The sequence below is a fragment of the Corvus cornix genome, chromosome 5 (genome assembly GCF_000738735.6).
Source record: "Corvus cornix cornix isolate S_Up_H32 chromosome 5, ASM73873v5, whole genome shotgun sequence".
Classification (NCBI taxonomy): domain Eukaryota; kingdom Metazoa; phylum Chordata; class Aves; order Passeriformes; family Corvidae; genus Corvus; species Corvus cornix.
Window position 1 is genome coordinate 2,539,890 of NC_046335.1, and position 143,675 is coordinate 2,683,564.

The 143,675-nt window shown below is 47.2% G+C and overlaps 1 protein-coding gene and 1 long non-coding RNA gene across 3 annotated transcripts in view; both read right to left on the reverse strand.

The window, feature by feature from the left end:
* Window positions 1-1,233: 1,233 nt before the first annotated feature.
* On the reverse strand, window positions 1,234-61,889 carry DDHD1 (DDHD domain containing 1). Of its 2 annotated transcripts, XM_039552257.1 has the most exons (13): window positions 61,176-61,889; window positions 47,625-47,798; window positions 42,990-43,091; window positions 36,181-36,309; window positions 34,273-34,420; window positions 23,613-23,719; window positions 23,191-23,297; window positions 13,539-13,801; window positions 12,093-12,168; window positions 7,864-8,013; window positions 6,343-6,595; window positions 4,451-4,630; window positions 1,234-2,304 (listed from the first exon to the last, which is right to left on the reverse strand). In XM_039552257.1, the coding sequence occupies exons 1-13, from the start codon at window positions 61,849-61,851 to the stop codon at window positions 2,123-2,125; spliced, it is 2,547 nt and encodes an 848-aa protein (XP_039408191.1). In that variant the 5' UTR covers window positions 61,852-61,889; the 3' UTR covers window positions 1,234-2,122. The 2 variants fall into 2 exon arrangements, with proteins under 2 accessions (XP_039408191.1, XP_039408192.1); XM_039552258.1 differs by lacking the exon at window positions 42,990-43,091 and having other exon boundaries at window positions 61,176-61,888.
* Window positions 61,890-140,927: 79,038 nt separating this feature from the next.
* Window positions 140,928-143,675, reverse strand: part of LOC109145837 — a 5,169-nt gene continuing 2,421 nt past the window's right edge. Inside the window, exon 2 of the long non-coding RNA XR_002047504.1 lies at window positions 140,928-141,584. This is a non-coding gene — a long non-coding RNA (uncharacterized LOC109145837). The remainder of the gene's footprint in view (window positions 141,585-143,675) is intronic.

Here is a 143,675-nt window from a genome sequence, read left to right on the forward strand (position 1 = left end):
CAGCAGGGTTTCCACAGACCACAAGAATTGCAGGAATTAACCCCTTTTGTTTACAGCCCTTAAAAAGGGATCCAGTGTGGATCCAGTGGTGGAAGGGAGAAGGCAGCAGCGCCACAACCCAGCTCAAAGCACTGAAACACCAACTATGCACATTTGGAAACGTTTTGAACGTTCTAAATAAAAAAGGAGATTCTCCTTTTTGTGTTTAAGTTGTCCTCATTAGGAGGAGCTGATTAAACAACTTATCTGGAGAGCCCAGTCCTGTAAACACGAGGCCATTTGCTGGAGTGGAGGCTTCCTCCTCTCAGGGGTTATTTTCCTTTCCTGGGATTGCTCACCCACCAGGGTAAACAGGTCAGGCAGGAGAGCTCCAATTCTCCGAGGCCAGATGGAATTTTTCACAGATCCACACTGAAGCAAGGTCCTTCACCATCTGAATGTTGGATGTTGCTTCACTGCAGTGCTGTTCGTGTCATTTGCCCTTCCCATTCCCCCTCCACTCCTCCCTTCCCTTTTTCTTTGTTTCTCCCCCTTCAGAATTATTCCTAAATCCCTAGCACCAGCAGAGAGTCCTAACTCCCAATTCCTCCACAGAAGGATCAGCCCAAATAAATAAAAATTCGGGAGAGGAGCCACCCTCTCCCCCCAGGCAGGGAATTCTGGAGGTTTCCACAGCTCCAGCCACCGCTGTGCTGCCGTGGGCTGATGTTGCCACATCTGTTTACACTGAGAACACGACGATTCACCACCACCACAGCCTGAGTTTTTTGTTATTTTAACTGAAGTTTAGGCTCTGCAGCTCCCACATGTGCCATGCAGATCATAAATACCTCGGGCAGAGGCAGCTCTGAGGGCAAATGTCCAACACTTCTGCTCCAGAGCCTTCCACGTTGTTTTAAAATCTCAGCAATGACCCTCCAGTGTTTTATTTGGAGATTATTCCCTTTCATCCCAACACTTCCCTCTTGACTTCTGAATTAGTTTCAGATACAAACCTAATCTAAATGTTGGTATTCTCAGGCCTCACCGAGTTTATTTTATGGTGCTGTCTCTCCCCCTGCACATAAATATACACATCCATATGTTTTTATGCAAACACACACATGTATGGATTTAATTATGGTAAACAAAGGACAGCTGGATCCTCTGCAAACCAATCTAATGTGCCTGAGAAACACTTGGAACCTGAAAAAGCAAAGGCACTTACCTCTGACAAGAACGTGACTGATGTCATTTGTGTGAAACCACAAATATTTATTTTTAATGAAAAAATACTTAAAGTGTGCCACAGTGTCCATATATTCATTTGAATAGTAGTACAAAGATATGTATTTCTGAGAAAAAGTCTTAACACTGTAGAAAATAAATGTGGTTCTTAAATTATGTCAAAAGAAACCAGTAAAAAAGTAATGTTTTATACACTGGAATAAAATGAAACGATTCGAGAGAATAATAAATTATAATTACAGTATTTCAAATATTTGCTTCATGCTTTTTTTTCTTCTCTTCAGCATTAGTTTCTAAATGTGTCACGTAGGATAGGCCCTCAGAAGCCAGCAGTCAGAATGGGCTTCCAATGTGGGGATAATTGGATGTGGAGCTGAGTAAAGTCCTGGAAAAATGACACCACCGCTTGTTATTCACGGCTACATAAAACATCAGAACATGGCAGGTTTAGGTTTGCACTGAACATGTATTTTTTTGTTAATGGAAATTAATTCAGGTTTGGTTTGTTGTTTTTTTGTTGGTTTTTTTTTTTTTTTTTAAATCCACTAAATTTTTTTTAGTAGTTTAATGAACTAAACAGCAATTATGGTCATTAACAAGGATGTCACCCAAGCACAACTGCTCACGGGATGCTACAACGCTGTCTTGGCTCTTTGTACAGTCCACGTTGACAGGAATTTGGAATCCCTTCAGGTCTAAGTCAGCACTGCAAAACATTGAAAACTATAAAGTGCTTTGAAATACAAATAACCTCTCCTCTTTAGAAATAGGAAAAACCCCCAAACATGCACTTAAACCTGAAACCTCCATGCCACAGGTCCTGCAGCTCTGCAGCAAAACATCCGCTTTGTGCCACTGGTTTGTGAAGTTTCCTCTCCTGTCCCCAGTCCAAAATTCAAATTGTGTCTAAATTGGATTTGTCAGTCTCTTCTTGGTCTTGTTTGCACATGAAGGTGAGGAGGAAAAGGGCAATATCCAGAGATGACCAGTAAGCAGTGTGGGATGTGACTGCGGACCAGTATCTGCTCTCCACGAGACCTTCCCTGAGCTCAAAGTCGATCCTGTGCTCCAGTTCCACTGGAAAATGAACAAGAAAAGGAACAAGAGTGATGTTAGAGCTGCAAAAACACCAGCCTGCTTTCCCATCAGCTTCAGGTTCTGATTCTGTTGTTGCACAAACAACACATGCAACCTCTCTGTGTTTACATTTCACAGGGCACTCAACTAAATCAAAATTTAATAATATATAAATACATTTTAATGCCCGTGTATTTGGCATAAACCTAAGAGTGGTGCTGAGTTCAGTTAAAAACCATGGAAACTAAACCTGCTCTTAGAGGTCTTTTCCAACCTGAATGATTCTGTGATTCGAAAACTTGGGAAAAGACAGCTTTGTATCAAGCAGCTGTTTTCCTTATAGTAACTCTATAAATGTATTTATTTACACTTGATATGATAACTACAGAGAAATATCCAGCAAATGCTGAGGCCCCACTAGGAAACTTTCTGAAATAAATGGATTTCTTGCATTTTTAGTGTCTATACAAGGAGACTACACCCAATACTACAAGCTCTTCCTGCAAAGTCATCCCTCCACAGCTCTGCCCTTTTAATATCCTGATTATTCCAAGTATATTTCAGCAGTTACCCTTTTATTTCAATGGCTGCTCTGATTAATGCCACATTCAAAGTAATTACCACTGCATTTTAACTGGGCCAATGTTAACCTACTGCTAAGGCACTGCAGCGGTCAGAAAACCTCTACGAGGAGCAATAAAATAAAAAGGACAAAAAACCTAAAAGCCTGCTGAGCTACAAAAGCCAAAGTCCCAGAGTGAGTCAGAAATGCAGCCGTTTATCAAAGCCACTTGGAAGGAATTTTAATTCTTGGCTCGAGGAGCACAGAAAGGGAGCATCGCACAAGCGCCGGCAGACGCGGCACAGATCTGTTTCCCCAGGAGCATCACCCCACTCTGCAGTAAGGAGAAGGAGCCAGAGCCTTGGAACAGCAGCAGACAAGCGCAGTCCTTTCCAAGAAGGAGAGTTTATCCCAAAAAACCCCAGTGGCTGGGCAGGAAGGCCGCCCCGGCCGGCTCCGAGAGGCCGTTACGGGAGCTTGGGCGGGAGCCAAACCCCACCACAGCCCTCAGCGAGCACAGCCTTTGGTGGGGATTGCATCATTCAGCTCCCAGCCCTGCTGGCCTCTGCTCCACCTTCTCCTTCTATGGAGCAGGGATGGGCTTCCAGCATGGAGGGATGTGGGATTCATGCAGGAAGCCCTCAATGTCCCAAACCCACCCTCCCCGAAAGGACTCCCTCGGCAGCTCTGTGATGTTTCCTGTACTGCTTCTCTACTTCCCTCATGTCTAACCTGAAGCTTCCTGCCCTCGAACACTGACTCAGAGAGGTTCTGTGTTGAAATTAGTGATGAACAGACAGCGATCCATCATGTGGATGCTGTCACAGGACACTTGTGACTCCTTCGATTGCAAAAACCCCCTTGTGTCCTGCAGCAGTGCCAAGGGGAGTTCAGAAATAAATCCAAAGATGAATTTCCTGAGAGGAAGTACCTATGCTTTTCAAAAAACCCAGCTGCTCAAATTGCACTTTCTGTTCTGAGCAGTTCAGATCAGGACAAGGGCAGCTTCTGTTTCCAGTCATACGTGTCTTAAAATCCAGATTGCTTCAGAATGGGAAATGCATAGTGGAATGGGGAGTTTAGGTGGAAAAAAGGGTTTAGACTGTCAGAGGGCATGGTTAGATTAGCTACTAGGAAGAAAATCTTGGCTGTGATGCTGGGGAAGCCCTGGCACAGGGTGCCCAGAGAAGCTGTGGCTGCCCCTGGATCCCTGGCAGTGTCCAAGGCCAGGTTGGACGGGGCTTGGAGCAGCCTGGGACAGTGGAAGGTGTCCCTGCCCATGGGATTTAAAGTCCCTTCCAATCCAACCCAGGAGCAGATTCACAGAATCCCAGAATGGTTTGGCTTGGAAGGGACTTTAAAAATCATCCCATTCCACCCCTGCCATGGGCAGAGACACTTTCCACTAGCCCAGACTGCTCCAAGGCCTGCCCAAGCTGGCCTTGATAGTCAATATTCATCAGTTTAGGGCAAACCCACAATAGCAAATCCTGTCATGTGCACTTATGGCATTTCCAGCCCCCCACCCCACACAGCTGCACCCCACTCTTGCTTCCCTGGATCCACAGGGTGGGCATCACTCACCTGTAGGTTCGAGGAATCCCGAGCTGCTGTGTGGTAAAGGTGGGGTCCCAACAGTCGTGGCCTTCTTCTCGTCCCCCTCAGGTCCATCTTTTCCTGTCTCCATGGTCTGGGGGGTGGCACTGGACCGGCCAAACCTGGAGAAGAGCATCCCACCGAGGCCCTTCCCGATGCTTGCAGCTCCTGCATCCAGCACAGAGGGGAAAACCCAACCCAAGATGCATCAATCAAACTGCAAATTAAAGTCACTGCAGCACCCGTTCATTAGAGCTGAGTGATGCAAAACACTCCTGGTGCTTTCCTAGGGTGGGAACATCTGACTGGAGTGTGCTGTGTTTATCCCCAGGCTCATCTCGTCTACAAGCAAAAGCTGCAATTTGGAAGCTGTATTTAGAGAAAAAAAATTGCATGAAATACATCTGCAGAGAGAAATCTGGTACTTTGAAGGATGTGTTGTGATTCCTCTTTCATAAAATGTCTAAGACTAAGACAAAAATGCTTTCTAACAACGTTGGTGCCTTCTGCACTTAAAAATCCCATTAGCACATTTAAGACATTTCTCTTATTAAGGGTCCATTGCCCTCACAGACCTTTAAAAATGTTACATCATCCTTTAAAAGGACTATTTTGGTTGCTCAGGAAGAGGGATCTAAAGTTAAGAGCAGCTATGCCATGTTTTATCCCGACTCTGCTGCCACCTCATGGACAAGATATTAAAGTTACTATGGAAACCCCCCAAAAAAGAGGCCACTCTGCTCTGAAATACCACATATTTCTACTTGAGGAAAAACTGCTTTTCTATACTTATTTGATTGGGAAGATTCCTGGCACTAGGCTTCTCCCAAATCCCACACAGAGAGCTAAAGAAAAGCCTTGAGTCAACAAAAACTGCAAGTGCATGCTCAAGCATAAGCTCCAGTGAAGGGAATTTAAGCTCACTTAAACCAGGGCTTATTTTGACTAAGAAAGCCAGAAAGGAACAGACTTTATATTAAACCAGCCTGAATTTCCTGTTGTAGAATCATGAGTTAAAGGTAACTGTAATGGGTTACATGGTGTGATTTTTCTCCTATCTGCCAATACTAGGACATGGAATCAGAAAACAAGCTTTAATTTAATTTTTTTTCCATGAAGCAGAATGGAAACTATTAAATCACCGAGATGTTACTTCAATAAGGCAGACAAAAATAAGGCAGCAATAGCATGAACTACATCATCTCCCCCAAGCTTTGTCTCCAATGAACATAAACTGGTTTTTATTTCAGAGCAAATGTCAGCTGCGATTAAACCAAACCAGACACCTACAGAACTCACTGAAACCATCCTCTGCCAGAGGGGATTTTGGGGGTTGGAGCAGATGATCTCCAGAGGTCACTTCCAACCTCAGCCACTCTCTGATTCTGTGCAGCAGACGGGAACAGAATAATGGGATGGTTTGGGTTGGAAGGGACCTCAAAGATCATCCAGTTCCATCCCCTGCCATGGGCAGGGACACCTTCTGCTATCCCAGGTTCTCTGACCTGGCCTTGGACACTTCCAGGGATCCAGGGGCAGCCACAGCTGTGCTGGAAAACCTCAGGGCCTCACCACTCTCACAGAGAAGAATTCCTTCCCAATCTCCCATCCATCCCTGCCCTCTGGCACTGGGAAGCCATTCCCTGTGTCCTGTCTGTCCATCCCTTGTCCAAAGAACCTCTCCAGCTCTCCTGGACCCCCTTGAGGCACTGGAAGGAGCTCCAAGACCTCCCCAGAGCCCTCCCCTCTCCAGTTGAACACCCCCAGCTCCCATCCCATCTCCAGAGCCGAGTTTCCTTAGGGCTGTACCCCAACCCCGGGGGAGCAGCGAAGCTCCCAGAGGAGCTGCCATCCCAGCCCAGGGACAGAGGGGACATTACCCAAAATGCTGGCTTTGCCAATGTTGGTGATGGACTCCCCGTAGTGGCGCCGCACCATGACCGGGGACGTGGTGGGGCTGGGCGCCGCCGAGGCGCTCTCGGTGTCCGGGGCTGAGGTAGCTTCTTTGGTGGGGTTGAGGAAACTTGGCTTCATGTGCTCGTAAGGGAGGGGGTTGGCTGTGTTGTACCAGTGGATCTGCACAGGTGAGATGTTGCTGTAGTGTTTCAGGATTAAGGGTTCTAATCTGTAGGCCTGAAAGGGGAATTCGGAGCAAAGATCAATTCCTGGGCGTCCTGACTGGGAGAAAAAACCACTTTCCCTTCCCATCCAGAGCTCTCTCCAACTTCAAATCCAGAATCTCTGCAGTAAGCAAAGCCCAGAAGGTGACACAGTGGTGGTGTTATGGTCTGATTCACTTTTAGTTTCACAGCGTGGAAGATTTATCAGCTGCTTGTGAATCCACTTTTGCACTTGTCTCTGCAACACTTGTACTACACGTTGTTACCAACACACAGGTTACTAACAGATGGCTGTACTGAGAGAACCAACTTTCTGTAAAGTTAAGCTGATTCTAACACAACAGAGAGGGAGGAATTGGCTGGGTAACGTTTTGTTTGATGGCTCTTCGTTGATCCCTGTGTAAACCACGAATTACGTTTATTTAAAGAACATTTTCCCATTGATTATTTATTTCTCTTTGTCCACTTAGATGTAGAAAAGCACCCTGCACTTCTTTATTTTAAAACTAAGTGAAGTTACTGTTCGCAGAGTGGAACGAATTGTCCCTGACAATCTGGGAAGACTCTGGAATAGCTGGAGTTGAACGTGACCTTGAGATGAGCATGTTTGGATTGACACCCGAATACATTAAAATTCAGCTCCTTTAAATAGGAAAGTATCCCCAAATTGCTGTTCTTCATGAAATTCCAAATGAGACTTGCAACAAAGAAGTTACCAAGGGGATGCAGATCAAAGGTTCAGTACCTGATTTGGTACCAGCCAACACTGGCTGCTGTGGAATGAGGAAAAGGCAGAGCTACACCAATAATCCTCTCCCAAATATAATCAACAAACTTTTACTTCTAGGATCCTTTGGAAAAAAAGCCCAAAAACCAGTCTTTGATTTTCTGTAGTATCTGCCTGTGAAGTCTTTTTTAACAGCAAAAACTTCTTTAGAAAGATGATGATGTTTTAATGGAAGTCAGGAAGTTAAACACAAAATCCTTGTCTGAAGAAGGATTATTTCTTTGCAAAAAAAAAAAAAAGAAAAAATCAGAATAATCTCAAATCTTATGCTTATTACTATGAAAAGAGAAGCAAAACATGTGTTATTTAAGCCAATTATTTGTAGGAAATGTAATTTTACAGTTCCAAACCCCAAGCCATTGTATAAAAACCATTAACACATAATCCTCTGCTGGAACATACTCGTGTTGACTCACACACTTTGAAGAACCCACATTATCCCAGAGCTTAAAAACAGGCAAGGTAAAAGCTTGAGACTGCAATTAGAGACTCACCACTGGATCTGTTGGATGGAAAATGTTTAATAATCGGTTACAAATGGTTCTGGGCAGGATGTGGTCCTGGCTGCCGCTGGTTCCGGGACGGATCCCACGCAAGGCCAGGAACACTGCCAGTGGGGATCCCATACAGAAGAAATTCTCAACCTGGGGAGAGATTTCATCCATGTTAATGAGGATGGAAATGATGCTTCCTAACACGGCTGGATTTGATTTCTCTCTCCACCTGATTTCTTGGTTTCAATGGAGGGACTCAAAGTCTCAGTCAGCCCAAACAGGGAAGAACACCATAAAACCCATAAATGAGGGTTAGATTGCCCTTGGCTGCATGTTGGGGTGCTACACAGTTGGAAAACCAAAAATCAAGCTGGGTATTTGAACTCAGAGAGGTCCACCAGCACTGGAAAGGCTGGAGCAAGGAGAGTTTGGGAGAGGCTATGGAAATATAATGAATCTGATTTCTCCTGGAGCTGCCCAAGCTTACCACGCCTCCTCATTCTTATCCTAACCAAGTGCTCCATGATTTTCTTGCTACACCTGGTGTTAAGTGAACAGAATGGTGCTTGTCACCAGTGCCACCATGTCCCAGGAGCAGGCACAGCACACTGAGACACTCTGATGTCACCCAAAGCTGCTGGGACCTCGCTCTCAAGCCCTGCCTCCAACACCAACTGAGCAAATCTGAGCTGCCACATCTGAGAAGTCACTGAACCTGCTTTTAGGGTTAATTACAACCAACCCAAGGTCAGAATTTAACACTGAACCCCCACTACCAACCCTCAGGCATCGCCTCCTAAAACCACCAAATGGAAAACTCCGTGGTAAAAGATATTTCCCTAAGCCAAAATTACCTTTTAACCTTTGTTTTCTTATTTGAAAAATTAATTTTACCATCATCAGATGCTCAGCCAGCAACAGAAATTGCTGAATTCCTGCTAAGTGCACATGAAGGATCCTTGGGATGCCATGTGCCTTCCCTGTATGTCAGCACATGGAATGAGGGCGCAGGAATAATGGTCCCTTTTCATCTCTTGGATTCCAGTGCTGCACAAAACATTCCTCCTCCTCCTCTGCCTTGGTACTGGTACCACACCTCTTCCTTCCAAAAGAAGAAAACTGGACCTTCAGCATGGTTATTCCATGTCACATGCAGCAAAGCACTGCTCTGTCACTAAAATGGTCCCTTGAGCCTGCTGCAAAGCTGCTTTCCTTTCCTAAACCCAAGCTTCACTCAGACTTTACCTTCTGGCAGTTTGGACAAAAAAGCTTTCTCATCTTCAAACACAACAGAAAGAGACATTCCCAGTGCAATCCTTTAAATGGAGTAAGTAACCTCTAGCCCTGTGCATCTGATACTCCTGTGTCGAGCATCTGAAGGGCACAATTATGGCTTTTCTGCTTTAGGGAGGAATCAGACAGTGCCTGCCAGCTTGCACTTAGCAGAGGACACTCAAAAGAGGCCGGGAAAACCCCCAAAAGGTTTCAGTGGTTACACAGTGTGTGGCTTTTGTTCCACTGTTGTCCCATCATTTCTATTGATAAACAGTGTTGGAGTCCCCATCCCTGCAGGGATTTAAAAGCCATGTGGATGTGGCACTTGGGGACGTGGTTTAGTGGTCTCAGGTCTTTTCCAACCTTAATTCTATGATTCTAAACGCCAAATCCTTTAAATTGCAGGCATTAGACTGTCAGTGCTGTTGCAAGGGGGCTGATGATCAGGCTGCTGTGTTAGAAAACCTAACAGGAACAGAAGACCAAAAATCTTTCTAGAGAATATTTGTTAATTTTGGTGTTTCTCCTGGAAGAAGGAGTGGGGCATTTTCCTGTAAATGTTCAGTAACACAGGAGACATGTTTAGGAAATGACCTTTCAGTGCAGCACTTCTCTCCTGGTTGGGATTCATAAACAGAAGACTTAATGAATTTATTTGTATTTTAAGCAGAAGCTGAGCCAAGTACTCATCCATTCAACTTAGCACTGCAGTATTTTCATAATTAAGTAGAAAAAAAAAGCTGAATGAGTCAACAGAAGTGAGGCAGAGGAGTCCTTTTGTGCATCAGTACGTGCTGGGCACACAGGAACGTGAAGGACAGGTTGGACCTTCCTCCAGAAGAGTTTCTGTAACCTTGGGTGAGTGAGAAGTGCTGAGGAACCCTGGAGCCCTTTGGGACAGGACATTCCAAGTCCAGATTTAAGTGGATTTCCATGTCAGTACTAAGGAAAACTGAGGTATACCCTGCTCTTCTCCTCCCTACCGTGACTGAAAATCATCCTACAATAAAAAATTTCCTCTTTTCACACCTCAAGGGCATAAAGGGGTTGGTGCCTCACCATTCCCCATGTTCTTCAGCCCCTCATCCTTTAACTCCAGCTCCTCTTGCAAGGCTGGTGGGGAGAAGGCTGTGCTTCTAAAGCTTTCCATTTACAGCGGGTTGTTGGCTTTGCTTTTAACCCCCACAGCTCCTGTTGGGATTATTCCATCATCCCATCTGAGGAGAAGCAGAGGAAGAGAGACAAAGGTCCCTCCCCCTCAAATTCCCACTCTCGTGGCTTGTCCAGTATTTTATTAGAGTACAGCACACCCCATATCTTCATGTTTTGTGGGGTTTCTCCTCCCCATAAAGTCAATAATAATTTCATTTCCTCTAATATTAAGCACGAACCAAGCAAGCTGCTCTATTTCTTCTTGTATTTGTCCTGCCAAAAGCAACCTTTCTGTTTGCTCAACATCAATCTCAACTCTCCTTCATGTGGCACCAGTGATTCTGTCTCATCCTGGGAACCCTGATTTTTTTTTTCGTCCATAGAAGAGCAGACATGAAGAGCCAAGGGATGGTGGTTGGCACACACAAGGTCGCTCCTTTCAACAAACCAGTCAAGAATGGTGTGCTGGACTGGTTTGCTGATGATTCACCCTGCTGGAATCCTCCCTTGCCATCATTTCCAAGGAAAGCTTCTCTCTCTGGAGCTCTGTCTCAAACAATGGGAATCACCAATGTGAAGCTTCACAGAAACAAAACATCTCCCTCTGTCAGTAAGGTCAAGAAAAAGGATGTACTGCAGTGGAAATGCTACCTGAAGATTACAGATCTATCTCATCTATTTAGGTAGATAAAGTCCTCTTTATCTAAAGTTTCTTCCCCCTTTCTTTTCTCCTCTCCATCTAAAAAGCAACTGTCCAAAAACCCTTCAGTTTAAACATAACTGAGTGAAGAATAATCTTTCCCAGAGCTGGGGGAGGACCAGCCTGACTCCAGCTTCCTTGATGGGAGAGATAATAGCCTGACACATGCTTTCAAGCAGTGATGAAAAGGAGAAGGCTGTGACAACATGAACTACGGTTGGTTTCCTCTTTTTTACGGCTCAACATTGACCTTGGCTTCCAGGAGCCCTTCTGAACTCAGAAGGAAAGAAAAATGGCAAGTTAAGAAACAATAATCCGTTTTATTCTCATCTATCATGTCACATTTTTATGGTTTAATACTTCAGGATGGAGTTGAGCAACTCAGAAGTGTTGCACATCCCACCCAGGAGCTGGAAAATGCCTTTTCCCAAAGATAAGGAATTCTAGCAATTTGTACAGCTGATTAGCAAGCAATCTGCTTCATGAGATTGAAAGTGTGCTAACTGTCAGAGCAGAATAATTTGGAAGGAAAATCCACTCCTGGAGGAAATTCAATCAGATTTGCTCAGAGATGTGACATGTCAGAAGGAGTGCCCAAGGAAGATGGATTATTCAGTGGAGTAGAAGTGAAACTTCAAATATGTGATTGATGTAATTTGCCAAATGGGTTTTACCTTCCCACAGAATTGTGTGTGTGTATGATATAATAACTAGGCTTATGTATTAAATATATTTATAATCTATAGATTTACATATATGTTTACATATAATTTCATATATAACAGAAACACAGAATGGTTTGGGTTGGAAGGGACCTTAAAACTCAGCTCATTCCAACCCCTTGCCATGGGCAGGGACACCTCCCACTAGACCAGGTTGCTCAGAATTTATTACAAATATAGAATTGCAGTAAACAACAAGAACCTCCAAATACTGTTTACATACTATATGTACACAACACTTCATCCAACATCCAAATTATTCTACCAAAATCATGTCTAGGGACAAGGGAAAAAACAAAAGTAAGCAGAATGACTCATACTGCAGGTGCATTTTTACAGCAAGCAGAAAAACTCAGTAGAAACCTCTTAAACATACATACCTTAAATTTTAAGACAGGTGGCTTTGATATGGTGGATGCCTTTAACTCATGTAACCTCTCTTCTATCTCTCTCAACCTGGAAAATAGAGATCTTTCTGAGATCCAATAAAAAATGCAGCTTTAACCTCTCTGATCCAAACAGGCATTCCTGTGGGGTCCAACAGTTTTGTCTGCTGGGAAGAGAGAGTGATGGTGTCAGTATTTCCTGGAGCAGCTCAACTGATTAAGCATCAATGTCTGTCAAATCCCGTTTCTCTGGCCACAGAGGGAATCAATCAAGACATGACAATTCCCCTGTTCACCGCCCCAAGCACATGCCCACCCTCCTTCCTCAGGAGTCGCTGACTCACCTCCAGTTTCCTTGGTGATTTTGCAGCCAAATCACCTGCTTTATTTTGTTTTAAAACCCCCAAACAACAACAAAGCCCCAGGAAATGGTCTGGGCATTATGGAGTTCTGTATGGAGGTGGAATATCTGGAGGATGGTGTCCCACCCTTTCAGCTACCATGAAAAAAGGTTGTTCACCTGCTTTTCTGGTTGGCCTGAATTTAAAAAGCAGCTACAACACAAAGCACACGTATGGATGGGTAAAACTGTTCCCCAGCCCCAGCAGAATTCCAGGGGTTACAGGATGTCAGCAGTCGATTTTCCATCATTTCACACTGAATTGCGCACAAAGGGGAGAGCCACTCTTTCTGTGCAGAAGTGCCAGTGTCAAATGATACTTGGGATTTCTGTAAAGCACTTCAGAGGATGCCTAAGGAGCTGGAACATGAGTGTGAAAATGGCCATTTCTCCCTTATCACATGTTTGTGATATGCCTCAAAGGTCATCTTATCACTGCAACACTTCATTCGGTTTCTAAACTTCCCTTTTCTCAGAGATCTTCACTTTGTCCAGCCCTGCAGCTGACAGAGACATCCTGCACCCATCCCTGGTGAGACACATCCTGATTCCCACCACAGCAGAGCTGCTGCTAAATGAATGCTTCCCAAGTACCACCAATACTCAGATTGGTTTCAGGAAGGAACCAAAAACTGCGATTCATGATTTGTCATGTCCCACTTGAACGACTGAAGTTGCTATTTTTAGATTCTCTGTCTACTGGGTGTCTCACAGCACAATATCCCCAACCCTGGAAGTGCCCAAGGCCATGTTGGATGAGGCTTGGGAGCAACCTGGGATAGTGGAAGGTGTCCCTGCCCATGGCAGGGGGTTGGAACTGGATGATCTTGAAGGTCTTCCAACCCAAACCATTCCGTGAGTCTGTGTGGATTCAGAGCTCCCTGTGCCTGCCCAGTGCTGTGTTTAGCATTTACCACCCAGCCCCAGCAGAAGAACATCAGCCACCAAAGATAACAGCCCTGGTGGGTTCTGGAAACACCCAGAGGGCGTTATCCAGGGATGTGGTTATCTCCTTTAATCCCTGGCAGTGGGGCCATTACCGTTGTTTGGTTATGTAAAGTTCCTCGAGCAAACGCTGCTCCTCGTAGCTCATCCAACGCTCTTCCAGCTCCTCCTCCTCCTTCTGCAGCAACTGCTCATAGAGCCTGACTGGATTCCAGCCAGTCATGATGTCGTAGGTGATGACACAGCCCAGTGAGTGGGACACGATGGAGACCTTCCCTCCCTTCTCCTCAAACTCTGGATTCCGGGAGCAGAACAGGGAGTACAGGCGGTTCAGCTCCTGCTGCAGCCCCTTCACCAGCTGGGTCAAGAGGGTGAGGAGAGAGAGTTTAGTATCAACATCTTGTTGCTCCAGCTGATGTTCAGGAATGTCCCCATCCCACACTGACCCCTTCCTGTTCACTCAGGCTGGGAAGATGAGCATAATCCCATGGCCAGCAGCAACTGCTTGGCTGATGGTCACTGACTCCAGAGGTTCATCCCTCCCCTCCAGAGCCACCAGCAGCCACCACAAAGGACATGTGGTGACCCTAAAACAGCTGCACTGCACGGCCCAAGCCATCAAATTGAAATAAACACTTCAATAAATGGCAGCTGTGCTTGAAATACTGAACAGCACCCTCTGAAGTGAGCGTTACCTGGTGTTCACTGGCACAGTGGTATTTCCCTTCTCACTGGATTCTCTCCCATTTTCTCCACAGCACTGAACATTTCTCTTGTGTCAAGAGGCTCAGCTCCTTTGTTAATTTAAGGAGGATGGAAGGAGCCTGAGCCACACATGACCTGGAATCAACTCACATCTCTGCCATAACCTTGGCATCACCCTACTAAACAAGTCATGCCCTCTTCTCCTTTATCACTGTGAGCAATAGGGGATTGGGAAGAGAAATCCACTAAAATGGATGTGCTCAGACATGGCAGTGAGACCCTGGATGGGTTCTGGGAAAATATCCTCCAATTGCTTTTGGGTCTCAGCAAAGCAGGCTTGAACTCATCAAGCCTTTCATTCTCCTCCCCACTGCCTGGCTAAAAGGAGATGCAGCTTTCAGTCCTCCTTCCCTTCCTACACCTGCACCTGCTGGAAATTATTCCCAAGGAATCAGAATGAAAAGATGCTGCTAAAAAGTAAAAAGCCTCATCTCAGGTAAGAGGATGATACTGGAGGAGAAAAGGCACAAATGAGACATACAGAGCCAGAATGTGAACATTTGATATAAACAGTGCTTAAAAGCCAGTTTTCTGGTTATAGGCTTCCAGGAGGGAAAAGCAGGAGTGCAATGCAGTTCTTGAACATCACAGACTATTCCTATAGTACTACAGCAATGAATAAATACCAGTCCTATGTTCACTGAGTCTCTCTGCTCCAAATCCTACACTATAGGATAAAAAGATACAGCTTCCCAGAAAGTATTTTAAAGAGAAACACTGAAAACCATGAGATTTGGGAACTGGCCAATGCAAAAAAAACTCAAAAAAAGGCAGCTTTGCCTGTGAGACTCAGCATGGAAACTGAGCAATGCTTCCAGGCTGTGGCAGGGAGGAGGACAAACAAGAGAGTGCAAATCATTCCCTTGTTAGCAATGGGAAATTAAAGCTGTGGAACATATAATTTCAGCATGATTTTTCAAGAGCCTGAGTCATTAGTGAATATAAATATGAATGGCACCAGAAGTGCCAGTGTTTGATACACATTTTACTGAGGGAGAATCCACACAACAAACCCGCTGCCTGAAGCACTGTGAAATGATTAACAGAGCCTTGCAGCAGCTTGGAGAAAGGAGCATCAGAACACCTATTTTCAACTGGTTTTGACTGTGATGCTGCCTCTTCTTCCATTTGGGTCTACACAGACTGTGGGCACAAACTTTCACACATGAACAAACAGGCAGAGGTTTCAGCAAGAGCTGGAGCTGAAAATATCAATCAGGATGAGCTGCGGCTGGCTGGGATTTTCTCCATTTAAAAAGGTTTTGATTAAAACCTCCAACAAAATAGCAAGAATCAGTTGAAAGCAGTGTTTGGGGATTCCTGCCAGAAATGGGTAAAAAATCTTCTGGCATCATGGCATTTCCATTATAAACATCAGATCTTGCAATCTGAGGGCATAAAACAGAACACCCTTGGAAAATCCTGGTTGGACTCTTGAGTCCAGCCCTGTTTTTAACTGTCCTTCTGCTTAAAAACTTGCTGCTATTGAGAAGTTAGGCACAAACATGGACATAACTAAGAAATGCATTTCCAAATAGGTGCACATTTGCAATTTTGCAGACCACTGAATTCAACCAAATCACCTGATGGAGATCATTCCTTAAACTCCAAATCCCTCAGGTAATTGTGGAGTAGAAGGTCTGCTGTGGGAAAGGCTCCAGATTTCCAGGCACTGTGAATGGTCTGGTTTGCTGCTCTGCCAAAACCAGGAGCCCTCCACCTGCAGTGAGCTCTTAGGGATGTTGGTGTCCTGCCAACAGTCCTGTGCCAGTCCTAAGATTAGAAACTGAACCTTTTTAGTGCAGAGTAAGGAAAAAAATAGGAAAAAAAAAAAAAGGAAGAGAAAAGGAAAAGCATATTCATTTAAAGTCCCAGCTAAAATTCTGTTTGGTTAAGCAGCATATGAAGTTAAGATTATATTTATTGGGGGTTGGAACTAGATGATGTTGAAGGTCCCTTCCAATCCAAGCCATTCTATGATTTAATCCTGATCTGCTTTCTGAAGTCTTAAAAAGCATAAAATATTCCAACTTGTCCAAGAAAAGTTTGGTTTGAACAGGGTTTTAGTGCAGTAAATATAACATGAACTGCATTCAAATCTTTTGTAGTTACAGCTTGATATATCCTAAGAATCCATACAAAAATAGCTTATAAAAACACTGACTTTACGTTGCCTAAAATCAGTGATTTTTTTCATTGGATTTACACATGAAAAATAAAACTGCCTATCAAATTTTCTCTCCTAAATGGCAGCACTATAATAAATTTTTAAGAGCTGATTTTTTTATGCACAGCTTGTCTTTCTACTCCCTCTAAAGGGTCTTAATTAAAGGCTCATTATTAAATTAAAAAAAAAAAACCCGAACAACAAAACAACAACTCCCTCCTCAGCCTCCCACACCCCACGACATCCAAGTGGCTGCTCTGTGTCTGCACCTCATGGCTGGGTTAGAGGGATTGGGTGCCTCATCCTGAGCTTGCTGACAGCTTCTCCTGCTCTCCACTGCACCTCCATCCAAGGAACTCCTGGTTAAGTCAGCCCTTTTCCCACTGCTTTCCCTGGTGCTCCTGCCAGCCCCAAACCTCAGCATTTGCTGGTCCGTGGGGTCTATTATGTGCTTAGGAAGCACCTGCTGGTTCTGCCTCAAAACAGGAGAGCAGGAATCATCCAAAAAACCCCAGGAATGGTGGGACTGGAGGAATGCAGCACGACCAGATCCCTCTCTCTCTTTCTAGCTCCTTTCTTCCATCCTCCCTCCCAGTTCCCAGCTCATTTTGGGGACAGTGGGAGCTGTCTCTCCATCCAAGGGGTTCATAGGGCTTTCCCTCCCAAAAGCCTAGAGATTCCTTAAGTTTCTGCCCAACCCATTTTACCACCTCCTAAGGCTTCTCCCACAGACAAAACAAGTTCAAATACATCACAAAAGAGTAAGAGGCAGCAGTCAATTGAGTTTTTTTCCCTCTGCAGCTGCTCTGGCTGCTCTGTTCCATCACCTCCAGCTCTCCCAGAGGGAGCAGGGGAATGCAGCACGTTCACCTGTCTCTTACTGAGCAGATCAAACACTGTAACAAAGGCAACAATTCCTATTTCTTCCAGAAAAGCTGTATCAAATCCCATCCTCCCAGCTGGCCCTCCTACCTCAGCACTCATTCAGCAGCAGCCTGAGGACACTGAGATATTTCCAAGAAAAGGCCTGGAGTGACAGGACAAGGGGAAATGGCTTCCCACTGATAGAGGGCAACATAGATGGGATATTGGGAAGGAATTCCTGGCTGGGAGGGTGGTGAGGCCCTGGCACAGGGTGCCCAGAGAAGCTGTGGCTGCCCCTGGATCCCTGGAAGGGGATTGGAGCGGGTTGGACGGGGCTTGCAGCAGCCTGGGACAGTGGAAGGTGTCTCTGCCCACGGCAGGGGGTGGAATGAGATGGGATTTAAGATCCCTTCCAACCCAAACCATTCTTATGATCATTATCTCCCTTTATCAGCTGAAGTTTTGCCAATAAATCCTCCTTGCAGGAAACTCAAGCCTGCAGGATCAAGTTGCTCAGAAGGCAGCAGCTCATACTCAGACTAACTGAGGTTAAATGCTTTCTGCCCTTCAGAAACCAAATTAAAGGCAGAGCAAGGAATGGTCTTTCCACACACTCACGGAGAGCTGGCACGAGGGCCACGCAATTCCAGGGGAAGCCAAAGCCCAGAGCGCTGACCAAGGAGCAGGAGGCTGGACTTGATGAGGCCAAAAATGCCCTCTGCTTTCCCAGTTATGTGCCTGCCTAGCACATGGCTTCCAGGAAATCAAAAAATATCAGCTTATCCCAACCATTCAGGAATCCTGGTGGCACAGGGCTGTGCTTTGTAAGGATAAGGCGGGGAGTCTGAGTCAGGTGACACATCCCTGTCACCTCAGGCTGAACAACACTGATAAAAAGGGCAGCAGAATCATGTCTTTTATCACCTCCTGAACTGCTGGATCATGATGGGAACAAGAACTCGTGGAAGGTGTGAGACACCCAGAGCTGCTACCCTTTTGTGCAGAGCATTACCAGCATCCTGTGCCGAGCTGGAAAAAACCAAACTTCTAAATTCCAGCAGCAGCATCCCAAACAGTTGTTCAGCCTCCTCTGAGGAAATGCAGCCTTGAGCATACGAGCATAAATAAGCATGGATAGCATGTTCCTGGCAAAGCAGAAGGAAATTGGGCTCTGTGTGTGGTGAGCAAACACCTCCTGGACCCACACCAAGGAGATCCAGAACTCCATCCCCTGATCCATTTTGTGGGCACATGGCTGGCGTTGAAGGGGCTTTTCAGTGCACACCAAAATTACCGGAGTAGAAAATGACATTTTCCTCTCAAAATCCAGGAAATGAGTTTTTTCAAGATAACAAGGAGTACAAAACCCCTGCTGGCACCTGAGCACAGCAGTAACACAGAGCTTGAGTGCTGCTCCTTTCTCTCTGCCGTCTCCCCAGGATCCTCACCCACTGGACAATCTTCCCACACCCCCAGTTTTTTAAGAAGTATGAAAAATAAAATAAAATACCTGTGGAATGGGAGTGCAGGAAACCTGACCTCTGCACCCTCTCCAGCCTGAACAGCAGGACTGTTTCTGCGGGCGTTGTGGGAAAGGAATGTGAAGGAGAGCTGAGGAACGGTGAGCTCTGCAAGCAGCTCTTTCCAAATGTCAAGAGAACTTCAGGAGAAAGTGCAAACTCGTTTGAAATTCAGCCAGCAGGCAACAGGGAGTGGGAGCCAGCTGGAGGGGGAAGAGGGTCCTCGAAAGCCAAGGGAAGAGCTGCAGCTCAAGGGTGGATTGTGAAGGACTGGGAAAGCGAAGATGAGGAGTTTTTGCTCCACGTGGCCCAGGAGAACGTGCTAGCAGAGCTGGTGAGGCTGCTGACCCTCCAGGAGACAACAGTTGTCACATTCCCTGATGGAATCACTGAGGGATGCCAGAGGAGTGTCACAACAACAGATGAGAGGCCAGAATGAGCTGTGGCTGTGGGAACAGATGGGAAGGGCTCCGTGTCTTAGGGATGATACAGAAAAAGGATCTGTGGATCTGAGTCTCTCTCTTAAGACCCCTCTTGCTGTCGAAAAGCTGACTCTAACCCATTTCCAACAAGTCACTGTGCTCAAGATGAAGTTTAGGTTCAGGCAGAGCCAGTAATCAATCACTTTATAAAGCTGAGAATAAATACAAGGGCAATCAAATTAATTAAACCAGCCATGGAAGTGCTGCCAAGCAGCTCCTTCACTATTAGGTTCAACAGGATATGCAAAACCAATGCTGAAATAGTCTCAGTTTAAAATTTTCGGCTTCACATCTTGTTTTCAAACACACCCGAACCAGTTGCCTTTTATTGCTGAAAGGAGTGCACAGGAGAATGGTATTTCCATTGCAAAACTTCATATCCAAGAGGGATGAAACCTCTGGTAAAAGTTAATACCTCTCCAAAATTTCAAGGGGTTAGTCATTCATTTTCCTTTTAAATATGTGTATAAGGGCAAACCATGAAGCCATTCCAAGGTCAGGACTCAGAGCAACCTGTTCTAGTGGAAGATGTCCCTGCCCATGGCAGGGGTTGGAATGAGATGATCCTTAAGGTCCCCAACCTAAACTATTCCATGATTCTAAGGTGGACAGTGAAGTTTCTCCACTTTTATAGTGCAATATTTGCACTAAATCCTTAGACATCTTGGGATGATGGATGTAAATAATATTTATCCTGCACTAGAGGCATTTTCTGCCAAGACATATCCCAATAATTTACAGAGTTACAATTAGCCTGCAAGTGAGTACAGTGAAGAGCAGTAAAAAAAGGGACTTAACAGTTTAATGAAGGTGACAACTCTGAATTTACTATGCAACAAATGGTCTTTTTAATCTCTGTTGCAGCCATTTATTATTAAAGAAATACGAAGCTACAGTGACACAGATGTGAAACAAAGTCACCCACTGAGGACACTAAAACCCAAGATTACCTTACCACAGATGGACCAGCAAGGTCAGAGGTAGAATGTGAAGTAACTGTTCATTTAGACATAGGCCTGTGCGCATCAAAATACCCATTTATTGCTTTTTCTCACACCTGGGTAATGTTTAAAGAGGGATTTGGTACAGAGGAGGATACAGCACAATTCTCTCCCACAAAAACACCCCAGCTGAATCTGTTGGCTGCAGTCTGAGCCCAGACTGGGATGTCCACGGGGCTGGGCTGAATTATTAATGCCTGTCTGGTATCACATCGCATGCCACAAGTCAGAGGCACCTTTTGGATATTCTCCTGCCACACTGGAGAAGAAACAATAACTGAAATCAGAGAGGGGGTCACTCACCACGCTCTGGGAAGGCTCAGATGAGCAACCCAGTGCCCCTGAGACAGCTCTGTGCTCTCCTGGGACACTGACAGGACAGGGCTCCTTCCCCTGGAAGGAGACAGTGGCTGCCACTTGCAAACCCCTTAAATGAGCTGCTTAAAGAGTGGTCAGGAGCTTTAAAGAAGAAGTTATGATACTTCCACGTGGGGAAAAATCCTTGGAAGGGGAAAGAAAATTCCCATCCAAGCATTGTGCCCTGGGTGCTCAAAACCCAAAATGCCAAGGGGGTCCTGGGCTGCATCCTTGGCACTGTGGGGAGCAGGGAGAGAAGGAGGATTCTCTCCCTGCCCTGGTCACAGGAGAGCCCACCTGGAATGCTCTGTCCAGCTCTGGGGCTCCCAACAGCAGAAGAAGCTGCTGGAGAGAGTCCAGAGGTGCCAAGGAGCTGCTCCAAGGGCTGGAGCCCCTCTGCTCTGGAGCCAGGCTGGGAGAGCTGGGGGTGTCCACCTGAAGAAGAGGATCCAGGGAGAGCTCAGAGCCCCTTGCAGGGCCTAAAGGGGCTCCAGGAGAGCTGGAGAGGGACTGGGGACAAGGCATGGAGGGACAGGACACAGGGAATGGCTTCCCACTGCCAGAGGGCAGGGATAGATGGGAGATTGGGAATTGGGAATTCCTGGCTGGGAGGGTGGGGAGGCCCTGGCACAGGGTGCCCAGAGAAGCTGTGGCTGCTCCTGGATCCCTGGAAGTGTCCAAAGCCAGGTTGGACGGGGCTTGGAGCAGCCTGGGACAGTGGAAGGTGTCCCTGTCCATGGCAGGGGGTGGAACAAGATGGTTTTTCAGGTCTCTTCCAACCCAAACCATTGTGGGATTCTGTGGCTGCTGAGAGCCATCAGCTGAACAGCAGCCTCCTCTTCTCTAGGCCGAGCTCACCACATTCCTCAATTTATTTCCCAGCGGCAAAGCCAAATTTAATAAACTCCTTTTGAGATCCTTTGAGGATTTCTGGGTGGAAAGCACTGGAAGTGGCCGGAGAACACAAAGAATTGTGTTGGGGTGACAAAGCAGTGAGCAGGGGCATTAATTCTGAGCAATGTGTGACCATGGGACTACTCAAAGATAAGGCTCATTCCTGAGCTGGAAGGAGCAAAGTGCCACAAGAAAAACACGCTGAAGATGGGAAAATCATCCAGAAGAATGCTCCATTTGACACTGTTGTGTTAAACTCTGTAAAGTTAGGTCAGAGAAAATAAAATGGGAGAAGGAAGAGTAACTTGTGTGTATTGCTGCAAACATTTCAAGGAAATTCATTAGATTTGATGAAAAAAAAACCAACTCAGTATTTGGTAATCAGATCTAAGCACACTCCTTTTATGTCAATTCTCACACCCAGGGGATGGTGATAAACCTGTAAAACTGCAGTTCTACTGAGCAATGAATTCAATTTTCATGCACTGCTGGCCAGCACACCTGAACTTTACTCACTAATCCATTTCCCATAAGATGTCCACAGACATGCCAAGCCTCTGATGCAGCTTAAAAATATCTGTTTTCAAGCTGCCAGAGAAATTTTCAGTGCTTGCCACAAAAGTTCATGTTGGGCTTCAGGTACACAACAAACAGGGAAACCAGAGAGACAGCAGAGAGCCCTGATCAATGAATTCTGCATTACTGAGCAGGAAGAGAGGTACAGATTTCAGTTTTAAAACTGTGTTGCCACTCTAAAGGACTTAAACACACCTAATTTGACTGAAAGATAGCATCAAATTCCCAGGTAAGATTTGAAAGCCTCACCCTGCCCCAGTCTAACCATGCTCAGGGTACCGAGGCTGCAAAAGGATTAACACTACTCCATACATAACACAGCCAACACAGAAAAAACCCTGCAATTCCTACAGAAATTCATCCTAAAACAGCCACAGGGGTTTTCCAGTAAGTTTGATACACGAGGGATGCTATTGGGATGATGCAATACCCAAGTTTCACAGGCTACTTCATTTATTCAGGTTATTATCATTTATTCAAGGCTTATCATTTCTTACAGGCCCCTATCACTTATGATCATATTCCTGGCTTTTCTCCTCTGATTAATGGGGTTACTCAACAGCTACACAGATGGGTCAAGGTAGGATGGGAGCATCCAGGATATAAACAGCCCCCTGATAAACTAAGTGGGGATCATTTTGGTTTCCCTGCAAGGCAAGTGTACACAAATGTGTTCAGACTGGCTTGGGTGTGTTTGCTCGTGCTGCCATCCCATCTGTCTTCAGAAAGAGCAAAAACGAAGTGACAAATATCCATGGATTTTGTCAGAGGTAAAAAGAATCTCAGCTCCATGGACTCCCATTGGTATAAATATGAAGGAATTTAAAAAAACCCCACGCTGTTAAAATCTTTCCCATTTCTAAGCTGTTGTTACAGAACCATTTTAGACATTTCTGCTCTAAATAAATGACACAGATTGTGCTTTTTGCTGTCTTTCTTCTTCTCTCAGCCTTAAAACCCTGATTACTATGGGTGACCACGACATACCTACAAAGTGTTAGCACCCTTTATTCAGGTTTTCCTTAGAAAGGAACTTTCCCAACATTCCCAAATCCAGATTGTTTCGGCCCCTATGCCCTGCTGTAGTAAAATTTACATAAAAATGTGTTTCCCACACTTACCTCATCCCTGTAAAGAGGACTGGTGTAGTACATGATGTCCATGGCGCTGCTGTTGAGCATATCCCGTAAACCCCGCACTTTATCCGGAGTTATGGAGTCCACAGTGTCTGGGAAAAAAAAGAAGAGACTTAAATTACATCCAGGAGAATGATTAAACAGAATCATGGAGTGGTTTGGGTGACCTTAAAGATCATTCAGTCCCACCCCCTGCCATGGGCAGAAACACCTTCCACTGTCCCAGGGTGCTCCAAACCCCGTCCAACCTGGCCTTGGGCACTTCCAGGGATGGAAATGTTCAAAGCTGTACAAATAAAACCAAACAAAAATCCAAGCAAGGCACAAGCAGAGAACACAGATGGAAGTTCTGGGGAGAGTTTTGCAGACTGCAGCTGCTGGAGCAGCAAAAGAAGCGAGTCCTGTACCTCCATCGAGGGTCAGCTTTGATCTCCACTCCACTGGGAGGAATTCCACGTGTGTTGCAAGATTGGAAAAATACTTTTCTTCCACTTTTCTTGCAGTATCTCGCATCCTACAAAAAAGAAAGGAACGTGTTCCTATACAGACTACTCTTGGCACAACACACTTCCTGAACTACTGCTTTTCCATACATAGAATTCCCTTGATTTCAAGTTTTTATTATGAAATACCTAAATTCTCCTATAATGAAAAAATTCTGTGCATTGCTTCCTCAAAGGAGTCTAAATGTATCACACTGTGGGCTTAACATAATCCACCTAAATTCAATTCAATTCAATTCTGGTGGGTTTGGGGCTGAATGCGAAAGGTAAGGATGAGAAAATTAGAGAAGAATGAGAAAATCAGAAAATAGAAAATTAAGAATTACACCTCTGCCTTGAAATCTACAATCCACTGAAATCAACTATTTGACCAGTACAGAAGGAAGACAATTCAGTGCTTTTAAACACAAAGAAAACTCTTAAAAATAGGGCTTGAAAGAGCAGAATTTTATTTTAATTTTACATACTGAATTGGAAGGCTTGAAAGCTCCAAGGGGGAGAAACAGGATCACTTATGAGTGCTTTAACTTGCAGGAGCAGATGGAGAGGCTTTTAAAAGACTTCTCATTTTTACAGCATATCTGAACATGAACATTGCTGCACCTCTCTCAAGGGATGAGAAAAACTTAAAATACCTAAACCCCAAAGTATATCTGACCCTCTCTGTTAACAGTCAGGGGGAAAAGGGGAATAATGATAAATTATGTTCTTTTAAAAACATGACTTGATTTGTGTTGTGTGAAAAACCCATCACTGAAAAGGAAAACCAGCATGAAATCATATTCCATATTCAATATCCAGGCATTTCTGTTGACATCCCTCAGCACCCAAAGTGGGGAAGTGTTTTATTTTCCTTTCTTTCCCTTACCTGAATCCTGGCCCCAAGAGTATTCCCATTTTTGAAGATGAGCGCAACAAACCAAATCCAATCCCCGTGCTGGGTTTCCAGCACTTGGTTCCCAGTTCAAAGCATCAAGTTTTTTATTTATTTCAGTGTTTCAATGTGTTTTTTCCCCCTATTCTCAAAGCAACCCCTTTTTAGTTAATTCTACAACCAAAGGCACAATGATGTTCATCTTCCACCTGCACTTCCACCTGCCCAAATGCTGTTTAGTGAGTTTAATCCCTGAGCTGAGGCACTTTCCTTGGATGTATTAATGCTCCTCTGCTCTTCAGGAGAAATGAGACTCACTACCAACACCTGGGACAGGAATTGCTTCATCTGCTCCATGTGCTGGGCATTCCTGCACCAGCACTATCCAAAAATCCTATCTGGAGAACTCTGCCAAAATCCAGTCTTGAAAAGGAGAAGGATAGGGTAGGAAGGGGTAGGAAAGTCAATGCCTTGGGGAAGAAAAAAAAAACCAAAACCATTCTCTACAAAGACAATTATTTCTTCTTCTCTATCATGGTTTTTTTACCCCAGGAAAAGTTCATTATGCAACTAAAAAGGCAGATTAATCATGTACCACATTTTTTAAAAAGGCAGTGAAAACATTTTTCCATCACTGACACTTTACTTCTGCTGAAAGAAAAGAAAAAGGAGGAAGGGGGGGGGGGAAAGTAGGAAGGGAAATGAAATGGGGAAAGGGGGAAAGAAAAGGGGGAAAGGGGAAAGAAAAGTTGGGGGAGAGGGGAAAGAAAAGTTGGGGGAGAGGGGAAAGAAAAGTTGGGGGAGAGGGGAAAGAAAAGTTGGGGGAGAGGGGAAAAAAAAAGGGGAAAAAGTGAAAAAAAGGGGAAAAGGGAAAAAAAGGGGGAAAAGGGAAAAAAAAGGGGGAAAAGGGAAAAAAAAAGGGGGAAAAGGGAAAAAAAAGGGGGAAAAAAGGCAGGAAAAGGGGGAAAAAAAGGCAGGAAAAGGGGGAAAAAAGGCAGGAAAAGGGGGAAAAAAAGGCAGCAAAGGGGAAAAAAAAAGGCAGGAAAGGGGGAAAAAAAAGGCAGGAAAAGGGAAATAAAAAGGAGGAAGTGAGAAAAAAATGGGGAAAGGGAAGTAGCATCCTTTACATCCTTTTTTCCAAAGCAGTTACTGCAGGCCTGTGCAAACAGCCAAGAAATGCAACTGCTCAGCATGACTATTTTTAAAGCCTGGTGTGATTGCACTCCTAATCTCCTGGATTCTTGTCCAACGAGATGGCAAAGGTTTAAATAAAGCAGAATATCCTTCCCATGATAAGGGGGAAAAAAAAATTCAGCAAGAGGATCTGCTTAAATCAGGATTGATTTAAGGCCTGAGCTGACCCATCCTTGCCAAGCACAAAACCCTCCCTGCCACCCCCCCACACAACAGGACGTGTGAGAGCCCAACTTCAGAGTGGAATTACTAGATTATAAAGAAGATAACATTTCAGTGAATGTATTAACATTCCTGGAGTCCCTGAGGAAGCAAAATAAAGGAGATCTTTGGAAATGCTCACAGCTCCTTGGTATTGTTAAGTCAGCTTGACTTTCTCTGCATGAAGGAGGTGGGTTTGGCTGGGATAAAGTAAATTTCCTTCCTGGTAGCTGGTACAGCACGTTTTGGATTTAGGATGAGCATAGTGTTGATAACACACTGATATTCTGGTTGGTTTGGCTGTGCTTACCCTAAATCAGGGACTTTTCAGTGTCTCATGCTCTGCCCACGAGGAGCTGCACAAGAAGCTGAGGGGAAACATGGCCAGGAGAGCTGTCCCAGACTTATTCCTGGATTTTTTTCCCCATTATTATTATTTTCATTATTAAACTGTTCTCATCTCAACCCATGGGTTTTACCTTTTCCCAGTTCTCCTCCCCATCCCACTGCAGCTGCAGGCTGGGGTTAAAGCTCAACACCAACAAAGAGGAATTCAGAAACAGTTCAATTCAGCAGGAAATTAGCCAAGCAGCAAATTGAAGCTGATCAGCTTAAAAGCAGTAAAAGCATAGAAATACTGTATGAACAAAGCACAGAATTTTACACAGCAACAATTACTTTAAGTGAAGGAAATGGTAAATAACCTGGTCCTAACAGAGCAGGAAAAAACATCCACATTATTTACACATCAGTAGCAGCTGGAAATATTATGGAGGGACACTCATTAGACATCCCCATCTTTAAATACAACAAACAAATACATTGTTTGAAAAGGTCCTGTTCTTATTAAAGCTCTTCACAAACAAACTGACTCAGAGGGGGGTAATTTAAATAAAAGTCAAAAGCAAGAAACAGGAGTTTGGAGAAAATAGTGTGGCCTTGCAATTCTGCCAAAGCTTCTGGGAAAAGCTTCAGGTCTCCCCTCCCAAAAACCATGTTGGCTTTTTGTCCTTATCCAGAACTTTGGAAATGTAAAGCATGATTTTACTCACATGAGGATTTACTTCATGGAAGTTGAGGCTGTCCAGCTGTGGTCCTGCCCCCACCACAATAGTCCCAAACTTGTTAAACCCCAGAATGGTTGGGCTTGGAAGGGACCTGAAAAACCATCCCATTCCACCCCTGCCATGACCAAGGACACCTTCCACTAGCCCAGGTTGCTCCAAGCCCCAGTGTCCAACCTGGCTTTGGACACTGCCAGGGATCCAGGGGCAGCCACAGCTTCTCTGGGCACCCTGTGCCAGGGCCTCCCCACCCTCCCAGCCAGGAATTCCCAATTCCCAATCTCCCATCCATCCCTGCCCTCTGGCACTGGGAAGCCATTCCCTGTGTCCTGTCCCTCCATGCCTTGTCCCCAGTCCCTCTCCAGCTCTCCTGGAGCCCCTTTAGGCCCTGGCAGGGGCTCTGAGCTCTCCCTGGAGCCTTTTCTCCTGCTGGAATGATCCTGAACAAACACAATCACTCAGGTCCATGAGAAATCCAAACCCCAGCTCTGTGCAGATCTTCCTTAGGCCTTGCAAAACTCATCCTGGTAGAAGTGCACAAAAGCTCTGTTTCAACCCATTTTTGTCACCTGTCACCTCACGGATGCCAAAGGCTGTCAGAGCTGCACTTATCCTCTCATTATCTCCCAGCTGCAATGGCACATCCATCTCCTGCTCACAGCAATCATTGAAATTCCCAGTGCAACACACCCCATCTACATCCAGTGGCACAGCACCACATCCCCCACTGATTCTGATCAGCAGTTTGATGAAATTCCAAAGAAAATTTGGTGTAATTTCCAGGCAATGTAGCTACAGTCACATGCAAACCCCCCCAGCACACACACCTGCTTATCTGTTCTGCTATAAAGATGGGTTTATTTTTTTTTTTTTTCCATCTTCTGGCTCTTAAAAATAGATTTCTTTTTTAAATTTTATTAGATAGCAAATCCCTCTACTCACTTGTTAAATTAACACCAACTGAAGTAATAAATCCTCATCTAAGCAGGCAGAGAATTCACCTGATACAAATGCTGTAATTGAAATACTGACCCCAGAGCAACAATTACTTGAATCTGTGCATTGAAACACAAGGAAACAACTATAATTTATGATTTTTCTAAAAGAAAAACCCACTTATGCACAGATGCAATGCACACCTTAGAAAGAATTCTGACATATTGCTATTTTCCATGCAAGAAGTAATGGCCTGAAAACAGGTACTTTGAGATTCACCATGAATAAAATGTGCCTGGTTGCCTTTCTCTGATTAAAATAATAAATAACAAACTCATATTTTCCCAGATATATAACCTTGCTTAAGTGAGTATATTCCAGAGATATGCTAACATATTTAGAATTATTACAGTGGGTTTTTTTAATCTCATGCTACTAGTTTTACTCTTGTGTAGGGTTTACAAATCCTCCATTAAAAACTGGGGAGTTGCAAACTGAGTCAGCTTCAGCTACTTCCCAAATTTTGCAGAATGATGCTGATGTTAACAGAGCAAAATGCCTGAAAGCTTTAAAGAACTATTCATTTTATCTTTGCAGACTTTCTTCAGTCAGATAATTCATGAGAGAGAAATAGGGAATGGTCTTTAATTTAAGCATTACACCTGACAACTTCTTACTCTGAACTCTTGATTTCATGAAATCACAGAATCCCAGAGTGGTTTGGGTTGGAAGGGACCTCAAAGCTCACCCAGTTCCACCCCCTGCCATGGCAGGGACACCTTCCCCTGTCCCAGGTTGCTTCAAACCCTGTCCAACCTGGCCTTGGACATTCCAGGGCTGGGGCAGCCAGCTAGGCAACCTCTTCCTCAGTTCCAGGGCCTCCCCATCCTCACAGTGAGGAATTTCTTCCTAATATTTTATCTAAACCTGCCCTCTGTCAGTTTAAAGTCATTGCCCCTTTATCCCATCACCCTAAATCTAAGAGACAGGGCAATGGGATGTTCCCAGAAAAAACCACCTCAACTCTCACTATTCCCTGCAAAGCCACGTGGCTCCATTCCTGGATTTTGGTCACAGAACATCACAAATGATGCTTTGAATCATTCCCCAACTGCTCTCACCCCCCTGGAGTTCCCTCCAACCGAGCCCAGCGCTCACTGCCTCTTTGAGGAAATAATGCCATGACTTATTGAGGAAGCTCAGGGCATGCTTGGGCTAAATTTGCTGAGCTGAAGTGAGAGCAGCAGCCGTGAGTAATAAAAAGGGAGATCTGCTGCAGCCAGAGGAAAGGGGAGGGCGGCTGTTCCCCAAAGCTGAGCTGCAGAAATGCCAACTCCAGTCTCGCTCCGGGCGGATTTCAAAGAGCAACTGCAAGACACAAGTCATGTTCTGCCACTGTTGTTCTCTGCTGCTCTCAGAAAACTGCTGTGAAAATTGCTGCTCTGTGACACACACAGACTCATCTAACTTCAGAGGAGAGATGGAAATCCTAGGATGCAAACAAAGGCAGCACGACTGGGATTCACACTTTATCCTTTTGAAGAGTAACAGGATTTTGCACGATCAGAGGAACAGAAGCTGCTTTGTTGGTTGATCACAGGATCCTGGGACAATCCTGGGAGATCCAGGTGCTCCAGACTCCCTGCCAGCACTGCTTTCCAAAGGGCACCAAGGCTTGCCCTGCAGGCATTCCCTGTCCCTGCTGCCATCTCCCGACTCCACCACCACTCACTCCCATCTTCCAGGTGGAATCCCGCATTTTTAGACCCACTGGAGTGATCAAGTTTGCAGGGAGATCACATAGGTGTGATGGTATGGGCAGGGGAAGGGCAGAACAAGGGATGGGGGAAGGATGGGAATGGGAACAGCCCGGGGGATATGCCCAAGTCCTGAACAGGCTGTTACAGCTCCTGTCCAGCACACAGCCACGTGTCAGATAATAAATGTACACAAAACAAGCTGTTACAAAAGCATTTCATGCCCTAACTATCACCTTTTACCTCTTGGCCTGAACTTCTCTTTCAAGACAAGCTCAAGTTGAAACCTGTAAGCCAATATTTACCATCTGGGTGCTTACTTAATTCAGAATTAATACCTGCACCAAAGGATGAAAAACAAGCATCTAATATGTACTTAATGCAATGCAAGCTTTGGAATGGAACACAAAGCTACCAAATATCTGAAGAGCTACAATTATGGAAAAGATTTTACAGGAAAATCGTCATTTTAGACTCCAGCAGCACATAATAATGCACTGAAAGGCTTCTGAGAGGCTCTGCACGGGCTTGCATATCAATGGAAATGTACCAAAATAGCTATTCCAAAGTAATTATCCTAATGATAATCCACAATTAAAATGCTTTCTAATGGGACTTGCAATAAAAATGTAATTGGTGATTAGGCCAAGATGCTGGTGCTTGTGCAGACAGCAATTTTTGGGCTAGGAAGAGCAGCACAGACAAATGTGATTTTGGAATTCAAACAGGAGATTCAGACAGAGGCAGAGGCCAGCTCTAGGCTGAGAGCAGCCCAGGAGTGACACCACAGTGCAGCTGTTATGGAAAAACACAGGAGAGTTACTTCACTCATTCCTCGAACACTGGAGCTGATGAAATTCAGCTCAGGTCTGAGCCCTGCCTAAAGCAGGTGGAAGGCCTGAGCTTTACCTACATCAGGTAAAACAAGAGGAGCTTTGAAAAGGAGGTTGGAAACATGGATAACATTCCTAAATGTCCAGAGGAGGCCACCAAGATGATCAGAGGGATGGAGCACCTCTCCTATGAGGAAAGGCTGGGAGAGTTGGGATTGCTCAGCCTGGAAAGGAGGAGGCTCTGGGGTGACCTGAAGCACTGAAAGGAACCTTCAGGAGAGCTGGAAAGGGAGTCCAAGAGCCTGGAGTGCCAGGATGAGGGGGAATGGCTTCCCACTGCCAGAGGGCAGGGCTGGATGGGAGATTGGAAGGAATTCCTGGCTGTGAGGGTGGGGAGGCCCTGGCACAGGGTGCCCAGAGAAGCTGTGGCTGCCCCTGGATCCCTGGAAGTGTCCAAGGCCAGGTTGGATGGAGCTTGGAGCAGCCTGGGACAGTGGAAGGTGTCCCTGCCCAAGGAATGAGATGAGTTTTAAGGTCCCTTCCAACCCAAACCACTCTATGATGGCAAATTATACTCGTAATGTGCAACAACATCTCTCCTTCCCATCATCCACAAATTCAACAAAACCAGAGAGCAGCTTCCACGAAAAAACCACACTCCAAATAATGAGTGTGTACAGTAATAAGACATCCCAAAGAGATTTATTTAAAGCTAACACTCTGCCTTATCACAAACCAAGGAATTCCAGAATCCTGCACCTGATGGCAAATAAAACCCCCCTACATTTAAGAGCATTCTGCCATAATGCCTCGGTTTGTATTAGGCAGAAATAGAGACTACAAAGCCTTCTCCCTTAAATAACCATCCCTATGGTACCAGCACAGCTCAGAGCACATTATTCTGCTCACGCTGGGGCAGCTGAATCACTGCTCCAGCCTGGAGGAGGGACTGCCTCTTCCCAGACAAGCTCCCGGTGAATATCAGTGCTGACAGGAGCAGCTTGTTGCACCAGCTGCCATGCTACATTTAGATAAAAAATGTGTTTAACTACAGGGAGAAGAAACAAATTATGCCACATCCACCACAGACCTGCTCATCCAAGCATCCACAAAATGCATCTTTTCCATTTACCCACTCACAGGACACCCTGCAACCCCAGCATCCAGCCCCGCTAATGAGAAGATTTGAGCTCCAATCCTTAATGAAATTAGCGCAGGTTAATTTGGAATTTCCCTGGACAAGGGTTCTGTTTTCACCTCTGTAACCAGCAGGATCTGCCTAATGATGCAGCAGCATCGTGTGAGCTGCACCAGCTTCTTCTCAAGGTGATAACCTGAGGACAGAACGTGTCAAATGAGCTCTGGTGGGGTCCAGCCACAGGTTTCCTACTAAAGAATGTTCATTCAAAAGGCAAAAAAGCCCCCACTGACATCTTCTCTTCTTAGTTTCTACTTTAAAGTGTGGACGGCCAAAAAATACTTTTCCTTATTCATCTCATTTTTCAAAAGGCACCACTGTGTCCTTAATGGAAAAGCATGTAAAAAACCACCCCAAAAACCAAACATCACACAAATATCACGGATGAAGGTGCTAACAGCAAGTGCCAGTATGGCTTGTGAGAGCTTGGCAGACACTCCTTCTGAAAGCTCTCCCTACAACATATGGGATGTTCCTCACTGATAAGTTTTAAGTTGTTATTAAAAAAAAAAGGGGGGGAAAAAAAAGATACTTCAATCTAAAATGATGCCTTAATTTGCAAATTTGGTACAGAATGCACAATTTATGCCAATAATTAGCACTTTAAAAGGCTATGCAGTGCTGTCTGGTATTTCTTGAGGATATGAGTGAGATTTACTGGAGCACATAAAGTCTTGTGTCCCTTTTTTTGAAAAAATTATTTCATATGCTGGGCTGCCAATTAGAGCAGGACTTAGAGAATGAGTATCTCTGCACTGTGACCTGAGCTGAAGTTAATCCACCAATATAACCCCTGTATCTATGGAAAATGGAGGGGGGAGAAAGACAAAGCAGAAAAATTTAATGATTCCAAGGCTGAAGTTTTATTTCTGGCCACTGTTAAAACAGCAGCTTATATGGAGGCTATTTGCATTCCCAGCGTAATTCCATCCCACAAAAATGGAAGTTTTTACATTTATTTTGATGACTTAACTTTGAACCAAGGGCTGTGGATCCTTTCTCTCTCTGCTTTGGATTGCTGGCTCTGAAACAGCACAAAGAGCAGTGAAGTGGCAGGAAAGGGAGGGTGGGGAGCTGCAGGTTGGTGCTCTGAGGTGACAAATGACACACAAGTGACGTGGAAAGGTTTACCCTGGCACCCCAGAGGACACTGGAGTGGAACAGTGAGCTGAGGGGACACAAGGAGCTGATGACACAATGGCACAGAGCACACAAGCACTGACCTACAGCGGCACACTGGAGGCAAAGGGAGGGTGACAAAGCTCCCACCACAAAATCCCAGCAATCCCAGCTCTTCTCACAAGGAGCCACTGGGTTTGTCAATGCTTCTGTCAGCTCTGATGGAACCTGGAGCTACTTGGGACACACCTATTGAATGATTTGTGCAGTAGAGACCTGTAATTAACACCTTTTTAGCCTCTTCTTTCAATACCATCTTTTCAGGTGCATAGAATCACAGATTGCTTTGGGGCTGGAAGGGATTTAAAGATCATGCAGTTCCAACCCCTGGCATGAAGAAGGATGCCACTCACTGTGCATGATGGCCTTGCACACTCCCAGGAATGGAGCAGCCACAGCTCTGGGAAGCAGCATTCCCAAGAGCCATTTGCAAACCACCCTTCACAAAAGACATCCTGTGAAGAGATTTCACAGCCTTTTGATCACATTTTGCTTCTCAGCCGGGCTCTGTGCACAGAGCTCCCACGAGCAGTCTCGCAGCAACAGCTTCAGGAGGGGCTTCTGTCCTGTTAGCAATGACAACATTCCTGTATCTCCCCATTGCCCCTCTTGTACAGGATGCAGTTTGCCTGCCCACTATCCCAAGAACCAGCTCTGAGAGATTCTACTCTGAGATTAGCTTCCCTATACTACTTAACCAAAAATTTTCTGCTCAGTTACTCACTTCCCAGTTGTTACTCACTTAATTCATCCAGGTACAACTTAGGAACAACATTCCCCTCAGTTATGACCAAATGAAAAACATCTCCCTGCTCAGGAAAGCCACAGACCACAGGAGCCAGAACTTCACACAAAATCCTTAAGGCTGGAAAAGGCCTCCAAGGTCATCGAGGCCAAGCTGTGCTTGATCACCAGCCCAGAGCACTGAGTGCCACATCCAGTCCTTCCTTGGACACCTCCAGGGATGGGCACTCCAAACCCCCCTGGGCAGCCCCTTCCAATGCTTAACAACCCTTTCCACGGAGAAATTCCTCCTGATATCCAACCCGAACCTCTCCTGGTGCAACTTGAGGCTATGTCCTCTCTGAAAGTCACAAGTGCTGGGGATAAAATCAGAATAAATCTTTGCTCTTCTTGCTCACAGCTGCTTTCCCCAAGTCCATACATCCCAATTAACATAAAAAATAGTGTACACACAATACAAAGATTAATGACTCAGGGGAAGAAGAGGAGAAGGAACCAGGGAACGATTCAGCTTGAACCAAAGGCTCTGCTGTCACAACAACAGCCTTACATTGAGGCTACTTCAAACATTCCAAAGCACTCACATGGCTGTGTTTTTGATGATCCTTCCTTGGTCCATCTTCTGCCCAATCCCATGCACAACAAACACAATGTGACTAGTCTGTGGTGGCTTGTCTTCTAACGTGGCCTCTTCTACATAGCCTCTATGTAGCCTTGTCCCACTACTTGAAGCTGCAGAAAGAACATTATCCCACATCAGTGACATTCTGCCAAGCATAGTGCTCTCATCTGCTGACAGAAGCTTGGCTTTTCTCAGGCCAACACACTGAAAATCAGATTATATAATATATAATCATAAAACTAAAGGATTAGCATCTCTTTTTAAACGCACACACTTTTAAACCCCTGAAAGATTTGAGCACGCAGGTGATACCAACACCCATTTCCACTGCAAAGGGAGCTAATTTCAGGTATGTTTTGAAGAACAACTCTTCAGAAAACAGTTGTGTAACTGTGCACCCACTTTTACAACACAACACACCCTTCTCCTGGGTGTCTCAATCATTAAAATTCCTTCTGTCTCCACCTTACTCCCGCAGCATGGAAGGATCATGGAAATGACCTGGCCACATAAGTGATTAAGTGTTGTCGCTTTATCTACCCCAATAAAGAGAGCTGGCTGAAAACCTCCACAATTTGTAATTTTTAGGGGAAAACTTGCTTTATTTTGAGCTGACCCAACCTCAAATTTCCCCAGCTCGGTGGCCAAACTAAAAATCGATTCCCCAGGGTAAATGCGGGCATTTTCTCCCTGCTGTGCTGATGGGCTGGCAAACCCATGGGCACAATGTGCCTCCATCCCCCTCTAGTGACACACAGGGGACCACACCAGGCACCAGTGCTGGCCTCAAAACCTGGAACTAACCACTTATTTTGGTTTTAAAGAGGAGGAAAACACCCCAAACCCACTAAGGGCATTTTTTTACCCAAGACAGGTTTTGTTTACCAAGTGAGCTTCTATCTGATATTTCTCCCCCACCAACTGTTTAAGGACAGATCTTATTATTTATTACACATTATCCCAATGGTGTTCTGGATAAATGACTTCATTTCTTCTGGAACTGAAGCACTGGGAGATACTATTTTTTTAGGAAACATTAATTAAGTATCCACCCAGGAGCCCTGGGGCGTAACAGGGAATTAATTACAGGGCAGAGGGATGGAGATTAACGTCAGACCTATTACCTGACCTTGTCTCTTCAAGGAACAAACCAGATGTGTAGGTTTTTTTGGTGTCCTGCACAGGACAAGTTCCCATTTTCTAGGCTGGCAATAATCTGCTTTTTCCTTGAGAGACACCACCCTCTCTTCCAATCCTCTCAGCTTTGCTGCCTTTCTGACTGGGAGTTTTGAGCTTAAACGAGCCTGAATTCCTACTGGAAATAATTTCTGTCTAAATACCCTTTCCTGTCAGTTCATACTTCTGTTCCATGAACAGAAGGCTGGATGGAGGTGAGGAGAGGGAAGGTGTGGTCATGTATTTAAGGAATGCATCAGAGTATGTAAGTATCCAGCAGTAAAATTAAGGTTGCAAAAGGAACTGTAATATTGAGATTATTACAGTCATAATTCTAATTTTACTGTAATAATATAAATTTAATTTTAATTTTCCAGTAGTTTCTGGACTCTGCCACTGTAATATTTTCATATATTTATCATATAGTGCTAACTGCTGCATGCAAACGCACCAAAATATGGAACAAAATTAAAATATGATAAATCAAATATGTAATAAAAAAAAAATTAAAAAAAATATTCACATCACAATTACATACACAACCTAAGGACTCCGAATACTCATATAAAGTAAAAAATGCAACAGCCAAAGTGGGCTACCTGCACTAAAACCTGAAATATCCTTTTGGAGTTAAAGCAACGAACTTCAAATGCTGGCATTTACAATATTCTTTACAAACTCTGGGAAAGATTACCTTTGGAAAAGCCCAACTTTTGTGTAACAGTCCTTGCAATTTTGGATGTCGTGGCATCACTGTACAGATACACTTCATCCACGCTGTGCCAGTCCACGTGGTTGCGGCTCAGCTTTAGACTATGAATAGCTGCAGCAAAAAGGAACAACACTGAATTTAGGTGGGGAAGAAGGGAAAAAAAAGCCTCTTTAAACAGAGAGAGAGACAGAGAGAAGGCTGATTTATACACAGGTTAAAATCCAGAGCTCCACTGCGCCTAAATTGGTGTTATTTCTTACCTTGAGGAATTTTTACAGCTGGGATTAATCTGAGCAGGACAAGCAGCAGTTTTGGAGACCACCTGAGAGGATATTTCACATCATTCCCCTCCCACCCTCATTTTGGGGTGGGAGGTTTCCAAAATATTCCCTTAAAGGAGGCAGGGTACTGGATCCTGAAATACTAGAGGTGGGTGTGATGATCAGGTGGCTGCCCCAGGTATTTTCATCACTGTAAAAAGTGGAATTCCAGCCCTCTCTCCTGGGAGAGCTGCTCTGCTCTAACACAGAGGCTTTCAAGGCTCCCTTGCTAGAAGGCTCTGCTGCATTTCTTCCCTTTCAGAAATCTCTCAGAGCTGGAAATGCAGTTCAATGAGCCTCTGAATGAGCAATTTCTGGCACAGAACAGAATTTAGCTCTTTCAAAAGCCACTAAGAGCTCCAGTGGTTGGGTTTTTTTTCTGTGCACTGATTGTGTTTTCCAGATTTGGAACTGATTGAGCTCCAGGCCCGACCTCATGACACACACGGCCTGACTGTCAGGATTAAACAACAGGCATGTTGTGATGCAAATCAAAATCATCTTAGGCTTGGAGCTTGCAGGAGCCAAGCAGTGCCACAGTTGATTTACAATAATTTGGATTTCACCAAAATTCGCTGCTGAGGTCTCCCTGAACATGGGGTGCACAACATTTGGAGAGCTGACAACAGCAACAGCCCTGTGACCAAAGAAATGGTTATTTAACTGTCACTGCTCTTGCTGAAAAGTCCAAAGTCATGGAAAGCACCCAGAGGGGTTGTTATGGGGTTGTTTTTTCTGTAGCAAGCAGAGCTCTAACCCGTCTCCTACTTGAATCACCCAAATGAATTTTTTATACTCTCCTAAAAACATTCTGAGAAAGCCTGAGTCATCACAATTTCCAATTTTAACTCTGCTACAGCACAAACCAGCCACGCTCAGCCAGATGTTGTGACCTCTCTCCTGCAATATTTTTTGTTTCTTTGCCAAAGCAGACAGACTTGACATAGACTGATGAAAAACTAAATGAACTCTGTAAGGAACAAGGGGATTAGGACAGGATTAGCCCTTGTGTTGTGGTAAACAACTGATTGACCAAAATAACTGGAATTACATTGCTGTTTTACGCTGACAGAGCAAGAAGAGGAAGGGAAATAAGCCTGACTTTTGAAAAGCAGAAATGGCCTGTCCAGCAAGTCCTCAAGAACTGTTCCATCTGCATTCTGCAAAATCCCTCTCAGAGTACGATCCTGGGGGAACTGGCAGAGGAGGAATGAAGTTTGATGCCTTTGGAGGGTGTTGTGTCCAATAACCAAAAATAAAAAGAGGAAGAGATGTGGTTGAATCTCTTATGACCACTGGAAAAGCAGCAGTTTGGGGAGGAGTGATCCTCAAACTCCTTCTGCAATCGAGTCCAGCCTCTCTATTGGAAAGACTATACAGGAACAAGTAGCTTTTCCCTACCCTGCATTAATTATTCCCACTTGGGAAGAACAAATTCCTCACTTTTATGCTGTTCTTCCTGACCATGGACATTGAAGATTATCAACATCAACTACAAGATGTGGAAGCACCAAAGTACTTCAAATGAAGTTCAGCAGGGCCAAGTCTGAGGTCCTGCACCTGGGTTAAGCCAATCCCAAGCACAAATCAAGGCTGGAGGGAGAATGGATTGAGAGCAGCCCCAAGAAGAAGGATTTTGGGGTGCTGGTGGCTGAGATCATCAACATGACCCAGCCATGTGTGACCAGCCCAAGGCTGCATCCAGGCGGCATCCAAAGAAATGTCACCAGCAGAGAGCTGGGGGTGCTCAGTCTGGAGAAGGCTCCAGGGAGAGCTCAGAGCTCCTTGCCATGCCTAAAGGGGCTCCAGGAGAGCTGGAGAGGGACTGGGGACAAGGCATGGAGGGACAGGACACAGGGAATGGCTTCCCAGTGCCAGAGGGCAGGGATGGATGGGAGATTGGGAATTGGGAATTCCTGGCTGGGAGGGTGGGGAGGCCCTGGCACAGGGTGTCCAGAGAAGCTGTGGCTGCCCCTGGATCCCTGGAAGTGTCCCAGGCCAGGCTGGACGGGGCTTGGAGCAGCCTGGGACAGTGGAAGGTGTCCCTGCCCATGGCAGAGGGTGGGACTGGATGGGCTTTAAGGTCCCTTCCAAACCAAACTAGTCTGGGATTCCAGGGAATATTCAAAACTATTTCTCTCCATATTTAGTAACACTTTCAAAAGAGAACCTTAAAAATTTGGTCTACTGTTAACAAAACACCACAGGGAGTCTGCCAGTGGCCTTCAGTAGAACCAAATCTGTCCCTTGACAGCAGAGTAACTTCTCTGAGATGTGTTATTGATGGACACATGGCATTCAAGCTCACATAAAGTTCTTACAGCACTTGGACTATAAACTCTTCCTTCCTACACAGAAACACAGAACAAAACAATTTCATTGTTGGTCCTTGCTTCTCAGTTTTCCTTTAGCCACAGAATATCAGGAATTTTTAGGGAAGTGGCAGGATCCAGAAGAGGCATATGGACAATACTTTCCAGAGAATCTACCAATTCACCAGTATGACAATAAATTTTGCAATTTCAACTGGCACATTTACATTTCATTTCGATTCTCTCAGTAAATTTTGCTTACCAACACATTCCCTGCTCTGCTTTGGAGTGCCTGTCCATGCACCAAGTCCAAACCACCAGCAGAGAGAGTCAATCACTGGAAAGCAGTGGCTGCAGGACATTCCAAAGGCACCACACACTCCAGGACAGTATTTTGGGTAACACTCCCAGGGTGTCCATCCTACCAACCAGGAACAGGCACATTCCTTTAAAAGTTAAGGAATATCCTGGGCCGAACAAACGAAGCTGGGAGCTCTACCTTGGCACTCTATTCTGAAATCCCACAGGATGCACTGCTCAAGCATCAATGTCACAGATCAACCCTCTTACTGAGGTGGGGTAAGATATTTGTCTCCACTTTTTAATTTATATGAACACTGGAATGTCTCTTCATCCTCAGACCCTGGATGTGATGTCCACCAACCTTTTGCCTCAGGCAGGATGGGGCTTGGAGCAACCTGGTCTAGTGGGATGTGTCCCTGCCCATGGCAGAAGGTTGGATCAAGATGAGCTTTAAGGTCCCTTCCAACCCAAACCATTCTGGGACTGGATTCTGTGATTATTTGACAGTGAAAAGATGATTAAAACTCTTGAGAGTTCAACCAAGAGGAGCTTTGGCTGCTGACAGCCCAGGGGGAGTTAACAGTGAGACAGGGAACACAAGAATGCGTCTTTGGGGAGGATTTGACAGCAGTCTGAAAAGAAACACCCTAAAAAAAGAGAAAAATATGCAAACTGCACTCTCCAGGTATGGGATATCAAGGACTGCCACTGCTGGTATGAAACTGAACCTGAGGAAGGGAAAGTGATGTTTCCTGAGGATGAGGAGAAAAGAGGATTCACATTCTCTGCGCAGAATGAGCACTGACTGTCCTGTGAAGCTCCTGCCTGCTCCAGAGGGCCTCAGACTGACACCTCAGGGGCTGTGCACGCCCAGAGGTGTCAGGAAGTCACCAAGGCGTGTCACAGCCTGGCTGAGGGAGCCAAGGCACAGAATTCAGATGAGGCAGAGGGACAGGCACAGGGGAAGCTCTTCACGCTCATCCCTCTGCCTGCTGGGTCCTCCAGGAGCACAAATTCCACACCTGAGGAGTCTCTCCAGGGCACCAGGCTGGGATGGTGCTGAGCTTCACTGAGATCTGACTGTCCAGGACATCTCTCCCATAAAATCATAGGGACAGAAATCTCCCTCTGCACCAGACTTCTCATGGATTTGTTTGCACATGGCACTTCCCTGACACTGACAGCATTCCTGCAGACATCTCTCTGTAGGTGCATCTTCCCCCAGATGCAGAAACCCCCTGTACACTTTTCTGGAGAAGAGGAGGCTCCAGGGAGACCTTACAGCAGCCTCCCAGAACTTGGAGGGGGCTTTTAAAAGAGGGGGAGCAACATTTTACATGGGGAGATAGTGGCAGGACAAGAGGGAAGGGTTTTAAACTAAAGGAAGAGAGATTTAGACTAAATATAAGGAGGAAATTAATTACTCTGAGTGGTGAGGCCCTGGCACAAGGTGCCCAGAGAAGCTGTGGCTGCCCCTGGATCCCTGGCAGTGTCCAAGGCCAGGCTGGACAGGGCTTGGAGCAACCCAAGATGGGATAGTGGAAGGTGTCTCTGCCCATGGCAGGGGGTGGAACTGGATGGGCTTTAAGGTCCCTTCAAGCCCAAGCCTTTTTAGCATTTTAGGTTGGGATTGAAGGCCAAGTCCTTGGAAATCAGGCCAAATTTTGGGTTCTTTTGTAGCCAGAAATTAGAAATGCAACATTTTTCAGGAACACACACCAAGACAAACACCTCCAGTGTGAGCACAGGGAAGGCTCAACTGCACTGGAGATGGAAGATGGGATCAAGAAAGGATTTCTTTCAGCTGAAGAAATCAATTGTTACTACCACACAAATCTCCAGTTTCACCATGACAGATGAACAGAGAAGGGAAAAAAATCTCCTTAAAAAGTTCAAATATAAAAAATGAAGAGGCAGCCATAAAACACAGAACAGATATTCCTAAAGCCTCGCAGGACCTGATCTCAATTAGGCTTTTGACTCATCTTGAGTCCCAGAAATGGAGAATAACTGAGGAGCAGAAACCCTGCACTGTGTTTTTGCTCATGGCAAGAAACCCATGGAGTAGCCAGGGATGTGCCCATGGAAACATCCTCCCAGCTGGAGGAGCTGAACACCTCCTGGGGCCAACTGTTCACAATTAAACACCTTTTCTAGCTAAGTAGCTGCTTTTCTACTCGATGCTTTCATCCACCTGCCAAGACCAAAGCACAGGGTGGATCTTTCCTCCCAGAGTCTGACGGTGCTCAAGTCAAAATCAATCCAGGGAAAAGCCTCTTTGAAGTGCTCCAGGCTGACACTGCCTCCAATGACAAAGGCACTGTCATTCCAGTCAGGATGGAGACCAGAAGAGGGATGCAGACTGTCTCAAAACCTCTCCTGTCTTCTTTTTTCCCAAGGATTTTAAAATTAATCTGTCTTGCAAGCAGCAGGTGCCACACAAAAGCCTGACACATGGTACAGGGAGCTGAGAATATAATTTGGCTGCTGTTGTTCCTTCTTAAATGACTCTGAGGTTCTGGTACATAAATCTGGAGATTTAAAAACCTTTTCTTACTTATTAAGAAAAAAAAAAAGAGCCATTAAAAAAAGGTCATTGCTCTTAATTAGAAATATCTCATGTTGCTGTCATTTTTATATTGCACTTCACCACCTCGCAATGCAGCAGGGTCACTATTTGTTACATAACCACCTCATTTCAATTCTTATTCTAAATTCCAGCACATTCATTACCACAACTGAACATGATCTGAGGAAAAAAAAGGGCACACCATAATTTCAAAATTATTCAAAAGAAAAGGCAGAAGTCCTTTCTCATTGCTCGAGTTACACTCATTGACCTTTGACAGACTTGAGTTCCTGGTGTGAGAAGAGGCAGGAAAAAGTTTACTACGAAACATTTTGATTTCAGGCCTTTACATTTGGACCCAGTTGTAGAAAAAATAATTAAAGGAAGTCAAAAGGCAAACATTTTTGCATGTCCAAATAAATTCTCAGAGTTCACAACATCCCCAGGAGCTACAAGAATACAAGGTATGACAAGAACAACTGTAAACCTACCACGTGCATTTACATTTTAAATTAAAGGTTTTAGAAATCTAGTTCCATAATAACTGCAGTCAGTGAAAGTCTAATCACTACTGGCGTTAATGGTGGCAAAGAGAGCCCAGTGACAAGAACTTTGGAACCTTCTGCAATCATTAATGGCTTCTGTAAGATCTACCCCCCACTTTCTGAAACAAATTTGCACGACACCAGCTGCTGCAAAGGTCAGGGCTGTTTTCTGCAGCACAGCAGCCTTTAGCCATATTCCACACAGCTTCCCCTTTTACAGCCCATGTCCAGAGACTCATTTCATTCCAAAGCTGCAGCAAAAATAAGTTATAACATAAAATTAAAGATTATTATCCAAAAGAAAGCAGCAAACAAAACATTATCTGGCAGAAACCCTCCGTTCCTTCTCTGACAGAACTTATCTCATACCAGGCCTGCTGCAATTCTAAAAAAAAAAAAGTTGCTTTTATTTTATTGAAAAAGCCAAACCACACACAAAGAGTGCAAGGAACAAATGTTTACAGTTTTCATCAGCCACAATTACAGTAAGAATTACTGCGTGACACTGTGAGCATCTACTTCTCTCTAGGACTCACAACACTTCCACTTTTCTTCTAAGGTTTAGGATGCTTTGTCCTTCCCCTTGGAAGGAAATGGCATGGATACAGCTCACAGAACTGAAGCATGTAAATCTAACATTTAACTGAGACAAGCAAACTAGAATTTAAAGCTTCCTAAGCCAGGAGCAGGACTAGTAAAAAAAAAAAAAAAATAAAAAAAAAGAAATCTCCAATTACTGTACCTTGGGAATGCTTTCGCTTAAGACATGCAGCATCTGATTTCTCCTTATATCCTCTCCATTTGAACAAAGAAGGGAGGGAGAAGGGAGGGAGGTAGTAGAGAACTAAAAGTAAAAACACTGAGCTTCAAAGTAAAATTTTTAAAAGGGGTGTCATTTTTTTTTTCATTAGTATCACCTTTTTTAGGAAAAAAAAAAAAAAAGAGGTCACATTTTCTAGAAAGAACTGAAAAGTATACACTTAAAAACCCCCAGATTTTGTATCAGAAGTGTCAGGTCCCAAATTCAGTTTCTTCACCTTTCATAACCAGTTATGACATCACTACAGAGCTAAAGGCATCAGTGAGAGACAGCTGGGACACGGGGTCACACAACCTAAAGCATCATCCTCCCCCTTGGTACAGGGTAGGACACACTGACCCTTCCTAAGTATACACTAAAAAACTCCATTTTAAGCACAGCTCTGTTTGGTTTTTCCCCCCCCAAAGAATGTAAAAGGATGCTTCAAAGTTAGATTAGACAAAATACCCTCCTGTTGCCCTGTTCTGCAAGGCCCCAGCAGCACCCAGCAGTCCCTGATCCAGTGAAGTCAGTGACATTCCACACTTGTGTCACCTGCCACAGCAATCCTGGCCCAGGGCTCAGCCACCAGCTCTGTCAGCAGATGCCTCAGTACAGGTGCAAATGAAGTGTATTTATTGTTGCACATCACTTCTCTGGAAGGGAGGAAGATCAGGCTCAGAGCTACAGCACTTGGGATTCCACGGAATAATTCAGCCTGTACAATGTTTTACTGGCTGTGGGAATGCAACCCCCAGGAAGAAGCAACACAGGAAACTCAAGAAAAGAAGAAGAAAAATTTATTTTCATGGTGAGGGTGGTAGAACACTAAACAGGCTGCCCAGAGAGGTTGTGGAGTCTCTGTTGTTGGAGATAGTGAAGATCCCACAGGAAACATCCTGAGCAACCTGCTCTCATCAGCTCTGTGGCTCTGAGCAGGGAGGTTGGACTTGAGCATCCCCAGAGATCCCTCCTGACCTGCACAACTCTCCAATTCTATGAATAAGACTTTCCCATCTAAAGGTTAACTCAGCTGTGACAAAAATCTATATAAACTTTTTACACAGTGAGAAAATACTATTTGAAAGCTAACAAAAAAATCAGCTCTTCCAAATGCAATTTTTAGAGGTTTTGTGGCCTTAACCACACGCTGAAATTCCATAAGAAAAAAACCAATACAGTCCTGCTGTCTCAAAATCAATGCATTGAAATATTAATTCTGACTCTGACAGGATTTTTTTCCCCCCGTATTTCTTACCAGCTATCATGGAATCACAGACTTGATCACAGAATAATTTCTAGCAGAGAGACTGCTGGGGCTCATCTGTTCCAATCCTAATCACAGATCAGGATCAGCTTTAAAGTCAGATCCCATTTCAGGTTTGAATCAGGTTGCTAGGGTGATTTCCAGCTGAATTTTGAGCACCTCTCTGTGCAAACACAAAGAACTGTATCTATTCCTACCTTCCTATCACATAAACAAAGTTTTCAGCTTCACTTCATCATCATTAAAGGAATATATCTGAAAAAGATCATGGAGCACTGGATGATAGGAACTTAACTGGTCTTGTTTTATCTTACACCAGCCTAGATATGACAGAAGTCTCTGGAAAACGCTGCTCCTTTGATGGGCTACTTCAGATGGGTCCTGAACTCACTATCTGCCTAAGCATGAAGAAAAGGCAGTTTCTAAATCTTCTGTCATTCTGTGAATTTTAAGCTTATTCACTGCTACATAGGTGTCCCTCTCCAGCTCTCCTGGAGCTCCTTTAGGCCCTGCAAGGGGCTCTGAGCTCTCCCTGGAGCCTTCTCCTCTCCAGGTGAACACCCCCAGCTCTCCCAGCCTGGCTTCAGAGCTGGACACAGAACTCCAGAGGGGTCTCACCAGGGCAGAGGGAGAGAATCCCCTCCCTTGACCTGCTGGGCACGCTCCTTTTGATCATAAAGTGCCCCATTTCTGCATCCTGCCATTATAATAATAATTTACCTGGTGCACTGAAGGGGATCAGGCACCAAGAGGAGTCACTGGCATCAGGCACCATGAACACAGTTCATTTTGCAAGGCATGAAATTAAATACTTTGTAAGGATGAAAATCAAAATACAGCTACAGCTGGCTCAGCAAAGGAGTGATCTCCAGGCTGCTCCATGGAAAACAGAGCTTGGGAAATCATTCACTGTCATTGTGCTTTCTGCTCCCTTCTGCATTTAAAGCTCGTTGTGCTCCCAAAAACCACTGGAAGTCAGCATGGGCATTACGTTATTTGTAGGCTGCAGGTTGGAGACCCTTTTCCTGAATAACTCTGCACTTTTAGAGGATGATCTGCTTGGATTAAAAGTTCAATAACGGGCCATTTCTCCCTCTCATCACCAACAGAAGCCCTGGATGAAGCTTGGCTATTTCCTTGTTAACATGCTGCAATGCAGGAGCAGAATTAATAAATCCAATCAACGGAGTAATTCTGAGTACAAAGAGATTGTTACAGCAGCTTGTATTAATTCTGCTGAGGAATCAGAGGACATGGCCAGTTTTTCAGCCCTCACAATGCTTTATCATAGCACTGGGAACAGTCCCTTTGCTTCCCAGTGGATATTTACAGATTTATTTCAACTTTTCACTGATCATAAATAACAGGCACCTATAAACCTCGATGGCAGCAAAATCTGTTTCATACAGGATGCCATCACAACAAATTGGAGCATTTAAGAAATTGATAAACTGAATTCAGCTAATTGTGTTTACTTCACCAGCAATAATGCAAGGTGCAGAGCTTCTCCCAGTGCCACTGCAGATGGGAATTGTGGATGCCAGAGGATCCAAGAGGTATTCAGAGGCAAATTAGAATGACAAACCCAGTTTTCACACACTGCTGGCTGTAATTGTCCTGCAACTCTCCTATTACTACCAAAAAAACGGTGTTGAAACCTACTGGTGACTTGACATATATTCCATCTGAAGTGATGCCATACATAGCTTGGGGGGGTTTTTACGGTGGTATTTTTTGTTCTTTTTGTTTTGGTTTTGCCTTTTTTCTTTTTAAACTTTAGTTTTAGAAAAGGTGCTGGTGCCTGAGTTTGGAGTTTCTTTTTCTGATCTTTTACGTTTTCATAAATATCAGTGGTCGTATCGTTCTCATCACTCTCCCCAATCCATCCAGCTGAAAATTTCTGTTCCCTAATCCAGACTTTATCTAAAAAAAAACCCCAACCCTGATCTCTCTTATTTATTCTATAAGCAGAATCCAAGTACCACTGAAGCCATCCTTCCTTCCTTCAAAAACTACGCTACCAAAGGCTGCGAGTACTCAGGAATCACAAAGATTTGCTTTTCAGGTAAAAACATCAATCCCTGCCACTAACAACCCTGAGCTTTGTGCCTCTGGGGCAGAAAGACAGGTAAAAATGCCTTCCAGAAGGGTGTTTGTACAGGCACAGTGCTGTGGCTCACACCACTTCATGCACCTTTTTGACAGAGCTGTTGAAGCAGAAAATTGTTCTGCAGCCTTGGCCAGATGAAAAGATCTTTTAAAGTAGCACAAATAGGGGGAAAAAAATATTCATAAAGTTCCTCATTAGTTTTAAAGGGGAGTTAGAAACTCTCTGTAAAGCCAAAAAAATTGCTAAATCAACAAATGACACTCTGGTTTTCCTCACAGTAATTACAGAATTACCCTGAGTATTGCTGTGCTTCCAATTTATCAACAAGGTTTTACTTGTGTGGTCACGCAGTTCACACATACTGAACTGATGGCTGAAACACAGTCATTCCTACACTGTGTGACTGCTTTGTACGAAGCTGCACTTTAAAAATAAAGAAATTTATACATTTCTATTTCTTTTTATAAAGAATAACACAACCAAATCCCTACTGAAATATCTTGAGGGCCCTCTGTACTTGCAGCTTGTGGTTTGTAGATTGTTCAAGCAAGTGACAGCCAAAAGTGTGAAAGGCAAAAATACTGAATTTTTGCTGTGCAATACCTGCTCAGAGCAATCAACTCAACTGTGTACATTAAGTAATACACTGGTGATTTCAGCAATCTGTTCTTAAAAATGTTCCATGCATCAGACCAAGACTCCCAGCACCACTACCTGAGCAACCTCAGCCTGCTCATTAAAATGTAAGGACTTCCCTAACAGAATGAATGGCCAAGATTTACTGCAGCTGAAAACGAATAAATCCAGCCTGAATAAAAATGGAAAATGAAATGTGATTTGTAAAACTGATCCTACCCCCTTTTAGGGCAGAATTAGGGATGCCGGCCAGAGAGCTATCAGCCAGTTTGCCTTTGGACACTGACTCTTCTTGTCCCATCAAGAGATTTTAGTTTGAAGTGAGATTTCAAACACAATTAAAAGCTATGAAACAAAATGGGAACAAGATGTTTCTCTGTGAATATCATTTTTACAGCGTTCCCCAAACGTGCTGCAGCAGGAAATCCCACACTGGAAACTGGGAGAACACACTGATGTTCCCCACTTTGTAGGATGAAAAACCAACACCGATCACATTCTTACTTAGGAAAAGCAGACCCCAAGTGTCCAAAAAAATGTATTATAGTGATCTAAACAATCTTACCCTCCTTCCCATCAACGGGTTTGGAAATTTCCATATCAAAGCTCTCCTGCAGCTGCTGGCCTTTGAAGCGGTTGAGATGCTCCTGTTCTATTAAGTTACTTTCCTCCTCTTCCAGAGGTTGCCAAGTCCCATCAATAAACCACTGTCCACGCATTACTGGGATCTTTTCTGTTTCTAAAGAAAAAAAAAAAACACAAAAGGAGAGGGGTCTTTTATGCAACAAATCACAAGCTGAGAGCAGGGAAGAGGGAAAGGGAATTCTGTTGGGTCTATTGATGGGATCCCTAACAAGGTAGCCCCAAATGCCTCAAAAAACACCTTTTCCCATGACATGAGTAGTGAATGTAGTGTTAATCTGCAAACCCGAGCTAATGAGGCCAGATTTTCCAGCTGTGTGTGAGGATCTGAGAGATGGACAGAAAAATAGAATCCCAGAATGGTTTGGGTTGGAAGGACCTTAAAATACACCCATTCCAACCCCCTGCCATGGGCAGGGACACCTTCCACTATCCCAGGCTGCTCCAAGCCTGGCCTTGGACACTTCCAGGGATGGGGAGCCCACTTCCAACAACCCGAATTACACATCAGTTAGCATAAATGGTAGTATTTAAAAATGCAAGGTTTGGGGTTTTTTTTTTAATTAAAATCAATGTTTTACTCAAGGCTGGTTTTGGTTACTGTTGTTCTCGTTTCAGTTCTCCAAACGAGGAAAGTGGGAGCTCAGCACTTGCTGGGCACGTAGCAAAAGAGAAATCTGTAAGAAAAAATATAACTTGGTGCTTATTCTACATTAAACTGTGCTTAATTGTTGCCCACACTAATTACTGGGAGCAAAAATTCCTCTTATACCCATGGCTGCAAGCAAGCTGGGACAATGACATCCATTGTAACTCAGCTTTGAATTCCCCCTCCTGGAAAATCAGGGAGAAATACAGCATGTGCCTGTGCTCCACAAGCCTCAAAGACCCCAAACTCAAGTTTTCATGGGATTCACACAGATTTGGGTCTGCTGAGAGCACAGAGCAGTGGGACCAGTGTGTGTATACATCTTTATATGTATGTATAGACTGACTCAGCCAAAAGCACATATCCTGCGTGTGTTATACTGACCACAAAGGTTTAGCTCTACGAAGCAAATAAGAACTCAACCACAAAAAAAGACTTAAAAAAGGAGATGAGGGGAAAATAAACCCAAAACCCAGGCTTCACTGCTCAAAGATCTGTTACGACCTGGAAGGTGGAAAAAAAGCTGGTAAGGACAAATTGGAAAAGAAACAATAGATGCAAACACGCAGTAAGTGAAAACCAGGTGAAAATGAAACATGAAACAATAGATTTCACAGTTACTGAGCACAGAAGGGATCTCTTTGATCTGTCACCAGAGCTGGGTGAGGTGACCCAGCCACGAGTAGTGGTTTTTAGCCTGGTCCCAATGCTCTGTGAGCACAACCAGTGCCTCGGGTCACAAAAACTCCTGGTTCTGCACTGCCTTCCACCACAGACACACCACAAGCACTTGCTGTGCCCAAAAGTAATTTCCACACCGACTGCTGGCAGATGAGAATGTAATAGAGAACTGCAAACACCTCCACAGTCTACTTGGAACCTCTAAACTACTCTGAATTTTTCATCCCTCAGACCACGGAACGCACAAGCCATGAAAATAAAAGGAAAATCACCTCGCAGTAATCTCCTCACGGGGCAAGTAACACTCCAAAGGTTCCAAAGCCAATTTTGAAACCTTTGCTGTAACAGATTTACAGGAAAACACTGTTTCTGCAGGCCTAGCAGCGACAATCAGCTCTCACACCCCACCTTTGTGGCAGAAGGAAGGCACACGGGTGCGTGATGGCACCTTTACATTGGTACTGCCACAACTGGCAAGGAAAGGTGATCAGCAGGAAAACTCATGGCAGGGAGTAAAGCAGATAATCAGGAGCAAGAAGCCCAGATTCCCACTGAACTTCCCCCACTTGGCCCTCCCTGCGCTCTCCCGAGTGGGAATCCAGCTCCTCTGGGCACACATGGCACGCCAACTTCCCAAAAGAACAGCTCAGAGCATCGCCAGCTCCCTCATCCCAGCTTCCCACGGATCCCAGTTTCTTTCCCAGGCACTGGACATGCTGGTTCACCCCTCCCAAGTCCCTCACTGAAGCCCTTCCATCCCCTTGCATCCTCAGCTCTGCCCATGTGGAACACAGACAGCTCAGGTCGTGTGGCCTGACCAAAACCCAGAAGTAGTGCAAGACCCAGTTCTGCCATTCAGCTGCTGTTTGCCCTCCTAAAATAGCTGTTCCAGGTAGGAGTCAATTGTTATGTGCTGAATTCCTAATGCTGTGGATGTTCATGATCCATCAGCTTGAATAAAGAGGTTGGCGTGTTCTAAGGGCATGGTTGTTTAGGGGAAACTAATCCCCTAAAATATCAGAAAAACCAAAGTTCTGAGTGGCTGTAAAATGCAGAAGTTAATAGTGCCCGCAAATTACACAAACCCCCCCATATTCCATGAAAATTTAGACTAACTTTGGAGTCTACATCCCGCCAACAGAGGGTGAAGGATGAGTATTCAGTTTTCATGAACTGGAAGTGAACCACAGCAGTGCCACCACACACGGCAGCCTCCTTCCTCAACCTTTGCTGTATTCCCAGACATTTTACACCTGTCAGATATCCACATTTTTCAGCCCATCCAGTGCACACAGATCCAGTCAGGCTGCCCTCACAAACAAAGCTCTGTCTGTAGGAAGAAATGAAATGCACATTAAATGTGAGGGGAGATAAAGGCTCCCATTGTGGCTGAAGCAATGACACGGCTACGTCAGATGTTAATCCTCACTGGGAAAATCTGTGAGCAATTCCTTAATTCTTGACTAAGCAGCCTGATGAGGCTCCATTCACTGAATCCACAGACAGAGATATGTTTTTTTAAAATAACAATCATATTTCATACTATTTGGTACTCCAAACTGAACGAATACAAGACACCTCTTTTTCAGTTTTGAAGGGCTTCAAGTTTTCCACATGGGAATTTCCACCTACAGATTGTTAAAATTCTAACCATCAAGTATTAAAATAAACATTTTCAGGCTCCTTTTGCCTGAGAGAAACTTTCCCAGAGAGGTTCTTTACAAGAGCACTCAATGGCAGCTCTCAAACATAACTTGAGCCCTTCCCAGAAAGGTTCAGCTAGAAAAAACTATTTGAAATAAGGAAAATTTTAACATAAAATCTCAGCAGAATGGTTGAATTTGGCAATAAATTAAAATACCTGGCCCTGGAAAGGGTGTTCATACACACTTATAAACTATTTTCAGATCCAAAGACAATTATGGAGGTTTGAAAAACCTGAGTGAGGCAATTCTATTTTCCAGTTCTGTGGGATCTTGGGAGGACCAAGGAATTGTCTTTTTTTTTTTTCCCCATTCCCTCCTTTAAACAGTTGCACACACTCAGAGCAGCCAAAGCAGCTTGAACCACAAACTGCTTTTATTTCCCATCACGAGCTGGGGGGCAGGTTTGAACACGAAGCTACTGGGAAATCTCAAAAGAAAACCACCTGAAAGAAGAGGAAGCAAGAAAATCACATTTCCTGCCATCAGCAGCACAGTCTGGCTGTCAGAAAACTGAACATGGTCCTGCAGAACTGAGATAATCAAATCTGTGATCACAGCACACAAGGAACCATCTCCTGTGGAGCCAGGCTGGGAGAGCTGGGGGTGCTCACCTGGAGAAGAGAAGGCTCCAGGGAGAGCTCCGAGCCCCTTGCAGGGCCTGAAGGGGCTCCAGGAGAGCTGGAGAGGGACTGGGGACAAGGGGGAATGGTTTTAAAATAAAAGGGGAGGTTAATAGGGAATATTAGGGAGAAATTCCTGGCTGGGAGGGTGGGCAGACCCTGGCACAGGGTGCCCAGAGAAGCTGTGGCTGCCCCTGGATCCCTGGACGTGTCCAAGGCCAGGCTGGACGGGGCTTGGAGCAGCCTGGGCTAGTGGAAGGTGTCCCTGCCCATGGCAGTGGGTGGGACTGGATGGGATTTAAGGTCCCTTCCAACCCAAACCATCCCATGATTCTGTGACAACCTCCAGTTCTATGACAACCAAATTCTGAAGGTCACCAGCTCCAAAAGCAAGTGGCACTTCAGCTCATGAAGACAGGGAAGTGAATCAATGGTAATTCCATGGAATACTCTGGATGGGGTGGGGAAATACTTTCACACAAGAGATTCTTCAGTAAAATCTGTGACTGTGGGAAAGAGGAAAGGCCTTCCTAACCAAAACTCCTCTGCTTAATCCTGCACAGGGGCTGTCACTGAAAAGCTCCAATATTTCATCCAGAAGACTTGATGCAAACTTACAACAGTGAACAGCATTTAGAAGTGATGAACCAGAATTGTCATTATAGCACCCAATTCCACTCACTTATCCACCTTCAATAAAATCATTCATGTCTTGTATACTCAGATATTTTAGAAAGCTTCAACCACATTCTTTCAGTTACTTTTGTTTTAGGGAAGAGTTAAACACACTGGCATTACATCATGCCATAATTTAGTGTATTTTTTGTCAATACAGAATTCCAAATCTATAATACAAAGTGTTATTTATCCTTATCCCTGCAATCTCAATCCCTAGGAAAGGATTTGCCTTGATTTCTTTACTGCCTTAAGTCTTACACCATATAATCTGCAGTTGGCAGTGCTTCAGACTCAAAGATATCAACATATTTGACTGGTTATACACTTCCATGGTTTATTTATACAAGAATTTCTAAATAAATCTGAATGGTGGAGAAGAAAAGTAGATGAAAACCACTTTAATTTAATTAGTCACACGTATTTTACCACTTTTAGAGGAAATCAGTTTAAGAGATTTACTCTGCCACAAAGGATTTATTTATTTTTACACAAATGGGTCTTTTTTTCCCCATGAAAATCCAAAGAATAAAAGAATACAAGTGCTGTAATTAACGGGGTGATAAGAACGTGAGTGATAATCACTTAAATGCTCTGAATAACAAGAATTATGTTAAAATAAAAACTGTTGCAACATCTCAACTACTGCATGTGTGTGTGTAGTGTATGTGCATAACCCAGCTGCTCCTTCTTTGTGAAGATCTTTCAACTCTGTGATCACATCTAACATAAATTAGAATAAAAAGCTTGCTCATCTACCACAACAAAGTCATAACCGAGCAGAATTTGTTTCATTTTCCTTCTAACAAATCAATTCTATCATTCATTTCCTGCCACCACATCGCTGGGCAGAGCACAGCCCTAAATTTCAGTAACACAGCTCTAACAACCCTTTTTCACCTGCCTTGATTCAGGAGCACGGAACTGTTACAAAATGAAGATAAAACAGAGAGAAGAACTCAGCTGCTGGCCAAGTTCAGGCACTCCTGGAACTCTGCAGCCATCAGTCCCAAGACACTTATAATGATTTACCCACAAATGAGATCTAAAAGGTTCATAGAATATTCAGAGGATCAGAAATTGAAATTAAAGCTGGTGTTTTGCTCAAATTGACAATTCCCAGCTCTCCAAGCCCAAAGCCAAGAAGTTAGGCAAGAAACACAAGCTTATAAAACTCTACCAGGTCAAGATGCTTTTCAGCGTACTAATTTCCTTTTTTGGTGTTGTAACATGTCCTTAAATATTGATTTCCTTCTTGCTACAGTGGCAAACAATTTGCAGCATGTGAGAATAATATCTGCTCAAGCTGAAGGTAACTTTGAGGCTACACATGTGACATCTTAAACTGAAAGTTAAATAATTAAGTGCTCATACATTTGCCAAGGACCTGGCCTGAAACACTTCCAGGAATCCAGGGGCAGCTACAGCTTCTCTAGGCAACCTGTGGCAGTTCCTATGTACATAAACATAAAGAAATAAATATATAGAAATATATTCCAGAACAACATCATGGATGTTGAGATGAACAGACACTTCTAAAAATGTTGTTAGCCATTCCTATTATATCAAAGATCATGTTCTGGGTATATTTCATCAGGAACTTTAGCGATAGGACAAGGAGATAGGAGTTCAAACTGAAAGAACTGGAATTTAGTTTAGATATGTGGAAGAAATTCTTGTCTGTGAGGATGGTGATGTTGTAATAAAACAGCCCCAAAACTAAAATTGCATTATTTCATGTCTGCTATCTAACATAACACACTTTTAAACATTTTTCTTTTTTTAAAAAGCTCAACACTGTACACCTTTCTAGCTCTCCTTCACATTATTTCAGAACACAGCAGGTGACTGACTTTTAAATAAATGGAGCCACTCATTTGATCCCAGTCCGGTGACCTCCCTTTGTTCAACCACAGACACGTGTGACCTGTCCTGCTCTTCCAAAAGGAAGAAGTCCTGCAGAGGAGCTCAAGGGTGAAGCCTCAGCCTCAGAAAACTTCAGAGTGACACAAACTTAGAGCCTGTGACTGAGCTGAAAAGAGATGTCATTCACTGAGCAGTAAAAATCATCATTTTGCTTATCCAGTAATTCTCAGCTGCTTCACTGAAGCAATCTGTAAATTCCAGGTGGAAGATAGATTTGAGTTTCATGGAGAACTAAGCACATTCAAAGCAATCCAGCTGGCACAGGTGGGATTTTCTGTCCAGAGCAGCTAAACCCGTGAGCCTTCATGTTTGCTCCAATGCTGGATCCAAAAAAGGCAGGAATAAATGTTTTGCTCTGCTGCAAACATGGAATTGCCTCTGATTTACCAAGACTGCCTGAAGTATTCCAGCCAACAGCCTAAAACTGGCTTTCCCTGAACTGTTTTAATGTTTGTGCTACAAATTGAGCAATCCAAAAGAGGAACAAAAGGCTGATCTTTGGGACTGGTTCCAATGTCAAGCACAGAAGGAACCCCACAAGTGATGAATGTCCTCCAAGTCATCAATGCTATAAATCATCCCCAAACACAGGATCACAGCATGGTTTGGGTTGGAAAGAACCTTAAAGAACATCCAGTTCCACCCCCTGCCATGGGCAGGGACACCTTCCACTAGCCCAGGCTGCTCCAAGTCCCATCCAACCTGGCTTTGGACACTTCCAGGGATCCAGGGGCAGCCACAGCTTCTCTGGGCACCCTGTGCCAGGGCCTCCCCACCCTCACAGCCAGGAATTCCCAATTCCCAATCTCCCATCTATCCCTGCCCTGTGGCAGTGGGAAGCCATTCCCTGTGTCCTGTCCCTCCATGCCTTGTCCCCAGTCCCTCTCCAGCTCTCCTGGAGCCCCTTTAGGCCCTGGCAGGGGCTCTGAGCTCTCCCTGGAGCCTTCTCTTCTCCAGGTGAACACCCCCAGCTCTCCCAGCCTGGCTCCAGGACATAAGTTTTTCAGGAAGGATTTTCCTGGTTTAAGGCATCAGTTTAATTAACACATCCACAATTGATCTTTTCACAGACCTGATCCTGATGGTCCAAGCCAAAATCCTAAAGCTCACCTTACTGGCCTTATCAAGCAGGAAACACTCAAAAAATCCCTGGGACTGTCGAAACATGAAAAGGGCTGCAGTTTTAGATTTAGAATTATATTTTTACTGAATTCTTATCAATTACAACAGTTCGCTAAACTTCAATCCCAGCGCTCTGAAGCACTTCCACCAGTGGAATTTGCTGCCGGAACCACTGAGTTTATCCCTTATCAGCTCTTTCCACCCCTCCAGGGAGATCTGCATTTTTTGAAACCACACAAGAACAGCTCCTGTGCCACATGACCAACATGTGAGCACCTCCCAAAAGTGAGTATGTGCTCCCAGCCCGTCCACAGTCACGGGGCTTTTGCACAACGCCAGCCTCACACCCCGGGTGTGCGCTCCTGGAAACCCTGCTTTGTTCGGTTGGAACAACAGGTTCCTGGGAATGTCTTCCAAAATAAAGAAGAGCAAGACAGTCCCTGTGCACACCTCAGACCTGCCACCAATGAACAAGACGACAGCAAAGATTATTATGCCCTTGGATGGCTTCAACTCCTCCCTTCTCCACCACAGGGATTATTTTTCAGTGCTCTCCTCCTGAACTCACTTCCTTCTTCCATCTACTCCACGCCAACTCCAGAATTCCTTACCCCTTCATCCCCACGTTTAAATCTTCCTTCCATTTTTTCTAACCCTGCAGGGTTTCCCCTACCAGAAAACCAGCACAATTTTCACAGGAACCCAGAATGATTTCGTTTGGGAGGGACCTTGAAGCCTACCCAGTTCCACCCCCTGCCATGGGCAGGGACAACTCCAACTGTCCCAGGCTGCTCCAAGCCCCGTCCAACCTGGCCTTGGACACTTGCAGGGATCCAGGGGCAGCCACAGCTTCTCTGGACAACAATTTTAGTTTCTTTCACCCTAAATTTCACTGCCTGTGATTCCACTTGCACCTCGTGCTCCATTCATCCCAGTGCTCACTAATCCTGCTTTTTACAACACTTATTATCTACAGAGCTCCTTCTCTCCTGCTCCACACCAGCCATGCTCCAGAACGGCTGCAGCCACTTGCAGCCCACTCACACAGATCACATCACACCAGTGACCTTTTCTCTGGCCAACACTCACACCACCCCTTCACCCTCACTGTTTTCAACCTTATAGATATCTCTGAGACAACTGCTCGTGCTTCTTATTTTAATTTCTTGCTCTTTTGCAGGGTTTTTTTTCCATCTAGGCCTTCTGCTCACTAACTGGCACAGTGTCAGCTTTTACACATCCTTGTCATGCTCCTCCAAGAGCTCTGGAAAAGGTCTCTCTTTGCTTTCAGCATTGTTTTTCCCTAAAAGAGTATCCCACACACAAACATTCACCTGTCATCAGTCTTTAATCCAAGTCTGTCACCTCTAAATTAAATCCCATCCTGTTCCTTTGATCTCAATACTGTCCAATCCATGTTCAAGCCCGAATTAAGTCAGAGCAGAACTCCTCATCCTTCTCATCCCACAGACATTTTCTGCTGCCACAGTTACAGCAGAAAACACCCCTCTCACCCACAACTTGTAACCCAAACATTGCCTACATCTCTGCCTTCGTCCTTGTTGACCAATCCAGCAGGAAAAGTGCTGGACCACATCAAAGGACAAGCACAACTTCTAAGCCACATCCATCCTTCGCTACTCTGTTGTAGCTGAACCATTCACCAGAGAACGATTCTGGTCCCATTTAAAGGAGAAAGACAACAGAATTATTTTGCTTAAATATGCTTAAATAAAACATAAAAGCTGAGGACAGGGAAGAAACTTGCCCTCAGAGACACATCCCAAGTGCTGCCACCTGTCCCTGCTCTAGTGAAAGCATCCCAAAAGTCCCAAGTTCTCTCTACTCAGAGGCCACAAACAAAAGCAGAACACACAAACAAACAAATGTGATTTAATACGTGGAACACTGCAAATCTGAAAGTTATTTCATCTGTGTGTGTTAGGTCACAGAATCCCAGAATGGTTTGGGTTGGAAGGGGCCTTAAAGCCCATCCCATTTCACCCCCTGCCATGGGCAGGGACACCTTCCACAAGCCCAGGTTGCTCTAAACCCTGTCCAACCTGGCCTTGGACACTTCCAGGCCTTTTGGTCAGGAAGGAACTGGCCAAAACTGAGCTACAAGATATTTTTGAAAGGATGGGAAGAACAGAACCAGAAAAAGTAAAACCCAGTAAGATTTAGAGTAGTGAAGGTAACGCTTCACCTTTACCAAGTAAACCGTCAGGGTTTTATTTGCAAAAGAATAACACACCTGGAGATAAAAAAAGCCATAAAATAGAATTCAGCCTTCAATCAGAAGGTCCTTTACATAAAGGAAATTGTTATCAACCAAGTTCAAAGACCTGTGTGTCTGACACACCAAAACCAACGTTCTCAGTGTGCTGTAAAACTACTAAAAGCACTGCTAAAACCAGACTAAACCAAATCAAAGTCACAAACAACAACAAACTCTTGATTCCATACCCTTAATTTTCATCTTGATTACGAAGGCAGCTAAAACAGTTTTTTAAAGCAGCCCAACTCCAGCCTGAGGAGACAGATCTAAAAAATAAGACCCAGTGATCCACTCTGTATTCACAAGTACTTCCAGATTAAAGGCAGTAAAACATTTGTTTTATCAGTACTTCTTCACTTGGGGATGAATCTAGTATACAATATTCTTTTTCAAATACAAAAATGGGTTTTTTACTTACTAGACTTCAGCAACTATTAGGCAGGAAAATAATATACATTAAAAAAACAAACAAAAAACCCCCCAACCTTACCAAACGTATGTCTGCGAGTGGAGTAATTTAAATAAACACAGGCAACTTGACGATGTATCCATGAAAAAAAGCCAGGAAAAAGCAAATACCTGACAGGACAACAGTTGCATGGGACAAACCCACAAGCCAGGAAACAGGAAAGAGTCACCCAAAAGTTCACAGGCCATGGATTCAACAGACTCACCCAGGACTTTGAAAACTCCACAGAGAAACTCCATAACAAAATGGTTGTAAAGCAGCTCTCTTCAGCTGGGAGGGCTGAAAAGGGCTGGATAATTTAAGATTTAAACAGAAGACCCTTGTATAGAATATCACTCATTGTCATCTCCACAGAAAACAAGAAGCAGCCCTGCTCCAAATTACTGACTTATCTGAAAGCCTACATTAGTAATTTTCATCCTCTTGCACCATTTTTGCTGGTTCTACAGCACTAATTAAATAAATCCCAGAGGTCACAAGGTAAGGATAAAATTCTCTTAATTAATCTGCTCAAATTGTAGCTCAGGCTGATATTCCTGACGTTACCGATGAACCTTGTAGCAAGTTTAAAATGCAGATATAAAAAAATACCTCAGCACGTGCCAAGCCATAACCAACATTTCCCTGGCATTGTGATGCCCCAGGAATTGACAGCTGAGGAACCAACTGCTCAGTGGGGTAGCTGTGGGACAGCAGCCTCCCCTGGGGTCCAGCACATACGTGAAAAAGGGCAAAATAACAAAGAGAAAAGCTTCTGACCTTTGCTCTGAGCTGAACCATGAATCAGCAAAACCAGCCAGCAGTTTCTGTACTCTTCAACAGGCACCTCAGCATATTTTAAGTCAGTTGTACTCATCATACCTCATGCTTGTGTGGTCAGAGAGGATTCTCCTGCCTTACTCAGACGTGTCACAGCTGGTTTGACACTTCCACGCCAGGGCAGCAGCCACCCTTTGGATCCAGAATTACACACACCTTACCAAATGGGAATAATATGGGAATAATAGCTACACCAAGGCTTTCAAAGGCACAGATAAGACTGAATCCTGGGATCTGACCTTGCTGTTTTCTCAGGTCTGGATGCAGCAGTCAGGAAGAAGGGGAGAAAAGCACCCATAGGGAACAGAGGCCAGGAAATGTGCAGTGAAGAAGTCACACCAGAAGGCACCAGAAGACCCTTGAAACATCAAAAGTTGATCTGCAAAGGACTGGACCTGCTAATAAGAAAAGACTTGAGCACTGCCCTAATCAGCTTTCTGAGGACTAGAAATCATCCCCGTCATTAGTCTGCTCAGGCCCAGGAGTTTATTTCTCCCCTGCCTCTGGTGCTAACCTCTGGGAATCTCTCCTTCCCAGCACCAGAATCGTCTCTGCACAGCCTATGCTGTCATCTGAAACATCTGCTCCTCGAGCTTAATGAGACTGAATCAGCTTCCAAAATGGACAAGGCACAGAGTCAAGAAATTATCCTTTAAGCTGCTGACGAGCGCAGTCTCTTGCTCCCATTACCAGGAGCAATCCTGCCTCACCTGGCAGCTCTGCTCGCTCCTGCCCCTCTCTCCCTATGGCACAGTTACAGGGATGGCAGCAGTTTCCTCCTCCCCTGGATGTCCTGCATCTTCTCTTCCCAGGAACCATGTGGTGCCAACAGCAAGGGGCTTCAGGGTGGTGGACAGGGAGAAGCAGCTCCAGTTTCTGCTCAAGAAGCTGTGCCCAGGCTCCTCTAGCTCAGAACTCGCGTGGACTGAGACCTTTGCTTGCTCCTGGAGCTCAGTGTCTGTCTGCTGGGGGGATGATTTGAAAGCCAAATTGTCACACAAGTGAACTGGACCATGCAGTATTTATGGAGCTCCTTCCTGTAAAGAGGCTGATAAATAGAGGGAAAACAACAGAAAGCCCTGGTTTTCATCTCTGAAAGTTCCCCTGGGACTCCCACCTGAGACTCAGGATGAGAGAAACCTGCCTGCCCCTCTGCCAAGCCCATGCCAGGACATGCTCAGCTCCTCTACAGCTCACTCTACTGTGTAACATCTCCCTTGTCCTTGAGGGAATGCAGTTGGACAGCAAGTCCTCAAGAACAGCAGGTGAGCAGTGGCACAGCTTGTCAGCCTCAGGAAAGCAGGGGCTTACTTGTCCAGCAAGACCCTGGGAGCCCTTCCCACCAAAGGAAAAGTGCAGGGAGCTGAGGTCTTCACCCTTCTTTCAATTCTGTTCCCCAAGGTCTCCTGTCCTCCAGCAAAGGACACACAAATGCAAGGGGAAGGGCGGCAGAGGGGCTGTATTCCCACCTCATTTTGAAGTTGAGGTGGTGAAGCAAATTTCCCTCTATTGGAAGGGTAGGAATTAAGGATTACGTGTGTATGAGATGCCTGTTGCAACCCCTCCAAGAGAAAGGAAGAGAAATCCCACTTCATGCCCCCTCCCAGTGGGCAGGTGATAAGAAAGGAAATATAAAGCACAAGATCATCATTTCCCTAGTGGAGAGGACAAGGGTCACAAAGGGGAAGCCAGAGATAACCCTCCCTTCCATCATTCCTCACTGAAGATGAGAGATCAAAAGTGGGACTGTGGGGAGGAGGGAATGGACAAATAACTGATGTTTCTACTCTGCTCCTTCTGCAGGAAAGGTGTGCAGGGAGGGAACTGCAGGAGCACTGAAGGCAAATATCCACCCTCACTCACCCTTTGCTTAGGAAAAGCAGAGCATAAGAAGGTTCTCAGCCACCTTCCCTCCCGCTTTCTTCCACACATGCCAAGAAACGAGCAGATACCCAGACCTCCCTTTTCCATGTCTCTGGGTCCAGGTGTGCATGGCCCAGATCATCTCCTTCAGGTTTGTGCGCAGAGGGAGGTGAGAGAGGGAAAGATGCTCAGTTCCCTTTGTGGCTGGAAGTGGCTGATGTGCCCAGTACACCCTGAGTGGGGGGTACCTCATCCCCCGGTGGGAGGGAGGGTGGTCCAGTCTCCCCTCTCTCCAGTACACGCTGGGGGATGCCCAAGTCTCTTCCCTTACAAGTGTGCCTGGGAGGGTGCGATGCCCAGTGCCGCGTCCCTGACACCTGGAAGGGGAACTCCCAGTCCCTCCTCGCTCAGGTATGTGCTGGAGATGGGCACCGCGGGTCCTCTCTCCCTGGATAACTTGTCCTGTATCCCTTATACAGGAGCACAGCGGCAGCAAGGGCGGCCGGGTCCGTGTGCCGGGGCAGGAAGGGCCGCCCGGTGTCCCCGCGCCGGGGTCACCCAGCGCAGGCTCCGTGCGCACGGGGGGATGCCCAGCAACCCTCGTCGGGACCACGGGGCACCCCGGCCACCCCCGCTGCCTCCCCCGGCCGGGACGGCGGCACTCACGGTTCCAATAGACGGGGTAGCTCTCGGCGCTCGCCACATCCACCTCGTAGAGCCCGCTCCGCACGCACACCGGCTCCACGGCCGCCGGCTCCCCCGCGCCGCCGCTGCCCAGGGCGCGGAACGCCAGCTCGATGCGCAGCGAGTCGTAGCCGATGAAGGGCTTCCAGGTCTTGCGGTCCTCGCGGTTAGAACCAGCGCACCTCCTCGGCGCCCAGCTCCCGCACCACCTCATAGCGGGGCGGCCGCCGCCCGGCCGCCGCCTCTCGGGCAGCGCGGTGGCCGCCAGCGAGAAGCCGCTGCCGCCGCTGTCGCTGCTGCCCAGCCCCGCGCCCTCGCCCTCGCTGCCCTCGCCGCCCGTGCCCGTCGAGTACCGCAGCGACGCGCCGGACTCGGCCGAGTCGAAGTCGCCGGCGGCGGCCTCGTCGCTGAGGCTGCGCTCCCGCGGCGGCGCCGCCGGCTCGGGGTCGCCCTCGGAGGAGGAGGTGGAGAGCGCGGCGCGGAGCGGCGGCGGCTGCGGGCGGCGGGGCGGGCGGGCGCGAGCAGCCGCCTCCTCCTCCTCCGCCGCTTCCTCCTCCTCGCCGCGGCTCGGCCGCTCGTAGCCGCCGCTGCCGTAGCCGCCGGCTTGGCCGGGCAGGTTCCAAGCGCCCTGCGGCGAGCCGGGCTCGGGGTAATCCATGCCGCAGCGCGCCCTGCCCGGCGGGGCCGCCTCGCCTCGCCCCGCCCGCCCCCGCGCCCGCCCCGCTCCCGCCCCGCTGCCCCGGCCCGGCCGCGCTGCCGCAGCCGCCGCCGGCTCCGAGCGGGCGGGGGCGGAGTCGCTTCGTCACGCGCGGCGCGACGCGGGCGGGGGCGGAGCGGCGGCGGCGGGGCGGGCACGGCACGGGGGGACGCGGGCGCACGGCCGGGACACCGAGTGTGGCACTGAGAGTGGCACTGCGAGCGTGGGACAGAGTGTGTGACACGGAGAGTGACACAGAGTGTGGCACTGTGAGCGTGGGACAGAGTGTGTGACACGGAGAGTGTGACATAGCGTGTGACACTGAGAGTGACACAGAGTGTGGCACTGTGAGCGTGGGACAGAGCGTGTGACACTGAGAGTGACACAGAGTGTGGCACTGTGAGCGTGGGACAGAGCGTGTGACACTGAGAGTGACACAGAGTGTGGCACTGTGAGCGTGGGACAGAGTGTGTGACACGGAGAGTGACACAGAGTGTGGCACTGTGAGCGTGGGACAGAGTGTGTGACACTGAGAGTGACACAGAGTGTGGCACTGTGAGCGTGGGACATAGCGTGTGACACTGAGAGTGACACAGAGTGTGCCACTGAGAGTGGGACATAGCGTGTGACACTGAGAGTGACACAGTGTGGCACTGTGAGCGTGGGACAGAGCGTGTGACACTGAGAGTGACACACTGTGGCACTGTGAGTGTGGGACAGAGTGTGTGACACTGAGAGTGACACGGTGTGGCACTGTGAGCGTGGGACAGAGTGTGTGACACTGAGAGTGACACAGTGTGGCACTGTGAGTGTGGGACATAGCGTGTGACACTGAGAGTGACACAGAGTGTGGCACTGTGAGCGTGGGACAGAGTGTGTGACACGGAGAGTGACACAGAGTGTGGCACTGTGAGCGTGGGACAGAGTGTGTGACACTGAGAGTGACACAGTGTGGCACTGAGCGTGGGACAGAGTGTGTGACACGGAGAGTGTGACATAGCGTGTGACACTGAGAGTGACACAGAGTGTGGCACTGTGAGCGTGGGACAGAGTGTGTGACACGGAGAGCGTGACATAGCGTGTGACACTGAGAGTGACACAGTGTGGCACTGTGAGCGTGGGACAGAGTGTGTGACACGGAGAGTGTGACAGAGACAGTGTGACACCAAGAGTGTGTGACAGTATGACACTGGGAGTGTGTGACACAGAGTGTGACACTGAGTATGTGACATAGTGTGTGACACTATATGTGACACCAAGAGTGTGTGACACAGACAGCGGGTGACAGTGTGTGTGACGTAGCGTGTAACACAGTGAGTGTGACAGAGACAGCGTGTGACATAGCATGGGACATTGTGTGTGACAGACACCATGTGACACTGTGACATAGCGTGTGACATGGTCAGTGTGTGATACAGTGTGTGACACAAACAGCGGGTGACACTGTGTCTGACACAGTATGTGACACTGTGTGACATAGAGTGTAACACTACATGTGACATCCACAAACACAATGTGTAACACTGAGTGCGTGACATCTTCCGACACGGAACGTTAACACCGTGTGTGTGACACTGTGAGTGACACACTCAGACACAGCGTGTAAACCTGTGTGACGTGCTCAGAGCATGTAAAACTGTGTGTGAGGCTCAAACACAGTGTAACATGCTCAGTGTAAAACTCTGTGACGCTCCCAGATAGTGTAAACCTGTGTGACATCCTCAGACACAGCCACTGTCTGCCTGTGTGACACTCAGACTGTCACACTGTGTGTGTGTGTGACAGACTGTCACACTGTGTGAGATGCTCAGACTGTCACACTGTGTGTGTGTGTGACACTCAGACTGTCACACTGTGTGAGATGCTGACTGTCACACTGTGTGTGTGTGACACTCAGACTGTCACACTGTGTGTGTGTGTGACAGACTGTCACACTGTGAGATGCTCAGACTGTCACACTGTGTGTGTGTGTGACACTCAGACTGTCACACTGTGTGAGATGCTCAGACTGTCACACTGTGTGTGTGTGACACTCAGACTGTCACACTGTGAGATGCTCAGACTGTCACACTGTGTGAGATGCTGACTGTCACACTGTGTGTGTGTGTGACACTCAGACTGTCACACTGTGAGATGCTCAGACTGTCACACTGTGTGTGTGTGACACTCAGACTGTCACACTGTGTGAGATGCTCAGACTGTCACACTGTGTGAGATGCTGACTGTCACACTGTGTGTGTGTGTGACACTCAGACTGTCACACTGTGAGATGCTCAGACTGTCACACTGTGTGTGTGTGACACTCAGACTGTCACACTGTGTGAGATGCTCAGACTGTCACACTGTGTGTGTGTGTGACACTCAGACTGTCACACTGTGTGAGATGCTCAGACACGCTGTGTAAAGCTCTGTGTGTGTGTGACACCCTCAGGCACAGCCTGTGTCCCTGTGTGCATGTGACACCCCCAATCAGGGTGAACAGCCCCCAGGTCTGCATGTGCGACCCTCAGTCACAGCCAGCAGCCACGTCTGGTGTGAGACCCCCTCAGCCACAGCCCTGGGCTCCATGAATGACCCCAAACTACACCCTGTGTGTGTGATACCCCTAAACCCCACCCTGCTGCCTCATGGCTGTGATGATGGCCTGAAACCCTGTGTGGGTGACACACCCTGACACACTGAAGCACAGCCTGGGGGCCAGAGTGTGTCACAACACCCTAGGGTACAACCTGTGGCCTCACAGGCAGGCGAGACCCCCTGACACACACCCTGCAGCCCCGTGTGTGCCCTAAAACACAACCCACAGCTTGGTGTGTTTATGGCTCTGACACAACCCTCTGTGATGTGGCCAATGACCCCGAGACATGGGCGTGTCCCCATGAGGGTGACAGATGCTCTTAAAGCGCATCTTGTGCCCTTGTGTGTGTGTTTGTGAGGGAGCACATCCTGCAGCCCCACGGGGGACTGAGGAGGGGGGTGAGACACCCCTAAAACTCATCCTGATGCCTTGTGGGGGATGCCAAACAACCCCAGCACTCATCCTGATGCCAAGGGGGGTTCCTGACACCCCAGCACTCCTCTTGCTGTCACTCTGCACAGGAATAGAGGGCCTACAACCTGCAGTCACCCTTGTGTGAGAGAAACCCCACTCCTTCAAGTATAACTGTGCCCCCCACAACTGGAGAAGTTGAGGTTCACCTGGTCTTGTTTGTGTGTGTGAGAGAAAGTTGCTTCCACCCCCAATCCACACCTGGTAATCAGCAGGAGGGGGTGTTGAAATGCTTATCTGTGTGATAAAACACCTGGCAGCCTGAAAGGATGAGGGAGGGTGTCCAGGATTTACACCTGTGTGGGACAGCTCCCCGTCCCAACACACACCCCACAGCCAACGAGGGGCAGCCATGGATCACCTCCAGGGTGCCAGCTCTCCCCCAGCACCCTTTCCCATGGGCTGAGGGTTGGTGTGGGAAGGAGAGACTCCCAGAAACACACCCTGGCTTACTGGGGTGGGGTCACCTATTTATGAGACACCCCCCTTCTTTTCACAACATGCCCAGGAGGGAGGAGGGTACAGTGATACTGCTGTCTCAGGGACACCTGGATGGGCAGGGAGCTGGTACCTGCACCTCTGTCACCTCTGTGTGTGCCATGTCCCCTCTGTGTGTACAGTGTCCCCACCCCACACATATCAGAGCCAGGCCAGGGTGCTGCTCTGTGCCCACGGCCCAGGTACACCCTAGAGAATCACGGAATCACTTAGGTTGGAAAAGACCTCCAAGACCATCGGGTCCCCACCTTGCCACCCAGCCCAGAGCACTGAGTGCCATGTCCAGTCCTTCCTTAAACACCTCCAGGGATGGGGACTCCACCACCTCCCTGGGCAGCCCCTTCCAACGTCTGACCACCCTTTCTGTGAGGAAATTCTGCCTGATGTCCAACCTGGCACAGCTTGAGGCCGTTTCCCCTTGTCCTGTCCCTGTTCCCTGGGAGCAGAGCCCAAACCCCCACCTGGCTGCCCCCTCCTGTCAGGGACTTGTGCAGAGCCACAAGGTCCCCCCTGAGCCTCCTTTGCTCCAGCCTGAGCCCCTTTCCCAGCTCCCTCAGCCGCTCCTGGGGCTCCAGCCCCTTCCCAGCTCTGTTCCCTTCCCTGGACACGCTCCAGCTCCTCACTGTCTTGTTCTGAGGAACCCAAAACTGTCCCCAGGACTGGAGGTGCCTCAGCAGTGCCAGCAGAGGGGACAGTCACCACCCTGGTCCTGTGGCCACACTGTGGCTGGTACAAGCAGGGTGCCCCAGGCCTTCTTGCCCACCTGGGCACACTCTGGCTCACGTTCAACCAGCACCTCCAGATCCTGTTCCACAGGGCAGTTTTCCAGCCTGGAGCAGTCCATGGGGTTGTTGTGACCAACAGCCTGACAGCAGCTGTAGCTGTGCACTGATTGTACCCCCAGCCCCACCTTCCCACACCTGCACACCTTTTCTAGGGTAAGAACAGGGGAAAGGGGATGACTGGATGTCACCTCTGCCTGTGAATTACCCTGTGCTGGCCTATGGTGGATGGTAGGGTTTTACCCCACCTAAATAGACAGCTAAGGTGTGTGTGAGTGTCATTCTTGTGCCCTCACCCCTAAAAGTCTGTGTATATGATTCTCCTGAATTTTCAGCAAAACCCCTCTCACAGCCCCACTGGCAGTTGTGGGGGAAAAAAACCAGGGTACAGAGCATGTGTTCCCTAATTCCCCCTTCTCCCACACATCCTGCTTGTCTCCATCCTACAGTCTGCAGCGACAAGAGGACTTCTGTGCGTTGCATGGTGTTGGGTGTCCAAAAAAAGGCTTGTGCTCCACCTCCTACATTTGCTTTCAGCCGGGGAATCCTGTTAATGGAGTGTGTTAAAACCCAGAGAGGCCAGATTGAGTTCAGACTGGAAGGGGAGGTGAAGCTTTTAAAAATGTTCACTGCTGGCGTGGTGTTTCCCTGAGTCATTAAAATCCTGCTGAAATGCTGCACATGGACCCTTGGATGCATCAGCAGCGCTTTTCAATCCTAAAAGCTCCAAGAACATTCAACCGAAGGAGCTCTCTGCATGCTTCTTGTACCTTTTCAAATGGAGAAAGAGAGGGAAAAGAGAAGAGACAAACAAGGAACAAGCAAGAAGCCAGGGGAGGAGGCTGTGCCAGGGTGTTTGGCCCCATTGTTTTAGCAACAGGGACATGATCTGTTTGTTTAACCTATCTTTTGCATTCCTAATGAGCTGCACAAGGTAACCTCACCCTGAAGCCTTGTCCCAGATTTTCTGCACAGTGGGGAAGAAGAAGGGAATGTTAGTTACGTTGCAGATTGATTTTTTAGACACAGATTGTAGGATTCTCACTTTTTATCCCCATTTCCATCAACGCCAGCGTGATTTCACCATCTTTCCTCCTTTGACAAGTGTTTCACCCTTCATGTCATCCTACTCAAATTCTCCCTCCTTTTGCTCCTTGTCTGAGATCAAGGGAAGATTTTCCAAATGAACAAGGGGTGCTCCGAATGTTCTTTACCTATCTTATGTATTCTTTCAGAGCATCGAATGGTTTGGGCTGGAAAGAACCTTAAAGCTCATCCAGTGCCACCCCTGCCATGGGCAAGGACACCTCCCACTAGCCCAGGTTGCTCCAAGCCCCGCCCAGCCTGGCCTTGGACACTGCCAGGGATCCAGGGGCAGCCACAGCTTCTCTGGGCACCCTGTGCCAGGGCCTCCCCACCCTCACAGCCAGGAATTCCCAATTCCCAATCTCCCATCCATCCCTGCCCTCTGGCACTGGGAAGCCATTCCCTGTGTCCTGTCCCTCCATCCCTTGTCCCCAGTCCCTCTCCAGCTCTCCTGGAGCCCCTTCAGGCCCTGCAAGGGGCTCTGAGCTCTTCCTGGAGCCTTCTCTTCTCCAGACTGGACAACCTTAGACTTAACCGAGTACTAGATCTTCATCATCATCATCATCATCATCATCATCAAGCTGAACCACAGCTCAGAGAGTTGTGATGTGACTGTTCTTCCTTGGAGACCTTCGGGGACACATGGCCTCAAAACCAGTTTATTAAAGGCAAAATGAAGGGAACTCCATGGCCTGGAGCCCATCCTGAAGGATTTCTGATGGATTTTGTGAGGTCTTTTCTGGGGTGGGCTGGTATGGATGATGTTGGAAGTTCAGACTTCTCTCATTTGAGCTCAAAAATGGACTATTTCCCCATTTTTACTGCTGGCAGCTCCGAGCTCACAGATGTGGAGGAGCTTGAAACTTTCTGGAATGACATAGGACTCAGGTTCCATCAGCACAGAGTTACATGAAATGAAAAATAAGGCCAAAACTATAAACTTCATTTACCATCAGTGGAGGAAAGTTTCCTTGCAGCAGAATAAATGCGGAAATCTTAAAGCCAAGTTACCTTTGTTTTGAAAAATCATTTATGGAGCACTGTGAATTTCCATAGAGGTCCCTTCCAACTCAGGATATTCTATCCAATGATTAAGAGTGGTGGGTAGCATTAATACAGTTGGGAATTATCTGGGAAAGAGGTAAGGAGGTCCTTGAGGAGCTCCTAAGGATCTCCCTTTGTCCAAGAGGAAAAGTAGTGAGAGTGTGTGTAACTGAAAGAATAATGCACTGCAGATCTCTGAATATCCACCAATTTTAATGTTAATTTTAAAAAAAAGTGTATACAAGAAATGGGCTCCTCCCTGCAGGGATTTAAAATCCACGTGGACGTGGCACGTGAGGACACGGCTCAGTGGTGGCCTTGGCAGTGCTCGGGGAGTGGTTGGACTCTGATCCCAGAGGCCTTTTCCAGCCTTAATGATTCCATGATTCTGAACTCATTTTACCACATTCTTTTAATTTTTCCTCATCCCAGCACTTTGTTTACAAATAAACTGCTCCGACCAGTGCAATTTCAAGTAGTGAAACTATTTACAGTTTGGAAACTCTCTCGTGATGTGATCATCTTTTATTTTCTTGCAGTTCCTGCATGAATAGCACAAGTGCTTGCAAGAGCCCATTAGAAGCAGCCTTTATTCATTGATGAATCCTTTATTTCCAAGCCACTTTAAGATCTTTCCACTAGCTATTTTTAAACCATTTGTTATGCACTCACATTGATTTTATCTATTTTTTTCCCCCTCAAATCAGGGTATTGCACAGCACTGAGACAACACCATTCCTGCTAACGACTGTGCTTGTGATTTTGTTAAAGAACAAGATGAAGTTTGTTCTGTGACAGGAACCATTTGCCATGAAAACTGCTGATTGCTGTTCCATTGCATCCCCACTCTCCATCTCCTTCTTAGCTGGTACAAACCACTTCATCATACCTGGGTCAGGAGCGATGCTGGACGAGCCAGCCTGAAACTGTGTGGATTTACCTTAGTCACACTCTTCAAATATTGAATCAGTGCTGTTTTTCTTCTTGGAAACAGTCTCCTGGGCTGTTTATAAACTCTCACATTCCCACCTGGTGGGAGAACAGCCTTCTGAAGAGCCAGCTCTGCAAATGATGACACACATGTCCTCTAGACTCGCTGGCTTTAAAATGTTAGTTGTGCTTTTGATGTTCTTTTTTAAGTTGCTTGGGTAGGAAGCATTTCATCATCATTATATAACGTGGAAATGGCATTCAACTTTGTCCCAAATACAGGCAGAAAATATTTATCAAACACTTCTGCTTGTTTTGTTTTGTCTCACAGTTATCCAAACATATTTGGATGCACAGAGAGTATTGGTAACTGGGCTCTGCTAAAATATTGTTCATCAAATTAAGCAGGATTCAAAAAAAATCTTTGCATGCAACATGGTCCTTTCTGCACAGGGAACATTAACCGTGTGGCTGGTTTGGAAGGGATGTTGGTCAACTGGTTTAAAATTCCCTGCTGTCAGACACGTGAGGCTTGTCTGTTTATATTTTTCTTTGCCTTGAACACCAGCACTATTGGCACAGTTCCTATGCCAAGGTCCAAGTGCCTTTTGCTGGATCTGAAATGTTCTCCCAAAGCCACAGATCCACATTCCTTTACCCCTGCTGCAAGCAGCAGCAGAATATCCCCCTCGCTCTAAAAGACAAGGATTAGGGGACAAGGAGAGGGTCATTCCTGGGATATCAGATCCTGTCTCTCTCAGTGCAGCTTTGTTCAACTGTACAGGCTTTTTCTTCCTTCTTTCCCTGCCCCCCCCCCCATTGTTCCAAGGCAAACAAAGGAAGAAATCAATGATCCCTGACAGAAATATTTACCCTTTCAGGCTTTGATCTGGTGAAATCCTGGTGTTAAGAGTTCACCTTTGTGCAGGTGAGGCTCATGGAAAGCCAGACACAGAGAGATTCCTGGCAAAGGAAGGGCTGAACTGGAGCTGTGCTGCTGATGCGGGCTCAGCCACCACTCTGGGCTCCTCCTTACCTCACTCTGGATCTCCAGGGTTGTGGATTTTGTCCTTGGAGTAAGGTAACCTGGGCAACATGACAAAGTTGATGGGATAAAGGCAGTTTTGGACCCTGAGCCTGGAAAATAATATTGTCAGAGAGATGTGGGGCGTGAATCATTGCTCCCTCTTTTTCTAAAAAGATGGCCCTGCACTGTCCCTCTGGAAAGAAGGGGGCAAAGATTTGAAAGGTATAAAAGCATCAAATGTGGGGGCTGTGCTCAATCTTCTGTCCAAGATGCTTTCAGCATTTTTCTGAGGATTGCTACAGAAAAGTTAGTTGCAGGGTAGGCTGCTGGCTAAAATACCTCTCCCATAAATGCAGTTGCCCTCCAGATGCATCCTGCACCACAGAGTCACAGAATCCCAGACTGGTTCAGGTTGGAAGGGACCACTGGAAATCACCTGGTCCAAGCCCCCAGTTCAAGCAGGGCCCCCAGAGCCTCTTACTCAGGATTGTGTCCAGGTGGCTCTTGGATATCTCCAATGAGGGAGACTCCAGACCCTCTCTAGGCAATCTGTTCAGTGCTTGGTCACTGCACAATAAAATTCTTCCTCATATTCAGGTGGAATTTTCTGTGCTCCATTCTGTGCCCTCTGCCTCTTGTCCTGTTGTTCAGCACCACCAAGAAGAGCCTGGTCCCTCTCCAATCTCCTCCTTCAGACACTTAAAGCCCTTCAAACCCAGGTACTTCCCTACTTCTCCTCACAGAGCACTGACGTGTTCCATGTCCAAGGATGCCAACAGCTGCTCTGTGAACACACTGTCCCTTGAATGATGCCATCTCATTCCTGAGATATGTCCCTTCCTTCCAAACTGCTCTTCCAAGAGAGCTTTGTCATGTGTCTCTTGGCTCTGGATTGGAGCAGTTGCCAGTGTTAGAGGGGTTGTTATCACTGATTTATTTCCCTTGCAGGAGATGGTGAATAGCTGGCTGAAAATAATGAAGAAAAGGTGGTTCTGGTGTTTTCAATCAGTTGAAACAGGATGCAGAAATTCCTCAAAGCTTCACTTTCTTCAGGTCTTTCATTTAGCCAAAGCCCTTAAATAGAATCTGAGAGTAACCATTTTTTTTTGTTTGTTTGGTTTAGTTTTGGTATTATTATTTCCAGGGGAGATACTGAGAGTGTGAGCACAAAGGGGGCAAATAATGAATGTTGTACGTGCAAGAACAATAAATGAAGTTGACACAGATATTTTTAGGGACAAAGAGACAGGTGTTGTGTAACGTTCTGGACAGTGTTGCCTGTGGACTTGACAGGAGCAAGGTTGGAAACAAGGACTCTGTATTCTCACTGTGCCAACCACTAAGCCAGGAGACAAAACACTGAGATCCTCCAAAGGAAACCATCACAGAACTTTGGGAAAATGGGAAGCTGGCTCCTTTCTGTAGGTGCTGAAGTAAAGAATGAGAGGTCACTTCTCTCCCACACACGTTGCTTGTTGGGCGTCTGAAAGGACACAACACACACAGCAAGAGCTGGAAGCACCACAAGGAAAAACAAAACCCCTTTTATTCTGCACAAAACCCTCTGTCTGACAGGTGGCTGAGAAGCCAAGAACAAGATGTGGTTACAAGTTGTGAAAAGCTCCTGCACACAGAGATGAAAAAGGAACAAACTAAAATTACTCCCTCATTTCCTTGGGAGAGGCTTGGAAATCACAGGGCCAGGGTGAGGAGGGTTTCACGTGGATGTGGGGCTGTGCCAGAGTTCACAGCTGAGGATCTTCAGAGTGGGGTCAGGTGAGGAAAAATGACATTTTAATGCCCTCAGGGCCAGAGTCACAAGACCTGGAGGGTTACACACAAATGCTTTGTCTCATAGTGACACCCAAAAGCAGTGCTGGAGTCGCAGGACCCTGGGAACACTTGTCACTAAAAGTTACTTCGAGGTCACTGTCAGAGTGATCATGTGCGAAATCCTGGATTTGCTGCCCCTGGTGTGAGAATTTCCATTGATTTCAGCAGGGTTAAAAATTCACCTGCCCTCTGGGGTTCATCCTTTCCCTTCCCAAACGTTTATTGTTGATCCCAATCCACTGGATGTATTTCTGGCTCAAACCTGCCATGACTGTTATGCACAAGAAACCTTAAGAGATATTAAATGTATTAGCCAGCCCTCGTGGTACACTCAGTTCTGGGAAAGCATGGCAGCAATCCTCAGCATTCCATTCTTGATGGAAGCACTGAGGGAAATGTCTCAGAGCATAAGACCAGCACTGGAAATACTCACATAAAGCCAGGTATGACATAAATACCAACTGAAATAGCCCCTGATTGAGAAGACCTTTAAGCCTGCATGAATCTGCAGAGATGAAGATGTTACAGTCTCTGAGAGGTGTCCCCTGACAGCAGGTGAGTGACCGGGGATCGCCTGACACTATCACACTGCCCCGAGGGAACGGCCTCGTGGCTCGTGGTTTAGGAGGTAGAGTGGGACCTTTGCTGCCTGTGGCTGCAGTGTGTCACTGTGCAGGAGGGTTGTGCAGCCAAAGCCACCGTGCTGTCATCTGTCCAGAGCTGCTGGACGGTCAGGTGGTGGCTGGGACCACATTCCAGCTATAAGTATTTCACTCGTTACATGGAAGTGCTTCCATCAAAAGCCTCCAACTGCTACAGGACACTCCAGTTTTGCTCTTTGATGAATATCCCAGCTACTTTGTTCTGCCTCCAGTGCCAATTTATTCACTTCTCCACTGTTAAAAGGTCCCCCCTTTTATATCATAGCTGGAAGATGGATTGAGCTGTAGTTTTGAGAGGGACTGAAGGCCAACTGTTCCTTCAGCCAGGCCAGTGGGGCAGGCAGGAGATCTCCTTTCTATTTATAGTGGAAGTTCTATTTTAGCAAGTAGTGAAGAGCCTGGCAAGGAAAGTCAAGAGAGGCGAGCTCCTTCCAGTTAAAAAACTTATTTAGCTTTCACATTTTCCAAGATCCTCTGGGCTGAATCGAGGCAGTCTGTGCTGATATGGTACAGAGGGATCAAAAAGGAAAAAAAAAAAAAAGAGAGAGAAAGAACAAGCATCTGATGTGGAAAATCTTCCTGTGGTAGAATATCTGACTCTGGTAGGAAACCTGACTGTGGTAGAAAACTTCCAAGGACTTGGATTATGGAAAAGGCCACTTGAGGAGATTTCTTCCCTGTTTCTTTGCGGAGGCAGACAATCGTCTAACCATGAAACAAACCTTTTGCTTCCCATCAATTTGCATTCACTTCCATCCAAGTACAGTCCCCAGATTTCCCATTTATATAATGGGTAGTGACATACAAGAGTATTTCCAGCACCTCTTGTCTGAGTGCCAGGGATGGGGACACGAGTGGCCACTCAGAGGACTGAGTTCCTCCTGCTTCTGGGCTAGCATAAATGCAGCAACCAAAATCTTTCAGAGTATTTTCCGTTTTTTAGTGGGTTGAATCGTACCCCAAAGTATCCCAAAGACTTCCAAGGAAAGGCTGGTTGTTTATTTAAGTCCCAGGTCACAGTAGCCCTCTCCCCCCGGGGGCCATGTATGAGTTAGAAGCTTGCAGTCCTGTGCATCATGTTTGTGCAGCAGGGTGGATCTGCAAACCAGTGTCATCTTTAATGATCATTTCCCTGCTCCCCAAAGAGGTGCTTGCTCTGGAAAACAGGCACCTGCCCTCTCAGATTGGCTCAGAACAGGTGTGGAATTTCGGGTGGGTGAGGGAGGAGCACGTGTTTGGTGTCACTCTCACTGCATCTGATTTCACGCCCTGATCTGAGGGTTTGTTTGTGCCACAGGACTTTATCACTGGGTTGTCACCTGGGATTTGTGTTTCAGGAGGGAGGTTCTGGTAACACAGTGCCACATCCAAAGCTGGTGTCAGCAATGCCATCAGCCTGATGAGCAGCACGGCAATGACAGGCTTAGTGAAGTGAACATCCTTATCCAGGCCATGGTGTCCTGTGCCTTGCTCTCTTTTCACACTGACTTGAAGTCAGCAGTTGCTGATGGGGGGAGAATAAAACCAAAATTACATTGTGTATTCCAACCCCTCCTGGCTTGAGTGGGCAGCCACGATCACAGGCTGTGACCTGGGGAGGTAAAGCCCAGTCAGACAAGGTGGATGTGCTGCAGTTAGAGCTCTGTGGGCAGAGAAAACCCCGAGCAGAGGGGCTGTTTGTCCATCATTTTCTGTTCTGGTCCTCAAGAAACTGGAGAGAAGATTGGCCAGAGGGCAGGGTTGGGTGGGATATTGGGAAGGAATTCCTCCCTGTGAAGAGGGTTGAGATCAGGGCCTGACACAGGGTGCCCAGAGAAGCTGTGGCTGCCCCAGCCCTGGAAGTGTTCCAGGCCAAGTTGGATGGGGCTTGGAGCAACCTGGGATAGTGGAAGGTGTCCCTGTCCAGGCTTTAAGGTCCCTTCCAACCCAACCCATTCTTAAATTCTATGATTGCTACTAGGCTTGTAAGGTTTTTTAGTTCTCCATTGATTCCATATGCTTCCCTTCTCTCCTTTCTCAAGGCCTAGGCAAAGCCAGCCAAGAATCCACATTTTGCAACTGCTGTAATTTTTGTAACTGTTTTGGATGCTGGAAAAGCAATACCCCAGGAAAGAGGCCAAAGCTAGCAAAAATGTGTCAGGTTTCGGGGCTGCTGATAAGACGGGACAAGGATCTGTTTCCCTGGCAGCCAAATCATAAATGACAGTAGAAATCAAGCAGTGATTTCTATTTTTATTCATCTTTTCTCTTTACTTTACCTTGCTTTCACCAAATCTTTTTGTAGAAAGAAAGGAAGAGCCTATTGCAAGTACTGCCAGGGGAAAAGCAGGGATCTGGGCTTTTTCCATGGATCCTCTGTCAGTTACACGAGGAAACAGAGATACTGCAAACACATTATCCCTCCTCCTTTATTCTTCACTTCATGGAAAACACTGGTGCAAAAGGCCTTTGACAAGTAATTTTTCCTCATTTTCTTGAGCTCAAGCTCATTTATTCCATCCAAATGAAACACTATGCTTAGGGAAAACATCCCTCTGCCTTGTGACTTTCTCCAAGGGCCGTGCTGCCTCCCTTTCCCTCACATCCAGCTTTTTCTCTTTATGTGGCCTGTGGCTGCTTCAGCTTAAGGATGTGCCAGGCAAAAAAATCCATCTCTGTGTCTGTGCTCAGCATCAACCAAACTCTCCCCCCACAGCTCTGCTCCTCCTGGTTTTGGGGGTGGCCTCATCCTCTGACAAGAAGCTCATCCCCTCTGGGGTCACTCCATCAGCTCAGCTTGAAAACATTTTGCTCACAGCAGACAGGAGAAGCTCCTTGTTACCACCTGGTGCCTGTAGGAAATCAGCTGCTAGTGTTTGAGTGGAAAGATCCTTTGACTTGAGATGAATCCATTAGTGAGCTTCTCTGAGGGTTTGATTCAGTCAAGGAAGCAGCAGCCTCTCCAGGAGCTTCTGTGTGCTCTTGCTTTATTTTATTTTACTCAGTTGTTGGTACCTGAGGCACCTCTGGCACCCTGAAGAGAGAATCACAGAGTCCTGGAAGTAAAGAATCATAAAACCACAGAATCACAGACCCACAGAATGGTGTGAGTTTGAATTGACCTTAAAATCCACCTCATTCCCACCCCCTGCCATGGGCAGGGGCACCTTCCACTATCCCAGGTTGCTCCAAGCCCCATCCAACCTGGCCTGGAACACTTCCAGGGACAGGAAGATGGCATGGGGTTTTTTCTCTCACCTTCATCCAAGCTTGCTGTGGGTTTCTCTCCACCCACACTACAAAAGTCAGAGCTGGCCCTTTGCAGCCATCCCCCATCTAGTGCCCTGGAGGCACGAAACGGGTGGAGGAAGGATTGCCCCACAAGCACCCAGCCCTCTCCCCTGCTGGAGGAAGGATTGCCCCACAAGCACCCAGCCCTCTCCCTGCCTTCACTCCTGGAGGAAGAAGGGCTCCTCTGGGAGCTGGCAGGCACCAAGCTGGTCCTTGGAGCCAGGGGACAAGCAGGACAGGGAAATGCAAGGAGCAAACGCAGCCACCATGGAAACAAACCCCTTGATGCTGCAGAGCAGCACAGACCACCCAAACCATCTCCATACAGCCCCCTCGTCCTTAAACCCAGAGCAACCCAGAGCAACAACTACAAAGATGTCTCAAGGCAGTAAATTTTGGAAATTCAATTTCTTTCTGGGTTGGTTTCAGCCTGGAGTAACCATCCTTTAAGGTCTGAAATGGCTTTTGTGTCAAATTTGATTTGTACAGATGACGTTTATTTATCTCAGATCATCCTTTCCCCCTTTTTTGGCAACAACATAGCTAGTGATCCAGAAATACCTGCTCAAATTATAACATACCTAGGATGTTCAGGAGGCTTTAATAGCTCTTAATAAATATGATTATGGATGATTTAAAGGCCTTAACCAAGACAGAAATCACTGGCCTGGGTGTGGTGCCAAACAGAGAAGTGCAACCACGTTTGCTCCCCAAAATGTGCAAACTCCGAGGATAAACTGAAAAATCAAGAAAAAAGAAGTGTTTAAACATATTGGCAGAGAGCAAAGTGAAACACTGAATGATCAAATGGTCTGTGGGAGGGCACATGGGGCTCTAGCAGAGTCTGGATGTGAATCCAGATCAGAAGGTATCCCCAAGCCAAATAACAGCTGCTCCCTCTCTCACATCTGCCTTCAGGGCCCCTCTTAGAGAAGGATTAGGGAAAAACCACCATGATGAAAACACCACTGCAAGAAAGGGCTCAGGGAAAGGGCTCGTGTCTCCTGCAGCCCTGCTCCTGCCCTGTCCTCTCCCCTCTTGGCAGCTGGAGAACATTAATGCTGGGGAGGGAGGAGATTGATGCACAGACCTTCCAACCACCTCAGGCTGGAAGTTTGGTTGGTTTTGGTTGGAACTGTGTCCATGCTCCACAAAAAGCAAACTCAGACATGTGTCAGTACAGCTGAGCTGGCTGCACTTCCATGGTAGATAAATATGGATTGGTAAAAAGCTGCCAACTGTTAAATAACTGCCATAGGAGTCCATTGCCTTGCCTTGCCTTCCCCTTCCCCTTCCCCTTCCCCTTCCCCTTCCCCCCTTCCCCTTCCCTTCCTTTCTTCCCCTTCCCCTTTCCCCTTTCCCCTTTCCCCTTCCCCTTCCCCTTCCGCTTCCCCTTCCCCTTCCCCTTCCCCTTTCCCTTCCCTTCCCCTTCCCCTTCCCCCTTCCCTTCCCCTTCCCCTTCCCTTCCCCTTCCCCTTCCCTTCCCCTTCCTCTTTCCCCTTTCCCTTCCCCTTCCCCTTCCCCCTTCCCCTTTCCCCTTTCCCCTTTCCCTTCCCCTTTCCCCCTTCCCCTTCCCCTTCCCTTCCCCTTCCCCTTCCCCTTCCCCCTTCCCCTTCCTCTTTCCCCTTTCCCTTCCCCCTTCCCCTTCCCCCTTCCCCTTCCCCTTTCCCCTTTCCCTTCCCCTTCCCCCTTCCCCTTCCCCTTTCCCTTCCCCTTCCCCTTCCCCTTTCCCTTTCCCCTTCCCCTTTCCCCTTCCCTTTCCCCTTCCCCTCTTTTCTGCAGCAAGACCATCCCAAGCATTTGGAACCCATCTGCAGCGACTGCACACCCAACGTTGTCCAAAAGGATGTGATGGAAGGATCAGAGATTTAAACTTCCTGTCCCCTGTGGCTCCTTACAAGAGTCATTAAAAGCAGGCTTTTCAAACTCATCCTGTGATGATGAGACATTGCTTCTTTTCCCATCCAATCTCCACATTTTTCATTTCCAGATCTGCCCTTTGGCAGAAAGAACTGCTCATGGAAAGACAGTCCTGCATCACTGTTGGTAAAATGCTGATTTTTTTCATGCCATGCAGTTGCTGTGAAACAGGAAATATCACAGCTTTTAAAAATCCATATAGAAATTGCAGTAGCAGGGATAATTATAAAAAATTGTCACTTATCTGGGCCTCACACACAAAATCTGTGCTTTTTAGATGTGCCTTTTGTCTCTGCGGGAGTCTGACTCTTTAAACGCAAGAAAGGAAATATATAAACAATTAGAACCCTTGTTTTTGTGGAGTTTTTTTCCTAAAATAATCCATCCTAAAGACATCATGTACACCATAAAATAATGAGAAATACATTATGGTCCTGAGGAATTGGACCTGCATCTGAATCCTTCCTCTGCAAAGGCCACATAGCCTAATTTCAGCGCAAAAATTGGAATTTATTGAAGGTCAATGACCACAGGTAGAAATTATTTTATTAGGCAACGTTCATCAGATTGAGGCTGGTCTAATCAAAGGTGTGAGGAGCTGGCTTTGGCTCTGCTTGGCAGCGCAGAGCCCGTTAATCCAAGTGCCACAGGTGCTGAAACATTCCTTCATATGGCATGAGCCAAGCCCTGCAGGCTGCCAAGAGCTGCCTCTGAAATTCATGGGAACTGGGAGTGTGTGGCACCTGGCAAGACCCAGCTTGCTGTAAAACCTCTTTGGAAAGGAAGGGAATTGCATCCCAGGGCCTGGTGCAGTAAACTCGGCCAGCACGAGCCGGCACCAGGATCATGGTGTAGGGAAGCTCATAAACCAGCATGGGGAGTGTGCAACTTGAGTATTTACAGGCTGGAATTTCATTCATACAGCCCTGATCACATGGCTCGCTCTTCCATGGGTTTACAATAAAATCTTGGGTCACGTCTCAGTGAAGCTTATTTTGCCTGGAGGAAGGAGGAGATTCCCCACCACTGGTGCTGAAAAACATCAGCTCCATTGCTCAACCCTTCTGGGAAACAGGCAGAGGTTCCCAGCAGCTACTGAGCCAGTGCCCAGACTTGGCATTGACTTGGAGAGTGCTGCAAGAGGGTTGAACTTGGTTAAACCTTCATACCAAGTCCAGACTGAGAATGGAAAAAGGCAGATTTTCCCTCTGCCACCTGTTTAAGCTCCAAAGTCAAGACGCACAAAGCCAAACATGCTGATGAGATGTGTACCCATATATTCCCCCTGTGCTGGCACTGCTGAGGCACCTCCAACCCTGGGGACAGTTTTGGGTTTGTCAGAACAAGACACTGAGGGGCTGGAGTGTGTCTGGAGAAGGGAAGGGAGCTGGGGAAGGGTCTGGGGCACCAGGAGTGGCTGAGGGAGCTGGGAAAGGGGCTCAGGCTGGAGCAAAGGAGGCTCAGGGGGGACCCTGTGGCTCTGCACAAGTCCCTGAACAGGAGGGGGCAGCCGGGGGGGGTCGGGCTCTGCTCCCAAGGAACAGGGACAGGACAAGGGGAAATGGCCTCAGGCTGTGACAGGGGAGGTTTAGATTCAATATTAGGAAAAATTTCTTCGTGGAAGGGGTTGTCCAGCCCTGGCACAGCTGCCCAGGGCAGTGGAGTCCCCATCCCTGGAGGGATTTAAAAGCCGTGTGGATGTGGCTCCTGGGGACATGGATCAGTGGTGGCCTTGGCAGTGCTGGGGGAATAGGTGGACTCAATGATCTTAGAGGGCTTTTCCAACCTCAATGATTTCATGATTTCATCTACCAAGAGGTTCCTCAGAGCTCTCCAGCCCCTCAGCTCTGCAGGAGGGTAGCTCAGCTCTGCAGGAGAGTAGCTCAGAAACTGCTGGAGCTGTTGTAGTGGCTGGAAATCACTCAGGGAGGATGAGGTCTCATGGCCAAGACCAACGGCAGAACAACAAAACCCCAAAGGGCAGAAACGCCCTGCAGAATGTTTTTGCTGATATTTTGTGTTTCGAAGGTCATCCCTGCAGGTATTTTCCTGAAGCCAAATTCACTGGTGCTGCCATGAGGGTTTTTTCAGCCATTCCTGCGGCAAACCTTGCTTACCTGGCAGCTGACCTCATTTCTTACTGGTGATTCTTATCTCTGAGTTGAGCAAAGCACATGAAATATGCTTTCATCTGCTCGGGAAGCAGGTAAGAAGGATAAGAAGAGATAAGGAACTGGTCGGCCAGTGTGAGATGCAAAGGAGATTACAGGAACTTTGCATCAGTCCTGCACAAACAATGAGGTGGCTGATGGAGCCTGTGATCAGCAATGATCAGGGCTCACCCCAGAATTATCTGGTGCACCTGATGTGCATTTTCATGACACTAAGTCTCTGCCTTTTTTTTTTTTTTTTTTGGTGTATGTTTTGATTATACACAAACTACCAAAATAAAATCAACAAAAAAGACCCCATTATCTGCCCTACTCCAGCCCCCATGAGCTGGACACTGAAATTCCGTAGAACCATAGAATGTCCTGACTTGGAAGGGACACACAAGGATCATCGAGTCCAACTCTTGGCCCTGCACAGGACACCCCAAGTGCCACACCACGTGCCTGAGAGCATTGTCAAAATGCTCCTGGAGCTCTGGCAGACTTGGGGCTGTGTGCACTTCCCTGGGGAGCCTGTTCAATGCCCAGCCATCCTGTGTGTGAAGAAATTTGACCTAATTCTGAAGACATGTAACCCAGTCTAGCTCTCCAGAGCATTAGAAGTCAGTTTAAGTGACCTCTTCTCTCCTTACACATTTACTGCCCTATTTCAGCCAGTAGGTCCCATTAATTTTATTGTTTTCAGATCCCAGTTTTACAGGGGAGAATGTTTGGATTTTATTGTTATCATATCCTGTGAAGGTTTGACCCAAACCCTACCCTAAACAAGAACACTGTATAAAAAGAAAGTGGCTTTTTCTGATCCGAGGACCTTGCGCAACAAGCCATGAACATTTTGTAACAACAGCTGGTCCAGGGGTCCTGCCAGGACATGATCCTGGCTTGGCTTTTGAGAAGGAATTCTTGGCTGGGAGGGTGGGGAGGCCCTGGCACAGGGTGCCCAGAGAAGCTGGGGCTGCCCCTGGATCCCTGGAAGTGTCCAAGGCCAGGTTGGACGGGGCTTGGAGCAGCCTGGGATGGTGGAAGGTGTCCCTGCCCATGGCATGGAATGGAATGAGACGGGATTTAAAGGTTCCTTCCATTCCAAGCCATTCTGTGATCCATGACAAGGGAGCAGAGTACCACGTGGTGTTTACTCACACTAGGTAATTTCTGGACCAGAGCAGCTTTGGGAACGTGCCTTGCTTTATGCCCAGAGCAGCTGTAGGTCCTGCTGACACTCTGAGTCACACTAAACAAGGCTGGAAAAAAATCTTGGTCCTGCTGCAAACCCAGCCAAACTCCCATCATCTTCCCCGGAGCCAGGATGTTATCCTGGGACTCTCCGTACCGCAAGCTGTTCCATGCAGATGTACCTCTGATCTTCTTCAAAGCTCCGCTGGTTTCCAGGGGCTGCAGATGGCTCTGGGATCTGCTGCTGGAGCAGGGCTGGAGCAAGTTCTCAGAGGAAGGAGCCAACAAACAGCGACTCCAGCTCGGAGGGGCTGCTGTGGCTGCCCACTGGCTTTGCAGATCCTACATCCCTCCAGAGCCTCCCTGCCTGAACAGTTGGCAAGATGGGATCCATCGGGAATCAGGAGAAGACAGCAGCAAAGTTCAAACCTGAGCATGTTGCTGAACACTGCTTGAAATTCCCTGGAGATTTCAAGGATGATGAGGGATGTTAAACACCTCCCTCCCTTGAAGTCCACCTTTTCCAAACATCACTATTTTCCACAGAATGGGAAACAAAGTATCCTCTCTAATGTGTGGTGAAAAGGCCAAATCCACTGTGATTTGGAAATATAATGCTTCCGACCAGGGCTTTTCTGGGGAAAACATTTCCCAGAAATTTTTGACGTTACCAATCTTGGAAAAGTACTGCTTGAGCCATAAACGGTGGTATCAGAGGAAAAAAAATTAGGAAGATGTCTTGTATGACCACGAGATGGCAGCTGGAGCCTGGGAAGTCCTTTGCAGACTTATTTTTCCAGTAGCTCCTATGGAAAGCCAAGTCATTTGCCAACCCAATCCACATTTGTGAATATGCACCTGCACCGTGTTGGCTTTGAACATTTTGCGTGTGCACTCCGAGCTCCAGAATATCTGATTACTCCTTTCATTTCCCTGCTCCTCTGAGCCTTCCTCGATTAGTCAGTATCAAATAAATGGTTTTTAGCAACGTAATCCCTGTTGATATGAAAACAGCAGCACATCTGGTCTAACACCACTGTTAGGATCCAGCCTGCTCCGACACCTAATTCAACAGAGACCCAGAGCCAGATGCTCTGCCAGCCTTGTGCCACGATGAATCCTGTCTGCAATTTCTTCTGGAGCTGGACTTTAAATGGCTGATTGTGTGTGGTGTTCATCAATGATTGTGCTTCATTCCACAGGAGACCACATTTCAGCAGCAGTTTAAGCAGGCTCTTGGATGTCCTTCATCCCTTCAATGCAATTTGCTTGGGCTCAGGCTCTGCAAAGCTCTGGTGAAGATGCCCCCACCAGGATCTGGGAGAGGATTCACAAGCAGTTGAACAACACACCTTGATGAAGGCAGTGTGAGCCTTGTTGAGATCCTCACAGGGACCAGAGAAACATGAACTGGAAAGTGGTGCTTTAGGGCAGAAATTAATTTTCCTGGAAGAAGGAAGGAATGATCACTTACGTAGATGGATTTTAAGACTGTGGAAGAAGCACACGTGGTAGTCAAGGTAGTAGTTTGGAAATCCTGCTGTGAAGCCATTGGGTTTGGAGCCAGCCTACATGAGAAGTATCAATGCACTTGGCTGCTTTCCCCAGAAGTGACAGCTTGGTACCCTCCATCCCCACCTTTCCCAGCTTTTCTGCATATGCCAGTGTGGCACAGGAGTTCTGCCTTTTGCACAGTGAACAACATTCTAAAATCTCCATATTTCTGCCTGTGGGAGATCTTCACGTGGTGTTCACCCACCACTGCCCATCTTCACTCCCTTCCAGCTCTGTAATTCCCTGTTGAGCTGGTGTTCTCCCAACCGGGGAGTTGATAATCATGATAAAAGCTGAGAAATTTCTCAACTGAGCCAGGTAGCAGCACCTTCTATTTCAGAACCACCTTAAAGAACAAAGGAAAATGGTATTCAGTTTGTAATCCCTGCTCTTGCGCTGGTTGACACAACTGGAGCTAGAGGAACATGGAAAAATTCACCACATCCCAAGCTAGGACAGACTCAACCCCTAAAGCCTGGTGCCCCCCAAGATGACCACATTGCCCGTGAGATCTCCTGCTAGAAGAAAACATCCCTGCTCCTCTCCCCCCTTGCTTTCACACACCATGAGGAGATATTGTCTAGGAACTCTCATGTTTCTTGCAGCAGCAGGAGGGACTTCTTGGCAATTGTGAGGTGGTAGGAAGGAGCTGCAGTGGGAACACCGAGCAGAACAAGGAAGAAATTGTTACGGGCCCTGGAAAAAGGTGAAGAAACATCACAATGATTTCTGCACTTCTTGAACAGTTTGGTTTGTGGGACGGGAGCTGCCACTGCTTCGGGTGAATTTTAGTGAGCTTTCCTCTTTCCTAAGGGCGTAAGCTGATTTTATAGGACAGGAGAACACAGCCAGATCAGAGCTGTTCACTTCCTTTTTCCCTGACCCATTGTGAGTTATTTACAAAGGTTTAGACCAAGTTAAAGCAAAGATGAATTTCTGAGCCTTCAAGTTAATATTTTGCAGCTGCTTTTCTAAGGCCTGATCCAAGGACCAGCAACGTTACCAGGCACCTTCCCTCTGACATCACGGGGCATTGGGATGGGATTTGTGCATTTGGGAGAGGTTTTCTAATAACTTATTTAAACAGTGGAGAGAGCAGCAGTGATTCAAGTCAGGCTGAGGGTTCAAGATTAGAGATCAAGAGGTGTGCCAAGACCTGTGGGTTTGCGTGTAGTTTGGAAATGGGGCACTAACCTTGGGAAGGGTACAGTCCTCATGAGGAAGGGACAATTCACACCCCACTCTCCCCTCATCTTCTAGGCTTTTGTAACCCAATGGCATCCCCTTGTTGTCCCTGGGGCTCTGTGGACTCTTAGGAGCCAGATCACAGAATCATGGGATGGTTTGAGTTGGAAGGGACCTTAAAGATGATTCATTCCAACCCTCTGCCATGGGCAGGGACACCTTCCACTGTCCCAGGTTGCTCCAACCTAGCCTGGTACACTTCCAGGGATGGGGCAGCAACAGCTTGTCTGGGCAATCTGTGCCAGGACCTCACCACTGCAGGGAAGAATTTCTTCTTAATCAGGTCTCACACTGAGGGATTCACACTGTTCCTGTCCCATTGCTTTTGGAGCATTGTCTATAACCATCAAGTTAACTGCCTGTCTTGGGGTGACTTTATGATGTGTATCCCATATCACTGCACTATGCCCAGAAATTCATTTTTATGCCTTTTTATGCCTTTAAACTGAGCCTGAGAGGGGGAAGGAAAAACTGAGCAAATCTTTTTCAAAGCAGTTTGCAGCTTGTTCAGGGTCACACAGAGATAGAGACTTTTTTCCAGCTGCAGCAGAGGAGGGAGGAAGCACCCGGCTTGCGGTTGCCCAGTCAGCTTTTGGCCAGTTGTTCAGCTTCTTCTTCTCCAGAGAGAGACTGAGAGTTGAACTTTTTTCCTTCCCTGGAATTTCGGATTTTCTCCTTTTTCTGCTGGACTGCTTCAATATCAGAGCACATTGGGAGGACTTTGCACCAGGCACAGAGGGCCTGGCCCTGGCCCAAGCCCCAGCTCTGAGGAGACCAAAGGGAGGACTCTGACACTTTCCCAGGTGTTTTCTCCACAGCGAGAGATTTTTATTATTTAGCATTATTTTCCTTTTCCCATGTGTTTGTTAAATAAATAGTTTTTATCTCTTTCACTTTCCTTTGAGGAAAATTTATTTTTTCCAGAACCTGGTGGGGGAGGGGTGGTGACCTGCCTTCTCTCAGAGGATGTATTTCTAAATTTGGCCAAACTGGTACACTGCCCATGGATGCAGACAAACTTCAGCTTCTGGAAATGGTTCACCTGTGCAATGGGATGCACTGAGTCTGTGTGTCTTGATGTGAAACTGGTTCTGCAGCCAGGAGCTGGGATACCACTTGATGTCCCATGCAGGAGAAAGAGGGAATTAGAAAAGAGGAAAGGGATCTTATAGATCGCATCAGGGATCATGAACTGCAGAGCTTGAAAGCCAGGAGATGGGTAAGGAATCGTAGAATCATTTAGGTTGGAAAAGCCCTCTAAGATCATTGAGTCCCACAGTTTCCCTAGCACCACCACGGCCACCACTAACCCATGCTCCCCAAGTGCCACATCTACAAGAAATTGAAAGGATACATTGAGAAAAGTTAACCAACGCCATCTCTTGGTCATTGCAGAGGGCAGAGTCTCCCTGCAGCAGGGCTGCTTGCAGGCGCCAGAGATGTCACTGGGAATGCCCGGCTTGCTGTGGGATGGGACACTGGAAATGGAATGAGCCTTTGCTCTGCTAAAACATACAGATCTTGTGACTCTTTGGGGTCTCCCTCAGCAGTTCCCCTCCCCTTCCCAGTATGAGGCAGACCTGTTCCACCACAGCAATGTCAGTAGGTGAGAGCTCACAGGTGCACAGGGAGCTCCCAGCACAGCAAAACTGCTCCAGTTCTGCTCCCCCAGGGCAGATGCAGTGAGAGGATCAGTGGGAAGAGCTGTGGGCTGTAACATCCCAATTATACCTTCTGCTAGAGGAGATCCAGCAAGAGACTGATGGAGTGCTTCATGGAAGCAGGGTTGGAACTAGATGATTTTTAACATCTCTTCTGACCCAAACCATTCCATGATTCTTTTTGCTTTCCTGTCCCAGCAGTGTGGATTTGCCAGACCAGCAGACAAAAACTTGGAAGATGTCCTGCCTTAAGACCAGGCACATGCAAAGAGCAGCTCCATCGTGTGACCTGCTCTCTTGAAGCTGTTGAGGCAGCTGAGTTCTCTTCAGACATGAGCATCTGTCTTTTGCTGGGATGTTGCTTCTGCAGCCTGGCTCAGGGAAACACTTGCACAACTTGCCAGCCCATCCCTTGGCCCAGCACACAGAACTTGGGCTGCCCTAGGTCCTGTCTGACCGGGGCAGGCTCACAGCTGTGCCCCAGTTGTGTGGAGAACTCGGGATCATAAAAAGAGCTGAAAACTGGGACACCCCTCAGGGTTTGTTTCCATAGTCATCCCCAGCCATAAATACGAGGGCTGTGATTTCTAAATCCCATCCTCCAGATTTCTTTCTGGCAGATGTCTGGGTCCTTTTTTCATTCTTTCAGTTTTGTGGTGCCTGGTCACAAATTCCTGTGCAAGGCAAGGGATGAGTTTGTAGATCCAGGGTCAGCAGTGAGCAGGGTTCTGTCAACCAAAGCAAGAGGATGCTGAAAGCAAGGGGAGTAAAAGGCCAGGCTGGACGGGGCTTGGAGCAACCTGGGCTGGTGGAAGGTGTCCCTACCACTTGGATCGAGATAAACTTTAAGGTCCCTTCAAACATCCAAATCTTTCTGTGAAACAGAGCCATTCCCACCCTCGGGAAACTGGACCAGTCTATTCCTTCTCTGAAGATGTGCCCATTGATGCCACTTCCTTATGTCTTTCCATCACCAATAAACAGAAAGAGAAATCAGTGTTTTTTCTGCAGTGCCCCTAGCCAGAGTAAGATTCCTGATGAGGATCTGTCACCATCATGATGGTCCTTCAACCTCTGGAGGACAGTGCACTCCTGCCATCTCATGGACATACCATGAACAAGGAGGAATTCCTCAAAAGGAAGAGGGGATTATGATGAATTTTTCTTCAAATCTATTTCAACAGTTGAGAATTTAGCTAAGTATTAAATAGATTTTTTTTTTGCCTTTTTGCAGGCTTTTGATTATGCAGTTTTCATAATGAACTCAGTGTGGTTGTTTCCGATTTGGCCCCGTAGTATCTGGCAGGGAGCCTCCGTCTGAATGCGAGACTTGCTGCATCCAGATTTGATTCCTTTTCCTTGGCACGGCTTTCCCTCCTGCTGATGGAAGCTTTAAAGAAAAAAAATACCATGACATCTGAAACACTGCCAAGAAACATCAACATGCTTTCTGGCTGCCATCTATTGTGCAATGCAAACCTCTTAAGATTCAATATTTCTAAAACTGTGGTGCACCTGTTTGCAAGAAAAACTACCTTGTCACATGATGACATGTTTGGCCCAATCACTTTTAAAACATTTTTTATTTATTAGCTTTAGAGTGTGAGCTCCCTCTCTTTCCTCCTTCTTTTTCCTTCTCCACCCCAAGATTTCTCCATGCAAAAATCCTTCTTCCAAGAATTGCTATCTGTAATTATAGGATGCATTTCCCACCCTCTGGTTTTGACAGATCCTTGTGTTCTATCTACAGTGAGAGCTGCAGTGACTGGGTGCATTTGTCTGGAAGATACTGGTGCCTGCTGTACCCAATTTATAGCAGATAAACCACAGTTTGGCCCAACTGGGAGCTTGCCAGTGCCTGCAAGGTCACGTTGGTTCAACCAGCTCTTCACTACCCATCAGTGGACTGAAGAGGGCTCTGCTGTCTGGCCAAACCTCTCTGTCTGCCACAAAAGAAAGTTTCTTCTTCGTTTTGAGATTTTTTCAGTTGTTTTTCAAGGTAGGTTTCAGCTCCACAGCTGCTTTGCTGGGATGGGAATCTGAGACAGAGCTGGATGTCGCAGGTGGGCTCGGGTGGACCAGGAGAGCTTGCAGTGAAGAAGTCTCCTGAGAAACAAGTGGCATCACTTCATTTTGCTCCCACCTGGTAGATCAAAGTATTACTCAGTGATAACATCTTGCAAGCCGCCTTCCAGGTGTCACAGAGATAAGGTGCTTTGCTCAGGTTACACTTGCCTGTTGCTGGTCTTGCTGTCACTAGAGCGAGCACAAACAGCATGTGCTCACTTTGGGGATTGTTCTTGAAAGCCCTTCTCCTAGTTTTCAGAAGGGTGGCAGCATGGTCTCACTTCCACCTCCCTTTGCCCAATTGTTTTTCTGCTCTTCAGGGAGCAGAAGGGCTGGGTGCAAATTGGCTTAATTTCAGATCAGACTCAATTCAGCACTGTAGGTCTGGTTGAGCTCAAGAAGAACTTGCACAATCTAGATTCTGGAAGAGCCCGTTTCATGGAAAGACCAGGAAAGGTGGTTTTCTTCTTCTTTGTGATCTTTTTCTTGATCATTTGCCTTAACTTTGCTGCCTTCTGCTTAATTTCTGGCCCATACCTCCACATTTACACCCTGTCTAGGTAGTTATTATTTAGCACTATCCCTCCAGCCCCTCTTTCATACCCCCTCCTGTAAGTCTTTGCTTGAGTTCTCGTGTCCTCTGCTTCAGCTCTCCTGGCCTCAGCTGGAGCTCTCCTGGCCTTTGCTCTCTGCTCCATGGATTCTGTTGTGTAGATACTTCACAGCCCTGAGAGCAGGAGCAGCACTTCAGTAGCAGTCCAGGAGGGATACCTGTGTGCAGGAAGAAAGAACACCTTTCCTTCAGAAGGGATCTGCTGTGGCAAGGATCCCTCTGGTTTTCTCCTCCATGGAGCAGTTTGCACGTAGAGTGTGGACCAATGTAACCTCAGGGTCCTCCTCCTCATCCTTGGGTTCCCTGTGCAGAGTCTCAGCCCCAGCGTTCTGTCAGGGCCCTGGGGAGGTGGGATATTCCCTGAGGGGATTTCCCTGCTGTGTCCCCATTCCCCCTGTCCCTTAAGTCCCCGTGTTGAGGTGGGCACAGAGAGGATGGGGACTCCTGCCTGCCCCGTGTCCTGTCAGCCTGTCGGGCCTGTCCCAGGGCAGCCGGGCTGTGGTTCCAGTCCCATGTCCCCCTGTTCCTGCTGTCCCCGCTGTCCCGGCTGTCCCTGCTGTCCCTGCTGTCCCTGCTGCTGCCCGGCTCTCATGGTCCATTGCAGCGTTCCATGCTCAACACAGCCATGGTGGCCCCTGAGCTCTTCAGGGACCTCAGTGACAGTCTGCTTGGTGGCACTCCTTGTTTTCTTGCATTTGGCATTGCACACACCAGAGGAAGGATCCCAGAACGGTAGAAACAGCTGCTGGAGGGGAGGAAAGGAGCCTCTGCATGGCAAAGGGGTGTTGTGGTGCCCCTGTGTAAGGCATTTCCAACAGCTGACACCTGAGGGCCTTTCCTGGCGGCACTGCTTCAAAGCTGGCTTTGGGCTGTTCTCTGCTCTGTCTACCAGACCGTTCCTCTTGAGCTGTGCACAGCTCTGGGCATGAGTAGATTTTCCACTTGCCCCAAGGCAGGAGCACGGGCACATTGGGGAACCTCAATTCCAGCAGCAGGGAAAGCAGAGCCCAGCAGAGCACCAGTTCTGCTGCCAAATGCTCCCCAGCTCTGCACCACGCCATCCCCAGCCAGTGACGTGCCGTGGACACTCACAGACACAGTGTTTGTGTAAGCACCACCTTTATTGGAATTTAGCACTGACTGCAACTCCCACAGGGAAGGGACTCTCCCAAGACTGGAGGGCAGTCAGTGTCATTTTCAAATACCAATCACATGTTTTCTACATTTAAAATATCACATTAGAATGATAATCATTATCATATTAACAATTTTGCAATTAGTTGCATACAATATATTAATCTATACAATAATAATTTAATTTTAATCATGAAGATGATATCAAATCCATTAGTTAGGATAAAAATATAAAATACTTCAATTGTGGTTAATTAATATCATTCATATTATTTGTTATGAATGATACTTTCTATATAATAGAAGGTATACTTGCTGTAATAGAATTATTATTTATTATAAATATCATTATCATTATATTGTGTAAGAGTAGTATTGTAGATTAAAGTAATTTAAATACTGTAAAATCTTGTTCTATCAAGTGATTTTTAAATAAAAGAATTAAAATATCTAAATTATTTCTAAACTATTGAAGTATTTCAGTCAATCTCCATCCATCTGGCCCAATCCTCTATCCCAGGCCTCCATCATTGAGCAGCTCTAAGGCTTCTGCAGGGGAAAGTGGTAATAGATACAGTTAATTGTGGCAGCGGTAGCAGCAGCCACTGAGGTGACCAGGGAGCCAAGAAGGGCCAGGGCAACACTGGACTCATGGAGAACTGGCACCGAAGCGTAGAATCGCCCCCAAGGTTATGGAGAGTTCCCACAGTCCCTTACTGTGGTATGTAGACTGTTGCTTTATGGTTAGCCAATTGGCCCTCTGCCTAGTTCTATGTAGATCCCGTTAAATATGTATGTACCCTAGTTAATATGGATAATGTTCTGGAAGTTTCTCTGCTCCTCGACGCCTCATTGGTTCCCTGTCCCTATTCTCGCCTCCCTCCTTCCCTGGTTTGTTGTTCCCCTGTCACTCCAGGTTCTCTCCTCCCTCTAGACCTCACCCGATTGGTTTCTGGTGCTCTGCCCGCCCTCAAAACCCTGAGTATAAAATCCCTGAACCCTGCACTCTTGAGGCATTTTGTTACTGGAGCCTCCTGCATGTGTTTTGAAAGAAACCTCGTTGGAATCTACACAAAATGCCCCTTCCGCCTCTTTATCCTTAGTGACGCGACTTGTTATCCATCTGGGCTCGTGTTGGGCAAGGCCTCTGTAAGCGGAGCCTGGCGCTGTCGTGCTGAAGCTCAGTATCCGGGGTACCAGTGGAAGCAGCCCTAACCAGGACACTCTCCAGGAAGGACGCAGCGGCTCCCCACAACTGTTGCAGTGGGGATTACTGTAACACGCATATATCAAACCAGGAGTCCCGTGGAAAGGAAATATATATGGACAGACAGATTCTTGCTAGCTGTTTCAGAGATGTTTATTCCTCCAGCTGCATGGCCGGAGCTCTGCCGAGGAACTGTTCCAGTCACGGGACCAAGCGTCCTTCTGCCCGCGCAGGGGAACACAAACGAACCAATGGGGAATAATGAGGCTGACCAGGGGCAGGGAAACCCTGTGCCTCCCCCCCAGGGCCCTTCTCCCAGGGCTACATGGCAGGAGAAGGGACCCCAACACACAACAACGGGCTAGGGCATGTCAGTAAATATAGATACGATTCAGAGATACAGTGAAGAGCTGCAGGCTCTGGCAGGAGCCCTGAGCCTCTGCCACGGCGCAGCTCTGAGCTCGGCAGCAAGGGGAGCTCTGTGCGCTGGCTGCTCACAAAGATGCGCGGCTCACCTTGGCCAGCCCAAAGAGCATCTCCAGCAGGAAGCTTTTCTTCCCACAGGCCGCTGTCTGTGCTCCTCTAAAAGCCTGCCGAGCTCACCTTGGACGTCCTGCTCATCTTCTTATTCATTTAAAAAACCTGGTAATTTTCTTCTTCATTACTTTCATGGTCCTCCACATTTCCTTCATGTCCTTGTACCTCCTCTTGAACAGAAGCCTTCTCTGCGCGATTTCCATCCTGACCCTTCTCGCCTCTTCTCGCGCTCTCCTGGCTGCCTCTCTCTGCCTCATAGCTGCTCTTCTGCACCTGAACCACAGGCCCAAAGGCAGGAGCACCCCTTCAGCAGCGGCCAAGAAGGGCCAGTGCTGCAAGGCAGCCTCGAGCAGGGCTCCCCAGCCAGGGTCAGGCGGCTGCGGGGTGGCCTGCTCCAGCTCAGCCGCACGGCGCTGCACATCCTCGTCAAAGCCGTTCACCACAGGCTGTGGGAACTGGAAGAGGAGCAGCACCACCAGGGCGAGGACTGATTGGTCCGCCATGGTCTGCAGGGGGAGAGAGACAAGGGCTTCAGTGGGGCTACCGAGGCAGCTTGCGGTGGGTGCAGTGAGGCGCGGAGGCGCAGGGATATGAGGGCAGGAAGCAGAGGGCCCCAGACAGCCGGAGGGCAGCAAGGCCTGTGCCAGTGGCCCAGCAGCAGCCCCGTGCCCTGCCCAAGGCGCCCGCACCAGGGGCCGGCCCTGGCTGCAGGGGGGACAATCCAGCCCCGGGTGCGGCGCTTGTGCCCCGGCCCTGGCCCAGCCCAGCCCCGCCACGTGCGCCCTCACCGCTTGCCGAGGCTGTGCTGGGGCAGCGTTACCTGCGGGGCCTTTTACAGCTGCCCCATTGTGACACGTTCCCCGATGTCACACGGGCCAGAGGCATCACAGCCGGGCCAGCCGCGCCCTTCGTCCCCAGCCCAGCTCAGCGACTGCGAGTGGGCCCAGCAATGGAAGCCCCGGCACGCAGCAAGTGCAGCCCCTCCGGGAGGAATGGGCCCCCAGGGGCTCCCTTCACAAAGCAGGCAGAAGCCCCCGACCTCTTGTCAAAGAGAAACAAACATCATCAATACTGTTTAATAGACTCAATAATATCAACTAGGAAAGCACCAGAGGTGCTTTTGTGATTCTACTGGTTCTTCTACGCGTGGGCTGGGTGAGGCTGGCTCAGTTCTTGCTGCTTGACTATTCCCGCATTCAGCCCCTCTGAGACCTCTGTGAAACTCCCCAATTATCAGACATCCTAGATAAGGGACTGTAGCCAGACCAGCTCCAGGCTCCTCAAGCTCAAGAAGCAGCAGAGGCGGGTGGTTCCGGCAGGGAACTTGAGCTGCTTTGCACAAGAGTAGCACCCGTGTGTGAGCAGGGATTGGCCTCTCGTGTTGTATTGGAACGCTGGAGCAAGGGGTGAGAAGCTGGTGTCAAAGTGCATTGAGGGGCTCCATGTGGCATGGGATACCCGTGTGCAGGAATAAAGAACACCTTTCCTTCAGAAGGGATCTGCTGTGGCAAGGACACCTGTGGTGTTCTCCTCCATAGAGCAGTTTGGATGCAGAGTTGGACCTGACATAATCACAGTGACACCTCCGGGCGGGGTGCAGCACCATTCCCCTCCTCATCCTTGGGTTCCCCGTGCAGAATCTCAGCCCCAGCGTTCTGTCAGGGCCCTGGGGAGGTGGGATATTCCCTGAGGGGATTTCCCTGCTGTGTCCCCATTCCCCCTGTCCTTAAGTCCCCGCGTTGAGGTGGGCACAGAGAGGATGGGGACTCCTGCCTGCCCCGTGTCCTGTCAGCCTGTCGGGCCTGTCCCAGGGCAGCCGGGCTGTGGTTCCAGTCCCGTGTCCCGCTGTCCCTGCTGTCTGTGCTGCCCTGCTCTCAGAGCCCTGTCCCTGGGCAGAGCCGTTCCCTCCCCGGGCACAGCCCCATGGGGCTCCCTGCTGCGGCCTGGCCTGGCCCCAGAGCAGGGTCCCCCTTTGGGTGGCCCCGGGGTGGCCGCGTGTCCCCAGCCGGCTGTGCCTGGGCAGCGGCCTCAGCCGAGCGGGATGCAGAGCTGTGGGAGCCCACGGCTCTCTCCTGGGAAGACACCAGTGCAGCATCTCTGTTTCTGCTTTGCCACTGAGAGAGGACGTTTATTCCAAAGAGACAATTCCTAGGTGTGATGAGCAGCTGCAGGCAGCAATTTCCCTGTGGTCATCTCCCAGTGCCAACAGAGTTTTCTGCGTGTCCAACAAGTTTAGTTTTTCAGTGCCAAGGCCCTGCTCAATGTCTGGGATGAACAGAATCTTCATTGTGTCTCCAGTGAACACATGGACATCACAACAGCAGTTCCTCTTGCCTGTTCCCTGCCCAGCCAGAGCTGCTAGCCCAGGTGAAATGCCCAGCATGGCCTTTCAGTACAAAGGGATTGCAGGGCAAAAAGCAGACCATGTGTATCCACCATGGTCTTCAGCACGTGCTGCTCCAGGGAAGCCATTGAGAGGAGAACACTGCTGCTCTTGGCAGAGGGCTGCTGTGCCTGGATGTCCCTTGCCTTGCTGAGTCCCACATCCGCCCATCTTTCTGCCTGGTCAGGTGAATGCCATCTGCTCCCAACAGACCTGGCTGCTCCAAGGTAGATCCACAGTCATGAAGTCCAAAACCCTGAGGATCCCCTGAGTAGCCAGGCATTCAGCTGTTCATTTTGTCCCTGCCCATTGCAGGGGTTGGATTGAGATGGTTTTTAAGATTCCTTCTGACCAAAACCATTCTAGGATTTTAAGATTTCCCCGTGACTGACTTTGGTCCCCTCGAAAGACCTCCCATCTCCTCTCTTCAGCCCACCTGTGGAGAGCACATTCTGGTGCTGGTGGTGGCGTTGGGACAGGTTGGTGGATACTCTTCCTGCCATCCCATGGGTGTAAGCCTGACTCCTCTCTGAAGTCTTTGTCCCTGAATCAATGCCTTCAAATCACAGTTATCTCCCCTCCCTTTTCCATTCGGCACTTGAGTAGACACAACATTTCTCGTTTTCCACAGAACAGCACAGGTCCCAGTTCCCATATTGTGGAGCCCTCTGCCATAAATCAGCCTGATAGGTTTATTCTCTACGTAATGGGAAATTATGACAAATGCAGCTGTATAATCTAGTTAGTAACTCACCATAATGACTACTTCTGGGGTGATTTATGGGTTTTGTCATATGTGAGCTTTCAGAACTTTAGAGATTACATTTTTCACACTTTTTTGTTGGAATCTGAGTTTATTAGACTTTACTGCAGCATTAATCACTTGTAGTACAACCCTGGACTTCACAAATGTATCACATCAGCATGAAAAAGGCAGAGAAAACAAGAACTGTTGTGAATTAATGAGCCGGGTAACACATGTCTCACAACCAGTGATGAAACAACCTGTGTTCTTCTTCAAGCCGCAACAGAAAGCCCCAAAGTCTGGCTTTTTTTTTTTTTTTTCTTTTTTTTTCCCCCCACAAAACACAGGCAGCAGCAAAGAACTGGAACAACACAGCCAGGCTTGAAACCTGGAAGATCTGCAAGGCTCAGTCTATCCTAGTTAATGGTGAAATGATGTGTGAATCTGTCCTAAATGTTCAAATAAAGAAGATTGATTCACAGTTATAATATGGCTTATAAGCAAAACACTAGGATTATGTAGGAGAAATGCATGTGTCATGAAACAACCGATAAATCAGAGAGACAGTTCCAAGGTCTACTGTGAAGGTCTGGGAAATGTTCAGAGTTGCCATCTATGGAGTTTGGTGCAGGATAAACTGGAACAAAAGGCCATCATTACCCAAGTTGCTTTGGTTTGGGCTGGTTTGGGTTTGTTTTTTTTTTTTTTTTTTGGTCAGATAATGCTTTATAATGCTCCCACAAATATGTTGAAAAGGTCACCATGATCCATCAGACACAAGCAGGGGGGCTGGGACTGATGCAAAATATTCCTTGTACTGGGAGGGTGGACAGAGGGAAGGCCTGTTTTGGGGTAAATCGGCATAGATCACGGAGGTGACTCAAACCTGGGCTGGCAAAAACCTTAGAATCACAGAATATCCTGGGTTGGAAGGGACCCACAAAGATCATCAAGTCCAACTCCTGGCCCTGCAGAGGACACCCCCCCCAAGAATCCCACCCTGTGCCTTGACGTGTGCTGGTGGACAGGAGCACACAGCTGACTGTGGTTTTGGGTGGAGGGTAAAATGATCCGCAGGTGGTGAGGAGTATCCCTGTTCCCTGAGCTCCTGGAGTGCTGCAGACACTGATAACTGGTAAGGACAGCAGCCAGGGGCATGACCTGGGGCTGGTGAATTGGTGTCTCCTTTCTGCTGAAGATAACAGCCTGTTACCAAGCTCTTGTTGCTGAGGTGATAAATGGCTGGCAAGATTCTCTCCCTGGTTTTGTCTGCACAAATTTTTATGCTCAGCACCAGGAAGGACTGGGCCAGAACAGAGGAATTTGGGGTCACAGTGCTGAGGCTGAGATGGACAGCCAGGCAGAGCAGCTCCTCCTGGCTGATGCAAAAATTAGCCCTGTGCTGGGCAGGCCAATGATGGTGGTGTTGGGTATTCACTGGGAGAAGAGGAGGTGTAAAATGAAGCTCCCAAAGCTGGTTGGTATCCTGGACGCTGGTCAGACCCCACCTGGCCACAGTGGTTGTTTGGCCAGCTGAGCTGATGGAATTTATTGGGCTGTGCATGGACAGTCTGTGGAAACATGGATATGAAGGACCTTCAAGGGGCATGAAATACGGCCTCGCAGTAGAAACAGCTGGGCTGAACGCTCCTTATTCCAACTACGATTCTTTGCTCTCAGGAGCAACAGATTTCGCCTTTCATTAAACCAGAACTTGGTTTTTTATTATTATTATTTTGAGGAACACAAAGGACCTTTCCGTTTATTTTATTCACATTTTTAATTCATCTTGTTTGGGTAGTACAGGACACCCATTGCATGAGAAGCATGAAACATCTGATACTACCAGAGCGTGGCACCTGCAATGAGGTGTAACTGCTGAATCTCGTTTTGGTGATGTGAAGATGTGGGAGTCAGAGGCTCAGGTCCTTTAGTGACCAGCAGAAGATGGGAGACAGGCATTGCACAGACACAGAAGGTGACAGATGTCATGGCCAGAGCTTCCCTGTCAGGTAAAAGCAACTCTGCTTGTACATGTTTTGATTTTAAAAACAAAATGAGGCAAAGCCATGCTCCTGTGTTTTCTACCTTTAGCTTGATACAGGCTGGGACAGACTGTTTCCATGAGTTTGTTGCACCCATTCCTGACTTCAGGCACCAATGCTGCTCCTCAGCAGATAAAACTCTGCTTTGTAGGAGGCATTGCCACCTTGGATACAATTTGGAGCAGAAGGGTTTGGTTGTGAGGGCTGGGCAGAGACAGCCCTGCTGGGCAGCCAAGGGCTGGAGGCAGGCCTGGGAGAATCACCTGTGTCCTACTAGGAAAATGTGTAGGCAAGTATGGGAACAAATCCTGTTTTGGGCAACTCTTCAGTCATGTGGATTGAGGTGGTCAATACAGAAAAAGTGGAGACTTCAGTGGATAAACCACAGCAAGTGCCATTCTCTGCAGGTCTCGGATGATGTCAGCAGAGTCTCCATGGAAACCCAGGGATGAGGCAAGCAAGGAGAGTATCCCAGTGACTGTGAAGCTGCAGGTGTTCACTGCAGTATCACCTCGAGCCAGGGGACCAGAATGCCCCAGCAAAGCCTGCCCCTCACCTGTGCCTGCCCCTGTGCACAGCCAGAGGCAGGGGCTGGACAAGGTCCTGCACCAGCTCAGCCCAGCTCTGTCTCACCCAGCTGTACCAGGCCAAGAACAGGGTCCAACCCCAGGCTCAGCCTATGTGATGTGGGAGAGATTTCAGCCTTGATCATCACAAACATGCTCGACGCTTTACATCTAGAAATGACCTACGGCTGGAGGATGAAGGACATGGACATGGGAGAAATCCCAAAAAACCCACCACACAGCTCCAGATCTTTAGGTCTAAGCAGTGTGGCAAGGGACAAATCCAGCTCAGAGCTTCTCAACATGTGCCTGTTGATCCTTAGGAGGTGAGTCAGGGCGAGGAAGGGGAGTGGTAGGGTAGAAGTTCTCTGTGTGCTGCCCTGGTGCCTGCTGGTGCAGGAAGTGATGGGTGCTCATTCTCAGTCCTCCCTCAGTGGCAGGAGCCCACCAGTGTTCCAGCACTCCAGCACAGGCAGGGAGGCCCTGGCTGCTCTGGGCAGCTGTCTGATTTCCCTGTGCCTTGAGCCGTCCCGGCTGGATGCTCTCAGCTCCGACATGGTCTGGAGGAGAGAAAACAAGAGACATTCCTGCCGTGTGAGGGGAGCACAGGGCGCAGAGCTGTCCCATGGCGCCGTACGTCACCTCCTGCTGACAGATCCTGGCTGCAGCAAAGAGGCTGCAACCCAAAACCAGCCCCTTCCCGCACACGTGAAATGAACAGATGGGAAGGCCTACGTGCACCCACACCTCCGTGCCCTGTGCTGTGCCCCAGCAGAGGAGCTCAGCATCAGGAAAGGGGTGCTCCCAATGGCCTCTCAGGAATGGGGTGGATGTGGCAAGGCTGGTATGAAGATGCCAGCCTGGCCTGATCCTGCATCCCCATACTGTGTCCCAGCTCTTGGCCTGCAGCACCACGTGCATCTCCCATCTTCTACCAGCTCTGGGGCCTGTCCCCATCATCAGAGACGTTCTGCTCTTGGAAAGTGTTTCTAGTAAGTCCCATGTGATGTTTTACCTCTATTTTTGGCTTCATGTTGACAGAGGGCAGGGTGAGATTAGATTTTAGGAAGAAATTCTTCCCTGTGAGGGTGGTGATGCCCTGGCACAAACTGCCCAGAGAAGCTGTGGCTGCCCCATCTCTGGAAGTGTTTCAGGCCAGGCTGGATGGAGCTTGGAGTAACCTGGTCTAGTGGAAGGTGTCCCTGCCCATGGTAAAGGTTTGTAACGAGGTGATCCTTCCAACCCAAATCTCTCTGTGATTATGATCTTAAGATTTTATGATTTTCTATGCAGCACAGAGCAAAATGTCCCTGTTAGGCTGGCTGGCATCTTCCTGTTGGCCTGCTGAAAGCCTATTTTCTCCCTGCTTCTTCCCTTCTTCTTCCTTGGAGGAAAACTGTCTTTTATTTCCTGCTGGAGAAAATGGAGACCGCTTTTCATCCCCAGCCCTGAACACTGGGGAGTAAAAGAGAGGTGGTGGACTAATGCCATTAAAATTTCTTTGTCCCCATGACCATATCTCCATATCTGCTCCCAGCCCAAGGTTGCTGGGTTTCCTCCTGGGTAGCAGTGCCCAGAGGGTGGAAAATTGGGAGTGAATTGTTGAAAAGGCTCCGTTTGCAGCTCAAGTTGACAGCTCTGCTCTGAGGTCAAGGACCTGCTGCTTTTGCCAGCAAAAAGAGTCCAGATGTTTTTCAATTTACACAGGCGAGCTCGCCGAAGGCAGGTTAGCACTGTCATGATGCACATTTGGGAAGGACCCCTTCTTCTCCAAGTCTCTGGCATAAAATACACTCTGTGAAACAGAAGGTCAGAGTGCTGAAGTGATTTAAGAGCCTTTGCTCTGACTCAAGGATTTTGAAGGGGTCTTCGTGTTTGTTGTGTTTCTGGATTCTAATATCAATGAGAGAATTAAATCATTATATTAAAACATCAAAACACTAATGCTTTGTTTTCATTGGCATGAACCAAAATGATCTAACTCAAAAGCCATGAAATATCAGCCTTTTTTTTGCCGATGAATAATAAGATCTCTGGCTGCATGTGATAGTAAATTTAATAATGTCATTTATTTGAAAGGTTTGAGTCCTAAACGTGAGGAAATGTGTTTTACCCCCTCCACCCTCTACCTTTTTTCTCCCTTCCCCCTGCACTACTGTCAGGAAGTTTTGTGGTAAATAAGCCAAAATGTATAGATTAGAGCCCATCTCATGTACCAGGTGAGTGCCAAACTCCACATACCCAGTGCAAACCTCCATCTCCCAGGTGGTCTGAATTTGCTTATAGCTGGGTCCTGTAAGCAGATTTAATATTTCATAAGCACTGCTCCATCTCATGCCTATATTATTGACACCACATGGAAGTCAGGAAATTGGTTCTTTCTGGGAACAGTTTGCAGAAATATGCAGCCTGTCAGCTCCTTTCTCATGGGGTGCATTAACAGAGGGGCTCGCAATTACAAGTAATGAACCTTCTCCAGATGTCTGCAGTGACTCAGCTCCAACTTTATCTTCGATGGACGAGATGGACTTGACAAGATGGATTATTTGTGGATATAATGTAACAACTTTGCAAAACGTGGAATTCCCAATTATTGCAAGGCAAGGCGAAGTATTCGGTAGGAGCGGGAACGCCAAGGTTTATCCCCTGGATAAACAACAACAACCCAAAAGGAAAGAAGCTGTGCCATTTCCCCTCTCTTGAAACAACCAATGTTCCCATGCTGTTTTAATTCTTCCTCTTTACGATACCGTTTATGTTACACACATTAAAGTCATGTCTTTAGTAAGACGGAAACTGGAAGTGAGATTTTGAAGGAAAAGGAGCTTGGAGTCCTAAATTTACTCTGCGCTTGGAGGTAACAGAAAAAACAACAGAAAGGATGGGATATACCAAAGAAAGCAATTTTAATTGTCATCTTCCATGGAAAATTGAATCCAGTCATTCCCCAGCGCTGTGAGTGCCAACGTACTGTGCTATATATGGCTGGGTGCTTATTTTAGCAGTTCAGCTGCACAGAAAAAGAGTAACCAAAGTGAGATTTCTCGGGTAAACTTCTGTCTGCAAATGATGCATAGGGTTTCCTGGGCTGTAAATTTAAAAACAGGTATTTCAAGGCCTGCGTCAGATAATTGGGACAAATCTCTTTTACTTTGTGTTTGAGTAATATCGATAATTTCATGCTATTGCCCTCTTAAGGAATCCTTGTCAGGCATGTATAAAGAGATGCTGAATTATCTTTCTTTTAAATCAGAGGTCTCCTGGTACCCGAGTTGTAAGACTGGGGTCTCCTCAGGGAAGTATTTGTAGATGTTCTTGGGCTGAGCTACAGGTTTGTTTGATGTGGATCTTCAAGATAAAATTACTGTGCTCCAGATGTTCCAGTTTAAATGTTTGTACATAGGGATTTCCTTGGTTGTTGAATAGAGGAGACTCAAACCAGACTCGATCATTCATGCATCTATTCCTAGCACATGTTTTGCTATGTTTGAGGAGGCAAATGTCAAGAGGAGCTTTTATAAACAGGCCTTTCTTTCTCAGAACACAGTTTGTTTACCAGGTAACGTGCAGAGCAGGCTTCTGCAGTGCTAACAACAAACTGTTGATTTAAACTATCACACCTCTCCCACCAGCTCCAAAAACCTTCCTTTCTGGTCAGGATAAGAAAATAACGGGGGAAATTCTGCTCCCTACCTGTTGCTTGCCAAGGATGAGATGCATTCTGCCTGCATCCCCACTGGAGGCTGTTGCATCTTCTGCAGTGCCTTTTTCCAGATGTGGGAAACGCTGAGCTCTGGGGATGCTGGACCCAGCCCGGCCCCAGGTTGATCCATGAAATCCTGCTCCCATCCCTGCTGCAATCAGGCTCTTTTCCCCCCTCAGGGTCTCCTGGGGCTCAGGACATTAATGTTTTCTCAACAAGAAGAACTCACTGAATATTGTTCCTGCAGAACACAAACTCTGTTGGCACTTGGGAGCTTCGTCCCAATTTAGGAAAGAGCAGAGAGACCTTTCTCATGTGGTTTTGTGCCAGGGAGGAGGCAGTGGGCTTGCTTCCCTACTGTGACTCTTCATGGGTGTCCTCAGCAATTTGGGACAGTAACGTGTCTCCAGGCAGCAGCAAACATCTGTGGAGATGAACGACTTCAAAGGGTGGCTGATAATTATCAAAAGGAAAAGCCAGCTCTTTGTAAATAAGAACAAAAAAGAGCCCACTGCAGGATGGGGTCTATCCTGATGCCAATTCTGGTGGCATTGCACGCAGCAGTGGGGGAGCAGGGCTGGGTCCCCTCTTTTGGGTGGCTGCAGAAGTCAATGTAAGGAGTTGTGCTGCTTAAGGGCGAGCCAGGGGCTGGTTCAGCAGTTCTGATTCTCATTTGGTCATTTGGGTTGGCCTCGACATCCCAAGTGATGGCTTCGTCAGCCTGAGATGCAGAGGAGGGGTTTAATTCTTCACTTCCATGTATCCACAAACCCTGGTTTTGACGATAATTCAGAAATTTGGGGAAGAATAGACAATCTAATTAAACAGTGAGGCAGAGCAGATGCAGGGACAGGGGGATGAGGAGCAGGGTGGTGGAAAAGAGCCCTACCCTGAGGCTGGTGCCAATCCTCTGTGCCCCTCAGCAAGGTGGGGAAGTTTGAGGTGAAAGCATAAAGCAACTGCAGTTCTCCCCATCTTCCGAGGGAAGTGAGCAGCGCATGGAATTGCAAAACACACCCCTGCAGGAGCACACTCCCCTCTCCCTCCTTCTCCATGCACGCAGCTGAGCGGTGGCCACAGGCAAGGTGACCCTGCTGCCTGCAGCCACCTGCACCCAGCATATGTGGAGATCTCCAGCCGGAGCATCTGGGGCTCAGGCTGCCTCTTTCCGGGCACCTCATCCCTCTCCATCCATGGTGGTGGTCTGGGATGAGCCTGCGGCCGCACAGCGCAGCATCTGCCGGTGACAGGAGCAGCGCTGCCGGCCCTGGGCTGCGAGCGGGCGGCTTCGGCGGATGTTTCCCAAGCGGCCAGAGGCGTTTGTAGTGAGAAAGGAATGTTCTTCCTGTCCCGCCCCATCCCCTTTCAAAGCCCTGCGTTTCCCAGCCAGCCATATGATTCCCTTCCCAATATATTCTTCCCTTCAGCTGTATTTTACTATTTTAGGGGTTTCTCTAGCCTGTAGTAATATAGGCAGTCGTTATGCTGTCCTTGGGGAAACATTTCCCTGCAAAGCCCCACGGAGAAGAGCTCGTCTACTTGCCCAAGTGAGGGATTCACCTGCAAAGTGCGTGTGGACCTCTCTGTGACCTTTCTGGAACAGGTTGCCCAGAGCAGCTGTGGCTGCCCCATTCCTGGAAGAATCCACGGCCAGGTTGGACGGGGCTTGGAGTGGCCTGGGATAGTGGAAGGTGTCCCTGCTCTTGGCAGGGAATGAGATGAGCTTTAAGGTCCCTTCCCACCCAAACCATTCTGGGATTCATCCCCACTCAGGCATGTCCATGTGGACACCTGAGACTTGGGCTTTCATACCATCATTTTCCACTGGAGTGGCAGGAAATCTGCTGGCTTGGTGATCTTTTAAGTGCTGCTGAAATCCAGACACAGCAGCCCTCATCCTGAGGAAAGGCAAGATTGTTCAGTTTTCTTGCTACTGCTGCCAGATTTTGGACCCTCATTCTCCACTGCCAGAAGAAGAAACATATCACCCAGTCAAGGGGCCAGCATGGAGGGCAAGCAGAGCAGCTGTGTGCTGGTGCCAGTCCTCTGCAAGGTGACCTGCTCTGCATGATGACAGCCCTGACCCAGTCCTCACAAGCCAGTCCCTGGAGAGCTGCTCTGGGCATTGCTAGAAGCTCCTGGAGTTCGGTCCAAGGTTTGTTGCAGTGCTATGGATATCAAATTCTGCCTGGCCTGAGGATGCCTTGATAAACTGAAGACCTAAGGAGAGTAAAAAAAACGAAATTAAGAAATTAAGAAGAAACAAGAAGCACAAGAAGGATTTTAGCCCAGAGATGTGATCTTTCCAAAGCTGGGCAAGGAAAGCTTCTTGATGCTGCAGGATCTTAGACTTACATGTGGATGATAAAATGCATTTTTGTTTGGTTTAATTTTGATATTTGCTTTCAGCATGTGATGATTTTTAAACCAAAAATATGCTAGAAACTGAGCTTTACTTTTGCTATCCTGCACAGGCTCTCCCCAAATCCCCTCTACAACATCACTCTGCAGCTCTCAGTAGTGCTGTTTGAGGCACAGAAACCCTTGGTGTGTGCAGGTGCTGACAAAAACACTGGGAAAGCCACACGCTAAGCTCCAGAAACTTGAAAGCTCTGTTTTACAGTGGTTACAGTGACCTTACATGTGTGAGAGAGAGGAGGTTTGAACCTCTTCACAATATCTACTCCAACTGCAGTTTTCCAAAGAAGAAGATCTTCCCTGGGAGATTCCCACAGGGTGAAATACTCTCACTGCAGCCGAGGGCAGAGGTTGTGTTTAAACAGGAGGGTGAGGAGCAGGCTCACTCAGCCATCCCATGTGCGTGAAAAGCAGCTTCAGACCTTCTTGCTTGCTTTTTCAGCAGCTCATGGGGCCATGGAGTTGCTGGATGTAGTTTTGTGACCCCCTCCACCCAGAGGTGATGAGCATGAGGGCATTGAGCCCTCTGCTCACTTGGCAGAGAAACCAAGTGACCAAGTCATCTGGTGGATCTTCAGGGTGAGCTTTGAGAGCAAAGCCCTTGGACACACACACAGAAGTGGTGCCTGCCAGCAAAAACCTTGGAAATTTTTTAGTATGGGAAGATATGTCTCAGGATTGCCTCGTTCCCACAACCTCAGCACAAATTCAGCACACACCAGAGCAACACAGGGGAGCACTCTGAAAAGAATGGGCTTTGCATTTTTGACACCTCTCAAAGCTCAAGTAAAGGATTCCCTGGGGAAAGTATTCCTGGCTCCATCCATACTGACTGCTCAGTCACTCCTGGCATTGCCACATCTTGCTTTGTCCAAGTGTGGATGTCTGTGGCTTGTATGTCCCAAAGGGGACAGTCCTCCACTCCATAGCTGTGTTTTCTCCTCTGAGTGGATTATTTGCTTCACTCCTGAGGTAAAAACCAGCATACATGCAAAACAGGCAAAATTGGTTTGGGGGATAAAACCAGCCAGGGAATGATAGGGTGGAAAAATGGCAAAAAACAGGGGAAAAACCAGCCTGGCAGTATAAAAGTAATTCTTAGGGCTAAGAACCAGCAGGTGACAAACAGGTGCAATTCTTCTGGGATAAAAGGAGCTGTCCCACTCCAAATAGGGTAAAAAACTTGCCTGTGATTGGGTGTCCATGGGCTGTGCCTCTCTCCCTTTTAGCCGTCTGTGTGGGAGACTGACACCACGAAGGACGGTCCCAGGTGTCTGTGTACCTCGTGTCACTATCCTTGGCTGGCCAGTGGTCCCCTTTGTTCCCTGGTGTGTGGCACAGGGGGCTCAGACCCCGGCACGGCCTCGCAGCCAGAGCAGCAGGACTCCCACCACCCCGTCCCGGAACACTTTGTCCTTGGATGCTGCTCGCGGTGTGAGGACAAAGACCCATGAGCCAACATAAATCATCGTTTGAAGTCTGCAATGACAGCATGGAGAAACACTAATGGGATCATTTAATAAAATCCACATTGTTTCCATCGGGAAGCTGTATAAACAGCGCTATCAGGAGCTGCCTCAGCCAGCCCTTGAAGGCCGGCAGTGCGTGCTGTTCGGATCGTGCTCCTTGCACGCGGAGGGAGGCAGGGAGCTGGATTGAAAGACTGATTAATCAAACAGTAGTTTGGCTCTGGGATGGCCCACATGGAAGCTGGGATGCTGCACAAACACACCCTTCCCTTCGGCGGTGAGCTGGCCACCTCCTCGGGCCCAGCTGTAGGTGAGGGATGCACAGAGGAATGTGTGACGCCTCTTGTTTGCGTTCACCCTCTCATCCAGGGAGGACCCTGTGTCCCTCTGTGGCTGGTCCTGGCTGGGAATCTCCCTCACTGCTCTTTCTGGGAAAAACAGCTCAGTTAATCCGTGCCAGCTTCATCTCTTCCTGCCCACTGTTGCTTGGGGACTGCCAACTCCCCATCCCTACTTGACACGTCTGGAGTAAGGCTGGGTGTGGACACGTTCATGGAATCCCAGAATGGTTCAGGTTGGAAGGGACCTTAAAGCTCATCCAGTTCCACCCCCTGCCATGGGCAGGAACATCTTCCACTAAACCAGGTTGCTCCAAGCCCATCCAGCCTGGCCTTGAACATTTCCAGGGATCCAAGGGCAGCCACAACATCCACATATGTTAATGAATTTTGGCCTCAAGCCAGCACCTAAATCCATTTCTCCTTTATTAATCTGATCATAAGATGTATTATGATCCAGGGGAATCAAGGCGTTCTCAACACCTACCCTTATATCTCAGTTCTTGGAGTCATGGGACTGAGAATTTCAGTGTTGTTTAAAAACTTTTCTCAGATAAGGTGTGAAGCCTGGGATCACTTTAAAGACTCAAAATTTTGCTATCAAGACCAGAAAATTTGCTTTATAAAATGCTGGGGTTTGAGTGAGTGTCACAGTTTCAGGGAGTTCCAGGTGAGGAGTCCACAGCCCCATCAGTGCCAAGCCTTCCCCTCTTCTGAGGACATCTTCCCTCCCTTTTCCCCCTTTCACATCCTGAAGAAGTAGCAGAGGAAGCTGAAGCCAGTGCTGCTGTTGCCATCACCGCTCCTGGAATTTCCTTGGCAAGTATGGTTTTTCTCCTGTTTCATCCCTCCCTGCTGACTTCATCCTTTCAGCCCCTCTCCTACTTCTGGAGGTCTTGGTGGGCTCCATCCTCCAAAACCTCAACTGGCCTTTCAGGAAATCTAACATTTCTTCCTGTGAGTCCTCAGTTGAAACCTTGTGGCTGTTGCCCCTTTCAGTGAGACCAAAAACCTCAATTTATATCACTTCAACTTATTTCTGACTCCCATAATTAGTTTATCTTGCACTGATGACCACCCATTCTGAATCACGGATCTATTGCTGTGACATTCAGTGTATTAAGTTACCCTCTGATTCCCAAGGAGTCTCCTGACTTTCCTTAGTGCTTGGGTTTGGACTCTGTCCTGCTGCAGTTTTCATCAGATTTGGACCAGAGGGTGCTGGACACTGGAACAGACTCCCCAGGGAATGGTCACAGCCCCAAGGCTGATGGAATTCAAGGTGTGTTTGGACAAGGCTCTCAGGCATATGGTGGGATGTCCTGTGCAGGGCCACGAGTCAGACTCCTGACCCTTGTGAGTCCCTTCCAGCTCAGAATATTCTTGGATTTGTTGGAGTCAGTCGTGGTTATGGACAGGACACCTCAGGGTGGATGCCTTTCTCTGCTCTCTGGTTTTCTGCTGTTTCCTGGCTATCTCCAAGAAAATTGCTCTGCACTAATCTTTTTTTATCAATTGCAGGAGCTTGCTGGGTTTTCTTCTAAATCTTCCAGATGTCTTTGATCAGCCATGCAAAACACTGAGGTGTTTTTATTTTCTACTGATCTTTGCTTTTCTCTTGAATAAAGAGTGCAGCCACGCTTGTTTGAGAGGCTTTCTTGAGACAGTACCACCTTCCTTCCTATCTTGTGGACAACATTTTGCCTTTTAATTTCACCAAGGTGAAACCTTGATCAGACAGGGTCAGGTGATTTCTGCATTTGGATCCAGTGGGGCTGGGATTTCCAGCCCTAAGCTCCTTGGACTCTGGTACCAAAAATGGATCATAACATCACATAGCAGCAAAAAAAACCCCAAACCAAACCAAACCAAACCAAAAAAAACCAAAAAAAAACAACCCCAAAAAAACCAAAACAAAAACAAAAACGCAATTCACTTCCTGGGTCCATCATTAAACACAATCCTGGGGATTTAGACAATGCTGTCAGCAAGGTGGAGACTGTTCCTGCCCTGCTTCACCTCCCCAGAGCTCTGGGAACAGCACATGGCAGAATAAGCTGATCTTTATGAGAATTTGCTGGTTGGTTTATTAACTGTTTGGCTGCCTTCATCTGCCGAAAATGACACTGTAACTTCGAAGAGCATAAAGGAAAAGAGAAGAGAAAGAAAAGTCTTTGTTGAATCTAATTAGTTGAATCTAATCAAGGCCTACAAACACAACCATGCTCGAATTATAACTGCGTCACTATTTCGTGACTGTAGGGCAGAGTTAAAGAAAGAATATCTTGAATGAACACACCCTGGACTGGTTTGGATTTCTTTCCCATTGCAATTTAATTCTGATTTTTCTGACCCTATCTCCTGGGGCTTGGGATGAGTCCAACATCTCTGTAATGGTGTTACTCCACCTGCAGCTTCCACTTCAGCCTGTATCTTTGCTTGAAATTGCTTATTTTTCAGAATTGCAGCAAAATCATGGAATCCCAACGGCTTGGCTCGGAAGGGACCATAAAGATCATCTCATTCCAATCCCCCCACCATGGTCAGGGGTGCCACCCACTAGATCAAGTTGCTTAGGGAGGGCCCCAAAATCCAAAGACCCCCTCCAGGACCAGACCCCACTGTGGAAGAATGGGCACACCTGCTCCCTTCAGTGCTCTCTCTTGGCTTCATCCTTCTGCTATCCTGATGACTTGGACCCTACTGCACCATGCACATCCCCACCTGTAACTAAATCCCACTTTGTGCCTATACTCTGGATAAAATGGGCAGCAGAAGGGTCAATAGAGCTATAACTGAGGTCTTAGGATTCATTTAGGCCAGTGTCTAGGTTTTAGGACTGGGTAAATCACAGAGAAAACACTGTGATCCACTGTTGTAATGCTAGGTTTAGTTTAGCAAGCTGCAGCTTTCCCTGAGAGCTCAGGGGGGCTGCTTAGGGCAGTGTGACCATGTCGCCCTCCCGCAGTCCATTTTGGATGTCTCCGTGGTTTTTGCTCCGGCAGGTAGCAGTGTTACAACCCAGTGATGGCAAAGGAGGCGAGAAGGGTCTCCCTGTGAGGGTTTAAAAAGACTTTAATCACATCTTGTTCTGGTGACCCTCAGAGGCAGAGAGACCTCGTGATCCTGGCGCACGGGGGTTTTCTCAGGGCCTCAGGGGCGGTACATGGGTGGGGTTGGGGTACAGGAACCAATAGGGAGAGCCCGAGGGAGTGGCCAGGGCTAAGGGCAAGGAACAGAGGGGAACAATCTGAGACAGGAAAAGCAATGGGTAAACAGATTGCCATAATCCATGAGTATAATTTTTGGATACATAGAAGAACCTTCCAAATGATGAGGCGAGTCAGCCATTGGAGCGAGTTACCCAAGGAGGTTGTGCAGTCTCCATCCTTGGAAGTTTTTGAGACTGACCGGATAAAGGTCTCAGTTGGGCTCAGAGGCTGGATTAGAGACCTCTTGATGCTCCTTTCAGCCCAAGTGGACTTGCTTTTATCAGATAATGTGTTGGACTTGATGATCTTAGAGGTATTTTCCAACCCAGAAGATTCTATCATTCCATCATTTTGCAGACCATGTGGCCACCTACAGTTGATGCGCCCTGTGATACCTTCAGCTCGGTCCCTAAATGTGGTGGAGCCCAGCATAGCAAGTGCATGAACTTCATCTTGTACCCTGGTCCCAGCTGGGAATTTCCCTGGGCATCTGGGCCTAGAGATCAGGGTTCCCACCCGATGGTGGCCATCCCATCACTCCTCATTCACAGCTGTCTAAGGCAAGGACAGGGCTGCAAGGAAGAACAGACAGAAATCAAGGGGTCGTCACATCCCAGGGGTGAAGGTAGTCCTTAAGATGTGTTGGCATGGCATGGAGAACATGGACTGGATGAGCACAGTCTCAAAATCATGTCAGCATAGCATCCATAGCATCTCTCTGGGATTTGGGTACAGCTGCACCAGGGAAGGAAGTAAGGCCTGGGAGAACTCTTACCCTCTTGGGTCAAACTTCTTGTGTTTTGAAGCAAAAGAGAATCCCAGAATGTTTTGGGTTGGAAGGGACCTTAAGAGCACCTTGTTCCACACCCTGCCATGGGCAGAGACACCTTCCACTAGACCATGTTGCTCCAAGGAATGTGTGATGGGAATGCATGACATTATGCTTAAAGGCTGTCTTCCCTCCCTCAGCAGGAGCATGGCCCTGGGACGCTCAGACCTCCAGGGATTGCTCCCACATTGCTGAAAGTGCCAAAGCTCAGCACGAGCAGCAAAAAGAGCCAAAAACCCTTCAATCAGAGAGGACCCTGCTGATAAGAACAGACCCTATCTGGGTCTGGAGTGCACTGGAGGAGGGCGTAGGGTATCATGGGCTGAAGAGGAGCCAGCAGTGCTGTGCCTTTTGTGAGCAAAACACACATCAGGCTTGCAGGAAGACATGCAAAGTTATCCATCTGCTCCACACAGCTCCAGGAAGACCTCGGCTGGATATTGAATCCAGCTTTTGGCACCACACTTGAGAAAAGATGCGGAGTCCTTGGAGAGGATCCAGAGGGCAAGAACAAAGAGGAACAGAGCTCTAGAAAACATGACCTGCGAGGAGACACTGAGAAATTTGGGGTTGTTTAGTCTAGAGAGGAGAAAACGGAGGGAAAATATGATAACAGCCTTCAAGTATTTTGGATTTCCCCACTGGATGAGAGATAGGAGGCAGTTCCTCTGTGTCTGCTGGGGCCAGCAGATAAAGTGATTAGGTTAAGGGCAAGGGTGACCAAGGTCAGACTTCAGGAAACATTTTCCAAGGGTGAGAACCAGGATTCCTGGTGTGGGAGGAGATAGAAACTCCATCACCGGAGGTTTTCAAGAACAAGTTATTTAGCCATATGTCTGGACAGACTGGTGGATGAGAAGACTGGCAGGGATTAGACCTCTTGGAGTCTCTCTGGCCAACCCTGTCCCATGTGAATTCCTTCTAGCTTTGTGCATGGGGACTTCTAAAAGTGCCGGAGAATCATCCTATCTTCTGGAAATCACATCAACAGCTTCTTCCACTTCTCACTTAAGTGCTACCCCAGCAGCTCTGAAGGAGTGAGGACAGGGCTTCCCAAAGCACCAATCCTTGGGCCACCTGCAGTCAACATCTCCAGGCAGGAATGCTGAGGCTTGCAGGGAAGCTGGACGCTGCCACTGCACAGCCGGGTGTTGGAGGAAAACAGTCGTGTCAGGGGCGGGAGGTGCTGTGGGTGGTTTCATTGTAGTTGTTTCTGTAATTTATGGCTGGTGAGCCTGGAGTCTGGGAGGAGTGTTCCTTTTTATGCTCTTTTGAATAAATCCAAATAAATAAATTCAGGGAGAATCTCTCAGGCAACCAGGGCCCGGCCAGCATATAGCTGTTAAGATTAATATCTGCCTCTTGGACTGCGCCAGAGGACCAGAGAGGGAGCTGGCAGGGATCTCAAAGCACTTTGTAGAATGTGTTGGAAAGTCTGGCGAGTTATATGGTGCTCCAGTGGGAACTGAGGCGTTGGGCAAAACTGGTCCCAGCGGAGGGTGAAATGCGGGACGTTCCAGCCCAGAGTGTTTACCTTGAGCAAAAGCTATGAGCATTTTTAAAAGGAGAGGACATCCCAGCTGGGAAAGTCACACTGCTTTGGTCAGCCCTTGAAATGCCACCATTATGTGGGGTGGGGGGATGTCATCCCCCTCTATCCCTTTGGATGTGCTGAGAAGGGGAGCGAGAGATAAACCAGGTGGTCCCAGTCTCACTGCATCCATGCCATGGTTTTAGCAGATGGAGGAGGACACGAAGGGTTGAACAGAACAGCCAAAGGACCAAATTCCTTTGGAGGGGAAGAGGGTACTGCCAGTAAAATGTCACCGCCCAGCTGAAGCAGTGACAGAATAATGGATAAGGGTGAGCCCCGAGGAAATTTTGGATCCTGAACGGTCTCAGACGCTGTGTTCAATAATTTTATGACATGGGTGTTCAGGGAAGTTTCTCCCGGAAACATTTGTTTTATAAATGGCTCATTTTCTAATTACATTCTGCAGGGTTGAGCAGCAACAAGAAAAAGGAAGGGGAAAAAAAGAAATAAAGGGAGGGCCATGAGTCCTGCCAAAGCTGACTTGACGCACGCTTGCTGCAGCTTTCACTTTGATGTGAATCAGAAACATCCCCCAAAAGCAAGTGATAGCCCTGGAGGGAGATCTCCCACACAGGGAACCCTGCACCTGTGGGACCAGGAGCAGTGGGGTGGCCGAGATGGCTTTAACACAGAGTGCCCATGGTAGGGGGTCCTCAGTGCGGGCGGTCACGGCTGCTCTCCGCAGGCTTCCCAGAGAGCCTGGTTCCCTCCCACACAAACCATCTCTGTGGTCTCCTTGCTCTTGATTGAAGAGGGCATTTGCAAATGAATCCCATTGTGGGGCGGTAAAGGAAGAGTTAACCACTTCCTTCCAAAAAAACCAAGGAAAAGGCCACCGTTTCCTGACATGGGGCAAGATGAGCCGAGCGGAACAGCAGGAGATGGTGGGGTGACCCTTGCCCATCCCCTTCAAAGGAGCAGGGAGAGGTTCGAGCTGTGCTGGCCCCAACCACCCCCTTCCAGCCCTTAACAGAGGAGTTTTTGGCTTGGTGCTGCGAGGCCAGGTATCCCACAAAGTCGGGAAAGAGCAGCTTTAAAGGATGGGGGAAAGAAGGGAGGTGAAGGACACGGCCCGTCTTCCCGCTGGAAGGGAATCTGGTGGCCACATGTATCCACGTCCTCTGGCTTGATGATGATGATGAAAGATGTCATGCTAGGAAACTCTGGAGATCAGAGGCACGCGGACCACATACCGGCATTTCAACACGAGAACACAGCTCCCAGCGCCTGCCCAACCTCGGAATTTGCACCTTGTAACACTAGGAATGGACATCTGTAGACGAAAGGAAACCCCTGGTGTACACACGGGTTTTATGGAGCAAAGGGGGGGCTCTTTCATCCCTCCAATGCTGCCCTGCTGCCAGCTCTTCCCTGTTGGATGAGAAATCCCAGTTTTAGCAGCACTGGTGTGTGTGTGTTTGTGTGTGTGCCTACGTGCATGGGTGCACGTGTGTGTTATTCTGGGATTAGGAATCTTTTCCAGGCTCAACAACAAAGGGTGGCACATGGCAGCTATTGTCCTCGCTCAGCCAGGGTGAAGTCGGGGGAGGTCACAGATGTCCTGACCATATTTAGCTCTCAGAACAGGATTCATTTAGTTTAGCTGAATTTTTTTTGTCTTTTCTTCTTTTTCTTTCTCTCTAAGGAAGAAGTTGCTGGCTGGCTGACAGGGAATGCATGTCACAAGTTTCAGGACCAGTATTTCAGGACCAGTAAAGCTGTTGCTCATCCTGGAGAAAGTCTCAAGAAATGGCTGTTTCTTAGGGGAAGGGCAAGATCCTGGTGCTCACCAGAGCCAGTCTGGTTCACTGGTCACCTTTGATAATAAGAGAGCTGTTTCATACAAAATCAGGAATTTTGGCTGGGCCCTTTCTGAGCAAGCACTGCCATCTTCTCCTGACCCTTCATTCATGTGAGGGGACAACATTCCCCAGAGCAATTCCTTCTACCAGCTGTTTGCAAGCCTGCTCCCTTAATGAAAATAAGAGGGAGGAAAAAAATCCCCAACCCAGTGACCCTCCTTCTCCTTGCCAGATGAGCTGTTCCTCAGAAACACCTGTCTGGTAAATTAGAGTGGGAATTGTAAACGCCAAGCGCAGCATATTTTCCTTCGCCACCAATATATTGAAGTTGCATATGGTGCCCTGGGGGAAAGGGGATTGTTTCAAGTCAGATTTTCAAATCGTGAGCAAATCCTTGGGAGAGAGATTCACTGATTTACAGTGGAGCTTGAGAACACACCACCATCCCATGCTTCCAGCGAGGAAAACACAGAGCAGGAGCTGGGGGTATTCACCAGGACCAGGACCAGGACCAGGACCAGGACCACCTTTCTGGCCAGGTCAGTGCAGAGGAGGACGATACCAAACAAACAGAGGCTGGAATTAGAACTGGGGTGATTTCCAACTCAAACACATGTGAATTTTAATCATTATAAATTAAAAGCCAGGAGGGGTCCCCTCCGCATTCAGATGTTCGGATTTAAGGCCAGGGAATGGCTTTAGCCACATGTAAATTGCCAGCCCTGGTGGGAAGGGAAAAGAAGTAGCAGAGAAACCAAGGGGTGGTTTAATGCCCTGTTTTTCATCCCCTTTTTCCTGTCCCCAGAAGTGAATGAGTCTGACCAACCCCACCATCCCAGAGATGGGAATTCCCATCTGGGAGCCATGCAGGAACCCTTAACACACACACACACACACACACATCAAGGCAAAGTGACTGAGGCTTTCGGATCATTCCTGAATAAATGTTAATGCAAATAAAAAGCATTTAGGTAAGTGTTTTGTCGTTGGGTCCCTTCCTGGCTGGAGTAAGTGATTGTTCCAGATTTATGCACTACGTGTTGTTTTTCTTGGCACTTTGCGCAGCGCCGTGGTCTCCGAAGGCTTGCAATTTTAGGGATACTTTTTTTGATATTTCAAGAGAGCCTTTTGGCTGAATTCCACGCACTGCCTACAGTCACAGATGCTAAAACTTCTTTCCAGTGACTGCCAGTAATCAGGCAACACCTTTGTGCTTAACATCTTGCCCTCAAGTTGACCCAGCGACTAGTGGATCCCCATTCCTGCACACCGTGGTTGTGGCTTCCCCAAAAAATGGTGTGTGGATAAGTCCAGTAAAGCTGGGGCAGCTGGAAAGCCGCTGCCTCTAACAGGTACTGGCTGCAAGAATTCAATAAAAAATAATAATTATTCAATTAAAAAAAATGATATAGGTTGTTCAGTGAAAAAGAGAGCAAACATCTATGTTATTTATATGTACAAAATGAGAAAATGAATTTTTTTCTGAGTATGGGGCATTGGTGGGGTTCACTGGAGGGGAACAATTGAAAGGCAACATGGAATTGTAGAATCAAAGAATCATCCAAGTTGGAAAAGCCCTCTAAGATCATCAAGTCCAGCCATTAACCCAGCATGGCCAAGCCCACCACTAAACCATGTCCCTAAGCAATGATACAATAATTTTACCATAACATAGTATAATCTATTGGAAAGTATTATAATAATGCATAATAATATAATATAGAATAATACGTACAGTATAATAAAGGTAGAGATGAATCAAGGGACAGACAGGTATTTTCAGTCATCACAAAAAATGGTGTAAGAGATTATTTTTTAGATTTTAGTTTGTTAAAAGAACTTTGTGTGTCAAGTTCAAGCATTTATATCCCTGTCAAGGCCTCCAAGGGGAAGGAGCAAACATGGATGCTGCTCCCACCTATCCCTGCTCCCAGGGCCAGGCCATGCTGCTCCATCCACTCATTACCAACCCTGCTAATTTTATTCCTGATTATTTATGTTTTTTCATGAGCGGCCATTAAATGTTCATTTGTTAAAGGCTTAACACATTCCATTACACCACAAAATTTATATTTGTAACAAAACGATGTCTCAGAGTGATTCAGAATTAAATTAATGTGACACGGACTATTTATCAATATGGCAGCTGGGCTGCTCGGGAGTGAGGCATGATTTAGTGGCCTGGATGTGTGCAAACCTATGGGCTCTGCCCTGGTATTTCTCTCATATTGCAGAGAAACTGATAAAATAATCCTCCAAAGTACCTCGACATATGGTTTAGATCATCAAAGAGAAAAATACTTGTAAAAGCACAAAGAAGGAAACCAATAAACATGTACATCTTACCAGTTAACTCCCTCTGTAGGAAATGTAAACCATGAAGGATGGTGGGGTTTGAGTCAAATTCTGTCATTTGTGTATTTTTTTAATTACAGTAACATGCTGGCTTAAATTACAGCGTGTCCATGAAGACAATGGCAGTGCAGGGAGGAGGCAGGAGCTGGTGCAGATCAGCAGCTGATTTACACCAGCAAATGACTGAGCCCGTTCCGGCTGCTGCCCCTCCAAACCTGGAATAGAATGGTTTGGGTTGGGAGGCACTTTTAGAGGTCATCTGGTCCAAACCTGCGTGGGTTTGTCATTCTCCCAGGCCTCACAGTGTTGTTTGTACTAAAAGAAGAAACTCATGCTACAGTGCTAAGTTTTGCAGTCTTTTTATATTTTTAAATAAGCACAGGTTCCTTGTATATAAGATTTAATGTTTCTTTTTAGAGAGGAGCAAGGCTAAAGTCAACCTGTGTAGTGGCAGTTTCACATCAACACTTGTCATGCATTTTATCAGCCTCCTATTTTTTAAAAGAAATTGAGAATCTTCATATACTTGTGATTTGCTCTACCAGGTACCACTACTTTAGGTAGTGGTATAGACTAAGCGTACTATGATTATTTTTTAAAAATAGATCCATTTTGGCTACACAGCATTGTCGGCAACCTATTTTCATGTGTGCAATGAAGTAAAAATAAAACTCTCCCTGCATTTATTTGCATATTCCAGCACCAAGTTAAAGCAGGGAATTAAGTGAAGCACATCAGGACACCTGAGGCTGATGTGTACTACACCACACCTGAATTAAGATTATCCTGAGTTTTCCAAAATAAACGGGATGATTGCCAAACATTTACCAAATTTCAAGTGTCAGACAATGTTCATAGTAGAGATGAATTCAGGAACAGATAAATCTTCCCTCTGGTGGAATTCTCTTTATTTTCCCATAACTTTTCAGCCACATGGAAATTATTCTCACTTTTGAATTTCAATGTGTTGGAAGATCTGCTTTGCCACGATGTGTTTCAAATACTTTTTACTCTTTTGAAGGAGTATCTAAAATTCTTCATGGGTAAATCAGCCATTTCCCAATGATTTTCTCTGGATTCTTTTATATTTTGTCATGTCAAACTTTGTGGTTATAGCAGTGCAGGAGTTATTTATGGCTTCCCTGAACACCCTCCATTTCCTCGAAGACAATGTCTGTCACCTGCAGCAAGCAGGGAAATTTATGGAGCGCATCCCAAGCTCCATTTGTGATGATGTCACTCTCTCTAAATGGAATGACTCCTCCACTTATTGTCAATATTTCAAATGGGAAGCTCAACCTTAAATGGATTCCACTTGGATTTCTTTCACATCGATCATGTAGATAAGCTCCATCATTTTGTTATCCCACAGTCTCAGTCTTCTGGAATAAAGAAATGGGATTTCTTCCAGCTCTGTTCTGCACATTTCAGTCTGAGCTCAGCCGTGAAACTCCTCCTTTGTACCCCTCTGTTGCACCCCAAATTCCAGCACAGATCCAGGATGTGAGCCCAGACTTCACAGGGACCCCACCACACATTTTAGCCTGGAGCAAAGGAGGCTCAGGGGGGACCTTCGGGCTCTCCACAACTCTCTGACAGGAGGGTGCAGCTGGGGGATGGTCGGGCTCTTTCCCAGGGAACAAGGCACAGGACAAGAGGAAATGGCCTCAAGTTGTACCAGGGGAAGTTTAGGTTGGTTATTAGGAAAAAAATTGTCATGGAAAGGGTTGTAAAAGATTAAAACAGATGGGGCAGTGTTGGAGTCACCATCCCTGGAAGCGTTCAAAACATGTGGATGTGGCACTTGAGGACATGGTTTAATTGTGAACATGGGGTTGGTGCTGCACTGATTGCTGGACTTGATTATCTTAAAGGTCTTTTCCAGCCTTAACAATTCTATGATTCTGTCTCTTGTCTGCTCATTTTCAGCAGGTTTAATGGTATCTGGTAACTAAAGAAGCTGCTTTTAGAACAGCCTTGTCTTTGATTTTTAATGTCATGGAGTCCTGGAATGGTTCGTGTTGGAAAGGACCTTGAAGCTCATCTCACTCCACCCCCTGCCATGGGCAGGGACACCTTCCACTGTCCCAGGCTGCTCCAAACCCCATCCAACCTGGACTGGAACACTGCCAGGGATCCAGGGGCAGCCACAGCTTCTCTGGGCACCCTATGCCAGGGCCTCCCCACCCTCACAGGGAAGAATATGAAACCTGCTGGTCTCTGGAGGAGATGGGAAATTATTGGGGCAATGAAAGGAAATATGGCTGAAAAAAGTTTTTTAGCAGGACCATACAGATTTGCCATCAAATCTACTGAAAAACACAGCTTTTACTTACCCAGAATAACATTTAGAGACCCCAAACTGAGGCACAGAGAGGAGTTTGGCAGCACAGATTCTACACTTACTGATTTCACACCAAAATGAGGAAAATCCATTAGCAGCTGGAAATCCTCCTGACCCGGGGATTTCACCTGCAATTAGAGAAAGCCGACAACTGTGTTAACCATCTGCTATTTCTTTTCTGAGGACGATCAAACACTCGAGAAAAATGCTCCTTTTGTAAAGTGTTGTCGGGGGAACAAGTGCGTGACGTGGGTCCATATTTATCTAGGAAAGCAAAGAAAGCGCTCGTCTTGCAAAGGGAATTAGCTGGAAACTCCCGAGGACAGAAATCATGTGTGAAGTCAGCTGCAAGCCCCGTTTCAGGGTGTTCATGGCCTCAGTGTGTTGCTGTTGTGTTTTTCTTCAGCGCACACCTGATGGGACCAACGTCATTCAAACGCTCTGCAGTCGCTTGTTCTCCAGCCAGGCCCCCATGTCAGGACGTGCACCTTGAAGTCTTTAAATCCTCAGTCCCTTCTCGTGTTTTAATTTTTGCTTTCTGCTCTTATTTCAGGGCAGCTTCCTTTAGTAATGTATTTTTCTGAACAAAATTCATGCAGCATTCCATGGCTGCCAGTGCTTGACCACAGTGCTGTAAGAAAACTGGTGAACACTTGCTGGAAGAAACAGGGGAGCATATGTTGGGGTTTTTTTTACCCAAACAGCAGATTTTTCATAAATTCTTTCTTATTTTTCTTTTTTTTAATTGAAGATATTTATTTGTTCTCCTCTCCTCCCAGCTGCCCTCACCTGCCTGATGCTCCAGCTCCCAACAACGCAGTTGTGCAGTTTTTGTGTTCTCAGTCTGCTGTGGATAAAGTCCCTGTGATGGTGTCTGAAGTCATTCTGGCTCATTTTTTCCATGAAATGAGGCCTTTGGGCTGGGCTTTCTCCCATTTCAGGTCCCTTTTGTGAAGACACTGAGCATCTTCCCTGGGTCAGGGATGGAGGGTGAGTGTTCTGCCCTCAGATTTGGGAAGAGATGGATTTCCTGCTAATGTGAGCTTTTAATGATTTGCCTGGAAAGCCTGCAACTTTCATCGTGAGCTTTCATCACGAGCTTCCATACCCAACCACAAGCCAGGAGTTCTTGCCATGCAGGCTGGTGCCATCTCCAGCCATCAGGAATTGCTTGAGCAGTGGGTATCTCTCTCCCTACCACTGCTCAAACTCAGGCTGCCTTCATGGGACATCCCATCTCCTCAAAGAAGGTCCTTACAACCCAAACACTTCCCACTGTGGGCAACAGGAGAGTGGGTGGGGTGCTGGACTGGGGGAAGCCGTGGGCAGGTGGCCAAGGGACACCCCATGGTACCCCAGCTGTGTCCACACCACGTGGAGGTGAGTCTGGGTGTGTGTCTGGCCAAGCCAGAGGAGCACAGATGAAACCTCTTTCCAATACATAATAAAAGGAGAGTGAAGCCAGCTGGAATATCCTGTACATTAAGTGTGATGACTAACTGTAGCAGATGTTGGTGCATTTGTTAAAGTTTCCACCAGAGAAGGAGGGACTGGAATATGAGCATTTGAAAATCATAGGTAGCCCATGAGGGAGGAGAAAGGGGAGATGAAAGGGGAACAGAGCTGAAAGGAGGGGCAGGAAGATGATGGGGGAAATTGTGGTGTGGGGTGCAGGGCCAGGGGGAGCGTGTAGGGCTGGGGCTGTGTGTAGGGCTCCCTCCCCAGGAGGGAAGGGCTGTGGAGTTTCCTGCAGCAGGAGGATAAATGGCTGCATTCCCAAGGGTGAAAGAGATGGAAAATCAGACACACGGCTCTGGGCAGGCATGGAAAGCAGTGCTGGGGAGCTGCGCAGGCATCACCCACCCTGAGCCACCACCAGGGGAAACTCTGAGGTCCCTCATCACACCTGGATCCCAGTTGTGCTGCACCAGGATGCCACAAACCACGAACCTCCCTGGCAAGGAATCTCCTTTGCCTGCTGTGGAATTTCGGGTCTTCTTCCTTAACACGGATATTCATCTTGGTGGAGTTACACTATTCCCAAGTGTGAGCCCCAAAGTCACATCTTATTTACAGGAGAAAGGATAAGGTCATTTAGTTAATTTTATCACTGTGTAAAGGTCATTAATGTCCTTTCTTGTCAGTACAGTTTTCTAAGGAGAATCCATCCTGGAAAGCTGCTCCAACTTCTCAAAACACAACATGAGTTTCCTGACTGTTCTCTCATTCAGACAAAAAAAGAAAAGTGGGTTGTAGAGTTGCTCAAAAAACCCAAAACCTGTTTTTAGAAAGTGTTAGGAGACATATTTTTTTGTGACTTAAAATAGACCTACATGGTGCTGTTTTATCTGTTTTGGTATTTCCCCAACAGTGTCACAGAATCGATATTCTGCTTAAAGAGAAAAGTTAGGTCTTACAGAAAACTCAGTTTCCAGTGAGCAAAATTAGCCATGCAAAGAAAATCACAGTTTTCTGGGGAGGTTTGCAAACTCTTTATTTCTTCAAATCCTGTAAATAGTTTTTTAAAATGCTGTAAGTGGTTTTTAAAAATGCTAAAAAGCATAACCAGTTCTTGACTTCCCCCTTCCCTTAAACCAATCAAATACTTTGCAAGCATAGGTGTGTTGGACAATATTTCAGCAAAATTCAAAGAGAAATCTTATCCCCTGAGGAATGGCTCATGCAAATTGAGTAGGAAGCACCCCAAAATAATTTATTAATATGACTGCACACCTATCCAAACTGATCTTTCCCCCTTTAATGTTAAAATAATTGCAACATGATGTATTGACTGATGTATGAAGCAATTTCCCTCCATAATTAGTAATTGCCTGTTGCGGGTCTGATGTAACAGTTTGTCAGGTTTATTCAGCCAAGTGTTCCCCTCCACACAGGGCAGCACAACTCAGAGTTTAAATTCCTTATACACAAAATTATAAATGGCAACGAGTAGAGAATGCATGTAACTGATCCAGGTGTTCCTGAAAAAAAGACCTTCTGGTTATTCCACAAAAAATAGATTTGTCTGTGATACATGACTCTGCTGGTGCTTATATATGAGTAGTTTCAGCAATACCAAAAAACTCCAAATCTCTCAATTTAATTATTTTTTCTTTTTTTTTTTTTTAGAAACTAACCAGATCCAGCAGTTTCAGTTCTTATGTCACAGCTACCAAAGTTAAAAGGCAAGGCGGGTGCTCAGCTCTGGTTAAGACAAATCCTTCTCTTAGCCCAGTGCAGTGCACTAATAGAATAATTTTCACATGGAATATAATGCAACAGTGCCTTAGCCTTCCCTTGGCAAATGAGATGAACATCAGGGGAGAAAAAAGAAGGCACCAAGGTTCAGCTTGGAAAAATGGAATTTCTGGAAGAAAGATTAAAATAAATGAAATATCACTGGCTTGGCGAGCAGCAACTGGGGGAGAATGAAACAAATATTGGAATGACATAAATCCTGAGGAATTACAGTGTTATAAGGAAGGGCTGAAAGTGAAGAAGGTAAAATTTTGGCTGTCTAGCCACAGAAGTTTCTGGTGCAGATATCCATTAGCGAAGTGGTCTTGCGAGGAAATGGTGAAGGATATATAACGTATGACATTTATAACCAGACTAAACAAAAACTGCACAGTCCTTCCTTTCACAGACAAGTGGCCTGCAAATCCACCTCTACATCCCATGGATCCCATGCACTGCATGAGCAGCCACATTCCACAGGAAGAGCGGGGTCTTTTTATTTTGAACCACAGCCCAGCCAAACCTGGGCTTTAAATGATGCTGGACCCTGATTAGAGTAGTTTGAGCTTGAACTTCAGTCAGAACCAGTCCTGAAGCTAAATATCCCCTGGCTCAACTCCCTGGTCCCAAGCCAGGCTTTGGCAAGAGGTCAATAACAGAGCAGGGGTGATTCCACCCCTTCTTGGTATTCCTTGCACCAAAGAATGATGATGTGTTGGGATGGCCTTGGGTTTGAGCTGTGCTTGAAAACCCTGTAAATCTTGGCATTGAGGAAAGTCTTCCTCTCTCTCTGGCAAAGATTTAGGTTCTGCTACATTTAGGGTCTCATTAGACCCCACCAGTACCAGAGCTGAGCGTGCTCCAAGAACACAGCACTCAGGTGACCTTCCTTTCCCTGCTTTCTAGTGGGGTCAGAAGGTCACTGGTGTGACATCATTTGCTCTGTGACAGTCAAGGTGGGACCTTTCCCCTGCTGCAGAAGGTTAGAAATCTCCTTAATTAAGATTCATCCTTGTTTCTTCCACTGTCCAAGGCCTGGAGAAGGTTTTATCCAAGGAGATCAACAGGACTGTGATGTACTCCTCATTGAACACTGAAGAGATCAGCTGGGAGAGGTTTCTGCAGGGATAACCCAGCTCTCAGTCCCACATCCCTGGTGCTGGTAGTCTTCTACAAGTCTGCACCTTGTTAAACATCCTGGAACAGCTTTTATTGTACCTCAAGGCCTAAAGTTTCTTTTTGTCCAGAATATAGAAGTAACTCTCCTCATTTTATCCTGCTTCTTGGAGGTTTTCTTTATTTTAGAAACCAGAGACACACTTGCAGAGCAGGATGAAGCTCTTGGGAGCTATTTTTCTCTCCATTTTTTCTGGCCTGTATGAAGCAAACTTGGCAAAAAGCTGAAGGACAATGTGCATGGTGTGGCCATTTGGGAGAGGGATGCAAGTATGCAACCAGCTGGAATGGCTCATCTGAGACTATCTGGATGCCAGGACAGTGTCATCTTGTGGTCATTGTGCCAGGCCAGTGACCAAGACTGAGAAGGTGGAAAGGATAGAATTATAAAACTGTTAAGGTTGGAAAAGACCTCTGAGACTGAGTCCATCAAGTCCAGCGCTGCCAAACCCACCACTAAACAGGCAAAGCTTCAGCATTAACAGAAGCTTCATTTCCTTTCTCCTTTGTCAAAGACTTTTCCATGAGGGAGAAAAATTCTGTCACTCTGATAACCAAACCGGATAAGCACCCAGCAGTACAGCAAGCTGACCTTCACAGATTGTTCATGGCTAAAGTGAGATTTCAGCTTCCAAAATCATCTCTGGACACAAAGTGGAGGAGAATCCAGCTCTCTGTGACACTGCCAGTTCAGTGTGCAGCAAGAGAAGCCTCACACATCTCCCACACATGTCTCCTGAAAGCGAGGGGAGATGATGGGGCCCAGCTATTGTCTTGCAGTTGCTCAGGACTTTTTTTTCCAGCCAGAAAAGAATTGCATTTTGTATGGTGACTCCTCTGCATCCCAAGGGGCAGCAGTGGGAGAAATGTTCTCATTCCTGGAATACTATTGTACTGAGGTTCCCTCTGCAGCCTGTGCTCATAAGCTGGTGGGACATCTCTCCATGATGCTGGCAATTCCACCTCCTCCAAGAATGGATGGGAAAAGATCTGTGCTGCTCCTCTCCACAGGAGTATTGTTAAATAAGAGTTAAATACAGAGCTGGGCTTATTGACCTCTGGAGGAAATGCTGACAGAGCTTTCAGACATCAGATGTGTTTCACATTCCCTCTGTGCAATGGGATCCTCAAACAGCATCTCTTAAAGCTGGTGGGGAGCAGAGAGGCGTGATTTGGTCGAATCCAGTTTCCATGTTCAGGAAAGATCCTCATGGGCTGACTTTTACAAACACAGTGTGTTTGTATGGAGAAAAAGTGTTTGCATTAATGTAGGAGGTATCTCAAATAAAATGCCAGTGGAAACTCTGTTCTTGGTCAGCCATGCAAGCTGGAACTGGTGAGTTTGTCTTGCCTTTTGTTCCTACTCCAAAATGTCCTTTTTTGGGATCTCTTGCCACCACTTTAGCAGTGGTCACCAGTGCTGTGGCTGGTGGCACAAAACATAGTCCCCCACCCAAGCTGGTCACCTGCCCAAAAGCTACTCTCCTGGAGACTCCACATGTGGTCACTGAATCCATCATCAAGGATGGAAAGTCCTAGGAGGAAAACCATATGCCCCTGTGGACACTGCCCAGGAGAGATTCAGTCTGGGGCTGTGGTGTTCTCATAAACATGAAAAACAGATCGTCTGAAAATTTATGGTTTTCTGGCAATTTGATCTGGCCTCTCTGAGCTGAGTCAGCCTAAAGGTGAATATTGGGATAAGAGTAATTCTGGTCCCAGGCAGAAGCCTCTGCTCTTGGGATCTCCGGGGGATTTGTTTAATGGGTGACCACTTTGTTCCTTAAAGGTTTCCTTCAGCATGACAGGGAATTGCCAAGAATTAATGTCAGTGTTTGTCAGAGATGACTCAAGGCCAGCTGTCGCCATCTCCACTACTGCTGTTGTTGGGATGATGGCAGGATCCCAAAAAATCTGTCCTGCTCCTCTGGGAGGTCCAGGGCAGAATGGTCAAATCATGGAATCCCAGAATGGTTTGGGTTGGAAGGGACCTTAAAGCCAATCTCGTTCCGAAGCCCTGCCATGGGCAGGGACACCTTCCACTATCCCAGGCTGCTCCAAGCCCCGTCCAACCTGGCCTTGGACACTTCCAGGGATGGGGTGACAACAAATTCTCCAAAATCACGTTCCCAACACCAAATCTTTTTTCCCTATCTACAAATTATTCCATGGCTGGTACCACTTGTGCCCCCCACCGCAGGGAGAGGGCAGCATCCTGTGGCCTGGCATTCCCTGGAGTGCAGAGGTACAGGGAATTTAGCCCTTGGCACGGTTAGAATGACAAACCTTTCCCTGCTTTTATTAAGCATCTGAATTGCTGACATTCCTGTCAAGTGCTAAGTGGGGACCTTTTCAAGATTTGCAGCTGGGTCAAGATGTGCAGCCTTAATGAGTTAATGCAATTTGGTCCTCGGCAAGGAAATTACTTCTCCCTGGGGAGGTCTCTGGTGTGAGGAATGCTTTGGGTTGTTCCTCCAGAAAGAGGGGGATGGATCCAGCTGGGTGGGAGAGCACAGGAAGGGTGTGAGGCAGGTGAAAACCACCCCCCTATGGCCACAGTGTGCCACCTTCCCAAAGCAAACACAGGGGTCTACCTGATCCTTGTGCAGTGGATGGAGAGAGTTTGGTGAAAAGTGAAATGAAACGGGTTGGGGAGGCAGTTCCCAAGTGGTCTTTTGCAGTTGTAGCTAAAAAGCAGAGTTGTGTCTTGGCCCTCTGTGTTATGGCAGAGTGGCCCTGGAGCATGGTGATGCCACAGGTACCTCACAGATGGCACACAGGCCAGGTGAGAGCTCCTGATGCTTTCCGTCACTGTTTCACCAGCCAGAACATTTGCTTTGGGCTTCTTCCTTTTTTTTGGGGGGGGGGGGGGGTTTTGGTTTTTTTTTTGTTTGTTTGTTTTTCTTCCTGTCTTGACGATATAAATACCTCCTAAGAACAGAACACTTTCCCTTCCTGGTAATCCTTCTTCTTGTAGTAATAGATTCAGCAAGGACTAGAGAGACAGGGGGAGCAGCTCCCAGCTGACTCTCAGGGATACAAAAGGTGATGGCAACTCAGGTGCTGGTGGCAGAGAGGTCTCGGATGCAGTGATGGGTGTCCTGGCCAACGAGATAAACTCACTGCACTGAGTCTCTGAATAGCTGTAAAATGAATAGATGAGAAGGAGGAACATACCAAATCCCTTTGTTATCCTTGCTTTCTTCTGGGAAATACAGGAGAACAGCTCCGATGTCTGCAAAGCCTGAGCTGACTTGGGCATCAACTGAGAGATGGGATAAGGGTGAGGAAGTTTGGGGCTTTCCCACCACTCTCTGGATTGGGACCTGGAAGAGTAGAGCTTAACAGGAGAGTTTTAAAAGGCTCTAAACCCCAGGATTTATGCTGGAACAGCAATAAAACCCACTGGAGTCTACGTTATAGAGGCAGCTAATACACACCTCGGGTGGTGAGACGCAGTCAGGCCATTGCTGTGTGGATTAATGTCCCCATAAAACACGTCCTGTGGTGTGACATTGTTGTGAGGAGAATGGAGCAATAACTCTGCCCCAGCCCCAGCTCTGTGCCTGCGCAGGGATCCCCACCATGGGGCTGGAGGCTCTCAGGGCTAACACAGAACATTTGTTATGAAGTTGCCCCTGTCCTCCCATTGGAACAGCCCAGCCCAGGGCCCCTTCCCCGCCGGCTGCTCTTCCATGCCTGCCTGCTGCACCACCGGCATCGCTGGCTCCTGGCTCCCCATCTGGGGCTGCCTGCGTGGCCAGCTCCAGGCAATCCTTCAGCAGCCGGGTATGTCCCTGGACAAGCCCAGGCCATGGCAAACAACAGGTTTGGCAGGGCTGAGGGTGTAAATAAAAGAGCCTGACTCAGCCAGGGCTGCTGAGCGGCCGCCACCAAGAGCCTTGAAAACTGGAAAGTATTATTTCATTTATTAATAGGCATTTCTATTACACTCCCCACCAGAGTGTGCGTGTCCCTGATGACAGAAGTGCTTACTGGTGCTAATGAGGCAGAACGGAGAGGAAAAAATGGCCCCGTGGGTCGGGGACTGGCTGGGGAGCCGGGAGATGTGAGCTCAGCTCCTGGCGCTGCCGCCGCCTCCGCCGATGACCTTCCCCGGCTGCCTGAGCCGGTGCCTCCAGCACTCCCTGCCAGCTGCAGGATGGGGATGCTCTGCCTTTACCTGTGGGTTTTGGGCTCCATAATTAATGAGGGGGAATGATTCCTGTGGATTTACCCATGAGCTGTGTTTTCTTCCCCCTCGCTTGTCTTGTAAGAATTTCTGGGACCAAAGTCTTCTCCATCTTCCTCCTTGAACTTTGCACCCCCTTGAGCTTTGCACCATCACAGAACGGGTTTTTCTGTAAAGGTGAGAATGCAAAATGCAAAGGGGAGACACGTAAGTGGGGGGTGGATCAAGGCAGACACTGTCCCTCAGCCATCCACCCTTTGGATGCTCCCAGCTAACACAGGTTGATGCTAACACAGGCTCACCCCCTGGATGTATCCCAGGGATTTGCCTTTTCTTCCCAGGTATCGTTTGATGGAGGAGACAGCAAAATATCCCCTAGAAATACCCATCACCACTTCAGGGCTCCAGACCTGAAGTGTGCCCAAGATGTGTCCAGAGCATGCCAAGGAGCATTGGCTCATGCACCTGGAAAGCGGGAGGCAGTAATTGTTTTCCGGATGGGATCACAGATGCCTGCGGGCGATTTGTGGGTGCTATTTTAGGGCCTGATCCCAAGGCAACTTTTAGAATCAACAGAGAGCCCATTAGCAGGCTGGGATGAGATCCTCCACGTTGTTTGGAAAAGCAGTGAGCTGGGCTGTGTTTGTCCCACAACCCCTGCTCAGACAGGCGTAGGGATACACATTTTTTCAGAGGGGGATGCTCCAAGACACCCACTCCAGTCCACCAGGGCTCCATAAGCTCTTTCCACTCTATCCATCTGTGCCAGAGCTTCCCTTTGTGGGTGCCAAGTTGGGTTGGGACAGAGAACCTGGTGCAAGGTGGGATTTCCTCTCCATGGACAAAATCCATGTGCAGTGCCCTGGGGAAGGCTGCAAGTGACGTGTGAAGGGTCTTAAAGGACCACAATGTGGATCCTTTGTGCTGACCCACCTTGGTGAGCTCAGAACCACACAAGAAGATGTGAAGACTTATTCCATAACCACTGGAGATATCCAGAGTCCAGGCTGGCACAGGCAGGTAGGAGACTCATGTATTACATGCTGGTAAAGGCAAATAATGAGCAGGCTGCAATGAATTTCCACATCTTTAATTTTCTCCCCTTCCTCAGAGTGGCAATGTCTGCTCAGCACATCTTGTGAGCAGAAAGCAGCTGAAGTAGAGCAAAAATAAACTGGAGAGCTGAAACAAGAGAAGAGAGCACAGCTACAGCACAGCTTTGTGTAAAACCTCATTCCTCACTAGTAGTAAATAAAAATAGTTTTGTTTTTTTTTTCTCAGTGACTCAGAGTGCAGACATTGCATGGAAAGGGCACTAGAATCAACAGCCAGGGAAAAAAAATAGAGAAATGGAAAAATGATCATCACAGTGCATTTTTCCCATTCCCCTTTCATCTCTTACACCTGTGTTTGACTTCAGCCAACCTTACATAAATCCTTTAAACATCTGTCTAAGTCACTTATGAAATAAGCTGGAATGGCCTCAGCCAGGCTAACAGCTCGTTCTGCTGGGTATCTGAGTGTTTAATCCCAAACAGGGCTGTGGGGTTTGCCAAGCCAGGCGGGCAGCAGGCTCTTCCCATCAAACCCTGCTCATTCAGAGTGTTCCACACTGTTTGTGCCAGGACTTGTGCAGGCAGTGCCTTATGAAAGACCCTATTTATAGCTGTGAACTCCAGACAGAGGCTACGGGAGTTTGCCGGAGCACAGCACCTGACCCTTGTAAAATCACACAGGCTGAACGTACCTAGCAGGGGATGAGAGCCACGAGGTGGGCAGAAGGGAGTCTGGGATAATCTTGGAAAGATGAAATCCTGCCTGAGGGGTAGAGTATCAGTGTCAGTGGTCACATCCTCTGAGTGGCAGGGGTGGGATGGATGTGGCCCCACAGGAGGTCGGGGCACGGGGTTGTGACTGAGGTGGGGGTTTTGTGCTGACACAAGGCAGGGTTGTGCTGTTGCTCTTCCACTTTTGTGTTTCAGGGGTGATTATTTCATGGAATCACAGCATCATGGAGGTTGGAAAAAGCCTCCAAGATCACAGAGTCCACCTTGAGGACAATCTCCACCTTCTCACCCAGACCAGAGCACTGAGTGCATGTTCAGTTGTTCTTTGGACACCTCCAGGGGTGGAGACTCCAATGCCTCCCTGAACAGCCCCTTCCAGTGCTTAACCACCCTTTCAGGGAAGAAATTCTTCCTGTTGTCCAATCTAAACCTCCCCTGGCCCAGCCTGAGGCCGTTCCCTCTCCTCCTGTCCCTGTTCCCTGCGAGCAGAGCCCGACCCCCCCGGCTGCCCCCCTCCTGTCAGGGACTTGTGCAGAGCCACAAGGTCCCCCCTGAGCCTCCTTTGCTCCAGCCTGAGCCCCTTTCCAGCTCCCTCAGCCACTCCTGGTGCTCCAGCCCCTTCCCAGCTCCATTCCCTTCTCTGGACATGCTCCAGCTCCTTGAACGACATTCTATGATTCTGTAATTTCCTTCTTGCACTGAGGGGCCCAGAACTGACCCCAGGATTTGAGGTTCCTCACCAGTGCCCAGCACAGGGGGACAGTCACTGCCCTGGCCCTGCTGCCACACTGTTCTTGATCCAGGCCAGATGTGATACAAACCATTCATGTGACCATATCTGAAAACCTCTTTGCAGCCACCAGTTCTGCTGCCTGGAGAAATTAATTGCATCTGCAAAGATGATTCCCTTCCATTCCACATTCCTGACACTCCATTGAGTGAGTCTCCCCAGTGCAAGACAAGGAGTGACAGTTTGGGTTTGTGTTTGGGTCTTGACTTTTGGACTCCTTGAGTTGAAAGAACTTCTGTTCTGGCATGGAGCTTGATCTGGAACTGGTCTGGCTCCCTGCCAGTGTCTGAGGGTGTCAGAGTCTATCCTGGGACTGATTTTATTTTAAAACACATTGAATTTTGCTGGTGAGCAAGGTTAGTCCCTGGCTGGTGGGTGCTGGTGCAGCCCTGCTGGAGACAGTGGGACCACAGGCAGTGTGGGGAGAGAGGCTGCTGGCAATGCCACCCACGCTGGGACCTTGGGAAGTGCCAGTCTGCTCCTCAAAATGCCCCTGCACTGCATGGGCTTTACGCAGAGCTGGTCCTGCTGCTTTGCACAAGCACAGGCCCCCAAAAGCTGAGACCCCCCTTCAGCTGAGCAAAGAGAATGAAGACCAGCAGCTGCCAAGTTGAGATCTCTGGCTTGTCTTGATTTACTGGTGAGTTTAGAAGGAACTGTAAGATTTTTCTTTCAGGGACAAAATATATTTTTCCCTTGATGTGAGTCAGGAATCGCCGAAGGGATTTGTTTAAACACATCTGATAAAAGTCTTCCTTGGGCTGTGATCAAGGCAGGTCGAGTTCTGCGTTGGGTTTATCTCAGCTCGTGAATTTGAGCTGTCTGCTTGCCTCTGGATTGGTTTCTGCTCCTGCACAAGTACCTGCTGCTCTCTGGTATTTTTTGGTTGTTTGTCACCTGGGTTTTGCTGACCCCTTTGCTTTACTGTGTGTATTCACACCAGCAACACTTCAAAAGCTGAGATCTTTCTCTTCCCCTGAGTCAAGACGCTTTCCTGACCCAAAATCCTAACAGGAATACCTCACACACGTTAACTGTTGGAAAACAGCTCCATAAAACTGTAGGATTCTTATTCTAGAAATCAGAAATTATGAAAAATCCAAATCATTTGCCTGATGCCAGGAAGAGAAAAGCTGCCAGCCAGGCCCTGAGGGTCCATGTGGGCTCTCCAAAAGATCTTCAGCCAACAAGGAGAGCTGCAGCATCAGCCACTGATGGAAGATGCACAGAATGGGTTGGTTTGGAAGGAACCTTAAAGCTCATCTCATCCCACCCCCTGCCATGGCAGGGACACCTTCCACTCGCCCAGGTGGCTCCAAGCCCTGTCCAACCTGGCCTTGGACACTTCCAGGGAACCAGGGGCAGCCCCAGCTTCTCTGGGCACCCTGTGCCAGGGCCTCCCCACCCTCACAGGGAAGAATTCCTCTCCAATCTCCCATCTAACCCTGCCCTGTGGCAGTTTGAAGTCATTACCCCTCTTTTTATCCCTACACACCCCTGCAGGTTTGAGTATCCCTGTGTGTCCTCTCCAGGACTGGGCTTTCCCAAGGTTTGCCTGTGAAACACCAGAGCAGAAGGTGAAGTGGGGATCAGAGTCCACAGGCAGTGAGTTTGATTGTTGGTAAGGTCAGCCTGGGCTCAGGCTTTGCTGATCTACCTCAGAAATCTTTTGCAGTCCCTTCTGAAGCTGACAGTGTCTGCTCCTTGCAGAGGGGGTGATTTGGTATTGCTCATTTTCTCTCCAGGAGGAAGACTCCACTCAGGTCTCCTGTGCTCCCAGACACGTGGAAGGGCTGGGATGTACCAGCAATGGATTCATTTGCCAGACTTTCACCAGCAGGGTGCTTCTCTTTGCTGGCACGTGAAGCTCACCTTCCCTGGATGGGCAGAGTTGTGAAGGAATCTGACTGCGATGGAAACACACAAAGCCTCAGTGTCATGATTCCTTGCACAAAATTAAAGCATTTTGGCCTAAAACTACCCCAAATCACTTGAACTGAGGTGCCTACAGTTGTGTTGGGGATGGGGATTAGCTTTGATATTAGGAAAATACGAAATATTAGGAAAAGGCTCTTCTCCCAGAGGGTGGTTGGGCACTGGAACAGCCTCCCCAGGGAAGTGGTCACAGCTCAGGACAGAGCTCAAGGAGCATTTGGACATGCAGGCACCTGCACAACACTAAATGGGACATGGAATAGCAAAAAAACCCCAGGCAGAGCCGTTATTCCTCAAGAGTTTTGTTATGTTTTCCATGGGACCATCACGATGGCAAATTCCAGCGAGAGCCGTGACACTGCAGGTGAAATGCACAGTCCAGCGTGGCTGCTCCTACAGGAGTGTGTGGAGATGCCTGGACGATCAGAAAAAGCTGCAAAGTAGGATAAGAAGCTGCAGGAAAATATAAAAATCTGTATAAAAATCAGAATTCCTTTTTTGAGACATTAGTAAATAGACTCCAGGGGAGAACAATGTCACTGTGGAACAACATCTGTTCCAGCTTTGCTGAGAACTCCCTGGTCTCCTTGTTTTACCAAGCATCATGTTCCCAGCCACTTATCCATACTGTGCCTCTAAGAAGGATGTTGCATTCCTTGGAGATGAGATCACTCCAGGACTGGTCCAAGGGAAAGGACTTTGTAGATGAAGGATGCAGAAGCTCAGAGATGTTTTGCTGTCCTGGAGCAACTCAAGGTGAGACACCACATCCTTCAGGACCTTGTCTTTCCTTGATAGAACAGAGATAGAATTTTTTCAGCTTCTCGAAGCTTTTGAGGGTTTTTGTTGCTGCACTTTGCACAGTGAAGAGCTGGATTATCGCTGGGAACACAGTAAATAAAAGAAGAAAATAAGCTCATGAGGGAAAGAAAGGGAAATTTAGCAGACATGGCTTTGGGCACTTAGAGATACTCACTCGACTGAAGATTTTCAGATTGGCATTGCTATCAAAAGCAGTAACAGTAGATAAAGCTCATATTGGTCATGAACTTTTTATCCTTGAATTAGAATGATTCAAGGGGCTGGTGGAATGTGCCATAAAATTAGACAGGACAGAAACCTGCAGTGCCACCAAGTGTGAGCTGGTGCATTGAGCAGGTCGCTTTAACATGTCTGTGCTGGTTGGGTGCATGAAAAAAAAGAAATCAAACCTCTGGACAACCAATAATGGGCAAAACCCTGGTGTAGAACCACTGTTGCTGCCAAAACATCCCCTCTCTATGGGATGACACCACAGGTAAGGCAGTCACCAACTGTTTTGCACCTTCTCCTGGGGTGCAGGAGAGGACTGGAGCATTTTGTGACAGCTTTTCAGGGATGTGCACTTCAGGAACAGGGAGACAGACCCGTTTGCTGGCTCAGCTGGGCCCCAGACAAGGCAGCCCTCTGGAAAAGCTGAATGAACATGCAGTGCCTTGCTTTAGGAATATGCTTCTCCTCGCAGCCCATCCATATCACAAAGTGATTTTTCAGCCCATCTGTTTAGGGATTAGGCATTGCTGCTGATACAAAGAGCTCTGCCAAAACCATAAACCGAGTGCCTCAGTGTGGACAGACCTTTCCTGAATTTCACCACAATTTCCTTCTGTTCTAAAGCTCCCTTGATTGAATTACTTGGTGGTTCCAGTCCTGCAGCTCAGGAAGGTGCAGACTGCACTGCAGCATCACCAGATGTGAGTTCCCAGGGTGTGACAGAGCTGGGCAGACTGTGGGGATGCAAAAACCATTCCTCTCTCCATGTGCTCAGGTGCCTGCCTGTGATCTTGCCAGAGGTGGTGGGACAATCACCTCCCTGAGACATCAGCTGTGTCCTGCTGCACAGGAGAATGGAGCACAGGGCTCTCTGGTTTTCAGGGAGCAAAGGGAATGGAGCTTCCCCTGAGGGAGAACAGCAGATCGCCCAGAGACACTCCCTAAATAGGTTCAGCTGACAATGAGCATGGCCTCTCCCTGTAGGAAAAGCTTTTCCGGGGTTGGGAGGATACCTGTTCAGGGCAAACAGTTCATAACAAAGTGTCAGTAGCTCACACCCACGGATCCTGGGGTTTGCAGCATGAAGAGCACTTCATTCCCTTCATGCTGATCTTTTCCATCTGCTCTTTACTGCCTGCAAGGTATTCCCATGTGGAAAGCAGCTCCAGCCTGCCGTTTCCAAGCCTCTTCCAAAAATCATGTTGAGCATGAGCTCTTTATCATTAAGGGCACTAATACTTTGCACATACACAGAATTTGTCTTCTGATTATCCACAGCTTGTATTACAATGCATTTTGTAGGCACCTAGCCAAACATTTTACCTTCAGTCAGATATATGACCTGCTGTTTTGGAGAGGCTGGAGGCTGGTCCAAAGCCTATTAGACCAGGGCAAACCTTTATGCTGGTTTAGCAGAATTTGGATCGGTCCCTAAAGGCATCACACGCGATCTGAATTATCAGAAGTGATCTCAGGCAGTTGCAAGTAGGTAGAGATCAGCTTGCCAAGGTATCTGAAGAAGCTGGATCAGGTTGTTTTCAAATCATCTGATGAGAATTAGCTTAACTTAATCAAATCACAAGGCAGTGAGAAATTCAGTCTAGACTAGATGGAATAGGGTTATGGGCTGGATGGAAAGCTAAATGCATTAGAAGGAAAACAAGCAAACACAAACAAACAAAAAAGAAGATTCATTAGCTGGAAAGTGCAACTAAACAAGTTTCTGACCAGAAACCAGGTGTGTATTTTTTCCATTTGCCTAAAGTGATGTATTTTCAGCTATGCAGAGTTTTTACTTGACACTGAATATCTTTTCAAAGAACATCCTTCACGCATTCATTTCATCCTTACTGGCTTTGCAACCTCTGATTCGCACAGTCGTATTCAGTTGATCATGATTATTTCTTTTTAGGTTAAAATGTTCAACTTACAAAAATCTGAAGACAGTGGGTGTCAAACAGGTAAAGCTCCTGTTTCTAGAAGACCAAAGCTTTCCTGGTAGCAGCCAAGTGCATGCAGGACCTTGGCATGGCACAAGTGGAGCCAGTCACTTTGTCAGATGAAACCATTGATGGGTCTCACTCCAGTTACAGCTTATAAGAACCCTCCTCCAATTAATATTTCTCCTAGAAATTTAGCCCATCTGAAGGGCAGGTGATTGCCTAGAGTGCATCATATCCAAATCATCCTACCTCAGTATAATTTCCTCTTATTACAAATGACTGATTATTGCCATGTCTTTCATCCTGCCTGCTCCAATTTTGCTCTCTGTGTCACCAGATGTCTGTTGGAAAAGGGTGGCTTGCCATGCATTCCTGCCCTTTTTATAGGGAATTTAAAAGAATTACAGCAAGGTCATCTCTACCCTGAAGCAATATTTAAAAGGTATCAAGTTTTAATTCCTTCATCTTCCCACCTTCCTCGACCCCGAACGCCAGACCCAAATTTCCTGTGTAATTTGTGGCCCACTGATTTATTCTGCACAACCACATCTCTGCTATACCAGTTAAATCAGCTCACCTCTTGCCAAGTTAAATATGAGAGTTTTCCCATGTTTGGTGGTGAACTCCTGGAATTAGCACAGAACCATGTGGCGTTTGATGGCTGGTGGATGCTTGGCTCCTTGTCCCACTCTGGTGAAGCCCTACTTGGAGAGGTGCCTCTCTCTTCTTATTCTTTATTGTTCTGGCCACTGGAAATTCAATACTTCCCCACAAATACTCATCTACATCCTCCCAAACCTTACAGCCACCTACAGTGCTTGTGGTATGAAATAAATCCTCAGATGTTTTCCCAGGCAACCGGTGGGTTCTTCACTTTGGCTGCGTTCCCTCAGAATGGAGGCTGAGGTGACTGAGGCAGGGAAATGACAGAGAGCAGGACTGCAAGTGCAATTCTGTGGGTCATGCCATCAAATATCCTGCCTCTGGAGGGGACCAAAGCCTCTACAGGCCTGAGGAAGAGTATGAGGTTTGTACAACCTCCCCTAAGAATCACAGAACGTTAAGGGTTGGAAGGCAACTTAAAGATCATCCCTCCCTGCCATGGGCAGGGACATCTCTCTCTAGACCAGGTCGAACTTTACTCAGCTCCCAAAAATTTGCAGATCAGGGACTTTCTGAGCCAGACATGGCTGCCTGTAGTTCCCTTTGGAGGGTTTCTGCTCTTCTGATCCTCCAGCACCCTGTCTGCAACCTGGTCTTGGGACAGGAGTCCCCCTCTCCAGGCTGGCGATGGTGAGAGGTGGAAAAGCTCTTCACTGCTGCACTCTTCATTTACAGACTGGCCAAAATTCGTGCCCTCTCCATCAATCCTCCTTTCCACAGCAAATTCCCATGTGTCTAATAAAGTTAAATCACATCCATTCTTCACCACCAGGCATCGACACGCATTGGCAGCCCCCCTGCATTTCAGAGGAAGCTGCTATAAATGGACTTCCTTCCTTCTCCCTGCTCTTCCCTCCTCCAGCTCTCCCCATCCCTTGCAATAGGCAGCCCTACAGCTATCGCCACGTACCGGCCCCACCCCTGCAGGCTTTTTGCAGGAAATCCGAGCTCCCTGCTCCCTGTGCAAGGCCTGAGGCACTTCTCTCTCCCCTGCCTTTTGACCATCTGTGTGCATCCAGCAGCAGCAGAAGTGCCACGCACTCACTCGCTCTCCCACCAACTCACCCTCAGCCCCTACCATCTGGAGATGATCTGTTTGTCTATTTAGACTCCAAGCTCTCCAGGGCAGGAACTGTCTCTAATTGCATGTTTGTACCGTACCTACAGCTGTGTTGGACTGAATACACCCACTGTCATCTTCTCTTGGAAACTCAGTTCCTCCTGGGAGTGTCCAGCACTGAAAAGTAAGACCACTTGGAAATCCAAGTTGCTGGAGGCACATGCCAGAGTTCCTTGGTTGCACTTACATTAGACCACAGAAAAATTCTTCCAGTGGCTGCAACAATCATCCAGCCCAATTTTTACTGCCAAGCTGACAAAAAGGACTTAAAAGCGGTGAAAATGTTGCTTAGCATGGTGGAGCTCACATCTGGCTGAAGCTCCAAATGTGCCTAAAAAATACTGTGTTTCACCAGGGAAATGCCTGAGGAGCCCAGATTTGCCGGTGCCTTGTTTGGTGGCCTCTGGCCAATGCCCCCAGGGAGCCAGGTGGAGAGGCCAGGAGCCTCCCAGCCAGGTTTTGCAGCCTGAGTTTATTTCGACCTCGCTCCAGCACAGCAGGATGACCTCCTGTGTTCACACCTGCTGCTCACTGCCTCCCCACTTCAGGAGGATGAAGACCTAAGGTGCTTTTGTTCATAAAAAGTACAAAAATTAATTGTGTTTCTCTGCTTGCTATTTAACAGCTTTAATTAAAAACCTTCTGTAACTGAGTTTAGGCCTCTGAGCTCCAGTCTTTTCATAGCACCCCTTGTAACACATTTTTCAAGCTCTGTATTTTCACTGAAACAGGGCAGGTGGTGGAAAACAGAGGTGTTATCACCAAAAAAAAAAAAAAATAGATTTAGAACAAAGAAAAGAAAAAAGCTTAATAAAGTTTCCAGTCTGATCCAAGAGAAAGAATGAATGTATCAGCACAGCAAGCCTCCCGCAGATGGTGAAAAGTATCTCAATTCAATAATACAATAAAATTAAAAAGTGTATCTATATATTTTCCCATTTGGTTAACTCCGGAACACCATTTCTGCTTGTTTTGGCTGCTTTTTATTCCTGCCTTTGAGTGTAAAGAAACGGTAAGGAAGTTTATGAATGAGGTCCTGCTCACATTCCAGACTCTGCTATGTACACGGGCTGTTTTCTGCCGGGATCCTGGGATGAGGTCATTCCAAAACCACCTAGTTTGCCCAGTGCACTCACTCAAAAAATATTCTAATGGACACATTTGTGCTTTCTGCAATGCAAGCACACATACAGTAGTTTTCCTGCGTGCCAGCATCCGCCAAACTCGTGGAATTAAAAAAAAAAAAAAAGAAAGAAGAAAGGAAAAAAAAAACCAAAACCAAAAAACCAACCACCAAACCAGCCCTTTTTCCGCTAGGAAAAGCTGTTTATAAAATCAGTTTGATCAGCTCAGGAATGAGCTGAGATAATATTTATCCACACAAATACTGAAGATCATGCAACTATCTTAACATGCCAAGCTAAGATAACTACTCGGCTGAAAAAAAAAAAAAAAAGGGAAAAAAAGGGGTTAGAACAACAGGAAATTACTCATTTACTACCAGTTGCTCAGGTATTTTAAAGAGCTCCCAGAACATTTGCTTTTGTGTACCTAAGAGGAGAAAAAAGCCGCTGATGGTGGGGGAAGCCCAGATGGGTAACATAAAAGTGACTTTCCTTGCTGAAAGAGCAAAGGATGGAGAAGGGGGTTGTGACAAGAGGATATAAAATACCCTGCAATTCATCAGCGAGGAGAATCAAACTCCGCCGGAGTGATCGGCATTCCTGGGGATTATGGAAAGGATTACGGTGAGTTGTTAGCAGGGCGAGGGAGCCACTGAAAGATGGGCTTTCCTACTGCCCTGAAATAAATGGGACAATTAAGGCTTTGGGAAAGTTAATGAGGTTTGTTTTTTTTTTTTTCCCTTGAATTTTCAGAGCAGCTGGAGGAGTGTGGAGGAAAAGCCATTTCTTGAGGAGGCAAGAAAAATAGGCAGCGAAAATAAAAATGTTTGCATTCCCCAAAAATATACTTCAAGTCTTCCGAGGGGGAAATCAATTATCCACAAGGCCATCCTGCTGTCGGGGAGAAAAATCTAAGGCATTTTCCAGCTCGGCTGCCCTGGGTTAGCTGATCTCTCTGTCAGATGGGTCTCATCACCGCGGCATTCGGTGCCTCCGAGTCTTTCATGTGTTTAATCTCACAACCCACCTGTGAGAAGAGGAATTACGGTGAAGGAGCTGAGGAAAGGGCCCAGACTTTTAAAGGGATTTAGCTGCCCAATTACCTGGCTCAGGGTTAGGCTGGAAATCCCCAGGAGAGAAGGATGTTGCACCTGGGTCTGCCAAGCCCCGGGTCAGTGCAGTTCTCAGTAGCAACGCCCGCTTGGACCTAGGACAAGGGAGAGCTCAGTGCCCCCGTGAATGGGCCATTGTTTCTCCCTTGATTATTGTTGAGAAACATCTTGAGGCCGAAAGGAAATAAATAAATAATCAGAGTCTGAGTTCAGAGCATGAAGAGCAGCTCTTTCTCCTGCCCGAGCAGGGTCTCCCAGCAGTGGTGCTTTTGTTTATTCCCAGGAAAACGATTTACAATTAACGTGCAAGTGCCATGCAGTGGTAGAGCTCCTCTCCTGGGTCATGATTTTGCTGCCTCCTCATGCACCAACACCACTCACTACTCACCTACCCCAGACCTCAGTAGAATCCTGCTAGGAGAGAACAAGTGCAAAAAGCCATATTCATCTTTCTCCATCGGTGAATCTCTGTTTGGCACATGCAAAAAGGCACCACGATCAGTTCTGGCTTAAGCAGAGGAATTTCAGCTGTGTGACAGGCCAGGGTCACACCGTGTCTCTGCAGGTCTGGCCCCTGGCAGGGGGTAGGACAGGTGGACATTCTCTGTGATCCCTCCTTTTGTAGGGTGACTATGGTAAAAGGACAGATGACAAATAGCAGAGATGACAAATAGCACAGAGCTGTTGGCGTCTTACGTGCACTTGCTTGAGTGTGAAGGTGTATGTTTGATTTTAATTGTTATAAATCGTCATTCATTCATCTCAGAGTCTCCACCTATTTTTTTCTCTGTCATGGTTTGACCCAGGAAATGCATTTCATCCTTCAGGAGTTCCAAGGCAAAATCACAGCATTCTCTAGATCCTGTTTTATAAGTCATTTTTCCCTGTGAAGGGCTGCCATGGGTGGTGCGTTTTGACTTTTTGCCACAGCTTTGCTATCAGCTTCTGGCGAGCCATAAACCCCCTCCAAATTCCCTCAATCTGCAAATCTGCCTGACACAGAGCAGTCAGTGCCTTATAAATCCACCCTGATACTGAGGCAGCTCCCTGCCCATGCCCTGTTTCTTATTAAAGAGATATCCGCTGGCCGCTCACACGTGCTGCGTTCCATAGCCAGGTATCCAGGCAACCTATTCAAAACTTGCCCGAGTCAATGGAAAGAGTCTGCTGTCCCTGCACCACCGTGGGCTTTAAAAGGAGGCTGAACTCTTCATTAGGCACCAGCAGGATGCTCCATGGTTTGCCAGCCGCTTGCAGGTGCATGGAGCAGGGACTGAAGGGGAAAAGCATTGAGAAAGGATAGAACGAGGGGGAATAGTTTTAAACTGAAAGAGGGGAGAGTCAGATAGGTATAAAAAGAAAATTTATGCAATGAGGGTGGTGAGGCCCTGGCAGAGAGCGGTGGTGGATGCCCCATTGCTGGGAACTAAACATTTAATGTCGGGTTGGATGGGGGTCTGGGGAACTTGGTCTAGTGGAAGAAGTCCCTGCTCATTGCAGATGAGAAGGTCTTTAAAGGCCCCTTCCAACCCATTCTGTGATCCGATGGTTTGAAAATTCCAGCAGGTCGGAGTAGTCAGTCCACCTGAGTCCACGTGGCTGCTGTTCCCAGTGGGATGTCTCCCACTTTGCCCGTCGTGAGCAGATGTGATCCGCAGCAGGGCCGGGCGCTGTTGTGTGCGGCCTCCGCCGGCTCCCCGAGCCAGGCCGAGCGGAGAGGTGGAGTTTGAGACAATCGGCACCCGCCTGCCAGCTGAAGTACAAAGCCTAATTGAAGAAAGCTGTTCTTTCATCCCCACAAAGCATAAACAGGCAGTGTTATGGTGACAAACTTTCCAGCAGCTCCGTAGCTGCCGCTCCGAGCGCTTGCGTACATCGATGCTGAAAGCAGAAAAAAGGAAAGGCGACGTCCTCATTTTTGCAAATCTCCTCTGGCTGCTTCCAGAATGGCTTTGGGAGCTCACGCCCAAAATTTACACATCTGTGAAGGTCCTGAATCATGTACCAGATAATTCCTGCTTGGGAGCTGTGGAAAAATTCCTCTTTTACATAAGCTCTTTATTTCCCACCCTTATTAGATAAGGTTTTGGTTTTTTTTTTTTTTTTTTTTTAATTTCTGCTGCTTTCTCCTCTTTCCTGATGGCTCCATGGACACCGTGCCTTGGCCAAAGCAATTCCCTTTGCTTTACAGTCACAGACTGTCCCCCCAACAAGGGGGATCTCCCCAAACACCACCCCAAGCTCTCCCAAGGAGCCGATGGCACCATTTCCCCATTTAATGGACCTGATCTGGCGAGGATCTGCTTTGACACTGGGATGCAGGAACCATGCTGAGGGGCTTTGTGTGATGATCCAAGACTCTATTTTTGGGTTTGGTGAGTGCTGGGAGGAGTGGCAGAAGGTTAGGCTTTTCCCATCACCTTCCTGCCAGAGATACGCCCGGCCCCGACACTCTCCGCTGTTGGCTGCTCATCACAAGGCCCCCTGTCAAAACCAGGATGGCTGATGAGCTACGAACAAGCTCACAGTTAGATAATAGATGAAAGAGCCTCAAGATAAATTAGGTGCCTCCAGAAAACCTGGCCAAATGTGTTTAAAACAGGAGATCCAACACCATTAATTCTCATCAAGCAGCTTTAAAAAAAGGCAACCCGGCACTTGACTTATGCTTAGAAAACGTTATCTTCCCTTTTAACAGGGGTTTTATAGTGTATTCTGAGAAGATGACAAACAATAGGGTTATTTTGAAGTCATGCCAAGCACTACATTCGCTGGAGGAGAAGAACAATGTTACCTCCTCTCTGTCAACTGACCCTGCAGCCATTAAGCCATTTCACCAACAAACAATATTAATAAAAAAAGGGAAAGTGCTGTTCTTAACTTCCTTATAACCAGAGCTTGGGAAATGTCTTTGAATGAGATATTTGTTCCTTTCAGGAAAGATCATTTTGTCAAAAGTGAAACTTTTTACAAGAGAGCTGGAAGAGGGACTTTAGACAAGGGCCTGGAGGGACAGGACAAGGGGGAATGGCTTCCCACTGCCACAGGGCAGGGTCAGATGGGATTTTGGGAAGGAATTCCTGGCTGTGAGGGCAGGCAGACCCTGGCACAGGGTGCCCAGAGAAGCTGTGGCTGCCTCATCCCTGGAATATTCCAGGCCAGGTTGGACAGGGCTTGGAGCAGCCTGGGATAGTGGAAGGTGTCCCTGCCCATGGCAGGGGTTTGAAATAAATTGGTCTTTAAGGTCTCTTCCAACTCAAACCATTCTATTAAAGCATTGGTTTCTCAGGTTCTCAGGTAACAAAATAAATCCAAAAGAAGTGTTTCCATAAATCCCATGGACTGTGCTGCAAAGGTCAAGGCTTCGTTTAAGGGGTTTTTTCCCCCTCCCAAAGTTCAGTTTCTATGTAATGTAAAATTCAAATGAAATGGATGGACTCTGAGCCACCATTCAACGCTTGGGGAGTTGGGATAATTTAAAGCTTTTGGAGCAGGGACCATATTTTTTGCTTTGTGTCACTTCAGACCCTCTGACTTGCTACTGTCACACAAATAAATTTGCAGCAAATAATAATAATAATAACAAAAAATACATAACATATTTTCACCAGTGGCAATCTTTCCCAAATTGTCCCCAGTCACAAACAGAGAAAAAAAACGTTAGGAGGACAGAAACAGCTATTTTACTTGAACAATTGACAAAATGAGCACCTGCTCACAAAGAATCCAGCAAGACTGGGAGGTGCCTTATCACTAAAAATGCTCTATCAACCCGTTCAGAATATATCAACAAATTCATCTGAATATTTTCAAGAAGCAAATTCCTTGTGTTCTCTCACAATTGGAATAAGCTTGTTCTCACAAGACACTTCTGGGTGTATTTGGGCTGCACTCACCAAAACGGCAAAGAATAAGGTCCCAAAATCAAAGGAGCTACTGGCACAGGAGAAATTGGAGGCACCTGAAGCAGCGGAATTAGGAGCTGGTTACAGCCACCACGCCCAGACAGAGACCAAACCGCACTTTTAATGCAAATTTGGGTGATAACGATGCTATTTCATCTTTTTTGGCGCTTGTCATCTTGGGTGCTCAGACGGCAAACTCGAACACATGGCGAAGGTGGGGGGAAAAGCAGCTTCTCCTGGCCCTGATCCGCTGTCTTTTCTCCCATCCCCATCAAACTCCGGGCAGGTGCAGGGCTCCGCCGGGGAGAGCTCGGTGCCTTTGCAACCCGATCCTGCCGCGGGCAGGAGCCGCTTTCATGTGCTGCGGGTTTGGGCAGGTCCGTGTCCCGCGGCCGGCACAAAGAAATCCGCCCTAAGAGAATAATTGGATGTTAATTTCCTCCAGCTTTGCCTTCATTAAGCACAATTTGAGAAAATAGCACCGCGCCAGGAGAGAGCAGTTGTCCTTTAAAGGTGCGCTTTGCTTGGGTACCTGCGGGGGTGGCTGTGCAGGGACCCGTAGGAGCAGCAGTGCGGCCAGGGTGCCCAAATTCCTTGGAAAACCCGAGTGGAAGACATCACAGCCCTCCAGCCCCCCGGGGAGGTGCTTGAGGGGTTTTGTCCTCACCCCCACGGGTACCATCCGAGCTGAGGTCGTGCTGTCCCCACCCGCACTTGCCAAGAACCCCGACGGATGGCAGCTCCCGTGCTGCTCCTGCTTAGGCTGAGAGGGGATTACTTAATTAACGATGCAGGAGTGCCAGGTGAAAGCTTATCTATCCAGAGAGAGCGTGCCCCGATTCCTCGGCGTTGTACACATGTGGTATCGTTTTTCCATTATTTGGAACATACAGGACTAAATTAATAACAGTTCCTACAAGGCCCTGGGGCTCTCCGTGGAAGAATTTTGATCTCCTTAGGAAAGGCTCACCATTTCTCATAGGAGAGATGCACTTGACTCCTGACCTCTTTTCAAAGGCACCTGTGTGAGCTTTTAAAATCTACTGCCACCAATTATCCACTTTCAACCTGAAGTGTTTAAACCTCGGACCACATTAACAGAGCTTAGCACATAGCCATGTCATTGCAGACTTCCTGATGCGAGGAGATGCCTTGACACGGCTGAAAGAGAGTTTAGGGATGAGGCATGAGATTATCAGCTTCTCCTCCTGACAGCTTCAAACAAAGGAGCCTTTTAGCCACCTGGTTTGTGTCTCCCACACCTGCATTAAGATTGGGAGACAAACCTTTGTACTGCTGCCTTGATCCTATTATTTGCATGTACCTGTCCACAGTCACCCTGCATCACTTAATAGCCTTCAGAGAGACCAAAGGGAAGAAGATGCACATCTACTATTTCTCTTTCAGGTTTAATACCTTTTCTTTTTTTCTTTTTTTTCCTCTCCAAGGCTGCAAGACTTTTAGGACACTAAGGCATTTATTTAAACTCTAAGGAGATTTATTTGGCATGGGGGATGGAGGAGGAGAGGCTGAGGATGTAGATGAGGGTTGAAAAGGGACAGGAGGCCATTTTAAGGGTTTCTGGCTGGGCTGCAGAGAGCAAAGCCCAGTTCCTGCCCCCAGCACCAGGCAGTCATTTGGCTTTGGGACTCCTCTGCTCCCTGCTTTGGTTTGACACTGAGGCCACCTCTGTCCTCTTGTCCCTGTGAAGAGTCACCTGCAGCTCTCCCTGCTGCTGCCTCCAAGTCCAGACAGTGAAGGATGCTGGCACTCGAGTGCTTCACCTGCACCCCAGGCACCTGCTTCTCTTAGCCCCACATTCCTCCCCTCAAAATGGCCCTGCTTTCTTACACCTATGGGCTCAAATGTCCCAAGAAATCTGCTCCAAGACCAGACTCAGCCTGGATGCAGAGTCCAGGATGTGCCCTGCTTCCATCTCCCTCTGCCTGTTGGTGAAATTAGCTTTGTGTTCTCTGTTCCAGAGCTGAAGGCATGTCTAGATTTTAAATTAAATTCATATTCTCTTTCCCATGAAGGACAGAACATTATTAACCTCCTGGATCCAGCCCTGGCTGACAAGGTTTCTATGCAAGGGGAGGTTTCATCCATAGCCTGTGCATATGCATTGCTGCATTTCAGCCTCAGCCAGTTCCTTGACTCATCAATGTAACTGAGGAAGGTAGAAATATTAGAGTTGCATTCATATTCCAGGCCTGGTTTAAATCACCAGTGTTGTGGAAAGCTCTGGATAGGTCCAAAAAAAAAAAAAAAAAAAGGGGAAGGGAAGAAAAGAGTTTTCTGGTTCTAGTTTTTCACATTTTCTTTTCCCCTCTGAAAAGTGAAACCCTCCAGCTGCCCAGCATTGCACAATGGCCCAAATGCTGCGAGTTCCAGCCCTAATCCCAGCCTGCTCCGCACGCCAGGCCCAGCAGGGCTCGGCAAAGTGCCCCACTGCCATCCTGCTTCCCAGGCCTGTCCCTCCCAGAGGCGTCCCTTCTTCCTG

What these genes read in the sequence shown, in the direction of transcription:
- DDHD1 (XM_039552257.1), bottom strand. Translation starts at nt 61,851, where the DNA reads ATGGATTACCCCGAGCCCGGCTCGCCGCAGGGCGCTTGGAACCTGCCC. An exon ending in GTCCTCTTTACAGGGATGAG is followed by an intron (nt 13,802 to 23,190) that starts GTAAGTGTGGGA and finishes CTCTTGACCCAG; the next exon opens with CTGGTGAAGGGGCTGCAGCA. An exon ending in TCCATCCAACAGATCCAGTG is followed by an intron (nt 6,596 to 7,863) that starts GTGAGTCTCTAA and finishes TTCCCCTTTCAG; the next exon opens with GCCTACAGATTAGAACCCTT.